General features: G+C 56.8%; 3 protein-coding genes across 3 annotated transcripts; 2 read left to right on the forward strand and 1 right to left on the reverse strand.

The window, feature by feature from the left end:
- The first annotated feature begins 4,239 nt into the window (after window positions 1-4,239).
- KCNIP3 (potassium voltage-gated channel interacting protein 3) lies at window positions 4,240-82,735 on the forward strand. The gene is made up of 9 exons (XM_062208754.1): window positions 4,240-4,293; window positions 17,018-17,183; window positions 71,446-71,570; window positions 71,927-71,996; window positions 72,219-72,289; window positions 80,651-80,758; window positions 81,299-81,403; window positions 82,385-82,447; window positions 82,675-82,735. The coding sequence occupies exons 1-9, from the start codon at window positions 4,279-4,281 to the stop codon at window positions 82,720-82,722; spliced, it is 771 nt and encodes a 256-aa protein (XP_062064738.1). The 5' UTR covers window positions 4,240-4,278; the 3' UTR covers window positions 82,723-82,735.
- A 10,005-nt stretch (window positions 82,736-92,740) lies between these two features.
- Window positions 92,741-104,356, forward strand: LOC133772864 (fumarylacetoacetate hydrolase domain-containing protein 2A). The gene is made up of 8 exons (XM_062209875.1): window positions 92,741-92,916; window positions 95,539-95,811; window positions 97,644-97,860; window positions 102,407-102,466; window positions 102,681-102,843; window positions 103,784-103,892; window positions 103,982-104,069; window positions 104,153-104,356. Exons 2-8 carry the CDS (start codon window positions 95,567-95,569, stop codon window positions 104,213-104,215), a joined length of 945 nt encoding a protein of 314 aa, XP_062065859.1. The 5' UTR covers window positions 92,741-92,916; window positions 95,539-95,566; the 3' UTR covers window positions 104,216-104,356.
- A 390-nt stretch (window positions 104,357-104,746) lies between these two features.
- On the reverse strand, window positions 104,747-114,877 carry GPAT2 (glycerol-3-phosphate acyltransferase 2, mitochondrial). Its single transcript, XM_062208756.1, has 21 exons — window positions 114,815-114,877; window positions 114,602-114,715; window positions 113,843-113,916; window positions 113,364-113,468; window positions 113,011-113,139; window positions 110,144-110,243; window positions 109,623-109,756; window positions 109,262-109,361; window positions 108,952-109,164; window positions 108,450-108,572; window positions 108,208-108,290; window positions 107,790-107,908; window positions 107,089-107,159; window positions 106,761-107,019; window positions 106,526-106,674; window positions 106,305-106,382; window positions 105,799-105,920; window positions 105,588-105,708; window positions 105,439-105,504; window positions 105,153-105,208; window positions 104,747-104,774 (listed from the first exon to the last, which is right to left on the reverse strand). Exons 1-20 carry the CDS (start codon window positions 114,875-114,877, stop codon window positions 105,182-105,184), a joined length of 2,250 nt encoding a protein of 749 aa, XP_062064740.1. The 3' UTR covers window positions 104,747-104,774; window positions 105,153-105,181.
- Between the last annotated feature and the right edge of the window lie 23,774 nt (window positions 114,878-138,651).

A 138,651-nucleotide genomic window follows, 5' to 3' on the forward strand; every position in this document is an offset into this window, starting at 1 on the left:
GTAGCCCCTGCAAGAGGAGGTTACACCTGAGAGGTTGGGACCCAGCAGAGCAGGACCCCTTCAGTCCACCTGCAAGGCAGGAGCCCCATTGGACGGCTGACCTGCTTGCATCTGATTCGTATTCCTGGATGACAACTTCTGGGGTCCCAACCCAAAGCAAGAAAGATTTTCCAGGCATTCTCTCTTATGGGTGGGCCTGGGGATTGGTCCTAGGAGTTGTGAAAAGTTCTTCTCAGGGTCCCTGCTGGACTTTCTGGACTCAGCTGACCACCCAGGGAGAAAGTAGCTCCAGATGCCAAGTGCAGGACCTCCCAGTTTCCTCTTCCCAGGTCTTGACCCCGCGAGCCTGCCCCGTGGTTGGTGTTCCACGTGAAGTGTGCACCTGCATGTATCTACATTAGTCAGTGTATGCTACATAGCATATACACATCAAATACAACGTGTATCGTTATCCTTGGCTGGGAATCTGGTCCAAATTACCCAGCTGACCGTTACCAGCTGTAGTGGTGCTAATGTTCTCCCTGTAAACCGGGGAATGGCTGTTGCTCTGAACTTGGTGTCCAGAGACCTGGGCCCAACCAGCTGGACACTGGTTTAGCACTAGAGCTTTGTCCGGGGGGAGTATTGCTGTAGCCAGGGGTCACCTGGAGAGGGGACCAGCACTCGGCCATTGGCAAAGAGACAGAAATAGCCTCAGAGAGACAGAGATTACCTACTTCAGTGGTTTCAAAACGCTGGGATCATAAAATGCTAATGCTACTTCATCGGTGAAACAAAGCCCTGGTCACAGTCACATCTGTCCTGGTCTGGGGAGGGGGTGGATTCTCTTCCCTTGGGGAGCAGAGGCTGCCCCAGGCAGTGCCCCGGATGGTTCAGGGTCTCATAAGGTGAAAACCCAGGCAGGCTTTGGATTCAGGTGCCCTAGTCATGGCCCTGAACGCTTTCTCGGGATGTGCTGCCAGGCCCCAGTCCCTGTGGGTGTGTGGGACAGAGTCCCCGTCGCCAAGGAGATTTGCTCCAAGTGTCCTTGCTGGGCCTGTGACAGGAGGGATGACAGATTGGGGGCCCTGGGACTTCTGCCAGATGCTCCAGCCTGGCCACCCAGAAAGGCTCCGTGATAGATTCTGCCAACGAAAGGCTACCTGGGCCAGGGCATCTGAGGACCCAGGTGGCCGAGGCCAGAGGCGGGCCAGGCCACCTGGGGCCCAGCCTGTGAGTTAGCATCTGTTTACCGGGCTGTGAGTATGAACCAGGAAGTGTGCCGAGCACTGTGTGTGAGTTGTGTAAGAGGTCGACATTGTTATTTACCTATGGTTAACAAACTGAGACACAGAGACTGGACGTGGACTGAGCAGAAAGGGCAGTGTTTCCCCACAGGGCTGCCGGATGCTGGTGACATTTCAGGCCTGGGAACAGCTTGAGGCCCTGTCTCCCCCACCCTCCCGGAGCCCTGTCTCTCCAGGCCTGGAGGCCAAGGACTGCTCTCAGGGCTTGTGGTCTGGGCCATGCAGCACAGGCTGTGGACCCAGTCCTTGCCACCTGTCATTCGTCACACACCGGGGGGCGGAGCAGCCCAGCCCCCAGGCAGGTGGGCCGAGGTGACCACACTCCAGCCCGGACCTCTGCTGCGCAGGCTCTGGGGGAAGCTGCACACCCGACCTGCCAGGGAGCCAGGAAGAGGAAGTGGAGCTGCTTCAGGTGGCTTCCAATGCCACAGCTGTGCGACACCCCCGAGTCCCGTGGCATCTTGAGGAAGGCTTTGGGGGGGGGGGCAACAGAACTTATGGAGCTCCTGTAAAGAGGGGGCTACACGGTGGGTGAGGGCAGCTCCCCCCAGAGGGACCTTGCTCCCGGGCGAGAGGCCTAAGTCCCAAGAGAGATTCTTCCTCCCCCTCTTCCTCTAAGGAAAAGAAAGGGGGAGTGGCTGGGGGCCCTAGGGAGGAGAGATTTGAACTTGAGCCTGGAGCAGGGAGGTGAGGACCAGGAGCAGCAGGCAAGGAGGGTCCCGAGACCCCAAGATGTGTGGGTGTGGTGTGAGAGCCCAACGTGGATGGCACAGAAGGCAGCCCAGCCTCCCGCCCGGGCTCCCGGCCTCCCTCCCACCTGGCCCCAGGGGAAGAGGGCAGCTGAAACACTGAGGGCCGCCCGCAGGCTGCCTTGCCTCTTCTGGGTCTGCCACCTGGCCAGAGAACCCTCCGAAACTCCAAGCCTCTCTCTTGGGGGTGTTTGCTGATGCCGCGGTGCCCAGCCCACTGCCGGCCTCTGCTGTCCCCTCCTGCTCTTTCCCCCAGGCCCTGGGAGGGACCCAGCTGGAAGTTCAGGGCCATGGGAAGGCCCCTGAGGACACCCAGAGAGGAAAGGGGCACAGGGAGGTGGGAGGATTGGAACGGGACACACAGGCCTGCGTCAGTGTTTTCTGAGGGGCACCTGCTGGGTGGGCAGCCTCACCCCGTGGTTCCCAAGGCCTGAGGGCAGGGGTGGCCCAGCAGGGAAGGGCAGTGGTCCTGGACCTTTGAGGATGCTGCACAGTGCCTTGCTTGCTGCCCAGGGGTGGGCGTCTCTGGTCCTATTACTGTAAGTGAGGCCAGGCCTGTTCCTGGCAGGGCAACCAGCAAGTTTCCCAGCTGATGTGTGAAATATGGGCATGGAGGGTCCTACCCCCAGTGCTCACGTGGGGATGGAAGGACCACGCCTTGTGACCTGGGCAAATCTTTAACTTTACTGAGCTCAAAATGCTCAGTGTGCTGCTGCTTGTGGAAGTGGGTGGATGCAGGCTCTGAGCCACAGGAGCATGCCTGGGGTGACGGCCAATGGGGTGCCCAGGATGCTGGGCCTGATCTGAGGCGGTGCAGGAGCTCGCCCACCCCCACTTCCAGGGTGTGCCGTGGGCTTGGGGTCCAGATCTGCCAAGCCCTTCACCCAGCGTGCAAGCCGGCCTGTCCTGATGCCTGCTGGGACCTGGCACCTGGTCTGCCACCTCCTCTTGGGGAACAGTGCCCAGAGCCTCAGTATGTCTAGGGCTCCGGGCTGTGGTCTTCCACCTTGGAGGTCTAAAAGTTGGGGCCACTCAGCTGGGCTCCAGAGAGGGAGAGAGAGAGAGAGGGAAGAGAGGGAGAGCGCGCACACGGGAGCGAGCAAGTGCTCTCCTGCACGTGGCAAAGGAGGGGGTTGTCTCAGGGCTCTGTTTCCATGGGAACACTTGCACCGGCTGGCTCCTCCAGGCTCCAAAAAGGGAAACTTGGCATAGGGTCCAGGCACCTGGCTCCTGGGTGGCTTCCCTGGGGGCTGAACAGATGCTCCCCTCTCCCAGGAGTGCCTCAGGGACCTCATCCCCACCCTCTCCATTCCTTGGGAGATCAGGTGGGACCCCACGGCCACCCTGAATGTGGTCCCAGGCTCAGACCCAGGCAGGGATGGTGACAATGGGGAGTACAAGGAGATCATACTGCCAGGCCTGTTGAGGGGTCTAAGCAAGGTAAGTAGGGCCTGGCAAGATAGATGAGAGAGGGGGCAGCAGCTCTGGGTGTCACCGGTGATATGACACCAGTGGCTTTCCCTCTGTCCTAGTCGGTTGCAGACCAGCACCTTGGGTGAAGTCCCCAAGGGAGGATGTTGCAGATCCAGGGCCAGGCACTTCCCCGGGACAGCTTCTAGCCATCCTGGGGCTCTTCAGGCCAAGGTCATCAGAGGCTTGCCAGTGTTTGGGTGGGGCAGGCAGAGAGGGGCAGGGTGGCATGGAGGGGAGGGGCTGTTGGTGCCCCCTCTATCTGGGTGGCCGCTCCTGGAGCTCCCTTCCCTCTGGCCCCAGCTCCTGCACCCTCTAACCCCCACCCTTCCCCGAAACTGAGAACAGAAAGGAACAGAGAGTGTGTGTGAGAGAAAGAGGCACATAGCAGGGGAGGCAGAGAGACCCTGCGACAGGGCAGGAGAGGGGGACAGGCTGACAGGCCAGGACTGGGCACCAGGCAGAGAGCGAGCCTGGGAGAGGGGAACAAAAATATGCAAGAGAGACGTGAGAGAGAGAGAGAGTGTGTGTGTGTGCGCGCGCGTGTGCGTGTGCGCGTGAGAGAGAGAGGCACCCAGCAGAAGGGGTGGAGCGGTGGAAGCAGGCAGGCAGGGAGGGAGGGAGAGGGGTGGGCAGGGGGCGGGTGAGCAGCCGCGGTGACAATTACGTCTGGGTCCAGGCAAACATGAAGCAGCTGCCAGCCGGGCTGGGCAGTCCCACTCGCCTGGGCTGTGAAGCGGAGCGGCCGGCAACAGTTTTCTCCAGCACCCAAGATGCAGCGGGCCCAGGTAGGTGCTGGTGGGGCTGGGGGCTCGCCTGCCGGCCGGGAGCAAAACCTTCCAGAAATTGCTCTGGACCAGGGAGGCTCGTCCTGCTTCCTTTGACCCCGTTTCCTGCTGCCCGTATAAGGCTGCTCTGGGGAAAGTGAGTGTTGGGATGTCCTGGCCGGGAGCCAGTCGCTTTTGGATGCGAGAGGCTTTAGGTGTTTGTGGAAGACAAGCCAGGCAGAGGAGGGGCTCGGAGGCCAGCCTGGAGGCAGGTCCTGCGCAGTTAGGTCCTGGGATAGGTGCCGGGGCAGCTGACCCTGAGTCTGGGCCCCACCCCCGCTAGGGCTGGAGGAGGGGGCTGTACTGGGGAGCAGGTGTCTTCTGCCCAGTGGCTGGTCCGTGAATGCATCTTTTCATGAATCCTCCAAGTAGTTGACGAAGGCCTCCTTCTTCTAAGAGGCCTGGGAGAGCCCTAACAAGGACACTTGTTAACGGTCCCCTCTCCGCAGGGCTGCTGAGAGATCAGACAGGATGCGAAGGAAGCGCCTGGCACGGAGTTAAAGACACGGTGGCCGTGGGAGGGGGAAGGGGGGAGTAGAAGTCAGGGAGGAGGGCTGAGGGGAAGGACAGCAGCTGAACCCCTCCTGGCCAGCGTGGAGTTAACCCTCGGGAAGTCTGGCTTGCTGTCCGGGACTGGAAGAAGCGGCCCAATTCCCAGGGGTGGGGACAAAGCCGGCTATGTTTCTCTCCCATGAAGCCATCCCAGGGGAGGCCCTGGCTAACTGGGACTCAAGCTCTCTCTGTCTCATTGGCCTCCAGCCTTGAGTTCTTCTTAAAGCCCAACATGGCTGCTGGAGCTCCAGCCAGCACCTGCCAGCAGCAGGGAGAAAGAAGGAAGGGCAAAAGGAGCCAAATAAGGTCAGGGTGTCGAGAGTAAGAAATGAGGGACACTGGGCTGCATCTCACAGGGTCATCCCCGGAACTGCCAGGGCAGAAGCAGAGAACCTCAGTGCCTTGTCCCGGGCTCACGCTGTCCCTGCACACACATAGCACATGCAGCACAGACCATGGGCATCCATGGGCATCGGCCTGAACGCGTCCTGCACAGTCAGTCCACATGCACTGGCCACGGGCAGCCCTGGCTTGCTCCTGCCTGCTCACAGAGAGGGTGATTTCCATACTTAGGCTGCATGTAGACCAGCACACCCAGCTCCGTCCACCGGCAGAGGCCAATCCTCCCTCCCAGGCCCCTCCTCTGCTGGCCCTAGCTGCAGGAGGTCACTCTGGGGACTTGACCCCTTGCCCCTCCCAGGTGGGTGGGGTAAAGGGCCGGAGTCCCACAGGTGCATCTGGCCTCCCCTTGGCCGTTGTGATCCCAGCCGCCCTCCCTGTTTCCTGGGTCCCCGGTGGACCTGGCTGTCCTTATGCCTGCCAGGGTCCTTCCTGTGACTGGCCCGGCAGGGACAGAGGTTCTAGGGGAAGCCACCAGTCGGCCAGCAGGAGCCTGTGGACGTAACCTTCCTGCCTCCTGGCAGCAGGCCTAGCGATCACGCGGGCAGTGAGTTGGTCAGCTCACCATCACGGTCGGGGCCTGCCCCCCAGGAACACCCTATTTTTATTTTCAAAAATATATTTACTTATGTATTCGAAAGGCAGAGAGAGAGAGAGAGAGAGAGAGGGAGAGAGGGAGAGAGGTCTTCCATCTGCTGGTTCATTCCCTGCAACGACCAGAGCTGGGCCAGGCTGAAGCCAGGAGCCAAGAGCTTCTTTGAGGTCTCCCACATGGGCACCTGGGGTTCCAGTCCCTGGGCCATCTTCTACTGCTTTCCCAGGTGCATTAGCAGGGAGCTGGATCGAAAGTGGAGCAGCTAGGACTCGAACTGGAGCCCATGTGGGATGCTGGCACTGCAGGTGGAGGCTTAGCCTTCTATGCCACAGCGCCAGCCCCCCCAGTAACACCCTATGTCCCCTCAGCCTTCCTCCACACGCCCCGGTCATTTGCTAACCCTCAGTTGTCCCTGTAGGCACTGCCACTCCCATTTACAGACACTGAGACCCAAACAGGGGGTCAGGGAGTCAGCTGGCCAGAGCGCCAGGCCTCCACGAGCTTGAATCCCATGCGCCAGGCCTCCACGAGCTTGAATCGCATGAGCTCTTTTTTTTTTTTTTGGACAGGCAGAGTGGATAGTGAGAGAGAGACAGAGAGAAAGGTCTTCCTTTTTGCCGTTGGTTCACCCTCCAATGGCCGCCGCGGCCGGCGCATCTCGCTGATCCGAAGCCAGGAGCCAGGTGCTTCTCCTGGTCTCCCATGGGGTGCAGGGCCCAAGCACTTGGGCCATCCTCCACTGCACTCCCAGGCCACAGCAGAGAGCTGACCTGGAAGAAGGGCAACCGGGATAGAATCCGGCACCCCAACCGGGAGTAGAACCCGGTGTGCCGGCGCCGCAAGGTGGAGGATTAGCCTGTTAAGCCACGGCGCCGGCCCCCATGAGCTCTTAGGTGGCCAGAGACAACGGAATCCCGGGCTCTCTGTCGTCCCAGGGGACTTCAGGGATGCAGGGTCTTCATGGCTCAGCAGATGCACTGGGAACTTGGCCCCACTTCCAGCCTTCCCGCAGGGCGCCTGGGGCCAATGGGTCCTAACTGGACCTTCATTTCCAGAGTGACTGGGAGCCTGGAGTGGAGAGGGAAGTGGCTCTGCTCTCTGGGTGGAGTCTGGGACAAGGCCAAGGCCCAGGAGCCGGAGCCCACCGGTGCCACTATCCCTGCCGGCCATCATCTCCTGGGACCTTCATGCAACCCATTTGATGTTGTCCCCACTTTATATATGAAGAAAGAGGCTTATAGATTATATACATTTTTTTCTTTTTTTAAAGATTTATTTTTATTTGTTTGAAAGAGTCAGAGGCAGAGACCGAGAGAGGTCTTCCATCCTCTGATTCACTCCCCAGATGGCCGCAACAGCCAGAGCTGTGCTGATCCAAAGTCAGGAGCCAGGAGTTTCTTTTGGGTCTACCATGCTGCTGCAGGGGCCCAAGCACTTAGACCATCTTCCACTGCTTTCCCAGGCCATAGCAGGGAGCTGGATCAGAAGAGCAACAGCCAGGACTCAAACCGGCGCCCATATGGGATGCTGGCGCTGCAGGCAGCAGCTTTACCCACCATGCCACAGCGCCAACCCTGAGGTTTATAGATTATAAACCACAAGCTCTTGTAGCTGGGATTTCAACCCTGTTGTCTTATTTCAAGGTCAAGTGGGGGTCATGAGAGAAGAGCACAGTGGGATAAAGGAATATCTTTTTTTTAAGATTTATTTTATTTATTTGAAAATCAGAGTACAGAGATAGACAGAGAGAGGTCTTCCATCCGCTGGTTCACTCCCCAGATGGCCACATTGGCCTCTGTCGGGTCAGGATGAAGCCAGGAGCCAGGAGATTTTTCCAGGTTCTCCCACGTGGGTGCAGGGACCCAAGGACTTGGGCCATCCTCTGCTGCTTTCCCAGGCCCATTAGCAGGGAGCTGGATGGGAAGTGGAGCAGCCAGGACTGAAACCGGCATCACATGGGATGCCAACATTGCAGGCCAGGGCTTAACCCACTACGCCACAGCGCTGGCCCCGGAGAAGGGACTATCTTAACCAGGTCCGTGGGCCTTGTGCTGTTGTACCCTTCGACCCTACTAGTGAGTGCACCCAAGTCAGACCCCACCCCCATGGCGTGCCCCCTGCATCAGCATTGACCTTGAGCCAGCTAGCATCTCCTTCTGGGCTGCAGACAGGGTATGGAGGAAAGGACTCCAGGGTTTTAAGTCCAGGTTGTCTCCAGCCCAGCCCCAGGCCTCTCTGGGGATCCCCAGGAGTAACTTCAGGGCCCCAGATTGGCGTGTGGGAGAGAGAAGGGCACCCTTGGTTTCACAGGCAAAGAAAGAGGAGAGGAGAGAGGCTGGTGCGCCTGTCTTTCCTGGTGCTCCAGGCCGCAGCAGGAGGAGACAGAGCAGGGGGAATGAGTCACTGTGCTGTCCCTGCCCCCCAGATCCCTGGCCCCAGCTGAGTGATGTTTCCCTTGAACAGGTGCATCTGTCAGTTGTGATCAGCCCACGTCCTAACATGTCACAGGGCAGCCACATGACAGGGGGAGAACCACAGAGACCTGCAGGTGCCTACGGTGGGCTGGGGGTGAGCTGATCCGAGCTGAAGCAGCAGGCCAGCCGAGAGGGGCCCTGTCCCGCTCCTCAGTTGGCCCAGCCTCCCCACTGGGATCTGCTGCCTCATATGTCAGCCCAGCTGCTCCCTCCAGCAGCCGTGCTCAGCCAGGCAAAGCAGCTGCCTTGCCAGCCTCATCTCTAGCGCTGGCAGCAGGCAGGCCTCCGGGGCAGCTGAGACGTGAGATCCAAGTGTCCTTGACGTTGGTGCCATGTCCTGCTCTGAGACCCTCTCTCAGGACGGGCACTCCGGGCAGTGGCCCCAGACAGCCAAATTGGAGCCCCGCTATGCTTCCCCCCATTAACTCGATCTGAACAGGGCCTGGCCCTGCTCTCGGTCTCAGTTTCTCCTTCAGGGCCTGTATACAGCCTCTGCTAGGTCACCACCTGGACTTAGGGCCTTGTGCTGACCAGTGAGGGCTGGTACAGTAGAGGTGAGGGCATGGGTCAAGGTGGAGGCCACCCCCCAGAGTGCGACAATGCAGCTCTCTGCCCTGTGCCCCCCCAACACACACACACACACACGTACCTCTGGCCCATTGCAGCTCCTGGTATACACCCTGGTCAGGAAAGGGAGTGCCCTGGGGAGGTGTCACCTGACAAGCGGCACCTTGTCAGCTGTTGGCCTTGGCTCTGCACCAGGCAGATCTGGAGTCAGCCCCAGCCCCTTCCCACATCAGCTGTGTGTCCTCAGACAAGTTACCTGGCTCCTCTGTGCCACAGTTTTCTTATTCCCCTGGGGGAAGCATCCCCAGTCTCCTAGACAAATGAGATCCTATTTTACCTTTACCTTTACCTGGCCCCTGTCATGTGTGTGTCTGTGTGTGTGCGTGTGTGTGTGTGTGTGTGCTGGGATCTGCAGGGTTCCCCCCACAAGCTTTGCTCCCTGGCCCACGTCTGTCTTCTCCACATCAGAGGTAAGTGGAGAATCCAGGCCCCCAAAAGCCTCCCCATCCGAAACCCTGGGGCCCGCACGACACAACGCCCACCACTGCTTCCTGCCATCTGTCCCAAGTGATGGAAATAGAGCGACAGCACGTGGGTGCTGGGTGAGCCAGCCCGCGCTGCAGCATGGGACTCGGGGGACAGACTCGCGTCCCAGCAGCTGTGGGTGTCCCCGGCTATCCCTGGAAGAGAAGGGGTTGAGAACCTGGGCATGCCTTCCCCTACAGACAAGGCCCAGGATCTTCTGTCCGGTGGGCTGAGCACCTACACCTCAGAATCGAGCCCCCAGGCAGGCGGATTGTGGGAAATCTCCCAGGTGATCCGAGCTGTCGCCAGCCGGCCATCGCGAGGGGCTCTCCCTGCCAGATGTTGCTGGGCCGTGACCTTGAGCCTGGCTCCTGTGCCAGGCTAGCCTTTGCTCAGGACCAGTGGGGGACAAACAGGGATCATCTCCCAGGAGCTCTGTGCCCACCAGCTCCCAACACTGTCCCCCAACTCTGCGAGCAGACACTGTATGGCCATTGTGCCGATGAGGCACGCAAGGTTCTGAGAGGTCAAGGACTTTGTGCAGTGTTGCAAAGTCCCTGTCTGACCCACCACAGGCCTCCCCGCACGGTCCTTGGCTGCCTCAAGCTGTGTCCATCTGCCTGAGGCCTCCCCAGCCCGTTCCCTGGCCAGCTGTGTCCCCGTGCCAGCGGCCAGGGCACCTCAGCGGCTCTTAGGAAGCCATTCGCCGTGTTCTCCATTCACAATGTCTGCGCACATTCGGGAGGCGGGAGCGGTGCATGTCCGCCTGTGCAGGCACTCTCAGGGCAGAGCGCGGATGCTTCAGCACAGGTTTGCCAAGCGCCTCTACCGCGCCTCCCACAGGCTGCACTTCGGCATTCTCCCCTCCACCCCTCCCCTTGGTGGCTTCCTGTCCTGTTGTCCCCAGCTCATCCTCCGCATGCCATCTCTCCTCCTTTCTTCTTTTTAAAGATTTATTTATTTATTTGAAAGTCAGAGTTACACAGGAGAGAGAGAGAGAGGTCTTCCACTCACTGGTTCACTCCCCAGTTCGCTGCAACGGTCGGAGCTGCACCGACCGGGTCTCCTCCGGGTCTCCCATGTGGATGCAGGGGCCCAAGCACTTGGGCCATCTTTTGCTGCTTTCCCAGGCCACAGCAGAGAGCTGGACTGGAAGTGGAGCAACCGGGACAGAATGGTGCCCATATGGGTTGCCAGAACTGCAGGTGGCGTATTTACTGGGCTACACCACAGCACCGGCCCCTGACCTCCTTTCTAAAACCCCTCTGAATGACCTCTGGCTGGGGATCTGAGTTGGGGGACAGAGCCGCCGGGGGCACTGCTTGCCCAAGCAGGAGGAGGCCAGCCGAACCCAGCCAGCCAGCAAGCGGAGAGCCATCCAGAGCAAGGCGGTCTCACGGAAATGCCAAGGGGGCGCTGACGTCATTTACAATGCTCAAAGAAAACAGAAAGCAAAGCGAAATTATGTTTCAACAAATTTATTTAGTCCGATGTCATTCTTATCACTTCAGTGTGACATTCTAGTAAGCAGAGGTGTGAGGCCCAGTGTGTTTTCACATGGACAGCTCAGCTTGGAGTGGTCTCAGCAGCCACAGGTGGGAGTGACCGCTCAGGCTGGATGGAGCAGGTGCCCCGGGAGAGAAGCGCCAGCTTCCTGGCCTGTGAGTGCTCCACCTTCACTGGCATTTTGTTTTTGTTCTTGTTTTTTTGCTTTATGTGCATCAACCCGTGCTGTTGGTTTTAACGTTTTCTTTAAATTAGCTCACCTTTTGCATTTTCATCAATTCATTGAAAGAGGAATCTTTTTTTAAATTAAAGATTGATTTATTTATTTGAAATGTAGAGCTACAGAGAGGCAGAGGCAGAGGCAGAGAGAGAGAGAGAGAGAGGTCTTCCATCTTCTGGTTAACTTCCCAAATGGCCACACTGGCTGGAGCTGTGCCGATCTGAAGCCAGGAGCTTCTTCCCGGTCTCCCACTTGGGTGTAAGGGTCCAAGGACCTGGGCCATCTTCCATTGCTCTCCCAGGCCATAGCAGAGAGCTGGATTGGAAGAGAAGCAGCCAGGATGAACAGTGCTCATATAGGGCGCTGGCGCCTCAGGCGGCTGCTTTACCCACTATGCCACAGCACACCCCGCCCCCCCCCCCCCAAAGGGGACTCTCAAAGCCAGTTTGTAAAGGGGAGTCATTAACTGTAACCACAACAGAGTCCTGAAAACAAAACAACAGTATTGGATTCCCATCCCCCACTGTTCCCAGCCCAGGGCTCTGAGCGCAGGCCACACCCTCTCCATGTACAACAGCACAGGATCATGGGGAATTAAAGCGGTGCTGGGGGCAGCCGCAGTCTCAATGACTTCTAACACATAAAACTGTCTCCCTGGGGCCAGTGACCTGAGGCCCAAGGCCGCCAGGACACCCTGATGCTGACCTCCTGGGGGCTCCTCCTGGTGAGTGAGGGGCGGCTCATAGCATGGGGAACCTGTGAATTCGGAGGAGGCCGGAGGTCCCCGGGGCCAGTCTAGGGCCATCCTGGGGACATGGCCCAGAATGTCCACTCCACCAGGTGTGACCCCAGGGCCCAGATCTTCTGGCTTCACTGGTCTCTGCCCCCAACCCTGGCCACTCCAACAGGGGATGTCATCCATTAAAATGAAGCCAGCATCAGAGACCAGAGGCAGGAGGTTCTCAGGTAAAACAGAGAGAGCAGGGCCTTGTATGTGTGTGTCTAGATTTTTTAAAAAATATATTTATGGCCGGCGCCGCGGCTCAGTAGGCTAATCCTCCGCCTTGCGGCGCCGGCACACCGGGTTCTAGTCCCGGTCGGGGCACTGATCCTGTCCCGGTTGCCCCTCTTCCAGGCCAGCTCTCTGCTGTGGCAGGGAGTGCAGTGGAGGATGGCCGAAGTGCTTGGGCCCTGCATCCCATGGGAGACCAGGAGAAGCACCTGGCTCCTGCCATCGGATCAGCGCGGTGCGCCGGCCGCAGTGCGCCTACCGCGGCGGCCATTGGAGGGTGAACCAACGGCAAAAGGAAGACCTTTCTCTCTGTCTCTCTCTCACTGTCCACTCTGCCTGTCAAAAAAAATATATATTTATTTATTTACTTATTTGAAAGGCAGAGTTACAAAGAGGCAGAGGCAGAGAGAAAGAGAGGTCTTCCATCTGCTGGTTCACTCTCCAGATGGCCGCAATGGCCAGAACTGTGCCAATCTGAAGCCAGGAGCCAGGAACTTCTTCCGGGTTCTTCCCACGCAGGTGCAGGGGCCCAAGCACTTGGGCCATCTTCTACTGCTTTCCCAGGCCATAGCAGAGAGCTGGATTGGAAGTGGAGCATCTGGGACTCAAACTGGCGCCCATATGGGATGCCGGCACTGCAGGCAGAGGTTTTACCCGCTATGCCACAGCACAGTTCCCTAAAAAAAATTTTTAGTCGTTTGTATGCGTGAAAGACAGACAAGTGAAAGAGGTGCCATCCACTGACTCACACCCCAAGTGTCTGCAATGGCTCTGGGCTGGGGGCTGGAGGCAGGCGCCAAGAACTCAATCCAAGGAGCCAACTACGTCAGCCATAGTTGCTGCCGCCCCAGTGTCCGCACCAGTAGGAAGCGGGAGTCAGGAGCCAGAGCTAAATGTGGTGTCCCAGCCGGCAGTTTAGCTGCTGGGCCAAAACCCTGCCCCCTGTTCTTTCATAACCACACCTCCCTCCCCCCTTCATCCCTGGCCCTGCGATCTGTTTCCCACTTCTGAAATGCTGTCCTTCTCGAAGGTTCTATAAACTGAGTCACAGGGCGTGTGGCCTTTGGGGACTGCAGAATTCCCTGGAGAGCCTCGCAGGTTGTGAGTGTCAGTTGTTTGTTTCCTTTAATTGCTTGGAATTCCGTGGCAGTTTGCTTAACCAGTCACCCGGAGAAGGGCCCCGGGGGTGTTTCCAGGTGGGGCCAGGCACCCTTTCCACCAAGCTGTACAAATGTAACTGTTCGCTTCTCTGGGCTAAATGCCCGCGAGTGCTGCTGCACAGTAGTGTGCAGTCGCGTGTTTCGTTTTGTAGGGAGCTCCCAAGCTGTTCCCGTGCGTGGCTGCAGCGTTTTGCGTTCCCACTGACAAGGACGGGATCCCACTTCGGTGCTGCCGCTGGGTGGATAGAAAAGTCGCAGCATCTCTCTGCGGGTCTTGTTCGCACACCCCGGTGGCTGATGGGTTGAGCGCTTTTTCGTGTGCCTGTTTGCCACCTGGTTGGTAACAGGTCTGCGCGTGTCTTTTACCTGCTTTCTAGCTGCGTGGTTTGCTCGTGTCCTGCCGAGTTTGGAAGTGAGGGTATCTTGGGTGCCAGGCTCAGGGACAGAGGAACAGTGGGTGCCGAGACGCAAGCAGGGGAGGGGGAAAGGGATCTCAGGAACTGCCCACCCCCCCCATGACCCCTTCCCCCCCCTGCCCCAAGCGAACAGGGTAGGGAAACTCCTAGGCCATGAAACCTTGCAAACTCAACGGGTCTGGCCCAGGTCATCCACACACGGGACTCGAAATTCAGTCCATCTACAGCTGGCTCATTGTTAAGCTGATCATTTTGTATGGCCAGGGAATGATGTTATAAATCTCCACAGGGCCCTCGGTGGGGAAAAGTTTCCCCACCCCAGTCCAGGGGGAGCAGCAGCCACCCGAGGGTGTTGTGGGCACCAGCCAGGGAGTGTGGCTTGGTGGGGGCAGGGTGGGCAAGAGGGGGCTGGGTCTCCACTGGGTCACGCAGCACCCAGGCCCCTCCGATGGGGCTGCCTCGGTCGGCTCCTTCCCCTCGGTGCGGGTGCCATTTAACACTGCCTGACAGCTCAGTCAGACCCTCTCCCAGACAGACAACTGTCAAATATTCATGAGCGTGACCGGCCGGCCACCCCTCTACCTCCCCGCCGCGCCTTCCCCACAGTCTGATGGGCCCTTGGGGAGGGCTCTGCCTGGCCCAGCTCAGCTGCTGCGGCCTCCCCTGGCCGCCTCGTCAGCACCCAGGCCTACCCTTCACAGGGAGGCTGTCACAGGTGGGATCCTGGACCCTCACCCAGGTAGAGGCGCCCGGCCCAGGACTTCCACCCTGCTTCTCCACCAGGGAGAAAGTACACAGCAAAACCCTGTCACCCATGAGGCCTCAGGACAATGGTTGCTTTTGGAAGAGCGTTGGCACGGTTACAGGACATGGAGACGCCCCCTCCCACCCATCCCCCGACTTCTCTCCCGTGCCAGGGCCCAGGGCCGCCCCAGAACTCACACCTCCTGCACGTTCTGCTCAGAAGACCATGTGCGTGTGTGGCCCCCAGACTCCTCAGGGACACGGTTCCATCACCTGTGACATGAAGGTGGTGTGGCCGCCTCCTGGGGTGGAGGGCTTGCAGCCCCGAATGCACAGGCCCTCCGGCAGCTCCCAGCCCTCCCAGGCAGGAAGAACCCGGGGTCTCGCCTGCAGGGTTGCTCCCACACCAGCCTGGAACTGTGGCGCCCACATAGGCGACCCCTGCAACCAGAGGAGGGGCGGGCTCCCGACAAGCAGCACCTGTCAGGGGCTCCCGGGCCTGTTTCAGGGGCTCCTTCTGGCGTGTCCACTCTCCCAAGGAGAAGAGCCCGAAGCCCCAGCTGCCCGCCACTCACCTCCCCACTCCTTGCCCAAAATAAAGGCTTTATTCATCCAGGCCTTTTCTCTCCAGAATAGGATCTTTAATAATGAAGAAGGTGTCTCTCTGACCCAGCATGGGCGGGACGTGTGCGTGTGTGTGCATGAGCACAGTGTGTGTGTGTGGGGGGGGGGGGGTGCTTCCCTCAACCTCCCTGGCATCCTGCCCACCCCCAGCCCTGCCCCCTTTCTGTCCCTCCCCTTGCAGTTGCTCTGGGCACCAGTGACCCCTCATCGCTGGGGGGAGCCTTGGAGAAGAGGAGGATTGTGGGGGTGGTATGAGGGAGTGTGTTGGGGAGGGAGGTGACAGCAGGGACCCAGCTGGGGCACTGCTGACCAAGAGACTGTTCCACCCCAGATAGGAAGGGGCTCTGTAGGGCATGAGCCTATGAAGCACCTGCAGGGTTCTGCCCCGCAACGAGCGGCTGCGGGGTGCAGCAGCCCACTCTTGGGGGACGTTTGCAGGCGGGAACTCCCCCACAGGGCATGGCGACAGAGCCCCCAGGCCAGGCGCCTTCCTCCGGCTGCCAGGGAGCAGGTGTGTGGCCGGGGCTTTGGCTTTGAACCTGAAGCCATTGACGCTACAGAGCAGCTTCCAGGTTCCAGGGGACCAGCAGGGTCTCATGGGGCCGGTGGGGGTCCCAGGCCCAGTGCCCCTGGGATCGGAACCAGTGTCACTCAGCAGTGACAAGGGACCCACAGGGCCTGTTCTGTCTGTCCATTCTCTGCTCTGCCTCCTGAGCCTGGCTCCCCATCCTGCCCGGGAGGTGGTACTGATCCAGGCTCCGTGCTGACCATTCCTGTTCTGATGGAATCCATGTGGGTCAGTCTCTGGCCCTTGCACCTGATGGCCTGATGGAGGCAGGGCGGCCCTGGCTGCCTGGGGGTGGTGTGGGGGGGCTATGTCTGCAGTGGCTCTCATTCTTGGCCAACCAACCCAACCATTCAGAAGGGCGCTCCTACAGGAGTGCAGGCCCCTCCCTCAGCTGGAACTCAGGCACCATGCACAGAATGAGCTTGGGGGCTGCTAATGGGCTGGGACCAATCCATTGGTCCGAGCAGGGGGCATGCCCAGGGGCGAGAAATCAGACTCAGTGGAGGCTCCTAGGGGCTGCCAGGGCCCACACAGCTCATGCCACCACCCTCTCTCAGGCCGGCGAGGGGCGACCTTGGCACCAGCTCAGGAATGGAGGATGGTGGGCTGCTTGGGAGCCAGGAGTGGGTGCTCCAAACCCTGTTATAGGAGAACAAAGCTCACTGCTCTGGGGCCACCACTGTAACCCCAGGCTGTCCCCTCCTGATCCACCCTGGCCCAAGCTCCCATCTCCTATCAGCCCCCCATGGCTCACTCCCCCCCCCCCAATTCCTCCCATCAGTCCTTACAGCTGTGGCTTCCATCAGTGTGCCCCTCGTCGGGGGGCACCCAGCCTTTCATTCATCCACAGGTTTCCTGAGGGTGGAAATAGGGCGGTGGCACAGGGTGTGGGGAGGAAGCCCAGCTCTGCTGTGCGACCCTGTGCTTGCCCAGTCCCTCTCTGGGCTTCAATCAACTGAGGGGTTGGACAGTCACTAGTAAGGACCGATCCACTCAGACAAGATGTCCCATTCCAGGATGGGGCAGGGGGTCAGTGAGCAAGTCCAGCTCCCCTCTGACTTCTACCCTCACCCCCCTTCCAAGGGCCCCGTCATAAGCCAGAGTTGGGTGCAGAACAAGAGAAACCCACCAAGGCTCAGCAGGGATGACCTGTGCAAGGGACAACAGGATGTCCCTCAGGGCTGCTGAGCCCTGGGGACTCCCCCAGCCAGGACCAGGGCTCCTGGCCAGCACCCCTGGAAGGTGAGCCCCCCGTTCACCCCCGGTGGGTTAAGGCTGGCCTCAGGCAGGATGTCAGGGTGGCTCTGCCTGTTCCCACTGCAGGAGGCCATGAAGACGTCAGACGGCAGCCTCCTGGGTGACCCCGGACGCAGGCCGCTGCGGAAGAAGGAAGGAGTGAAGTGGCAGAGGCCGCGGCTCACACGCCAGGCCCTGATGCGGTGCTGCTTAGTCAAGTGGATCCTGTCCAGTGCGGCCCCGCAGGGTTCAGGTAGGGGCTGCGGGGTGTGTGTGTGTGTTGGGGGAGGGGAGGCCTATTCCGAGGGCTCAGAGGCCCCAGCCCGGGCCACCCCACCTTTGCCTTTGTTAAGAGATGGGTCTCTGTTCACTCACACCCCTCCTCCCACTCCCTGAGCTCCTGCAGACCACGAAGCTCCTGGCGTGCCTTGCGGAGGCGAGGACAGAGGGTGGGGACCACACTGGGGTTTTCTGGGGAGGGGGTAGCTGGGAGGCCAGCGCCAGGCTGCAGGGTGACCTTGGGCATCTCATGCATCCTTTTTGAAGTCCTCTATACAAAGAGGAGGGCAATACCTCCCCGCCCAAGGCACACCTGAAGATGGATGTGACGTGGGCAGGAGCCTGGGGACCAGGAGGCCCTGCTGCCATGTCCTCCTGGGGCCAGTACTGGCACTTGAAGGTGTTCGTGGAGGGACTAGCGGAAGTGGCTGCCCCACGTTTGCTCTTGGCAGCTTTAACCCATTGCACCACAGGGCTGGCCCCAGAGGTAGATTTCTTGAACACACCACGGGCAGCTGTGGGCAGGCAGCTCAGGTAGGGGCTGATGACTGCTGCTGAGAATCTGCCTCTTGGACCTTAAGGTGCAAACTTGACCTTGACCACTGTACCTGGTGTTTTTGCCTTGGACACTGCCTGGCTGTGGGACTCCCAGGGAATCTCAGTCTCCCCGACTGGAGAATGGGCAGTCAGGGCCCCAGCCCACCAAGGTGTCAGGCCTGGAGGACACTGCCTGAGTGGTCAGGGCGAGCAGTGGGCCCAGGAGCTGGCGGTCACCCCCAGCGGCCCAGGGGCCTCGGCTGCTGCCACTGGGTTCCTGTCCTTTACCTGCCAGCCCCAACCCTGGGCGTTCCTATCCTGAACCAGTTCCCCTGCTCTGCCTCTGCCCCTCACTTTCCCACGGAAGCGCTAGCAGCTGTGGGTACACCTGTGGGGTCCCCCACATGTCCGACTTCGCAGGGCACAGGCATTGTGGGTAGCAGAAACGTAAGGAGGCCATTGAGTGCACAGGCAAACAACTTAGCTGGAAGGGGGCCCCGCGGCAGTGCTGGCCGTTCCGTGTCCATTATCAGCGGGGGAGCCCAGAGCGCAGGTGGACCGGGGGGCGGGTCCCCTCCCCACCTCAGTCTTCCTGGGCCTTCCTGGTGGTGGCAAGTATTCGAGGGGAGTCTGGAAGAGACACCCCTGCCCCTGCTCCTCCCACAGGTCCTGCAGGTGCTCTGTGTCTCCCTGTCGGGCAGAGAGCAGTGGCTCAGGCCAGGGCTGTGGTGTGCCCCTGTCCCGTGGCTTGCTGCACACCTGAGACAGCCGCCATGCTGGGGCCGACGGGAAAGTGAGCCTGGAGCAGGCTTGGGGTGTTCACAGCTGCCTCAAAGGGCTGGTGTCCACCCCACGCGTGCTGCCGGCTCCGGGTGGCTTGCTGGACGGTGAGGCCTCGCCACGGTGGGTCCCACGCCAGGCGGTCAGCGCGTGTTTGCTAAATGAAAGGCATGCAGTAACATGGGAGAGGACGGGGCCAAGACTACGATGACAGACTCCGGGGTGGGCAGGGTCACCAGACTCTGTGCAGGCACTGGAGACATGCAGGATGGGACAGTGAGACCCCTGGCCTGTGCCTTCCACAGGCGCTGAGGGAGCCCCGGGACCTCATCGTCTGAGGAGCCCAGGGTGAGGCCCCCATCTCCCTCGGCCTTCCTGCCAGGCCCTGTCTCCATCCAGCCAGTCCCATGGGTGTCCCTTGTGGAGGCGGAGAGGTCTCTTCAAGGTTTGTGTGAGCAGGAAATGCTACCCCGCGCAAGGCTGTGGTGCAGAAGACAATGGGTGCCCTTCAGTGCAGCTCCGTCCCTGTGCCCAGCAAGCCCAATGGGGTACCCTGAGCGCCCGCCGGGAGCTGTGACAGCTGGGCAGCCCATACACTGCACTTTGTTGTTGGGATTTTTCCATCCAGCAGGTGCGGGGCCAGAGAGACAGATGTCTGGGCCAGCTAGGGGCAGAAGCCAAGACCCGCAGTCTCCGTGAGCCAGATGGAAACTTGGCAAGGCTTGAAATGGCAGGGTGAGGGCTGGGCCAGCTGGGGTGTGTGCTGGACTGTGAAGACCCCAGCATGGAATCAGGAGGTGGACAGCAGGATGGGTGGGCCCAGGAGGTGGGGAGGTGGTGTGGTCTCCCCCCACTCAGCAGGAGCCCCCTCCTCAGACTAGAAGCTTGGGAGACCCTCCTAAGTGACCCGGAAGTTGAGACTCTAAGCTGCACCTCGTGCCCAGCATCTCAGGCCCCCCTGGCTGGACAGGGGCACGGCTAAAGCCTTGATCCGACCCACCTGTTTCTCCAGTCCGCCTCCCCACTGGGACTGTGAGACATGAGCTTCTCCAACTGTCAAACTGGAGTAATGTCACCCCCAAATAACCTGGGGTCTTGGCTGCTGACCACATAGTCCTGGCTGGCCGGTCTCAGTAGAGACACAGTGGCTCTAGGCTCTGGGGAGTTTACAGAACCTGGGGATGAGTGAAGAAGAAGGCCTGGGTGTGACAAAGCCAGGGTTGCCCCTGCCATGTGGGGAGTGCCTCGCCTCCTGGCTGTTCTGGCAGGGACACTGGCACAGCAGCTGTGTGTTCCCTGAGCCTCCTGGGGACTCACACCACCAGCACACCTGATAGAAGCCATGGCAGAGGGGGTGGGGACACGGTGGGGAATGAACTTGTCTCTAACACCCAAGGATACATGAGGGCATACAGTTGCCCTCCGCGCAGGCAGGTTCTGCACCCATAGATTCACCAACTGGGGATCAAAACTATTTGAAAAAAATTTGCATCTGTACCCACCAGGCAGACCTTTTTCTTGCTATTTTCCCCTAAAGTATTACAGCTCTGTATATAGAATTTATGTTGATTCAGGCATTGCAAGTCATCTAGAGATGATTTCAAGTATATGGGAGGATTAAATAGGTTAGACAAAAATACTACGCCTTTAAAAAAAAATGTACTCAAGCGACAGACAGAAACAAAGAAGCAGACGGAAAGAGCTCCCATCTGCTGGTTTACTCCTCAAATGCCTGCAACAGCCGGGGCTGGGCTTGGGCCAGAGCTGGGAGCCACAAACTCCATCCAGGCTTCCCCACGTGGGGGGCAGGAACTCAGCTCTGCTGCCTTCCAGAGGCTGCATCAGCAGGAAGGAACCAGACCTGGAACCCAGGCTCTAAGAATGGGGTGAGGGCATTCCAACAGCTGGGCCAAATGGCCACCCCGTACACCATGTCACCGAAGGGACTGGAGCTTGCTGTCTGTGGGCTCCTGGCCCCAACCCCTTGAGGCCCCTGATTGCACTAACAGAATTGTGATGTGCCCGAGATACCGGGATACAACCAACGTCATGTTTCCAAGGGAGCTGTCAGGCCAGACTCAGACTTTCAAGGATTTATGTGAACGCTGGTTACATGGCTCTTGAAGCCCTCACCCTCATCAAGAGTATAGAAAACCGAGCAGCTGGAGGCCGGCCCTGTAGCAGAGTGGGTCAAGCCACCGCCAGTGACACCAGCATACCACGTGGACGCTGATTCGTGTCCTGGCTGCTCCACTTCCCATCAAGCTCCCTGTTAATGGCCTGGGAAAAGCAGCAGAAGGTGGCCCACGTGCTTCAGCCCTGCCACCCACGTGGGAGACCCGGATGAAGCTCCTGGCTCCTGACTTCAGCCTGGCCCAGCCCTGACTGTTGTGGCCATTTGGGGAGTGAAGCAGCGGATGGAAAATCATTCTCTTTCTCTCTCTCTCTCTCTCTCTCTCTCTCTCTCTGTAACTCTGCCTTTCAAATAAATAAATAATCTAGCAAGCAAGCAAGCTGAACAGCTGGAGAGAGGATTTCCCTGGGGAGAAGTGTGCCGAATGTGACCTCCAAGTAGAAGGGGAATATTTGGGTAACCTGTTACTATCTAACAAAATACCCCCAAAAATTGTGTCTTGAAGGAGCCATGATATTCTTTCTCTCAACCCCACAGGTGTTGGGCAGGCCTCACTCAGATGGTTCCCGCTGGGCTTGGATCAGCAGTGAGAATTCCCTGGCCCAGGCTGAGCCGGTGGCGGGGCGGGGCTGGCAGAAGCAGCATCAGCTGTCCCAGCACCGGTCTCTCTGCTCAGCTGCTTGGGCCTCCTCCCAGCGTGGCGTTCCTGGGGTCTCAGAGCCTTCCCCTGACGGCTAGCTTCCAAGGGATAGGGGTGGTAGCTGCTAGGGCTCTGGGGGCCCGGACCCTAACACTGGCACAGGATGCCTCCCACGGCGCTCTGTTGGCTAAAACCAGTCATGGGGGCAGCCCGGATTCCAGGAGAGGGCGACTGAACCCTTCCTGTCTGGGGGTTGGGGTGTGACATTCAGGCTGTCTTCGGTTCAGAACCACAACGGCTTCGGGGGAGCTGTCCAAACACTCGCCTGAGCCTCCCTGGAGAAGTCCCAGATCTGAGACGCGGGGCTCCCTGTTTGCGGCTGCAGGGCCGCCAGGCCTTCGCTGCGCAGCCCGGTTGCACCCCGGGGCCAACGCCCTGGCTGACCCCTTGCTGTGAGTGATGTGGGGTGGCTCATCCGCTGGGGTCTCCCCTAAGGGAGGCCAGAGAGGCAAAACCCCTGTGAGTGGGGCAGTGGGCTTAGCTGCCCGGGAAGGCCTGCCAAACACGGAGCACAAGGTGCAACGTGCCTCTCTCATTCTTGGGGGATGGGGTGGAGGACCTTTTGCCTTGTCTGCACTTGCGTTTACCAGAAATTCCAGGTAACGGTGGCTTAAGCAAGACAGAGGCGTGATTGTCTCCTGTATGAGAAGTCCGGGCCAGGCTGTGGCTGGCCGGCACTGGCTTGGCAGCTTGGGGACTCCAGGGTCGAAGTCTTTGGTTCTTTTGACCTTTCCCTCGAGGTTGCGAGGTGGTTGCTTTGGCTCCGGCTGTCTTGGCCTTGTTCCAGGCAAGAGGAAGGAGAGATGGGGTGGAAGGGGAGGAGGGGAGTAGTGGTGCCTGTGTTAGCAAAGCAGCACTCACAGAAATCTCTGGAAGGTTTGTGCGTGTGTGTGTCATGGACCAGAGCCGAGCCACTCTGACAGCAGGATGGTGGGAGCGGGGAGCTTTCTCGGCAGGTACGTTTCCACCTCCAGCAGAGTCTGGGTTCTGTAGGTTCTGGGGGTGGCCAGCAGCTCCTGCCCCTGGGCCACCCTGGCTTCCCCTTGTCTCCCTTCCCACCTCCCCACTCTCCATGCTAGAGAGGGGCAGCAGGGCCTGGGGATGGCCGGGGGGGGTGGGGTGGGGTAGAGGTCAGAGGTCAAGAGGCAGCCAAAGCCCAGGGCCACACCCACCCCCAGCCTCAAAGGCAGGGGAGTGAGTGAGAGCAGAGAAACCCCGGGGCGGGGTGGGGCGCGCTGCAGTGAGATCACACCCCAAGTCGAGAATCACGCCAGTGGCACCTCTTCCACGGGCGCAGGGCGCGCAGGAGCAGTGCCCATCCCAGCCTGACCCCTCCCAGCCCAGGCAGCCACGGGGTCCTGGAGGCGGAGGAGTCAGGTGCAAGGGAGGCGCTCCGGCCACTGGGGGGGGGGGGGCTCTGGCGTGAAGGCTGAGGGGCCGGAAAGGCCCTGGAAAAGCCCAGAGAGCAGGGGTCAGGGCCAGAGAGGAAAGACCAAGAGAGACAGCCACGAGCAGGGGAGGAGGGAACGTTCTAGAAAGAGCAAGGCGCTGGGGGGGGGGGGGGCGGTGAGGATGGCGGGGCGGGGCGAGCCCCCCGGCCCTGGGCTTCGGGAGTGCCAGCACGGCTGCAGGAGGCACCTGGGCAGCGGCCTTAGCTTCTTCTTCCGCTTCATCTCCGGGAACCTGGCTCGAGGTGAGGGCTGCTTTGTGGGACCGGGGAATGGGGTGCAGGAAGGGCTGCTCCGGGGCCGGGGACTGTGCCTGCCTCATCGGGGGCTGGGAGGCTGGGACAGTGCTGGGGAGGCTGGCAGCAGGCTTGGGAAGGGCCCCCACCCACGGTGGCAGAGGCCAGCCAGGGCACACCAAGCCCAGGGGCCCGGGGAGGGAAAGGAGGTGCGGAGGGGCCAGGCTCTTCTGTGTGGCATGAACAGACCCAGGCGCAGCCAGAGAGAGAGAGAGAGAGAGAGAGAGAGAGGCAGCCCTCCCTACCCTGCATGCACAGCCCCCCCCCCCGCCCCTTCCCCCACTCCCCCATCCCCTCTCAGGGCCCCTCAGCTCTGTCCATGGCGGACAGACCTGGTGTCTGGAATGAACATTAATGACAACAAGCCGGGGTGAGCCAAGACCCACACGTGCACAGGGCTCAGTCGGTCACTGCCTTTCCAAATCTGTACAAACCAACTGGGGAGCCTGGCAGAGATGGCGGGAGGGAGGGGGAGGGCTCTGGGGTGCAGCCTGGGAAGGAGCCTCCACACCGAACCAGCTCCTCTCCCGCTCCCTGCTGCTCTGCCTCCTCCACCTGGCAGGAGCCCCCCAGGCGGGCGCAGGGGAGGGCTGCTCTGCTTGGAGCCCGGGCATTCCTGGGCAGGACCCCTGGCAGGGGCGGCGTCAGCAGCCTGGAAGGCAGGGGAGGGCTTGCGGGGTCCTTGTCCCTTCCTGTTATTGGAGGGGTGGGAAGGGAAGTCGCCCCAAGAAATCCCAAGATCACTAATAGAGACGCCGTGTAGACACGTGACACGTCAGTCCCAAGACCAAAGCTACAAGCGGCTCACGCTGCTCCAGGCGCTCAGAGATGCTGGGAGCCAACACCACTGGGGGGCCAGGCTGGAAGGGCCAGACCTTCGTCGCCTCCCTGGGGGCAGGGGGTCCGTGTCCCCACCCGACTCCCATCTTGTTCCCTGCCCTGCCCTGAGCACCAGCGTGGAGCCAGGAACATTAAACACCTGTCAGATGAATGAATAACAGTTTAAGAAGAATAAAAACATAAGATTAAGCCTAGAATCAATCATTTCCTAATCAGTAGAATGAGCGAGGTTTAAACACAGCAGAGCAACCCTCAGTCTCTAGGGATGAGAAGACTGTCCTGCGGTGCCCAGGGTTTGCAGAGGGAGCTGAGCCTGGGCCAGCCGGGCAAGTGCACGTGGCTCTGCGTGGGGACGCAGGGCTGCCAGGCCTTCCAGTTTTTCAAACCACAGGACCACAGGGCACTCCTACGGCTGCTCCTGATGCCGCCAGCGGCTGGGTCCGTGTAGATGGCCGTCCCGGGGCCTCTCAGTGCAGGGAGAGACCGGGGGCCAGGCCCAGTGGCAGAGGGATGCGCGACCCTGCCAGTGGCTCCTCCAGCTGGGCCGTCTGGCAGTCCTCGTTGTTGACCTTGAGCATCTCTGCGGCTGCCCTTGCCCTTGGGTTCTCGGCCGTCCGATGAAGGTGCACAGAGCAGCGCCTGCTGCCCCGCATGGCCAAGAGCATTGGCTGTCACCGTGGTGTTGTAGCTACCAGGACTCCTTACTGCCGGCCAGCTCCGGGCACATTTCCCCCCCTTTCTACCCACCTAATCCTCGTGCGGCTCGCTCCCTCTGCACCCGTCTGCCTCTGTCGGTCTCTCCCTTAGGGAGTCTGGGACAAAGCTGACTGTGAGGCCAGGGCGGTTAGAAGGAGAGGAGGGGAGGGGGGAAGAGCAGGTCTGTGGGTCTCCTGGGCCTGCTCTGAAACCCCAAGCCTTAGGCTTGCTGGTCTCCCCTAAGCTCCTCCCAGGTCTGAGTGGTGCTGATTCTGGGACTGCCAGCAAGGTGGGGAGCAGCTGTCTGGGAGAATCCAAAGGGGGAGCTGAGAACAGGCTGGGTGTGAGCCCCGTGGTGCTCGCCGCTGCCTCTGGGCCCATCCCCCCCACGCCAGGCGACGGCTCTGCCTGCCCTCCGATGAAATTTCGTGCAACCCACGCTGCAAGTGTTTGCAGGCACTCAGGGGGCCTGTCTGATCCTCCCTCACACCAGGACTCGCTCCCTGTGTGCCTCGGCCAGATGGGCGTGAGGGGCAGGGGGCAGCAGGCTGTGTTCTGGTTTCTCCCCACATCGTGTAGTTCCCACGGCCAAGGCCAAGGCCGCCTCCTGTCAGCAGCTCGTGATGCCTGTAGCGCTGACTCCTGGGTGCCCAGCCTTTTACAGGGGAGACCGGGGCTCTGCAGGTGGGGCCCCTGCTGTCGTGCTCAGGGTCCACAGGGGTCCTGCAGAATCACCCCATCTGTCTCCATGACGGTCGTGGGGTGGGGCTCACTCTCCTCTGCCTGGCTGCCTCCAGCCAGGGGCCATAGATCACCGTAGACCCCTACAGGTGGGAGGCACACCCTCCCTGTCCCAGGGGACAAGTTCAAGATCACCATGGCCTTCTGAGAAGCCCCTCAATTGGACGGCAATGGGGACTGAAGCCCCCCCCAGCCACCGAGGGGCTTTCTCTTCCTCCACTTCCCCTCACCCACCTTCCCCTCCTCTGCCCTCGGGGGAGCCCCTTTGCCAGCCCCGGGGTGGGACCTGCTGGTCTTGCGTCTCCTGCACTGTTCCTTGGTTCTTGGGACCTCTGCCCAAACCCAACAGGAAAAGTTACATTTCACAGTCAGGGAGGAGACATGGGGGCTGCAAACATGGGGAGTGCCCTGTGCCCTCGGCAGCCACCCCATCGAAAAGCAGGTGCCCAGGCCCGGGACCCTCAGAGGCAAGGCAGGTGTGGGGCGGAGGCAGTGAGGGGCTGGGGAGGAGGTCCGGGGCCACCCACCGAGGCAGCCGCTGACGCTGCAGGTGGCCCAGAGCTGGGCACATCTGGCTGGAATGGCGAGAGCATCATTGTGCCCTCCCATCAGCCTCCCACAAATGGACCGGAGTGTGTGTCCAGGCTCTGCTGAGCTCCTGAGTGAGGGGACAGCAGAGTGCCAGAGCTGCATCAAAAGACCAAGAAACACGGGGGCTTGGCGAGAGGGTGCCAGCAGGGGGCGCTGTGACCGCGCAGTTTTTCAGACCTGAGGGGCAGACGAGAGGGTCCACATCTATGGAGCCTGCCCGAGGGGAAGTCACTGCGCCTTACTGGTTGGGCGGGCTTCAATGGACACTGCCACTCACTTCTGCTGCCATGGAGAGCCAGACCCCACCCCCACCCCCACCCCGACAGGCATGCTGGCCAATGCCTTGGAGGGACCCCCAAGGGCACCAGTACTCTGAGGCTTTATCTCCAAAATTTTTAAACAGAGTCTCATCCCTGCCACAGCTCTGTGCAGAGAAAATCACTTCTGGTCTCTCCGAGTCTCAGTCTCCCCACCTGTCAGATGGGCACAACAGAGGGTGATCTTGAGGAGCCTATCAGTGTCTATTAAGGGCCGGAGCAAAGGGACCGCTGCTAGCCACAGCGGCAGAGCTGGCACTGACAGGAACCGGCTTCCCCTTCCTGGCTCTCAGTGTCCTTGTCTATGAAATGAAGGCTGGAGGGGGTGATTTTCAGGGTCAAGGACCTCGATGCTGTAGTACCCGCCCCAGCGCTGTGGGCCCCGCCCCTCCTGCTGTTGGGCTGGAGAGGATGGGAGTATTAGCAGAGATGGCTGATGGGAGGATCTTGCTTTCCCCAAGGAGAGAATCCAGATATGAGACCTGGAGTAAGTGGTAGGCAACGCAGAAAAGTTTCATGGGGAGAACACACCCGGTAGAGCAGGCAGGTGTCGGGGGAACGCACCGAGCGCCCAGTCTGCTTTGCATTGGGGTTTGTACAGTGCGGGTATGGGCCCTCCGGTTCTCTCCCTACTCCCTCTTCTGGGGAACTGCTCTCTGGTTGTGCAAGTGCTGGGCTTCTCCCAGGAGGTTCTCAGCACCGTGGCGCTGGACCCCATAGCCCTGGTGCAGGACGGGGAAGACTCCCCTAGGCTGCCCGCTGGAACCCACTGACACGGTTATCAAAGGACAAGGCTTTCGGCCGCCACACCCTGCTGGCCTGCTGCCGAGGCCAGCATCTCTCCTCTTGTCTGACCGCACACGGATTCCCAGTTCCTCGGGCCGAGGTCTATCTTGTTGTCCAGCAGGAGGGCCAATGGGAAGGGTGTGCTGGGTACTGCCTGAGGATGGGGGGCGCAGATGAAGCCTGTGGGAGGGTGTGCCAGAGTCGCCAGCCCCAGCTCCGGGGGCCCTGGGCCCACGGCCACCTTCCTGGCACCAGGTCCCTCCCCCAGCATTGTATGTGTGTGTGGGGTGGGGGGAGGCTGTCCTTGCTGCCGCGGGGACCATGTCTTCTTGTCCTCTGGGGACTCGGCAGAGGCTGGACTCCCGGGACAGCGCTCCCGAGCCCTCCAGGCCTCCCTCCCTTCCTGCCAAAGGAGCCCCAGGCATGCACTCCCCCATCTCCCCACCAGGGGGCAGCAGGCACCAGCAGGTCCTCTGCCCCGGATCTCTCTCTCTCTCTCTCTCTCTAAAGTCACAGGTTCAGCCTTTTCCACCCTGTCCCCAACCCACCCCTGGAGGACACGCGGGTCTGGAATTCTTGGGCTGCCATCCCTCTTCCAGGACACATCTTGGCCTAGACCCCCGAGCCAGGCACAGCAGGCTTCCCCTTCCTAGCTGTCCACAAAGTCCCTGCTGGGTCACCAGGGATCCCCATGGCTTGGAGTGACAGTGAGTGGCAGTGACCCCTTCCCACATCTCAGGAGGGTAGGCTGGATGTCAGAGAGACAGGGCCACCTTGCCATCTCCACACCTCCACACAGAGAGAGAGGGAGAGAACTTCCATCTGCTGGTTCACTCCTAGCCAGACTGAAGCCAGGAGCCAGGAGCTTCATCCAGGTCTCCCACATGGGTACAGAAGCCCAAGCACTTGCGCCATCTTCCACTGCTTTCCCAGGCACATTAGCAGGAAGTTGGATGGGAAGTGGAGCAGCCGGGACTCGAACCAGCGCCCATACAGGATGCTGGTGCTGCAGGCTGGGGCTTTTGCCGCTACACCACAGGGGCCCCGAAATGCCCTCCTTTTCAAAGGGTCAGTTCTTCATCCTTTCTTGAAATAATAAAGATTGCAAGTAGCTAAATTTTCTTATAAAAATGTTTTTTGTGCCCTTCTGGCAGGAACAGAAGGTGACAGCTTTGTGGTCATTTCCCTTTGGGGAGGGGGACGTGAGGGGGCTATGAGAGTCTGAGCAGCACCGCTGTAGACCCCTGCCCAGCTGAGGCTGGCCTGGGGGGCTGAAGGGCGGCTCTGTGCTGGCTGGGCGGCGGGCAGAGGCTGAGGATAAGGAGGGGTGTCCCGGCCAGGCTGCGGTGTGGGGGGCCCGTCTCCCTGTCTCCCTTCAGAGCAAGGCCCAGCCACAAGGGTGGGGCCCCCAGAAGGCCAGAACTGACCCTCACGGAGGAGGACAAGCTAAGGCTTTAGGCTGCATAGTGAGCAGGATGCTGGGCCCAGAGCAGCAGTGACAGAGGACAAGAGAGGGAGCCAACCAGGGTGGGAGGGAAAGGAGCAAGGGGCGGGGTGGGGGCAGGGGCTGGGGGTGTTGACCTCAGCGCCGTCCAGCAGGGGTGAAAGGCAGAGAAACTGTGGCATAGGAGGGCAGTGAGAGGAAGCCTGTGCAGGGGGCCCAGGGTCTGGCTCACTGGGAGCAGTGACCGTGGGCAAGGCCCTCGTGAGAAGCTACCATTCTCTCCCCTAGAACATCTTGCAGGCCCCTCCCAAGCCCCACACTCTCACCCTTAATGTGGGCACCTGCTGTGGTCGGGCCATCAGGGCCAGGCCTGTGCTGGCCATCTGGGCGCCTGCTGCCGGCCGTGCTGGGCAGACCCTGGGCGCCCTTTATCCCTGTGCCTCCCCCATAAATGTCTCAGACTCACTCAGCGCCCTCCCCCCCAGTTCAGGACAATGGACAAACATGATGGCGGACCCCACTCCCAACCCCTGCAGGCCTCAAGTTCTCTGGGCAAGAACAGGGAAACTGAGGCCTAGAAAGAGAACGGGAGCTGTCTGAGGTCGTATGGGTCTGGGGACTCATGGCACAGTGCTCTTTCACGGCTCTCTCCAGCCCTCTGAGCCTCTTGGGGTGGGAGAGAGGAGGGGCCCAGACCCAGAGGCTGGGGCCTGTGCCAGGGCTCAGAGGAGGGTGTGGGGAGTGCTGTGGGCGGCTGAGCTATTTCCAAGCACTGATCTCACAAAGCAGCGGTGTGGGGAGTCTGTGGAGTGTGGGGGATGGAAGCCACTGTGTGCCAGCCTAGCTCTGTGTGCGTGCACGTATGGGCACGTGTGTGCACATGTGTGTATGTGCGTGCATGTGCGTGTGTGTGCACGTGTTCACCATCTTCAGGTCCTCTGTGCTCCATGTGCCCCTGTGCTCGGGGAGGGGCCAGCTGCTGTCCTGGCAGCCATATTGTCAGTCTGTGATCAGAGAGTCCTTGGGGATCTGCCCCTGACCTTGGCAGCAGCCCAGCCTGTGCCACCCTTTTTTTAAAAATATTTATTTTATTTATTTGAAAGGCAGAGTTACAGAGAGGCAGGGACAAAGAGAGAGGGAGAGAGAGGTCTTCCATCCACTGGTTCACTCCCCAGAATGGCTGCAACAGCTGGAGCAGCACCTATCCAAAGCCAGGAACCAGGGGCTTCTTCCAGGTCTCTCACGCGGGTATAGGAGCCCAAGCACTTGGGCCATCTTCTACTGCTTTCCCAGGCTATAGCAGAGAGCTGGATCGGAAGTGGAGCAGTTGGGACTTGAACCGGTACCGATATGGGATACCGGCACTGCAGGTGGTGGCTTTACCCGCCATGCCACAGCACCGGCCCCCCTGTGTCACCCTTTGATCCTGGGGTCCGCATGCTGTGGCTCACACTTTGCAACAACACCCAGAGTTGAGGCTCCCCTTCGGCTCCAGCCTCTGCCAGCCCTTGGGCATGCCCTGTGGGCACGGGGGCTGCTGTCTGGAGGCCAGGGGCAGCTCTAACTGACCCCTGGAGGGAAGAGGGGGATTTCAGAGGTGGGAGGGCAGGGGATGCACGGGTCTCACTGTAGCCCCAGAAAGGGTTGGAGGGGCCGGCTTCTGCTTCACCCAGCTGAGTGACCCTGGGCAGGTCCCTCCACCTCTCTGAGCTTCTGTTTCCCCAATATGAGGAGTGAGGGTGGAAGAAGGATTAACTAAGACACCGCACTGAGCCCAGGAGGACTTGGCACTCAGTGAGCACCTGGTGAAAGACATGGCTCCCAGCTCAGAGCTGAGCCTCCGAGGCAGCCTGCATCCCACCCATCTTGCACTTCTGGGGTGCCTCTTGAGGGCATCCCACTTCTGAGACTTCAGTAGATCCTGTATTTCCACTGAGCCAAGGGTCTTGGGTAGAAACCAGACCCCGGGCATCTGTCTCCCGCTCTGGCCTCATGGGGCCAAAAGGACGTGGCTGGCTGCGTGTCGACCACCCTGGGCTCCGTCCTGGGTGTGCTCACAGGTGCCAGGTGGACGTGCTCAGCCCATTTCACAGATGCCTCCCGAGCGCCAGGGAGGCCGAGGGGCCCAGCTGCGCGGGCTCCAGAGCCCATGTCCTAGCGGGGTCTGTGCTGCCGGGGAGCTGGGGGAGGCGGGGCCCAGGGAGGGGCCGGCTGGGTGTACAGGTTCACAGCTGAGCTGAGCGAATCTTGGCAGCCGCGCCAATGATTGATCGCCTTCGATCCCGCACCGCCGTGAGCTAGCCTGCTTACTCATGGCTTCTTAAAAACAGCTTCTTCCCCGCGGCCTCTTTAATAATTCAGCGCCTAATTGTCTCCAGATGCAAACCTGAAAATGCCAACTCAGAGCCTTTGTCACCGCCCCACTGCTCCCCTGCCTCCCCTGCCGGGGGCTCCTAGCCCATGTCTACGGCAGACCCCAGCCCCTCTGTCCTGCCTGCGGCCGCTGCAACCAAACACTTGGGACCTGGGGGAGCTCCCGCCTCCCTCCCCTCTGGCCGCAGCCATGGCTGCCTCCAAGCTGCTTGTAGCAGGGGAGGGCGCCCGGAGTGATGGAGTCACGGGGCTGGCCACAGCCCCCAGGGATAGGGGCATCTGAGGGTGACAACGAGAGGCTGCTCCTGCTGGGTCCCCGACAGGCCTCAGTTGGAGCCCATGCCTGCCGTGGCCTCAAGGGTGCTGGTGAAATCAGTCTCCACAGGCACTCCTGAAACTCAGATCTCCTGGCCAGCAGCTCTCAAGAGCGCCCTCTGAAGGCCATCTCCATATGGCAGGGAGCCTGGGGCACTGCACAGAGCAACCAGGGGTAGCACCGGTTCTGAGCCCCACTTCCTCTCCCTCAAGGCCCAGCCAGGACTGGGGTGCCTGGGGGAGGGGCTTGAAGGGACCGTGGCAACTGAATGAAGAGCCAACAGGGAGAGGAGGGCAGAAGGCTGAGCTGGCTGTGCAGAGGGTCTGCAGGGGCCAAAGCCTAGAGGTGGGGAACCGGCTGGATGCTGGACCCCCCTGATGCCACTGGGTGAGAATGAGCCTTAGGGGTGAAGGCTCCGCAGGCTGGGGCAGGGTGGAGGTGAGGGAGGTGGAGGAAGCAGGCGGTTTGGGATTGAAAGGATTTGTTGATGATGGACAGGATGTAGTGTACACGAGAAAGCGTGGGGTCAGGACACCAGACCCAGTCCAGGTTTGAGTTCTGAGCAGCGGGGAGAGTGGAACGGTGACTTATGGTGGTGGGAAGGAGAGGAGTGGCTGGCCTGGGGCCGGGGGTGGGAGCCTGGGGGAGCCATGACAGGTGGGCCCAGGGAGGCAGGCGGGCTGCAGGTGAGCCTGAGGCCGGAGGCCAGCGCTGGGAGTGAGCAGCACACAGACGGCGTCTGAAGGCAGGAGCCGGGCAGTGTCAGCACCGTGCCAGGTAACCTATGTTCAAAGCCCCCGGCTCCCCTGCAGGGACCCAGCTCCACTGTCTAGCCTTTGACACCTGCATAAGGCATCTACGGTTTATTATGCCCAGAAAAACACTTCTCCGTATTCCTTTTTTTAAAAGATTTATTTATTTATTTGAAAACGTTACATGGTGCTTGGGCCCTGCACCCGCATGGGAGACCAGGAGAAGCACCTGGCTCCTGGCTTTGGATCAGTGCGGTGTGCCGGCCGCAGCGGCCATTGGAGAGTGAACCAACAGTAAAGGAAGACCTTCCTCTCTGTCTCTCTCTCTCACTGTCCACTCCGCCTGTCAAAAAAAGAAAACGTTACATGGAGGGAGAAGCAAAGGCAGAGAGAGAGAGAGAGAGGTCTTCCAACCACTGGTTCACTGCCCAATTGGCTGCAACGGCAGGAGTTGCGCCCATTTGAAACCAGGAGCTTCTTCCAGGTCTCCCACGTGGGTGCAGGGGCCCAAGGACTTGGGCCATCTTCTACTGCTTTCCCAGGCCATAGCAGAGAGCTGGATTGGAAGTGGAGCAGCCAGGACTTGAACCAGCGCCCATATGGGATGCAGGCACTGCAGGTGGCGGCTTTACCTGCTACGCCACAGCGCCAGCCCCTTCTCCGTATTCCAAAACGTGACCTCATCTTGTTCTAAGCGTTAGTAGCCATGAGGGCTCCCAGCTTCTCACATGATCCAGCCAAACCAAAGGTAACGGGAATACCCATTGTCCGAGGTGAGCACCTGACCCGGCTGGACCAAAGTGATCCCTTCCAAGATCATCTATCTATCTGTCTGTCTATCTATCTATCGGTCGATCAATCAATCTATGATACAGACAGAGGGAGAGCAAGCGCCCATCTGCTGGTTAACTCCTCAAATGCCTACGTGACTGGAGCTGGGAGCTGGGTGGCAGGGACTCAGCTCCCTGAGCCGTCACCGCCGCCTCCCGGGGTCTGCCTTGCCAGGAAGCTGGAGCCAGGAGCTGGGGGCGCGCCCTGAACTCAAGCACTGTGACATGGGATGAGGCTGTCTCAGCCACGAGTCCAAGCACACGCCCCTCCCCAGATCTTTGACCGTGCATGTCTGGGGCGGAGGAGCCTGGGACCTCCAGCAGCCGAGCCTCCAGCCATGTGGAAGAAACCCTCTGGGCAGAGTGGAGCTGGCGTGCAGAGAGCAGCAAGCGGGAAGAGCTGTGTCCAGCTTGAGCCCCGCCTCCTCCCCTTCCTGCGGTGTGGTTTAAGGGTCCATCGGTCTGTTTGCCTGGGAAGTTCCATCACAGGAGCCCTCTCCCAGCCTCTGAGCCAACGCAGGGGGAGGCACAGAGCGAGGATCCGCACAGGTAAACAGAGGCTCTAGACTAACAAGGTCAAGTACAGGCTGGAATGGTATAACTAGCATTCTCAGACACACGAGAGGACCTTATATCATACGCATACAAGCGTCAACGATCTTGGCAGTGAAACGGGAAGTGTTGAAATGAGGAACATTCTAGGCATGGGTCGAGTTAAAGAAGCGGTCACCTGCCTGGCTAAGTGGCCTAGAACTTGTATCAGGTTCTATACGAGAAGGCGGAGATGAAATAGGAGCAAGAATTTGGGAGTCGCTGAGAAGACTTTAGCTCTCTAAACTTTCATCTGAACGAAGGTCCAGGGACTGGCGTTGTGGCATAGTGGGTAAAGCCGCCACCTGCAGTGCCGACATCCCATATGGGCGCTGGTTCAAGTCCTGGCTGCTCCACTTCCGATCCAGCTCCCTGCTAATGTGCCTGGGAAAACAGCAGAAGATGGCCCAAGTCCCTGGGCCCCTGCACCCATGTGGGAGACCTGGAAGAAGCCCCTGGCTCCTGGCTTCTGACTGGCCCAGCTCCAGCCGTTGTGGACATCTGGGGAGTGAACCAGCAGATGGAAGATTTTCTCTCTCTCTCTCTCTCTCTCTTCTACCTCTCTGTAACTCTGTCTTTCTAATAAATTAATAAATCTTTAAAAAGAAGAAGAAGCAGAAGGAGGAGGAGGAGGAGGTCCAGGAAGCAGGTGACAGAACAGAGAGGAGGAGACTCGGTACCAGACCGAATGTGGGTGTCATGGCATGGCGTAGTCCCCAGTAGCTGTAAGGAAGTCGCACACCATAGATGGAAAACCGACGCCGGCACACCGGGTTCTAGTCCCGGTTTGGGCGTCGGATTCTGTCCCGGTTGCCCCTCTTCCAGGCCAGCTCTCTGCTATGGCCTGGGAGTGCAGTGGAGGATGGCCCAAGTGCTTGGGCCCTGCACCCGCAGGGGAGACCAGGAGAAGCACCTGGCTCCTGGCTTCGGATCAGCGTGGTGCGCCAGCCGCGGCGGCCATTGGAGGGTGAACCAACGGCAAAGGAAGACCTTTCTCTCTGTCTCTCTCTCTCACTATCCACTCTGCCTGTCAAAAAAGAAAGAAAGAAAGAAAGGAAGGAAGAAAGGAAGGAAGGAAGGAAGGAAGGAAGGAAGGAAGGAAGGAAGGAAGGAAGGAAGGAAGGAAGAAAGGAAGAAAACCAGGCGGAGAAAGGAGAGAGGACTTCCGCAAGGCAGGAGGGGCATCTGCTCTGGGCCTGGCCGACTCCAGAGCACGGGCTGTTTCCACAGGGTCACCGTAAGACATGCCGTTCTTGCACCCACATGGCCACCAATGTCCCGCCCCTCCTGTTGCTGAGCACGACCAGCCATGTGCTGCCACGTGTGTTCTTAGATTTCGGGTTAGGGTGAGATGAAGGCTGAGGAAGGAGCCCTGGCCAAGCCACTGTGTGACTTCGCAGCTCGGACTGGGCCTCGTTTGTCTCATCTGTATAATGGGAGTTGGGAGGAAAGCTGGGCAGCCTGTCCCGCCCCTCCATCTGGGTGGGGGTTGAGCAGTGAAGGGTCGAGGGGAGTTGTTAGAAAGCCAACCAATGCTAGGACGAAAGCTCTGGCCACCTGGCCTGGTGCCTGCCCGGCGCTGCCCCCCTGGTTGCTCCCAGGGGCCGCGGCTGACCTCTCGGCTCGCACAGCACCCTCTATCCATCCGGTGTGCTGGGACCCAGCGCTCGCTCCTCTCTACCTTCAGACCTCACTGGGGAAAAGAACCAGGAGCCCTCCTCCGGGGTGGCAGTGCCTCTGGCCTGTTTCTCCCGTCCCGGTCTTTGCCACACTCAGTTCTGGCTGTTTGTCTGTCTCCCACTGGACGCCTGGCGCCCCTGGAGGCCTGGGGTCACGTCTGCCACGTGCAGTCGACACTTTTTGTTTGTTTGTTGAATGAAGTAGTGTAGGAGCTTGGACTTCATCCAGCGCCGAAATCCAGCCTCTCCCATTTCCCCATGTGGGTCTGGCTAACACCCACGTGGCCGGCCCTCTGTGAAGGAGGGTGACGGGTGTAGTCTGGGGCCTCTGCAGGACGCAGCTGTGAACAGGGGTGTGGGGGGTGCCTGCCTTGCAAGGGGCAGCTGAGGATCCCATGATACCGGGTGTGTGAGGGCCTAGGCGTGCCTGGTACACGGTGAGCACTCACCAGCTGGAGCTGCCATCATCATCCTCATCACCATCACATCATTCCCCAGTCTCCTCACTGTCGGAGCCCAGAGGGAGAGGCTGAGCCCCCCCACCCCCCACCCCCACCCCGCCGCCGCCAGCCGGTCCAGGGCTTCCAACTCCCAGTGCTAGGCCCTAGCTTCTCCCCTGCTGTTTCCTGCCTGAGAGCCCGCGTCACTCATCTCCGTCCCAGGGACGCAGGCCCCCCACCCCACCCCAGCTGGCAGCTGAGGTGCTGGCACCAGGCATCCCCGATGGAAATTCCCCAAGCCACCCGTGGGCCCTCGGCTTGCGTTCAAACAGAGAAATGCTGCCCAGGTATCTTCCCAGATCAGCAACTAGGATGTGACTTGAGAGCACTTTGCGTCACGGTCAGGATGGATGGCTGCGTGGGACTGGGGCGAGGGCCAGGCAGATGGGAGCAAGCAGGGCGAGCCGCGGGGCTGCTTCCCGCCCATGAGCAGCAGGGGCAGGACAGCACGACCCCGGCCAGCAGGGGCCTGGAGCACCCCACAGCCTTGGGCAAGGTGCAGGCTGGGGGCTTCGCCAGCTTTGGAGATGAGGAACCTGATGTTCAAGAGTTGAGAAGCGGCACAGTTTAGAGACACAGCCTTGGGCGTCCCGGCTCATCCCTACGCAGTCCTCTCGCACAGAGAGGTGGGGAAGTCACAAAAGTCCCCGGAGAAACCCACCAGCCGACGTGATGGCCGCGGCCCAAACTGAGGGTCTGTAGGGAAGTTGCCCAACGAGACGCAGTGGGCTCTACCCAGGCCTGCGGCTCCGGGGCTGGTTAGCCTCTCTGGACTGGACCTGGGCGGGGGTGAGAAGGACATGAGAAGGGGTGAGACATCCGCTGGGTGAGAGAGGGAGTGGGACTCTCCCATCACAGCGGACCAGGGAGCAGCAAGGGGGCTCTCCAGGGTCCCTCCCTCCACCGTCCTTTCACTTAGAGCCTCGGAAGTCCCGGGGATGACAGAAAGGATTTGGGTGCGCCTGGCATGGGGAGGGAGACACGGAGAGAGAGCCCCTCCTCCTGACCAGGCTGGAGGGGAGGCCTCAGACAGTCACTGGGCAGTTAAAGGGCTGTTTTCCCATAGTGGACAGCGAGGGGCCAGCTACCACAGTGACACCTGGGGGCGTGGCCACATGGCCAAGTAGCTTGGTTCCTCTCATGCCTCCCGTGGGAGCCAGGGCCACTTAGCTGAAGGTGGTGAAGGTCCGTTCCTTCCAGAAGCCGCTAGTCTTGATTCCAGCCCGAGGTGGTGAAGGCTCCCTGGCCATGATTCCAACCCCTGTGGTCCACGAAGACTCCTTTCCTGGACCTGCTTTGCACGTGGCAAATGTCCCTTGTGTTGTGTTCCCTGGGGAATGGGTTCTACTGATGATAAACCCTCGGCTTCTGTGAACTCAGAATTCTACAAGTTACCCTTGTAGCTTTTTCGCTGGGTATAAAATTCTAGGTTGTCAGTCATTTCTCTTTGAGCTCTTGAGACAATGTTGATCAATTGCATTCTAGCTTCTGTCTACCATCCCTTGATTGCTGTTTCCATGAGGGAAATGGCTCTTTCCTCTGGGCAGCTTCAAGGCTTTCTCTTCACTTCTGGACTTTGCTGTGACGAGCTGTTTTCTTTGTATTATCCTGCCTAGGATTTGTTCATCCTACTGAATCTGTTTGACCTTTCATCAGTTTTGGAAATTTCTTCAAATTGTGCAATTGTTTCTACAGATTAGTTTTTTTAACCAGAATTTCTTCAAATATTTTTTCTGATTCTAATTCTGTCCTTTTCTCTTTCTTCTTTTTTCTGAGACTCCAAGTGCACATTTGTTAGATTTTTTTACTTTACCCCACATCTTCTTTACATTCTCTTCTGTTTTTTCCTTCTATTCACCTTGTTTTTTAATTAATTTAATTTGAAAGGCAGAGAGACAGAAACAGAGGCAATGCCCAAACGCCCACCACAGCTGGGGCTGGGCCAAGCTGAGGCCAGGAGCCCGGAACTCAGGTCAGATCTCCCACTTGAGTGGCAGGAAGCCACTTGGGGCATCAGCTGCCACCTCTCAGGGTGCACATTAGCAGGAAAGTGAAGTGGGGTGGGGGGCGGTGCTGTGGCACAGTGAGTTAAAGCCCTGGCCTGAGGTGCCGGCATCCCATATGGGCGCCGGTTCTAGTCCCGGCTGCCCCTCTTCCAATCCAGCTCTCTGCTGTGGCCTGGGATGGCAGTGGAGGATGGCCCAAGTCCTTGGGCCCCTGCACCTACGTGGGAGACCCAGAAGAGGCTCCTGGCTCCTGACTTTGGATCGGCTTAGCTCTGGCCCTTGTAGCCATCTGGGGAGTGAACCAGTGGATGGAAGACCTCTCTCTCTCTCTGTCTCTGCCTCTCTCTGTAACTCTGTCTTTCAAATAATAAATAAAATAAATCTTTTAAAAAAAGTGAAGTAGGGGCACTCTGGTATGGGGTGTGCTTTCCCATGTGCCCCCTGCCACTCCCATGATGTCGACTGTGGTTATTGATGTGACTGGATCCGTGTCTGCCACTTGGCTCCTTGCTTTCTAGTTGTCTCCTGCCACTTTTGTCCCTCTGTTCCTCCTTTACTGCCATCTGCTGTGTTCACACGTCTGTGCTTCTTGCCATTTCTTTCGGCATATGGGTCAGGCACATGAGCAGCCCTGTGGCAGGTGCATCAGCTTCTTCTGCAGGGCACCTGTGTTGACAGAGTTGGATGCAATAAGAGGCAGGTGTGGATTCCAGTTTGTCATTTTGAGTTCCAGTTCCAGTTTGCTTTCCTCCTTGTTCTTTATGTCCATGCTTTTCTCCTGTCCTTTGGTCCTGTTGACCTACGACAACCTTAGGCACACACAGAGGCAACAGCCTTCAGTAGACTCTCTCCAGCTCTGTCTCTTCTTAGACTAGGATAGGTCTCATTCTCATGGTAAAGTCTAGATCCCACACCATGCATAGCAGTTCTGCTTCTCTGATCAAGCCTTAACTGACACAGGCTCCAAATTCTTTCTTAAAACATATACTCCATTCACCATTTCTTTTTATATATTTTTAATAACATAGTGGGGAGGGCCTGCATTATGGCACAGCACATTAGGCCATGGTATGCAACACTGGCATCCCAGATAGGCATTGGTTTGAGTCCTGGCTACTCCACTTCCTACCCAGCTCCCTGCTAATGCACCTGGGGAAGCAGTGGAAGATGATCCAAGTGCTTGGGTCCCTGTACCCATGTGGGAGACCCAGGTAAAACTCCTGGCCCCTGGCTTTGGCCTAGCCCAGCTCTAGTCGTTGTGGCCATTCAGGGAGTGAACCAGTGGATAGACACACTGTTTTTCTCTTCTGTCTCGATCTCTCCTTCTCTCTCTCTAACTCTACTTTTCAAACAAACAAACAACAAACAAACAAATAAAAGCAGATGGGTCTCTGGCCTAGAAGTCAAGCTGTCACTTGGAACACCTGCATCTCGTCTCAAGGTGCCTGGGCCATTCTTGATTCTAGCTGGAGGCAGCAGGTGAGGGCTCGAGTGGTTGGATTCCTGCTACCCTCATGGGAGACCTAGATGGAGTTCCCAGCTCCCAGCTTCCTCCTGTCCCAGCCCCAGCTATTGTGGACATTTGGGGAATGAACCAGCAGATGAAAACTCTCTCTCTCTCCTTCTCAAATACGTACGTACATGCGCACACACGTACTTAAAAAAACAAGCACGTTGATCATTGTTATTTTGAAGTCCTTGTCTGTAACTCTAACCCCTGAGTCATGCGCATTCTGTGTCCTTTGACGTCACGCTCAGCCACTTTTCCCTTTTCCTCATGTCTAACACTTTTTTAAATTATATTCTGGAAACTGTGCTCTGCTCTAGCTTATCTCCTACACAAGTTGAGCTGGCAGGAGTTGTAATTTCCGGCAAATCACACTCATCCTGTAGAAGTTCGCCTGTCGCCTTTGCAAGGGCAGGTCTAGTGCAGCGTTTGCTTGTTCACAGAGTGTAGTCTCTCTCTCTCTCTTTAAAATTTATTTATTTATTTGAAAGTCAGAGTTACACAGAGAGAAGGAGAGGCAGAGAGAGAGAAAGAGGGGTCCTCCATCCTCTGGTTCACTCCCCAATTGGCTGTAATAGCTGAGCTGAGCCGATCTGAAGCCAGGAGCCAGGAGCTTCTTCCAGGTCTCCCACATGGGTGCAGGGGCCCAAGGACTTGGGCCATCTTCTACTGCTTTCCCAGGCCACAGCAGAGAGCTGGATTGGAAGTGGAGCAGCCGGGTCTTGAACCGGCGCCCATATGGGATGCCAGCGCTGCAGGCCCCTGTAGTCTTCCCTTAAGACATGCCCTGAATCCTAGAAGGTGGTCTTCCTGGGGTCCCCACGGGAGCACAGGCTGTTCTCCAGTGTCCTCCGTCCTAGCTGAGCGGGACCCTTCCTTTCTCCCCACAGCCGTGTGTCCTCCTAAGTCTTGCTCTGCTCTCAGCCCCCCAAGAACTATTTTCTGCCAAGCCCTTCCAGAATATGTCTCTGCTCAGGCACAGCCTAGGAATTGGCCAAGAACCCAAAGGACATTTGGGGTTCTCCTTCTCGGTGACTCCCTTCTTTCCAGACCCCTGTCCCTTCAAATCACAGCCACCTTCCGGGCCCTGAATTCTGATCTCTGTCTCCTTCATCCAATGTGGCCACCAGTACTAGGAGGGTTTGAAGCCCAGCGTTTTGGAAGATATGTGCAGGGATAAAGAAGGCATGAATGCAAGGTGCACTTCCTCCCTTGACCCAGAGATCAGTGCCCTGTGTTCATCGCTGTCTTGTGCCCTCATATGCTTGCTTCCCGTATTTTGTCTAGGTTTCATCATTGTTTTGTAAGAGTGAGAGAAGTCTGACGCCAGCTACCCAATCATGGTTGGACCTTTCTCCCCCTGAATTCAGGGTAGGTGAGAGAGGGAATGATGCTTGTATGGTTAAAAGTACAAATTTAGACCGGCGCCGTGGCTTAACAGGCTAATCCTCCGCCCTGCGGTGCCGGCACACCGGGTTCTAGTCCCGGTTGGGGCGCCGGATTCTATCCCGGTTGCCCCTCTTCCAGGCCAGCTCTCTGCTATGGCCTGGGAAGGCAGTGGAGGATGGCCCAAGTCTTTGGGCCCTGCACCTGCATGGTAGACCAGGAGAAGCACCTGGCTCCTGGCTTCGGATTGGCGTGGTGCGCCGGCCACAGCGGCCATTGGAGGGTGAACCAACGGCAAAAAGGAAGACCTTTCCCTCTGTCTCTCTCTCTCTCACTATCCACTCTGCCTGTCAAAAAAAAAAAAAAAAAGTACAAATTTATCCTAACTCATCCATATCCCTTCTTGGTCTCTGAGTGTGTCCTGAGGATAAACAATGCATCTTTTCTCTGTAATAACAACAGAGGCTACAGCCCTTACTGAGGACCTCAAATGGGGCCACTGTGTTTTTCTGAATTGTTTTACACACATAAGGGACATCTTAAAAAGTTCAGTGGAAAATGGAATTACATTTGTTGGTGCAGACACTTTTGAAGTCCATGTATTTCTTTTCATGAACACATCTCGCAGGAACTTTTTGAAGAACGCTTGCTTGTTTCACCTTCTCGCTCTGACACCTGCTCTATTCAGTCCCCTTTTGTAGCTGTAGCTGCAGAAACTCGAGTCACGCCGGGGTTAAGTGACTTGGCCAATGTCACGTAAATCACAAGTGGAAAAACCAACACTGGAACCCAGGCAGGCTGACTTGCCAAGCCTGCGCTATGCACACCACACGACACGGCCATTTAAAAAGGATCTCAATCTGCTTACAGTTTTGTTATAAATATAAGGTACGAGGAAATCACTGATTCAGCAGAGTCTTGAAAGCTACAGCTCCTTCTCCCAGGCTGCACTGAGAGGTTCAGGCTCTGCTGCCTTCATCGATTTCTCTAAGGATGTTCTCTCCTCTCCGGTTCTGCCTCTGTCTTAGCCCAGGCCACCCCGGTCTTTCAACCCAGCACTTCTTTGTCTTTGCCAAGGGCTTCCCTGCCTCTAGACGTCTCTGAGAAGCAGGCCACAGAGGACAGGGGGTGATGATGAGAACGGAGGCCAAGAATACCCAAACCCAGCTCTTGAGCCACAGTGTGGGGGCAACCGGAGGCGGTAAGGGGGATGGCAGGACAAACAGTTGGAGCCCTTCAGTTGGGGACTGAACCCCTAAAAGGAAGTTCCCAGCCCCAAGACTGGCAACTAGTAAGGAACAGGTAGACAACAGGCAAGGCAGAGGCCCCAAGGAGCCAGCGTGGCCAGGGCAGTAGGGGGACAGGGAGTCAGGAACCCTGGGTCCATCTCTCTGCAACACTGCCTTCAGAGTGAATTCAAAGCCCAGCTCTTCCTCTTATTAGCCAGGGGCACTTGGGCACCTGTCTTAAACCTGTCTGTCTACCTTCAGATGCACTGGAGATCAACGTTAACATCACAGAACAGAAAACCTAAGGAACGCTGACCCACAGGAGACAGAGGCTTAGCGTTCTCAAAGCGTGAGAAATCCGGAGCTGGACGATTGTTAGGGGTAGCTTGGCAGTTCGAGTCATCAGAGCCCAGGCACCTGTGTCCTTCTCTGATGTCTCAGGTCCAGTGGTCACAGCCCCATCCCACAGAGCAGAAGAGACAAACAGAAAAGGTGTGAAAAGGCCAAGTGAGTCTGCCCCACTCCCGTGGGCGTGGTTTCCTAGAAGTCCTACCCGGTGACTCCTGTCTACATCCCATTGGCCCAGTCTATGTCATGTGGCCATCGCTAGGCACAAAGGAAGCTGGGAAATGTAGTTTTATAGCAAAACACATTGTTGCCCAAAGAAGGGATGAGGAGACCTTCAGTCTGTGCCACCAGGAGTCTTTGCCAGATCCCTCACCGTCAGGCTTGATGTGAGGATGAAATGGGTTAATCCTTGTAAAACTCCTAGTAGGGACCCGGCTCATCAACGACCACAAGCATTCGCGAATTTGGGGGATATTTTCAGGAGGCTGGCCCCTCCATGGGCTGCTCACCAAGGCCACCTGCCAGCAAACACAGCCAAGGAAAAGCCCACTAGTAGAGGCGATGGGACAGACAGAAGGGTTTTAAAGACTCCCTCAGAGGGAGCTGACGCTCTTTACTTGATATATTTGTTTGTTCGTTTGAAAGGCAAAGTCAGAAAGAGAGACAGAGAGAGAGAACTTCCATCTGTTCGTTCACTCTCGAATGCCCTAATAGGCCTGGACCAGGCTGAAGCCTGGAGCCAAGGACTCCATCTGCATCTCCCATGTCGGTGGCAGAGACGCAAGTCCCCGGACCATCATCCAGCACCTCCCAGGAGCATTAGCTGGGACTTGAACCAACACTCCGATATGGGTGCAAGCTTCTCAGGCAGTGGCTTAACTTGCACATCACTGGGTGCAGGAAGGAGCTCTTGGGGCTTCGTGCCCATACTCCCTGAGAGAGTAAGGTGCAGGCACGGCTGCTGCGTCTATCTGCCCCTTTCCTCCTCTCTTTCTAGCTCCTATTTCAGACGTGGCCCTTCCTCCTGCTGTGGAAACAGAAGGCTGAGGCCATGTGGCATGCCATCATGCCATAGGGCTCCTCCCAGAGGGAGCACACACCGCGACTGCTCACATTCCCACGCCACGGAGGGTTGGAAGCAGAGCCTCCAGGCTACACCTGCCCAGGGACACTTCTACCCCTCACACAGAGGAAGGGGCAAGGGATTTTCGTGGCTGTGTGGTGGTCTCTCTCACTGCCCACCAGCACACATCTGTGCATATCCATCTTCCACACGCGAGGGTACTTCAAAATGTTTGTGGAAAATTGAGTTAAAAGATAAGTTTATTTTGGTGCAAAAGTCTTCTGAAATTCAGGCATCAGGCATAGGTCAGAGTTGGCAAAGGCAAATACCATTGCTATCAGAACCCCTCGTATCTGAACTTAGGAATGAATTATATTCAGTAACGTTTTAGAAATATATTTATTTATTTACTTAAGAGGCAGAGTTACAGAGAGAGGGGGGGGGGGTCTTTTATTCTCTGATTCACTCCCCAAATGGCTGCAACAGCCAGAGCTGGGCCAATCTGAAGCCAGGAGCCAGGAGCTTTTTCCAGGTCTCCCACGTAAGTGCAGGAGCCCAAGGACTTGGGCCATCTTCTACTGCTTTCCCAGGCCATAACAGAGAGCTGGATAGGAAGTAGAGCAAGCAGGACTCAAACCAGTGCCCATGTGGGATGCTGGCGCTGCAGGTGGATGTTTAACCCACTGCGCCACAGTGCCGGCTCCCTCTGGTAACCTTTTGAGATCCCTTTTCTTCATGAACTCTCACGGTTCTCAGGATGGATTTGGATCGTGTGTGACATTGCACCAGACCCAAAGACACTAAAGTAACTCTCCTGCTCTGAACCAAGGAACATGTGGTCTTGGGGCAGTGAATGAGGGTCCTTGGAATCCCTGGGAATGGAATGAGATCTGTTTTGCGCTCGGGAGACCTCGCCTGTCGGCTGTCCTCCGGAGAGCCGTCTTCACCTGTGTGGCCCCAGAAGCAGGTGTTGGGAAGCGCATGCTCCTTGGGGGCTGCAGGCGGCCTCCATCTCCTGCTGGTGCAAGTTGGGAGGTCTCAGAAGCACTTCCAGTCCGGATTAACTAAAGCCTTTTTAAAAAATTTATTGATTGATTTGAAAGTCAGAGTTACACACAGAGAGAAGGAGAAGGGGGGAGAGAGAGAGAGAGAGAGAGAGAGAGAGAGAGAGGTCTTCCATCTACTGGTTCACTCCCCAGTTGGCTGCAACAGCACTGCAGGAGGTGGCTTTACCCACTATGCCACAGCGCCGGCCCCAGCTGCTCTGTCTCTTGGCTTCCTGATGCTACCCAGCACTTCAAGGCCATGTTCGACTCAGTGTTTGGCTGGGAAATCTTGAGGGATCTTTAAAAAATGCTTTCTGCACCACTCACTTCTTCTGTTCTATCCAAAAAAGCCATTTGCTTTTCCAAGACAGTGAAGAGGCTTTCAATAACTGGTATCTCTCGTCTTCAAACAAGATAGTTCTCCTCTGATCTCATCTCTTTCCTGAGGATATAAAAAGTTTATTTCCCTAGTAGCTCCGGTGGGTGTCCGAGATGGGTGATGGGGAGGGGTCTGTCCCAGGCAGCCTCACGGGTGCAGGGCCTTTGCACCTGTGGCTCCCTCCTCCCTCCACCCCAGGCCCCACCATGATCTGCATGGCTGACGCTGCTCAGCAGCATGCCTGGGTCCCAGCAGTGGGCAAGGGGAAGCCAGAATGAGTGGGAGCTGCACCTGCTGCTCAGACTCCCTTCCCCCAGGCCCCACCATCACTCCCACTAGCACAAGGAAGAGCAGTCCTCCCTAGGCAGCCACAGGCCTAGCTAAGACTTTTTACTCATGTATTTGATTTTTACTGCAAGAACAGGCTGTGGTTAAGGTATGTGCTCTGTGGCTGCAGCAAAGGTACGTGCACCCAAGCTGACTGCTTCAGGAGCTGCTCTCCTGCCAGACTGCGTGTGTGTGTGACGTGGGACATTTCCTTATGGCTTAAGCCAAAGGAATGGGGGTTTTCTGCCACCTGTAGCATTCACCGGAAGTTGGCTTGGAGCAGAGGCTGGGTGTGGACGTGTTCGTGGGAGGTCTGATTGCAAAGCTGGGCAATGCCCTGAGGTTAAGAGAGCCAGACTCCCTAAGCGTCACTTCCTGGGGGTCCCAGCGCTGAGGGGGCAGGCTCTGTCTGCGAGGGGAATCCCTGTATGTGGCTGGAGACGCTTTCACATCCACCCCGAGCCCACCGTGTGACAGGCAGGTGATGTCGCTGCGTGACTCCAGTTTACAAGAAAGAGAAGAAGGCTCAGAGAGGCAGCGTGCCAAGGCCAAGTCCACGAACAGACCAGAGTTAGAAGTGAGGCCTCTGCCTTGGGCGCCGCTGGACTCCCTGCCCCATGCTCTTGCTGGTGACACCAGGGCAGCCTCTGCTGAAGTAACCGGGAGGAGGTAGCATGAATCGTACAGGCGAGTAGTACCCACCCCTCAGGAGGTGCGCAGCCGAGCGCAGGACGCACAGGTGCAAGTCTAAGTTCACCTGTGATGACCGCCAAGAGGGACAGGACGGGGCCTCTGCAGAGGTGACGTGGAAGCTGAGGCCCAAAGCTGTGTGGAGGAGGAGGAGGCCGGGGGTGGGGGGAGGAGGAGTGTGTGCGGCTCCGGGGACAGCACCTGCAGAGGCCCCGAGGTGAGGCAAAGCTGCTTGGCCCAGGCAGTTGCAAGGGAGGCCGGGGCACTTTGAGTAAGGCAGAGGGAGGGGCAGAACGCACAGGTGTAGAATTGGAGTCACAGGCCCTGGGGCCGGAGTACTGGGTGCGAATTCTGGCTCTGGTTTATCAGCCGTATGCTCTTAAAGCAAAGCATGAGCACTCGTGCTTTACCTTGTAACTTCTACCTTTCCCGATCTGACTGGGAGCTGTGGGGAATGAATGAATCATGTGGCAATCCTGATTTGCAGCAAGGGCTAAGCAGGCACAGCTGCTTGTGTGCTGGGCCTTTCACAGTGGGCAACACAGTAACGAGGAGCCTCTTGGTTGCAAGGGATGGCAACTCAGCTCACATTGGCTTAAGCAACAAAGGGGGATTTGCTGGGGAAATAACTGAAACATGAAGACTCACATATGGCATCAGGCACAGTGGGATCCAGGTGCGCAGCATTGCTAACTCAGTCTTTCTACTGTTTTGTACTGTTTCTCAGTCTTTTGCTGTTTTGTCCCAAGCTGACCGAAGTCTCAGGCTCACTGTTCCCACATGGTGGCAGGTGGGCTTAGTCCTAGACAGGTGGCCGGAACCCAGCCACTGCAGCCATTACCACTGCTTCCTAGGGCCTCCACTGGCGGGAAGGCCGAGTCAGGAGCCAGAGCCGGGGTTGGAACCCAGACGGTCCTGTGTGGGACGCGGGCGTCTAAACCGTGAGGTCCCTCACCAACCACTGTGGGAGGCTCTACACGGGGCTTGATCTTCCTTGAAACGATGGAGAAGGGGTGGAGAAGGACCATGAAGGTGGCGATGTGAGGTGGGATTGATGCCAGGGGAGAGGGATGCCGGTGCAGGTGGCCCATGACGGTAGAACATAGCATCGCACGAGAGCTTGGTGTGGTAAAGACAGGTGGATTCCAGGGTGAGGGCCCAGGTTGTAGCCTGGGCAGCTGAGAGCAGGAGCCTGGAGGATGGCCAGGTCTGGGGGAGCTTAGGATGCCGCTGAGTTTGCAGAGCCTTTGGGATAACCACAGGGAGGAGGCATTTCTCTGGAATGTGGAGTCCCACTCCTGGGCACTCTCATGTCTGCTTTTCCTGGCAGAACACACTAGAACAAAAGGAGGCCTGCTCTCCCCACCTCCCTCCCCCAGGAGGGATGGGGCTGCACCATCTTGCTATAGGGAACAGTTTCCTCCACCAGCCTGTGTCCCGCCTGAGCCTCCCCCCCGCTCAGGAGCCAGAAGACCTCGTGCAGTGCTGGAGTAGGGGTCAGGGGACAGGAGCAGGAGACCTGGTGGGGCGCAGGGCTGGTATACAAAGAATATTGGCCAAATATCATTTCTTGGCCTTTTGGCTAAGATCAAGTGTTAGAATATCGGTCAAAGCCACAGGGTCCCAGGCCCGGGGAACTGACAGTGTAGCTGTGGTGAGAAGGGCAAGGGCCACGTGGGAGAAGACAGGACAGTCACCAAAAGGCAGGTGGCAGAGGCCTAGGGGTTCAGAGGAGGTGGGTGAGCAGGGCTGGTAGCATCTGGGTTGACTTCCTGGAGGCAGGAATATTCCAGACAAGCAAGGCCCATGACTAAGGGGTACCGCTGACCCCACCCCCCAAGCTGTTTTCTTGGAATACATTTTTTTTAAGATTTTATTTATTTGAAAGACGAGTTATAGATAGAGGTAGAGACAGAGAGAAAGGTCCGTCATTCGCTGGTTCACTCCCCAAATGGCTGCAACAGTCAGAGCCGAGCTGATCCGAAGTCAGGAGCCAGGAGCTTCTTCTGGGTCTCCCATGTGGGTGCAGGGGCCCAAGGGCTTGGGCCATTCTCCATTGCTTTCCCAAGTGCATTAGCAGGGAAATGGATCAGAAGTGGAACAGCCGGGACTCAAACTGGCGCCCATATGGGATGCTGGCACTGCAGGCCGGGGCTTTAACTCGCTGCCCCAGAATACTTTCTAACTTAGATGGGGACAGGTGGGGCACCGATGAGCCTCCCAGACACTCTGAGGTCTTCCCAGGCGGGCCACTGCTTTCCCAGGTGCATTAGCAGGGAGCTGTATCGGAAGCGGAGCCGCTGGGACTCAAAACAGTGCTCACATGGGATACCAGCACCACAAGCTTAACCCTGCTGTGCCATGATGCCTCCCTCCCCCACCAAAAAAACGAAACTAAAAGATACATTTGTTGTGGTGCAAAAAGTATTGCAATCCATGTGTACTTTTTATATCATATGCATTTTCCATGAACTTTTTGAAGACCACCCTAAATGCACAGATTTCAATTATAATCGAACCAAAATAAACTTACTTTAAAATTCCACTTCCTATGCACTTTTTGAAGTACTCTGTATGTGCCCCACCCCCAGGCCTGTCCCTTCCCCCAGGCACCAAGGGCCAGCAGCATGGGGGTTGATGGAGAGGGGAGCCAGAGGGGGCTGGAGAGGGCTGGTCTGGCACTTGATAGAGAAGTAGAGCCTGGGGGCTTGTGTGCTGGCTTCTTCGTCCAGGTCCCAAGGAAGGGAGTGTGGCAGGGCCAACAGCCCAGCCTCCGTGGACCTGGATAGGCCCCAGAGCTGACAGGTCCCAGGCTGGTGAGCAAGCAGGGAGTCAGCTTCCCATGCATTAGGCCCACGGCCCAGGCTGCTAATACCAATTGGACGTTCTGCTCTCAGGCCTGGCATCCACTTAGGCATCGTTAATATTTTACACCGCATAGCCAGGGGATCGATGTCTTGTTTATAGCTCAATGTTTATGTCATTAAAGCTTTCACTGGGAACTGGGAAGACGCGTGGGAGGAGCAGGGGAAACTGAGGCAGGGGAGCCAGGGTGGAGGCCGGCCTCGGGAACACCACCAGCTTCCTCTGCTCACTGGGGTTGGTTGCCTTGCACAGCCGTGCACACCCACCCTGAGGGTATCACCAGGGACCATCAAAACCCCTGCCAGGGGCCAACCCTTGTCTCAGTCAACTCTGCAGAAGCCTCTGGAGAGGTCTGCTTATCACCTCCATTCTATGGATGAGAAAACTGAGGCTTGGAGAGGCTGTGCACCAGTGGCTCTCAACCAGGCCACAGATTTAGGTTTTGCCGTAACTACCTGGGCCACAGGTTAGACTTGCTCAGCTGTGAAGTGTGGTAAAGTAGGTGAGCCATCTGAGTTTTCTCCATTTTCTAACAGCATTTTCTCCGGCCTGACTACGGTCAGCGGTCAGCGGAGACTCACCCAATGAACTGGGATTAAAAGCTGTGCGCTTGTTCTTGACAAACATCACCCACAAGTCAGACCTCTAACCAGGTTGGAAATAGTTGGGCGTCCCGGCGTCCAGAAGCTTGGCTTGCGTCTGTGCCCCCTTGCGTAATTCGTCCTATGGGATTCGTCTCCCCATCTGTAAAACGGGAGAGGAGGAACGGCCACGGCGTGGCGGGGAGGAGCGACGGGCCTTTAAGGATCAACTGCAAACCCCAAAGCTTGGCACGCACCTGCGAGCGCGGGGCAGCCCCATGCTGCGGTTCCCCGCCCCAGCCGGCCTCCAGCTCGGTGCCCTGCACGAAATACGTGCTCCGCATTTGGTGAATGAATAGCTCCGCTGGTGGAAGCTGCGATCTGTTCAGGCCCTGGGTCCAAACGCGGGGCGCGGCTGGATTCCGCCTTCCCTAAGGCCGGGCGGGGTTGGGGCGCGCAGCAGCGCACGCTTCCCGCGCTCGGAATCCCTGCGGGGCAGGGACTCCGCAGGGCGAGGCGCCCGCTGGAGGGCGGCAGAGGCTGGGTGCCCGCTCCCCGTTCCCCAGAGCTCGGCGGCTGGGTGGACCCCGGACTCCGCCCTGCCACGCCCCGTCCTCTCCTCCTCCTCCTCCGCCTGCTCCACCCCTCCACTCGCCTCCTTTCAGTGGCTTCCCTTCCTCTGCCCAGAGCCCCGGGCAGGAAGACAGCCGCCCGCAGGCTAATTAGCACGCCCTTGGCCTGCCCGCGCCGGCCACTCTGCAGCCGCGCAGCTCGTCCGCACGGCCGGAAAGGCAGGCGTCGAACCTTCTTCACGGCGGGCCGTGACTCCAGCAAGGTCACGCAGCAAAGTCAGCCCTAGAACTCCGTCCCGTAGACCCTAATGCCAAAGCCTGCACGGCCTCCCAGAGCCTCGAGCGCACGCAGCCTGCCAGAACTGGAGAACTTGGGTTACCAACTTCTCCACTGGCAAGGCGTGGGGCCAGGCCAGAAAGACAAGTTTCATCCTTGACCGGGAACTGAGGGTGGCGGGAAATCTTGGGGCGAGGACTCCCCGGAGCTCCGCTGCCAAGTCTGCGCAGCGGGCGGCGGCCGGGCTCGGCTTCCCAGCGCGCGAGGGTGGAGCCCCGACTCTCCGCGGGGAGCGCAGCCGCGCCTCCCGCCCTCTCCCCGACCCCGAGCCCCCAGCCCCCTCCCCACACTCGGTCCCTACCGTGCCAGGGCAGTTCGGCGACACCGCCGAGCGCGCGGCCTGCCGGGGGCTGCGTGGGGAGCGGTGGCGGAGCGCCAGGCTCCGTCCCGGGCCGGACCGTGCGGGGCGGGGCCGCTCCCTCCGCCCCTTCCCCGGCGGGCGCGGGGGAGGGGGGCGCGCAGGGGACGCCTCCCCGGGTGGTCGCTGAGCCTAGGCCAATGAGCGCGCGGGCAACCGCGATGGAGGCTGGGGCTGCCGGGAGCGCCTGGGACCCCTGCCGCCGCCGCCGCCGCCGCCGCCGCCGTGCCCCCGCGCCCCCGCGCCCTGGGGCAGAAGGGGTGACAAAGGCGCGGCGCGGTCTCGAGGGCATGGAGGCGCCGCTGGCCCACGCTGGCTGCCCGAGCTGCGCGCCCCGCCGGCACGGCTGCACGGCGAAGTTTGCCGGCTGACTCGGAAAGTTGCGTCCGCACTTGGCCCCCGCGCCGCGTCCGGCCTCCGGGACTGTCCTGCTCGCCGCCACCGCCGCCGCCCACCGCGGGGTCCCGGCTCCGCCAGCACCCGCAGCCCCGCCTGCCGGGGGCATGTGAGCCACCGCCTCCCCCAGAGGCCGGGCGGGCTCCACCGGCCCCGCCGCCTCTCGTGGCAGCCTGCGATCGGGCGAGGGGCGCGCCCCGGCCCCAGGCAGCCGGGTAGCCATGGGCATCCAGGGCATGGAGTTGTGCGCCATGGCCGTGGTCGTGCTGCTGTTCATCGCCGTGCTCAAGCAGTTCGGTATCCTGGAGCCCATGTCCATGGAAGGTAATGCGGGGCCACCTGCCCCCCGCCAAGGACTGGCGGTCTGCGGGGAGGGAGCAGCTCGACCCGGTCCGCGGGGTCTGGCGAGGTGCGGCCCCGGGGACACACGCCGCACTGCCCTGCTCTGGAGCTCCTAGCCGGGGTCTCAGGGGGTAGAGGGGACGGAGCTGGCTCTTGGGGTGGCTGGGAGCGAGGTGTTCGGTAACAGCTTGAGCGGCATCCCTGACCATCATAGGTCCGGGAGTCCCTGGTGAGCACAGTGGGCTTGGGCCGCAGGCTTGTAGGAGATGGTGCAGTGTGATGATGACTGGAGGGACCCTGAGCCCAGGGTGCGCGGTGGCTGGGAGTGATTTGAGCCCGTGCAGGGTGCTGGTGCCTCCCCCTTCGACCCTCATCCCATATCTACTTCCCCTCTGCAGAGAAGGTTCTGGCCTGTGGGCTCCGTAACCAAATCCTTGGTCGCCACATTTCCAGTGGAATAAAATATTAACTGAGCACACAGACGACCTCTTAAACCAGAGCCGGAAGGGCTCCTGGGACTCCTGGCAGGTGCCCTTGTCGCTGCTTCCCAGCCCGTTGGTCCCAGCCCGTTGGTCCCATCCTGCTGCTTCTGGGCAGGTTAGGAGGAGGGGCCCCTCCGTGGCACACTTGCTTCTGAAGGGGCCCTTGACCGCCAGGGATGTCACTTCCCCTCCCTCCTGTGCCCCCCTGTGCCTCTGCACTGTGGAGAAGGGGCCCTGACTCTGGGCATTTCTGTTGCCCTCTCTCAGGTTGCTTGGGTATCCTTCCTGCCTGCACTGTACTGACCTTGCCAGGCTTCAGTTCTTGGGATTGAAACTCAGGGGCCTAGGGAGGGGAGAAGGAGAGCCCAGCGGCCCCCCGGGCACCAGCGTGTGCAGGGCTGCTGGGGGCGGGAAGGGGTACAGGGCCAGGAAGATAGCCCTCCCTCATTCTGCCTCTAGCGCTCATGCCGACTGTCACCTGAAGTCCATGGCCACCTGCCCCACCGGGTTCCTGTACAGCTTTTTTTCTAAGTGTGTTTGTGAGGCCCATGGTGCTTTGCTCATGGTGCTTCCCCGGAGCTGTCACCCCGAGCGTTCCATTTCACGTGGGGGAGCAAAATTGCCCCAGCCGGGCCTCCACTGGGCTGCAGTGGGGAATCCATGACAGGTGCCTGGGACTGGGGTGAGGCGGGAAGGGACCAGCGCTCCACACCACTGTGCTCCTGCAGGGCCTCTGCCTCCTACCCCTGCTCATCCTTCCCCTGTCTGGAGCCTGGAGTGGGTATAGGGGGTTGTTGGTGCCAGGGCAGCCATGACCTGTCCATTGTTCTTTATTTTCCTGGGCTCCCCTGGGACCACCAGGGCCCAGAGCACTGGCCAGGTATACTTTATTTAGGCTGAGAAACCTTCCTAACTGAGCCGAACTCACAGGTGTGGGGCAGCCTGGGGTTTGCCTTTGTAATTTTTTAAAAAAGATTTTATTTATTTATTTGAGAGAGTTACAGACAGTGAGAGGGAGAGACAGAGAGAGAGGTCTTCCATCCACTGGTTCACTCCCCAAATAGCTGCAATAGCCTGAGCTGAGCCAGGAGCTTCTTCCAGGTCTCCTGCACAGGTGCAGGTCCTTGGGCCATCTTCCACTGCTTTCACAGGCCATTAGCAGAGAGGCTGGAAGGGTAGTGGAACAGCTGGGACTCGAATCAGCATCCATATGGGATGCTGGCACCGCAGGGGGAGGATTAACCAACTATGCCACAGTGCCAGCCCCCTTTATGATTTCTAAAAAAGGATTTCCTTACAAGGTAGAGAGTGCCCAAGACAACAGACGGTTCCTCGTTTCTGATATTTGTGCCCTTTTGGAGTTCAAGGCTCTTGACACAGTTAGGGGTGGGTATAGAGCCTCCGAGCCAGCCACGTCTGACCAGGGATCCTGGCACCCTCCCAAACAGCCTGTAAAGCCCCCTTAACTGTTCTGAGTCTTGGGGTCACCCTCCATAAAGTGGGGCTAAGGGTCACTCCTGCCCTAGGGCCGTGGCTGACGAGCCAATCCGTGGGGCTCTTGAATTGCCCCAGCACCATTCTTAGTGGGTAATGCATGTGCAGACTATGTGAGCCGTTGCTGATGGCTGTCACCAACAGCTAGTCCTGGGTGGCTACGCCTGACAACACGACCACACCATAGTTGAAAACATAACACACAGCCCCGCCTCCAGCCCCACCCCCTGCTCCTGCTTGGATCAGTTCGGGAAGCTGTAGGTTCTGGATGCTGGTGTTGGTGGGGAGTAGAGCCTGCCAAGGGCCTGAAGTGCCTGTTGGCCGGGCCATGGTGTCTCAGAGATGCTCAGATGAGCATCTTCCGTGCTGCTGGGGGTACGAGAGGCGCTGTGCTCACAGAGTTCTCATCTGGGAGAGACCAGAGCTCGGATCCCCTGGGCATTGTTAAGGACTAATGGATCTGGGTTCTAGAGATGCAGCCTTCTCAGGGGACATGCGGAAGCAGAAGGCCTGCCTGCCTGCCCAGGGCCCCTGCCCGTCTATCTCTGCTTGACTCTGTGGGAGGGATCACCACCTCACTTTCCACGAGCAGGACCCCCAGCCCTTACTCCACACACAAGGAGACCGAGCTGGGGTGCCCTGACCGCCAGGGCTCAGGCCAAGGCCAGCCCCTCTGACTGCAGGTGGTAGAGGTGGGGCTCCATCCTTGTGCCCCATGGGGTATCGAGAGGGAAGGAGCCGCTGGGTGTTTGCCTGCCTTGTATGGCAAAGACACGAGAGCCTGATGCCAGTGAGACAGCCCAGGGGGGCGCTCAGAGGGATGCCATCGTGGCTTTGGGGTCTGGATCCCTGGCAGCTGGGCCAGGGGCCAGGGTCTGCATCCCAGGACCATGGCTTTTCTGAGTGGCATGTGACATTCAGCATTTGACAATGGAGTCTCCATGGAGACCCTGAAATCCTAGGCAAGACTGAGTGTTGTTTTGCCTGCAATTCTGAAACACGATTCTCCAGGGGTTTGTGTTCCCCAAAGCTCCAAGGCTCCCTCTGAGGCTCCCCACTGAGCCGTGGTGGCAGGTGCTATGCCCCAGCAAGGTCTTCATCATCCATACTCACCCTGCACACTCGAGTTTTCTTCTCTTTTTTCATATGGGATGCTGGTGTTGTAGGCGGCAGCTTTTTTTTTTTTTTTAATATTTATTTATTTATTTCAAAGGCAGAGTTACAGAGAGAGAGAAGGAGAGACAGAGATCTTCCATCTGCTGGTTCACTCCCCAAGTGGCTGCAGTGACCAGGCTGGGCCAAGCTCAAGTCAGGAGCAAGAGCTTCATCCAGGTCTCCCATGTAGGGTGCAGGGGCCCAAGCACTTGGGCCATCCTCCACTGCTTTCCCAAGTGCATTAGCAGGGAGCTGGGTCAGAAGTGGAGCAGCCAGGACTCGAACTAGTGCCCATACAGGATGCTGGCACTGCAGACCGTGGCTTTAACCCACTGCGCCACAGCAGCAGCCCTTGAGTTTTCCAAAATTTTAAAGATTTATTTATTTGAGAGGCAGAGACAGACCTGCGATCCATTTGTTCACTCCTCAAGTGGCTGCAATGGCTGGGGCTGGGCCAGGCTGAAGCCAGGAGCCTGGAACTCCACCCAGTTCTCTCACATGGGTGGCAGGAGCCCGGGTACTTGGGCCATCTTCTGCTGCCTTCCAGGTGCACTAGCAAGGAGCTGGTTGAGAAGTGGAGCCTCTGGGACTCAAACAAGTGCTCTGCTATGGAACGCTGATGTCGTCGGTGGGGGCCTAACTCTCTGTGCCCCCATGGCCCCCACTTGAGTTTTCCCCCATGGCTCCGTCTCTGCTACAGCACTGGACATCTTGGTTGCTTTCTCAGACTGCGACCAGCTGCTGCCAGATGCCAGCCTCCCAGGGCAGGGACTTTGTTGGGCTCACTGTGGTACTGCGCACCCCCACACTCCCCGCCGCTGGGGTCTGGAGCAGTGTGCCTGCAGCCCAGGAAGGGTTTGTTGAGTGCGAGAGGGGAGCTTGCTTGCACGGAGGGAGAACTGGAGCTGCCTCCCGCTGGTCCTGCCCCGGCCCTTGCTGAGCCTGGGGCCAGGTCCTGTGAGAGCCGCTGACCAGATGGAACAGGCTAAGAGCAGTCAAGTACGGAAGCTGAGAGGTGGGGGTGGGCGGTGGGCAGTGGGCAGGGCTACGGGTAGCTGGGCAGAGTGAGTGAAGAGCTGCAGCCAGGGAGGTGGCCACCTGCTGGGTTGTGGGGGCTGTGAGTCTTCACCAGGCCATGTTCTCATCATTAGGGAGGGAGGGTGCCCTGCCCAACCCTCCCTCCCCGGACCGTGAACCCTGGGTCTGTGGGTAAAACCCAAACATGGAGTTTTTTTCTTTAATTTTTGAATTTTATTTACTTATTTGAAAGGCAGAGCAAGGACACAGAGGGAGGGACAGAAAGCTCTTCATCCACTGGTTCACTCCCCAAATGGCTGCAACAGCCAGGGGCTAGGCCTGGCAGAAGCCAGGAGCCAGGAGCTCCATCCTGGTCTCCCCCATGCAGGGGGCTGGATCAGAAGCAGAACAGCCGGGACAGGAGCTGGCACCCTGATATGGGATGCTGGCATCACAAGCGACTGTGCCACAACGCCGGCCTCACTCTGCGACTCGACTCGTAGGAGCTTGTGGGGAGACTGTCTTTGTAAGGCCTTGGAGGACCGGTTTCCCGGATGGGTTTCGAGGACCAGCAGGTCAGCATTACAAAGGAGCTCATTAGAAATGTGCAGATTGCCTGTGCCCCAAACCTACAGGGTCAGAAACTCTGGCCATGGGGTCAGCCACCTGGCTGTTAACCAGCTCCAGGCATGACCGGGACACACACTGCCCTGTCTAGGCCCAGCCTCTGTGAGGACATTGGCTGTCACTCGCAGAGGAATCCGGAGCCCCTGGAAGGTTCTGAGCTGAAGAGTGAGGTGGGCCAGGATCTCCACAGGGCTCCACCAGCTTGTGCGCAGTGGGGAGTGGGAGGCAGCAGAGGAGGCACGGGGTCCTGCTGAAGGCACCTGCAGCCATCCCAGAGAGGGGGACACTCGGGGGAGGGGAGAAGTGGGTTCTGCTGCTGGTGCTTCAGAAAGCACGTGGGCTGATCACATCCGGGGAGTTAACAGCCTCCTCTTGGTCATTACTGGGCCTGGAGCCCCCTCTTCTGTTTGCCCAGAAAATACATGAAGTCTTTGGGAACTGCAGTCCCCCCCCCCCCCCCCCGGCCCTTTGTCATACGAGGAACTTATGCCTTCTACCTAGTTCTGAAAGGAAATGAAAAAAAAAATTATTTTGGTGTAAAAAAAATATTTTTTTTTGACAGGCAGAGTGGACAGTGAGAGAGACAGAGAGAAAGGTCTTCCTTTGCCGTTGGTTCACCCTCCAATGGCCGCTGCGGCCGGCGCATCTCGCTGATCCGAAGCCAGGAGCCAGGTGCTTATCCTGGTCTCCCATGGGGTGCAGGGCCCAAGGATTTGGGCCATCCTCCACTGCCTTCCCGGGCCATAGCAGAGAGCTGGCCTGGAAGAGGGGCAACCGGGATAGAATCCGGCGCCCCGACCGGGACTAGAACCCGGTGTGCTGGCGCCACAAGGCGGAGGATTAGCCTGTTGAGCCATGGCGCCGGCCTGGTGTAAAAATTTTTGACCTTACAAACAAGGGGTCTTTGAAAAGTTCATAGAAAATGCCTCTCGTGATAGAACTATGCATAGATTTCAAAGTGTTTCTAGGCACCAAAATAAACTTCCATTCCATTTTCCCGTGAGCTTTTTGAGCTCCAGGCAGACCTGAGAGAGACAGAGGCGTGGACACCAGGTCCCCCATGGGTGGGGCCGTGAGAGCTTTCAGGGTCGGAAATGGGTTCAGAGGCCCAGAAAGGGCATGAAGTTTGTGCCAGCTGGGTAGACACTGGCCCCTGATGTCCAGACCCCACTGGGCTTACGACCCCACACTCCCGCTGTTCTAGCGTGGCCTGGCCCTTGGCTTCCTGGACCACTGTGGCGCCTTAACCTCCTTGAGCCTCGCTTTCCTTATCGGCGAGATAAGAGAAACAGGTTGTTTCCACCTGTTCATTTTGCAGCTCTGGGGGGAGCCAGAACCCCTTGGCAAAAGTCAGAAGAGGAGCTCCCATCCTATGGGCTCCTAAGGGGAGGCAGAGCAGAGTGCATCTGGGCTACGCTTCTGTTTGTGGGGTTGGCATTGCCTGAGTGCCAGGCTGTGCTGTCCACATCGGCCGCCCAGGGCTTGGCTTTGGCTGCTGCTTCTCTCATCTCGGCTCTGATAGCCCAAGTCAAGGCTAACATATGGCAGAGGCTGGAGACATTTTTTTTTTCTTTGGGGGGGGTAGCATTTATTAAGTTATTTGGAGGAGAGAAAGAGAAAGGTCTTCTATCCACTGGTTCGCTCTCCAAAGGACCACAACAGCTGGGACTGGGTCAGGCCAAAGCCAGGAGCCTGGAACTCCATTTGAGTCTCCTATGTGGATGCCTGGGGCCCAGGTATTTGTACATCTTCTGCTTCTTTCCCAGGTGCATTTGTAGGAAGCTGGATTGCAAGCAAAGCAGCCAGGGCTTGAACCAGCGTCTGACAGGGATCCCAGCACTGCTGGCAGCAGCTTCGCTTGCTGTGCCACAGGCCAGTCCCATGGAGACGTCCTTTAAAATATTTTTTCAAGGGCTGGAGCTGTGGCATAGCAGGTAAAGCTGCTGCCTGTGAGGCTGACATCCCATATGGGCACCGATTGGAGTCCCAGCTTGCTCTGCTTCTGATCCAGCTCCCTGCTAATACACCTAGGAAAGCAATAGAAGATGGCCCATGTCCTTGGGACCCTGCACTCACATGAGAGACCCAGAAGAAGCTCCTGGCTCCTCTCCCAATTCCAACTTTCTGCAGGCTGCTGCATGTGTTCCCAGGAAGCTGGATTGGAAGTGGAGTAGCCAGGACTCGAACCAGGCACTACAATATGGGACATGAACATGCCAGATAGGGGCTCTTGGGGGCAGCAGGTGATGGCTCAAGTACTTGGGTCCCTGCCACCCACATGGGAGGCCTGGATTGAGTTCTGGACTCCTGACTTTGGTGTGGCCCATCCCCAGCTGTTGTGGGCATTAGAGGAGAAGCCAGTGGATGGAAGATCTCTTTCTGTCTCTGTCTCTCAAATAGTTTTTTTTTTTAAATCAAGAATGTTAACCTTTCATTTCTTTAGCAAAATGCTTGTTGGAGAAGGGATTAAATCTTCATTGCTAGGCTGGTGCTGTGGCATAGCGAGTAAAAGCTGCTGCCTACAGCACCAGCATCCCATATGGGCACTGGTTCGAGTCCCAGCTGCTCCACTTCCCATCCAGCTCTCTGCTATGGCCTGAGAAAGCAGTATAAGATGGCCCAAGTCCTTGGGCCTCTGCACCTGCATGGATGACCTGGAAGAAGCTCCTGGCTCCTGGCTTTGAATGGGCACAGATCCAGCTGTTGTGGCCATCTGGGGAGTGAACCAGCAAATAGAAGACCTCTCTCTGTCTCTGCCTCTGCCTCTCTATAACTCTGCCTTCCAAATAAATAAATAAATAAATATTTTTTAAAAATCTTCATGGCTGACCCTCAGTTATCAGTGGACATTTTGATAGGGCGAGAATTGCCCAGAAGTAGCCCCTGGAGAAGTGCAAGGAGAGCCAAGCCCAGCAAGACAATTGCCACACGATGACATCACAGTTTTGCCCTGAGCGTTCTTCTACAAGTTGACATCAGAATGTACAGAGCCTGCATCCCAATCATCAGTAAATAGTCGAAGTTCCTGTAGATGCTCTGATGCAATGTTGGTTCACTCCCCAAATGGCCACAAGGGCATGGGCTGGGCCAGGCCAAAGCCAGGAGCCGGGAACTTCATCCAAGTCTCCTGTGTGGGTGCAGGGACCCAAGCACTTAGGCAATCTTCCACTGCTTTCCCAGGCAAATTAACAGGGAGCTGTATCAGAAGTGGAGCAGCTGGGACATGAACCAGTGCCCTTACGGGATGCCTGCATCACAGGCGGAGGCTTAACCCACTGCCACGATGCCGGCCCCTCCAGCTCATCTTAATTACCCCCAAAAGATCCAGTCTCATTCAAACCATACAGGCACTACTTGAAGAGAGGGGCTGGCAGGCACCAAGGCAGAGGCAGAGAGACTGGCGAGGAGCGGGGTCTTGGGTCTGGATGGGGCAGTGGAGGTAGGAGAAGTTGGAGGTGAGCGGTGGGGAGGGAGGCAGCTGCCCAGGACGTAGGCCCAAGCACCCAGCAGGACGGAGTTGCCATCAACTCAGGGTGGGAGGTGGGGAGTGGGCAGCTCAGTGGGGGGAGCCCAGCAGCTCAGTCTGGACATGTCCTCTTGGACACTTCCCAGGCAGCCAAGGGCAGATGACAAGCAGACGGGTGTGTGTGGAGCTCAGGGGACAGGTGAGCCCACCTCTCCCGGCCAAGGCTTCAGCAGCAGGCTTCACATCTTGCAGGTAGAATATTTGCTCTCATTCTCCTCGTGTGTACTTTTCATATGAATGATTCCCACACCTCCATCTGCACTTATTAGTCTGTTGGCCTGCTCATCCCTAGACTGCTCATATCCTTTGGCTATTTCTCTTGGCCCTGCTGCCTCTTCTTGTTTTCTAAGCATCCAATGTTTAATCCAGACCCCCCCACACCTCCACCCCTTTCTGTCTCTCTCAGTTTCTCTTTAAACACTTCAATTAGCTGCTAATAAATGCAAAAATGTATTTTATATATCTCATAAATTATAAAAACAATATAGTGAACACCAGTGAACCTACCTATCGTGACAAATACATTGTCAAGTTCCTATGGCTATAAAATATATTTAAAAATGGAGCCATACGGGCTTCCTAGGACTGGTTTTTCATTCAGCAGTGTGTTTCTCAAACCCACCCATCTAGCTGTGTGTTGTTACAGCGAACCCATCTTCACCGCTGTGTGGCATTTCGTCAGGTGCATACTCCACCATGCATTTGTCTGCTCGGTTGTCATTGGGTGTTTGATGGGTGCAAGCTGTTGCTACTGCAGAGGGTGCTCCAGTGACGACTCTTGTACAAGTCTCCTGAGAACCTGGGTTTAGCATGTGCACCTTGGAGAGGGTGGCTGGATCCTAAGCCCAGTGATACTTTCAAAGTGTTAATTTTGTACAACTTGTGCATCATTAGTACGAAACATGAGAACGGTTTCCACAGTGGTGGTACCGGTTTGCACCTTGACTAGTATTTTTAGGGAGCAGGTGTTTAGCTTAGCAGTTCACATGCTCATGTAGGGCCAGCGCTGTGGCATAACGGGTAAAGCTGCCGCCTGCAGTACTAGTCCAGTTCTAGTCCAGGCTGCTCCACTTCTGATCCAGCTCTCTGCTATGGCCTGGGAAAGAAGTGGAAGATGGCCCGGGTGCTAGGGCACCTGTACCTGCGTGGGAGACCTGGAAGAAGCTCCTAGCTCCTGGCTTCAGATCGGTGCAGCTCTGGCCATTGCAACCATCTGGGGAGTGAATCAGTGGATAGAAGACTTTTCTTTCTCTCTCTCTCTGTCTCTCTCTCTCTCCCTCTCCTTCTCTCTCTGTGTAACTCTGACTTTCAAATAACTAAATGAATCTTTTTAAAAAAGATGTTTATGTACCATGTCAGAGTGCTAGGGTTTGATGTCCAGCTCTGGCTTCTGACCCCAATTTCTGGCCAACAAGACCCTGAGAGGTAGTGGTGATGGCTCAAGTCATTGGTGGTTTTTTTTTTTTTTAAGATTTATTTTATTTATTTGAAAGAGTTACAGAGAGAGGTAGAGACAGAGAGAGAGGTCTTCCATCCACTGGGTTCACTCCCCAGATGGCCACAATGGCTGGAGCTGCGCCAAGCCAAAGCCAGGAGCCAGGAGCTTCTTCCAGGTCTCCTACATGGTGCAGGGGCTCATGGACTTGGGCCATCCTCTACTGCTTTCCCAGGCCATAGCAGAGAGCTGGATCAGAAGTGGAGCAGCCTGGACTAGAACTGGTACCCATATGGGATGCTGGCGCTTCAGGCCAGGGCTTTAATCCACTGAGCCACAGCGCCAGCTCCCAGCTCAAGTCATTGGGTCCCTGCCACTCATGTGAGAAACCTGGACTGTAGAACCAGTTCCCAGATTCAGCCCTGACCCAGCCCCATCTGTTGCAGGCAGCTGGGCAGTGAACCAGCAGATGCGTGCTTTCTCTACCTTTCTCTGTCTCTCTCCTCCTCGAACACATAAATTAAAAAAAAAAAAAAGATTTATTTATTTGAAAGTCAGAATTACAGAAAGAGAAGAGAGAGAGAGAAAGAGGTCTTCCATCCACTGTTTCACTCCCCAGATGGCTGCAACGGCCAGAGTTGCACCAATCCAAAGCCAAGAGTTAGGAGCCAGGAGCTTCTCCGGGGTCTCCCACATGGGTGCAGGGGCCCAAGGACTTGGGCCATCTTCTGCTGCTTTCCCAGGCCACAGCAGAGAGCTAGATTGAAAGTAGAGCAGCCAGGACTCGAACTGGAGCCCATACGGGATGCCTATATGAGATACCAGCACTGCAGACAGGGACTTTAACCCACTGCACCACAGCGCCAGCCCCACAAAAGACTTTTTTACATCTTATTTTAAACCTTTGGTTTACTGTTCATGTTTTGGTCTTTAATCTTTCGGGTAAGGAAAAATCCGGATTGATTTTTACTATATGGTGATCCGATTTTTCAAACATCATTTACTAAACAATCTGACCTTCCCTTGTGTCTTTTAGGAAATTTCCCTCTGTCCTCTGATTTGCAGCTCTGTGGTCTATTTTTGCACCCACCACACCATTTTATTACAGTGACCCTGCAGCACAAGTTGTATATAATAGGGGAAACTCTGTATTCTTCCTGTCCAGGTTTTTTTTTTTAAGATTTTTTATTTATTTATTTGAGAGGAAGAGTTACAGACAGTGAGAGGGAGAGGCAGAGAGAAAGGTCCTCCCTCCGCTGGTTCACTCCTCAAATGGCCGCAACGGCTGGAGCTGTGCCGATCTGAAGCCAGGAGCCCGGAGCTTCTTCCAGGTCTCCCACGCAGGTGCAGGGGCCCAAGGACTTGGGTCATCTTCTACCGCTTTCCCAGGCCACAGCAGAGAGCTGGATCAGGATTTGAAGTCGAGTAGCCGGGGCTGGAGCTGGCAGACTGTTACTGGGTACCAGCATCACAGGCAGCAGCTTAACCCACTGTGCCACAGCGCCGGCCTCTTCCCATTCTTACATTATTTATTTCTTCTCCTAAATTTCCTTACAGCCTTGACAGGACACTATTAGTGGTGATCGTCTTGTCTTGATCTTAAAGGAAATGTGACTGAGCTTTTGCCTTTATATCGAACATTTTCCATAAATTTTCCTGTAAACAGACCTGTGATTTGAAAGTACACATCATCAAACCAAAGAAGTTGCATCTGATTTCTAATTTGCTGAGATTCTTTGTTTCTGTACTTCACTTCTGAATAGATGTGGGAGCGTATCACATATCTTTTCTGCGCCGGAACGTCCATGACTTTCTGTCCTTCACCCTCCAGGGAAAACCCTCTTGAGCATTATATACTTTGAAAAAATGCGCTTGGAGCCTTCAGCTAACATTTGGTTTTGGGCTTTGTACTTGTGTCCAAAAATGCAATGGGCATGTGAGTTCTGTTCTTACAATGCCCTTAAGTGATTTGGGGTCAAACTCACTGTGCTGGGCGTCAGCACTGGGACTCCCAGCGTTGAGCCACTGCTTGGGATCCCCGCACCCTGTATCGGAGCCCTGGTCCAAGTCCCGGCTGCTCCGCTTCCAGTCCGGCTCCCTGCCAGTGCACCTGGGAAAGCAGCGGAGGACAGCCCAAGTGTTTGGGAGACCTGGATGGAGTGTCAGGCGCCTAGCTTTGGCCTGGCCCAGCTCCAGCTGTTGCAGCCATTTAGGGAGTGACCAATAGGTGGAAGACATCTCTCAGCCTTTCAGATAAATAAATAAATCTTTAAAAATAAATAAAACCTCCTTCTTGCTTTGTTTATTCCCCCTTTTATTCCTTCATTTTCCGCACTGTTGCTTTGGTCACGTTTCCCATGTGCCTTGTGGGAAAGTCCGCACTTGGAGCCCTCAGGTACTGATCAAAGTTCTGACTGCCCGTCGGCTTCTGGGCAGCACAGCAAGCCTCCACCCTTCTGGCTCATTCCTCCACCTGAACTTCAAAAACAGATTAGAGGCTGGTGCTGTGGCATAGCGTGTGTGTAAAGCTGCTGACCACAGTGCCAACATCCCATAACGGCACTGGTTCAAGTCCCGGCTGCTCCACTTGCGATCCAGCTCTCTGCTAATGGCCTGGAAAGCAGCAAATGATGGCCCAAGTCCTTGGGCCCCTGTACCCACATTGGAGACCTGGAAGAAGCTCCTGACTCCTGGCTTCGGCCTGGCCCAGTCCTGACCCAGTGAACCAGTGGATGGAAGAGCTCTCTATGTATATCTCTGTCTCTCCCTCTCTCTCTCTCTAATTCTGATTTTCAAATAAATAAATAAATATTTTTTTAAAAAGCAGATTTAGAAACAGGAATGAGATTCTTTGGTCTTGTCACCACTGCAATTCAAGAGACTCGTTTGCCTGGGTTTGGTCTCTAACTGCACACTTCTGCTGTTTATAGCGATGTGACCGGCTTTGGTGTGTTGACTCGTTTCTTGTGGTCTTGCCAAACTCACTTATCAGATGGCTTTTTTTTTTCTTGGTAGATTCCTTGGGATGTCCACATAGATGAATCTGTGCTCACACTCTTGTTCTCTCTCTCTCTCTCTCTCTCTCTCTCTCTCATTGCACTAGCTAGGACTTTCAGTGTGATGTTGAATAGAACTGGAGATGACCATTACTCTTGCCTGTTCCTACTCTTAGGGGGGAAACATTCAGTTCTTCACCACTAAGTTTGGTGCTAACTGTAGACTTTTTTATAGATGCACTTAAGCACGTTGAGGAAGTGCTCTTCCATTTCTAGTTTACTGACTCTTCTTTTTTTTTTTTTTTTTTTTTTTTTTTTTAGTGAATGGATGCTGAATATTGTCAAATGCTTTTTCTTCATCAGTTGATAGGATGATGTGTTTTTTCTTCTTTAGATATGTAGTATGATAGATTATGTTGATTTATTTTCAAATGCTGAATCAGTCTCACATTTCTGGAAACCCCACTGGATCTGGTGTATTATTCTTTTTATTTATTTTTTTAATTTTTAAAACACTCATTTATTTATTTGAAGAGTCACACAGAAAGAGACGGACATACACACACACACAGAAACAGAGAGAAAGAAAGAGAGAGAGAGAGATCCTTCATTCGCTGGCCCACTATCCAGGATGGCCACAACAGCCAGGGCTGGGCCAGGCTGAAGCCAGGAGCCCAGAGCTTCCCCTGCATGTCCCACATGGGTGCAGGGGTCCAAGCACTTGGGCCATCTTCTGCTGCCTTCCCAGGCGCATTAGCAGAGAGCTGGATTGGAAGTGGAGCAGCCGGGTCTTGAACCAGTGCCCATATGGGATGCAGGTGGTGGCTTCACTCACTGTGCTGCGGTGCTGGCCCTGTAGTATTCTTTTTATACATTGAGGGATCCCATCCGCTAGTATTTTGTCGAGAAATTTTGCACCTGTGTTCCTGAGGAATATTGGTTGGGACTAGTAAGATTCTATTTTTTTCTTTTTTTTTTTTTTTTTTTTTTGACAGGCAGAGTGGATAGTGAGAGAGAGAGACAGAGAGAAAGGTCTTCCTTTTTGCCGCTGGTTCACCCTCCAATGGCCGCTGCGGCTGGTGCATCTCGCTGATCCAAAGCCAGGAGCCAGGTGCTTCTCCTGGTCTCCCATGGGGTGCAGGGCCCAAGGACTTGGGCCATCCTCCACTGCCTTCCCGGGCCATAGCAGAGAGCTGGCCTGGAAGAGGGGCAACTGGGATAGAATCCAGCGCCCCAACCGGGACTAGAACCTGGTGTGCCGGCGCCGCAAGGTGGAGGATTAGCCTGTTAAGCCACAGCGCCGGCCGGGACTAGTAAGATTCTCTTTTTCATCTTAGTAGTTTGTGATTTTTGAGAAATTGGTTCATTTTGTCAGAGGCATTGAATGTAAACACAAAGACTTGTGAAAAGTATTTACTTTTTAAAAAATATTTATTTATGTATTTGAGAAGTAGGGTTACAGAGAGAGAGAGAGAGGTCTTCCATCTGCTGGTTCACTCCCCACATAGCCGCAACGGCCAGACCTGGGTGGGTTGAAGCCAGGAACCAGGAGCTTTTTCCAGGTCTCCCATGTGGGTGTAGGGGCCCAAGGACTTGGGCCATCTTCTACTGCTTTCCTAGGCCACAGCAGAGAGCTGGATCAGAAGTGGAGCAGCTGGGAGTCAAACCAGTGCCCGTATGGAATGGCAGGCGGCACTGCAGACGACGGCCTCACCTGCTACACCACAGCGCCAGCCCCTATTTATTCTTCCTGAGGTTCAATGAGTTTCTTGGATCTGAAAATTGATGTTTTTCTACAAATTGGGGGAAATTTTGATCGTGATTTCTTCAAATATTTTTGCCATCATTTCCTTTTCCTCTACTTTCTGATATATAAACCCTTTATGTTCCTGGGCCTATTCTGTAGGTCAAAACCTCTCCTCAGCTCATAAAGTGAGTTTTTAGTTTTAGGCATTGATTCCTTCAAGTTATCAGTTTCATTTGGCTCTTTGAAAAATAGTTTTGTTTTTTCTACTATGATACCCAGAGGTTACACTTTTCTTTCCTTTAATTCTTTCAACATCCTGACAATAGTTGTTTTCAAGTTCTTTTATAAGAATTCTAGTAATGAGACTGTAATTATTCTACTGATTACCATCTCTTGGTTATGATCACATTTTCCTGATTCTTCTCATGTCTTAATTTTTTATTATGTGTTGGACATTGTGAGTGATATATTGTATCTGGGCTCTATCAGTCTAAACACTGTTGAGGGGTGGTTTGGCAGGAAGTTAAATTACCGGCATAGTCCCTTACCTTTGTTGGTGTTTATTGTGGATTCTGTTAGGGCAGGTTTGGTTTGGATTGTCCTGGGGTCTAAAGTGTGTGCGCACTTGAGGGCATGGTCCTTCCTCCTGAAATGTGGCCTGTCTGGGTTTCCACTAGACTCTGCAGATGCTCTGTTTGGGCTGATTTTCCCCTCCCCTCCTGACTTTCCCCATCCCCTCCTGAATTCTGGGTGCCTGTCTCCAGGTTGGCCCCATGTCTGCTATCAGCTGTGCTCCTCTGGAGCTCATGGAGTCTCACGCTGAGCATAGGTAGTGCAGACCTTGGCCATGGCCCCAAGGAAAACCCCCAAAGACTTCTGGGGCCAGTGTTCTGTGCAGCTACTTCCTCTCCAGGACCCTGCTTTGAAAATTACACCTGCCCCAGCAGCCTCACACCCTGATGTCTGCCTTGCCAGCTCAGCAGGAAGACTGCTGTTCCCAGGCCAGCGTGCCCCTTGCTGTGCCCTTGGTCTGGAAAGTGTCTCTAGGCTGAATGTGGAGCCCAGCTCCATCTCCTTGCCCTCCATGGCTGTGGCCATGTGATGTGGCTCAAAGCCTAAAAGCACTTGCCTCCCAAGTTCCCTTCAAGTTGTTTGCAGTGGGATGAGACGTCCCACGCCATGACTGACAGCAGAAGTCTAGTCCGTATGCTTTCCTTGTGTTTACTGGGGTATAACTCACATACAACGAAATGCACAGATGTTCAGCATTTGGGTCGATGAGCTCTGACAACTGTACGACCCTCATAGCCACCACCTCCTGGGTCCTGCTTTCTATCACAATGCATTAGTGCTGCCTGTTCCGAACGCTGCATAAGTAGAATCATCCAATATAAACCCGTGTGTATATCTGGCATTTTTGATTGGCATATATTTGAAATGCGTCTGTGTGGTTAAATATCCAGGAGTTCATTCTTCTTTTAACAGAGGGTAGCACTTCACTATGTAAGTGCACGGCAGGTGCATGCTTGCGTTGAATTGGGTGGTTTCCAGCCTGGGAATATTATGAGTAAAGTCCACATGAATACTCTTAGACAAGTGATTCTGTGGACATAACTCTTCATTTATTCTGGGCATATAAGTCACGGGGTTGATTTATGTTTTCACTCTGTAAGGAACTGCCAAGCAGAATGACTATTTCACGTGTCCACCGGTAATATATGACAATCTCTGTTGCTCCACATCCTTACCAACATTTGATATCGTAGGCCTTTTTGAAATGATAGATGATTGTGTATTTTTCACTTTGTATTGGATCATTTGCATGTCTTTTTAAAAAAAAGATTTCTTTATTTATTTGAGAGGTAGAGTTACAGACAGAGAGAGGGAGAGACAGAGAGAGAGGTCGTCCATCTGCTGGTTCACTCCCCAAGTGGCTGCAACAGCTGGAGCTTAGCTGTTCCGAAGCCAGGAGCCAGGAGCTTCTTCCGAGTCTCCCCGTGGGTGCAGGGGCCCAAGCACCTGGGCCATCTTCCAGTGTTTTCCCAGGCCACAGGCAGAGAGCTGGATCGGAAGTGGAGCAGCCAGGACTCGAACTGGTGCTATATGGATGCCTTTTCTGCAGGTGTAGGCTTAGCCCACTACGCCACAGCACTGGACTCCACTAGGCTTGTCTTTGATGATTAATGTGCTTATTTCTTGTGCTTATTGACCATTTATGTATCTTCTTTGTGAAGAATCCTGGTCTTTTGCCTGTTTAAAAAATTATTAGTCTTATTATTGAGTTGTGGAAGTTCACTATCAGTTCTGGAAATGAGTCTGTTGTTAGATACACATACTCAAGATAGGTTTATCAGCCTGTCATTTGCTACTGAGTTTCTTAATGACCCCATTGGTGTTTCCGTTTAGTTTTTTTTCTTTCTCATTGGTTTCTTCTCTTATTTTTTTGTCCTTTCTTCTAGTTCCTTCCAGTTGAATTTGCCCTGCTTTTCCTAGATTCTGAGAAGCCTAGATCTAGACGCTTTCATCATTAGCTCCATACCTATCTTCTTTTCTAATAAGGAAATTCAAAGCTATAAATTTCCCTCTCTCCACAGTTTTACCTGCACCCAGCAAATGTTGATATGTTGTGTTTTCATCATCAGTCAGTTCAAATTTCACCTCGAAATTTCTCTGGCCAGCAGGTTGATTAGAAGTATATTGTCTACGGCCGGCGCCGCGGCTCACTAGGTTAATCCTCCGCCTTGTGGCGCCAGCACACCGGTTCTAGTCCCGGTCCGGGCACCGGATTCTGTCCCGGTTGTCCCTCTTCCAGGCCAGCTCTCTGCTGTGGCCAGGGAGTGCAGTGGAGGATGGCCCAAGTTCTTGGGCCCTGCACCCCATGGGAGACCAGGATAAGCACCTGGCTCCTGCCATCGGATCAGCGCGGTGTACTGGCCACAGTGCACCGGCCGCGTCGGCCATTGGAGGGTGAACCAACGGCAAAGGAAGTCCTTTGTCTCTCTCTCTCTCACTGTCCACTCTGCCTGTCAAAAATTTTTTTTAAAAAAAAGAAGTATATTGTCTAATTCGCAAGTATCTGAGATTTTCTAGATGCCATGCTTTGAATTTTAGTACCGTTATGGTCAGAGTCTATTTTAAGTTCCCGTGTCTGGGAAATCTTGGTAATCACAGGATGTGCTGTTGAAAAGAATGTATATGCTTGGGGCATTGCGGGTTAAGCTGTCAACTACAATGCCAGCATCCCATATGGGCGGCCGTTCGAGTACCACCTGCTCCACTCTGCTATGGCCTGGGAAAGCAGTGGAAGATGGCCCAAGTCCCTGGGCTCCTGCACCCTAGTGGGAGACCTGGAGGAAGCTCCTGGCTCCTGGCTTTAGATCTGTCCAGCCCTGGCTGTTGCAGCCATTTTGGGAGTGAACCAGTGGTTGGAAGATTTCTCTGTCTTTCCTTCTCTCTCTAATTCTGCCTTCCAAATAAATTAGTGAACTAAAAAAAGAAAAGAAAGCATATTCTACAGTTACTATATAGTGCTATATAAATATTAATTGGATCAAATTAATTAACAGCATTTGCCAAATCTTTTGTTTTCACTTGTACCATTTATTTGAAAGGTAAAAGTGATTTTTCTGTTTTTCCCTTTAGCTATACCATTTTTAAAAAGATCTTTATTTCTTTGAAAGAGGGACAGATAGAAGGGGAGAGACACAGAAAGAGAAAGAAATCTACTGGTTCACTCTCCAAACGGCCACAATGACCAGGGCTGGGCCAGGTTGAAGCCAGGAGCCTGGAACTCCATCCAGGTCTCCCACATGGGTGCAGGGGCCCAAGCACTTGGGCCATCTTCTACTGCTTTCCCAGGCTGCAGCAGAGAGCTAGCTAGATAGGAAGTGGAGCAGCCGGGACTCAAACCAGTACCCATATGGGATGCCGGCACTGCAGGTGGCGGCTTTACCCGCAGCGCCACCGTGCCGGCCCCATTAACAATATCTTTTTTTTTTTTTGACAGGCAGAGTGGATAGTGAGAGAGAGAGAGAGAAAGGTCTTCCTTTTTGCTGTTGGTTCACCCTCCAATGGCCGCTGCGGCCGGTGCATCTCGCTGATCCGAAGCCAGGAGCCAGGTGCTTCTCCTGGTCTCCCATGCGGGTGCAGGGCCCAAGGACTTGGGCCATCCTCCACTGCACTCCCGGGCCATAGCAGAGAGCTGGCTGGAAGAGGGGCAACCAGGATAGAACCTGGTGCCCCAACCGGGACTAGAACCCAGTGTGCCGGCACCGCAAGGCGGAGGATTAGCCTGTTAAGCCATGGCGCCAGCCTAACAATATCTTTTAGGCATATCGGCAGGGAGCAGGATCAGAAGAGAGCAGCCCGGACTGGAACTGGTACCCATATGGGATGACAGCACTGCAGGCAGCAGCTTTATCCACTATGCCACGGCGCCGGCCTAAATAGCATATAGTTAAGCCTTGCTTTTCTCTCCAGTCTGAAGTCCACCTTATAATTGAAGGAAGCGCCTGGTTTGTGACATCTGCCTATGCTGCTGTGTGTGCCCGTCTGACCCACCGCGTGCTTGTCTCTGCTGTGCAACCTCCATGCCTTGCACCCCCGAGGTGTCCCCAGTGCTCCCCCCACCCCGCCAAAAACACTGCTGCTGTCAGAGGGAAATATATGGCATGCGTACCTGGAGGGGCATCACCGGCTGAGAACGGGCAGGTGGGAATGTTCCAGAAGGGAGGGAAAAGCCAACGAGATTGCTAGAGCCACGTGCTTGAATAGGTGAGGGGGATGGGGCCATTGCCCACGTGAAGAGGTTGCCAGCAACCAGGGACAGGCACAGAGAAGGAGGGGAAGCAAATGTCCGGGCTGCGTGCCCGTGGGAGGGCAGGTGTGGGGTGAAAATTCCCTCTGTGGCTTCTGCCTTCGCCGTGACGCTGAAAGCGGTGGAGGTTGAACATGGCGGAGGAGGTGTTGGAAGTGAAAAGGGCAGGAAGGTATGACAGCGTCGTCCGGGACACCGGGAGACGCACGGACCAAGGCGGCGGCCCAGCCGCTGGGCAGCTTGCAGGCCATCTTGTTAGCGAGAGTGCGCAGTGGGGACGCCGTGTGCCATGCCGGAGTGTGCAGGGGATCCGCCCAGCGCTTGGACCCCGCACCCTGGAGGCCCCGCGGGCACAGGGCCAGCCGAGCGTGCAGGGCAGAAGCGGCAGCAAAGGTCCAGAGCGCAATCAAGGGGAGGTGGGCGTGGCCATGCGGGTGGGGTGGGGCCTGGACACGCCCTGTCAGTGGGAGGCTGCGGCTCTGATTACGTGGGCGTGCGGCCAGCCAGGTGGCCTGCCGCGGCTCCTGCATCCCCAGCTTTATTGCGTATGTAAAAGGATGCACCAGACATTCTACAGGAGAGGTGGGGAATATGTTTTAAAAATCATGAATAGGAAGGCAAGGGTCATCTGAAACCCCACTTCCTCCCAGAGGGAGCTGGAGTAGCTCACATTTTGTTGTATTGTTTTTAAAGAGAAAGTTTGGTCCCTGCCCTTCCAACCCTGCGGGTCTGCACTGCTACCCAAACGCGTATCCGACCCCAGCACCTGATGTAACTGAGCCGTATCTTGTTAGGCAGCAAGGGGCCAAAAGGGACAGTCTTCTTTCCTTAGAAGTCAGGGAGGGCTGCATGGAGGCAGTGGTATACAAATTGGGTCTTGCTGTCTTTTTCCCTTCTGTTTGCTCTTGTGCTGTGTCTCTCTAGGACAAGAACGGCCCCTTTCCCCTGTGGCAATGGGGGGCGGGCAGTCAAGGGAGGCCTCTGTGAGTGGACAGCAAGGCAGCAGAGTGGCCGTGAACGCGCCCCTTGGTCCTAGCCCTTAGTTGTGCAATGCCCAGCCTGTGCACATGGCTGGTCATGCAGAGAGGGTCTCTGCACCCCCACTCAGGGTGGGGGGACAGGGCCTCAGGTCTCACCTCCTGGGTCTGTGTCCTGCAGACAGCAGCGACAGTGAGCTGGAGCTGTCCGCGGTGCGCCACCAGCCCGAGGGGCTGGACCAGCTGCAGGCGCAGACCAAATTCACCAAGAAGGAGCTGCAGTCCCTCTACAGGGGCTTCAAGAACGTGAGTGCCCCTGGGTTCCCCGCCCCGCCCAGGGCCCCCCCCCCCCCGTCCCTGACTCACAGAACCTTCTAGAAATGTCTCCACATCACAGCAGATGCCCCGGGGACCTTTGTGGGGCTCCGGTTTTGTGGGAGAGCTGGCAGGATGTGGGTGGGTGGGGGCACAGTGTTCATGCTGTGAAGACCCTCACTCCGTGTCTCCGATGTTGGTACTGGGAAGAGCATATGGGGGCAGCTTGGCATGAGGGCCCCGGCCACCCCCGCCTGCCTCTCGCTCACCCAGACCCAGGCTTTTCCCAGCCTGGGCCGTGGAGCTGGGTGTGGCCAAGGCACTGAGGGGCTGACTTTCCACCGCAGGAGTGTCCCACGGGCCTGGTGGACGAAGACACCTTCAAGCTCATTTACTCGCAGTTCTTCCCTCAGGGAGGTGAGTGCGGGGTCCCGTGCAGGCCCCTTGCCACTCCTGCAGAGCCCCCACTCCCACCCCAATCCCTTCACCAGAGGGCCCTGTTACCGCCCAGCCATCGCAACTCCCCCGCTCCCCCGCCCGGGGCCTTTAACCCGCTATGAAGTGGGGATGCCTGGGGTGGGGGCGGCTGCCAGGCGGCCCCCCGCCCGCACACCCCAGCCTTCTCCTGGCTCTCCCCAGACGCCACCACCTACGCACACTTCCTCTTCAACGCCTTCGACGCCGACGGGAACGGGTCCATCCGCTTTGAGGTAGGTGCCCAAGGGCCCTTCCCCTGTGCCCTGCGGGCGGTCTCCCTGCCCCAGGCTCCCCTCCCAAGGCCGTGGGGAAGCTGAGATATGACCGTGGATGGAAATGGTCCAGCGTGTCCCCCGCGACCTGGCGGGCTGTGATGGCTGCCCCTTGGCTCCCGGGGAGCTGGGGAAGTGGATTTTGCTACCTCCCAGAGCTTTGCTTGTCACCCAGCAAACAAGCCAGAAGCATCCAGAAAACCCCCAGCCTGAGCACACTCTTGGGGGTCATCCCAGCTGGGCACTGGACATGAAGCCCGGTGCTCCCCACTGTCTGGAGTGAGCTGCCTGCCCCACTGCCCCCCACCAGCCTCTGCGCCAGGGCGCCTTGCCCAGGCTCTGCACTGGCAGCCCTGGCCACACAGGAGCATTTGAGAAAGGCCCCCTCTGTGGAGCCCAAGCCCCTAAAAATAGCTGCAGGCAAAAACCTGAAACCTCTTCGGAGAGGAAAACCTTGCGGAGAGGCAGGCCTGGTCGATAACCTCCCCAGCTTGGTGTGCGGGGCCCAGGGGTGGCTGGCGGGCAGCCGGGCGGGCGGCAGCAGGAGCACAGGGCTCAGGAAGCCCCCGACACACTGGGTAATAACTCGCCGCTCTCGCGGTCAGGGTTATTTTTACACAGCGATTGAGCGAGCCTGCCTGCATGCGGACACACAGGATGGGGCCGGCGGGGCAGGCAACCGCAGCAGCCCCTCCCCTGGACCTCACTCGGGACGAACGCTGTGCAAGCACGTCTTCTCCATTTCCAGCAACACCTGAAATGCCCGGGCCAGGCCACTGGGAAAAATCCAGAGCGTGCAGAGTGCGTGGGCCTCCCCTCTGCCCCTCAGCTTAACCACTCTTGGGGCTTGTAGGGATGACTTGGGAGACGGGATTCCGGGGTCCAGCCAGGGCTGCGTGGGACGGCTTTTCTTGTTCAGAGTGAGATGGCCCAAGGGCTCGGCAGCCTCCCACCCCCCCCACCCCGTCAGCTCCTCAGGGCAAGGGTTCCTGTGGTCTAAGGTGGCAGGTGGGGGTGGGGGTCTCTGTGGCTGAGTCAGCGGCTGTCTGTCTGCTTTGCACTGTTGTCGTAACCCAACCTCGGCGGTTTGCAAAGGGAAGAGGTTTATCTGGCTCCCAGTTCTGCTCTCTGGGAAGCGCAGCCAGCGTGGAGCTGGCATCTGCAGAGGAGCCTGCCCAGCTCCTGTGCAGCACGGCAGAGAAACAGGAAGGGAAACCGTGGGAAACCGCCCGACGTGGAAGGGGCCGCGCGCCTTGCTTTATAACAGGCCCTAGCCTGGCCCTGTGACAGCTAGGCTAACCCCTGCCCTGGGTGGTGCCCCATCACTCCCACCAGGCTCCACCTTCTAACGACCTCCCCCAGGGTCATTACAAACGGGGTCAATCTGCAGCACTCGGGCCCTTGGAAACCACCCCCAAGCACAGCAGGGGTGCGGCGTGCCCTCTGTAAGGTCACTGGTCCCTGCTACCCTCAGGCCTCCCGTGTGCCACTCCGCACAGCAGGCCGACTCCGCTGGTCTCACACAGGCGTGTTTCTCTCCAGGAGCTTCTCCATTGCAGAAGCCTTTAGCAGGACACAGGGCAGGGGGAGGGGCACAGATCTCCAAAGCCCCATCCTTGGTGCACCATGGGCTGGAGTCCCAGGGCTCAGAAAGGATCCCTGGGGGTGGGGGAGTGGCTACAGGATCTGGGGCTCCGCCCTCCTCACTGCCAGGCCTCAGAACTGTCCAGGTCAAGTTGGCCTGTGGATCCTGACCATGACCCCAGTTCTTTCTGTAGTCTGAGCCATCAGACAACCCACCTATTATAACAGTCTCCTCTCCTCCCAAAAGAGAAAAAAGCCCTCCAGAACAGACCAGCCTCAGCAGCGCGCATCCCACTGTGGGCTGGGGGGCCCCGGGCCAGGCTCCTGGCAGGGTCCTCCCTCCACGCGTGGAAGGATTCAAACACGGAGGCACAAAGATGCCCGGAGAGCAGGATTTATCTGCAGCAAACTGAAGCACACACTCAAGAACCAAGCTGAACAAAAAAGTGGGAAAACGCCCCAAACCAAGAGAAAACCTTCTCCAAGGGAAAACTTGCAGCAATGAAAAGCCCTCCCCTCTTAAAAAAAAAAAAAAAGCCCCTGACAAAGGAAAAGGCCAGGCCTTCCCTCTTCCTTTTATACCCTCCAGAGGCATGGGGAGAGGGGGTGTCTGGGGTGGCGCTCATTGAATATTCAAATAGGGCGGGGTTTAGGGCAGACTCAAGCACCGCCCATTTCCATGCCCTCCTTAGGAAATATTGGAAGTGTCATGGAGTTAAGGTGCATGATGGGAGTGGGCATGCCCCTATGGTAATTTTATTATAATGATATTTTGATGACCTGAAAGTCCTGGAAGCACACATCCTGCAGCCACAATGGGTATTTCCAGTTAGCAACAGTTACAAATTGACAATATTGTGGAATTTACGGTTTCCACTACTGGGAAAGGGTTGAGGGCTTGCTGGTGCGTGGGAGGTAGGCCTGCGTGGGGCACAGACAGGGAGGCTTGGGTTGTGCACAGAAACGGAAGAGTTTGGATGGTACACAGAAGATTTGTCACGGGCCAAGGCGGGCTGTCACATGGGCCAGCCACCGCTGTCCTGAAGTGGGTAGGCTGTGACTGTCAAAACACGGATGGCCTGGGGCTGTCAATCATCAGTCCCCGCCGGTCCCCGCCGGTCCCGGGTCATTGAGGAGCTGTCAACAGCAGTTTGGCCGGAACCATCAGAGAGCTGTCAGACCTCGGCTCTTCCCCTAGCCAGTTACGTTCCCACACCAGTCGCGCCCCAGGATCTGGCTCCTGCCCCTGTCCTCGTGGCTCCTCTGAGATCTGCCCATGAGAGGGAGCCTGGAGTCGGCTTCCCCAGCTCTGGACAGGGCGCAACCACACCCAGATGCACCTTGACGCTGCGCATCAGCTCATTCATCTTCCGAGTGCGAGTGATGGCAGCATTCTGAAGGAGCCTGTAGACTGTGGGTGCCTTTCCAATACCCAGGATAGAATCAGGCAGCCTGGGTTGGAAGTGACACCGGTCAAGGTGCTCTTTTGGAAAGTGACAGCAGGGCACATGTCTGGAGGGTGTGGCCACCTCTCCACTGCCTGCCCTCCCCTCCCCTACCCCTTCCCCATGTGCTGTTGGCCAAGTGCAGCTACCAGAGGACCAACCTGTAACCCCACAACTCAACACCCCCGGTTCCCACCCCACCTGCTGAGCCCCTGCTCAGGGTTCTGCTGGGCACCATTCACGTGCACCTTCGGGGGGTCTCAGCCTAGAAAGTGGAGTCTGCTGTACCACTAAGGCCACCCCAGACCCTCCCCAAGCACTGTCACAGGGACAGCCACAGAGCAGGGGGCTGCACCTTGGAGTTAAAAGCAAAGAGTTAGGGCCAGTGATGGGCGCAGAGGAAGCCATGCTGTGTGACACGGAAGTTTGGAACAAGCATGTACTTGGACATGGGTCTTCTGTGTGTTCCCTTTACAAACGAGGACTGGCCAGGGACCTCACAGAGGACAGTCCCATCCACTGTCTCCTAGCGCTAGCACTCCATCTCTCCACCCACCCCCAGCACACACACTAAGGGACACTGAACGGCGATATCCCTTGGGTGCTAGCAGCAGACTCCGGAGCTGAACATGAGGGCCTGCACATGGCAGAGAGACCAGCCACCTGCCAGGCCTGTGTCAGCTGAAGATGCCGTCTCTGAACACAGGTCGGGGTGGGGACACCCTTGGTCCACCTAACACCTGTGGGCCCAGAGCAGGACTGCACGCTTCAGCCTCCTGCTGGGGACGCCTCTCCCACCACAGGGAAGAGAGAAAGAGCTGCATGTGGGGACCACCTCGGATCTTACTGCTGTGTCAGCCAAACCCAGACTCCAGTGGTTGTCAGTCCCCAAATTCGGGCTTACAGGAAATGCGACATTGTTCCTCCTCTATTAAAAAAGAAAGTCTAGATTTTCCTTCCTGCACTTCCTCACACATTGCTTCAAGGATCCAGTGGTTTTACAGGGTGTGCTTTGGAAAAACAGCCGTGGGGCACTGGTCCGGGTTCAGCCCGCTGCCAGGGTCCGTGTCTGCTGGGCCCCTGCACCCACACGCAGCTCCGCGTCAGCTCCTCCTGGCTGCCTGGTCTTAGACCTGGCGTACTGGCCCTCTGCTGCGGGTGAGGAGGGCCGGGGCCTCTCCCCCACACACCTGCCCCCTTCCCTGGCCTCGCAGTAGGTTGCGGCCATCCCTGACCCCCGGTGCTTCCACCTAATGGATGTTCGACTTTATGATGGTGCAAAAGCGACACACAGTCAGTAGAAACTGTGCTTTGAGTTTTGAGTTTGACCTTAACCCAGGCTAGCACTGTGCGGCCAGGTCCTCTCGTGATGTGGGCAGTCGCAGCTGCAGCCCGGAGTCAGCCCTGGGATCAGGAGGGGACACGGCCCCTTCCCTGCGTGCACCGGGCTGTCAGCCGCGGTGCTGGGTGGATGAGGTGGATCACATGCATTTTCAGCATACGATATTGCCGCCCTACAGCGTGCGGACTGTGTAAGCAGAGGCATCTGTTCAGGAATGGGATTGGATAGGGACTCGCTTTGCTCTGATGGTGTGAACGCTGCCCTAGTTGAGCCTTGCAATAAACTGACTTGTTTTCTGCTCCTGCACACACTTTCCTTTTCCCTGCAGTAAACCATGGATGGCCCTGACCTTCCACTTGCCTGGTTCTCTGTGCCCTCAGCATTTATTCAAACCTAGGCCTTCCCACCAGAGGTCCGCACCTCCTGCCTGGCCTCCCCTGCTCCATCCTCCAGCGGGTCCCAGGACCCTCTTTGCCCTCTTCCCTCTCTCGTGGTGGTGTCTCCAAGTTCCAGAATCATCTGTCTTTCTCTCCTTTTCTGTCTCTGCAGGGACGGCCTCCAGCAGCTTCCTGGGGAGGAGTGTGTGGGAGGAACCTTTTGAGCCTTGGGTGTCTGGAAGTGTCTTTTCTGTCCCCACTCTGGACAGGAACGCCCATGTGGAGTTGATCAGCTTCTGGGCCGTGGTGGTGCCATTCCATCAGCTGCCTGCCTGCAGTGGCATGGAGCCCTGTCTGTGGTTGGGGTCTTGTGTGTAGGACTTGCTTTTGTTTTTTTTCCTGTCTTGCTTTACTTTTCTCTCTGGACACTTGCAGGATCCTCTGAGCACCAGTCCTCTGAAGTTCCCCCAGGACTCCCTTTGCAGGCTAAGTTGCACTGTGCCAGCAGTCTCCTTTCACGATTTCTCTGACACATGTTCATCCCTTTGCTCCAGCTCTCCCTGGAACTCCTGATGTCCGGCGATGGCCTCTCTGGAGTGGACCTCTCACTTTCCTCTTTTCACTACTATCTTCCTGTTCTTTTCCACCCTCTCCTTTCTCTTTCTGGAAAATTCAACTCATTCTCCCGAGATTGTCCTTACTTTCACTAAAATATCTGAAAGAAGCTACCTGGGAGAAGGTTTATTTCAGTTTAAAGTTTTGGAGGTTCACAGTCCAAGATCGGGTAGCCCGATGAGTCTGGTGTCTGATGAGATTGGCAGATCACACGGAGAGCCGAGAAGGAGAGAGAAGCAGGAAACACTCTACTTATGCAAACCACCTTGAGGGCAATGCCCCTGGCACCTAGAGACCACCCATGGGGCCATAATTATACCAGGTCTCCACCCCGGATCCAGTAACCATTTTTTAAAAAGGGTTACACACAGAGAGGGAAAGACACAGAGAGAGGGAGGTCTTCCATCCACTGGTTCACTCCACAGATGGCTGCAACAGCCAGGGCTCGCCCAGGCTGAAGTCAGGGGCCAGAAACTTTTTCCAGGTCTCCCACGTGTGTGCAGGGGCCCAAGGACTTAGGCCATCTTCTGCTGCTTTTCCCACGTGCGTGAGCAGGCAGCTGGATCGGAAGTGGAGCAGCTGGGACTTGAACCAGCATCCATATGAGATGGTGGTGTTGCAGGTGGCAGCCTTACAGCCCCAGGCCCTGTGTTCTTATTTTTAATTCCCAAGAGCTCTTTCCTAATTTTTCTTTTTCCATTAGGACTCTCTTCTTTTAGAGAGGCAACATTTGTAATCTCTGAATTGAATCGTTTAATCATTTTTGTCAAAGTTTTCCTCCTGGAATAAGTTGGTTTCTTCCAGATTTCTCTTCTCTGTTTTCCATCTTTCTCACAGTACAAACTTCTGCAGATCCAGAAAACCTAATACAGCCATGCGCCCCCGAGTGGCAGGGTCGTGCTCCGAGACAGTTTCGTCGTGGTGGGAACCCCAGGGAGGGCCCCTGCGTGAGCCTGGGTGGTGCAGGTCAGACACTTGATGTGGCCTCTGGATGCAACCAAGAGATGCTACAAGCACGCGACATCTGAGGCTGCCACTGGCCTCCCTAAAATCATGACAAAAAGAATAACGCGGCAAACCCATAAACCAGAACCATGCGCGTTTCTTACCGGTAGTAAGTGTTATGTACTGCACGTTATTGTACGTGCTACACTTTATTTTGGAAAGGCAGACAGAGATCTTCCATTTGCTGATTCACTTTCTAAACGCCCATAACAGCCAGGGTTAGGCCAAGGCCAAAGCCAGGAGCTTTGGGATTCTCAGTCTTCTGCATGGATGGCAGGGACCCAAATACCTGGGCTGTCACCTGGTGCCTCTCAGGGCATTTATTTATTTATTTATTTATTTTTAAATTTTTGACAGGCAGAGTGGACAGTGAGAGAGAGAGACAGAGAGAAAGGTCTTCCTTTTTGCCGTTGGTTCACCCTCCAATGGCTGCCGCGGCACTCCCTGGCCACAGCAGAGAGCTGGACTGGAAGAGGGGCAACCAGGACAGAATCCGGTGCCCCGGCCGGGACTAGAACCCGGTGTGCTGGTGCCGCAAGGCGGAGGATTAGCCTGTTGAGCCACGGCGCCGGCCAGGGCATGCATTTAGAGGTGGCTAGAATAGGAAGAGGGGCCAAGCCTTGAACCCAGGCACTCTGTGATGGCATGTGGGTGTCTAAAGTGGCATTTTAACCACTGTCCCAAATGCCCATACTTTTATACCACTGGAGCACAGGAGGGTGCCTTGCACCAGCGTCACCACAGCACATAGTAGTGCATCACCCTACAATGTTACAGCAGCTACAGGGTCACTAGGCAACAGGAATTTTTCAGCTCCTTTATAAGTGTATAGACCGCTGTGGTATTTGCAGTCTTTGATTGTCAGAAATGTCGCTCGGCAGCACAGGGCTGTCTCTGAGTGGGGGCTAAGCCCTGGTGCCTGGCCCTGTCCCCCTACAGTCAGTCAGCCTCCACCCTGCCTCTCCACCCACAACCCTTTCCTGCCACCTTTCTTTCAGAGTAGGCCAGGAGGAACTCAGGAGCAGGGAAGACTTAAACTTTAGACCTTCCAGAAGGTGGGGGAGAAAGATTTGCTTCCACCTGCTGTTACTGCCAACAGCTGAAGTTTGCACAAGGAAACCATGTGGACAGTCATGCCTGGTCACATTAGCTATGTGCAGTATCTGTCACACCCAGAGGTGATGGCAGCACCCTAGGGTGTCATGGCTCAAGAGCCGAGCTCCATTGGTTCAAAACTTTTTAAGGGGCCGGCATTGTGGTGCTGTGGGTTAAGCCAATATTTGTGATGCCGGCATCTCATGTTGGAGCGCTTGTTCAAGTCCCAGCTGCTCCACTTCCAATCCAGCTTGCTGACAGTGTGTGCACCTGGGAAGGCAATGGAGGATGACTCAGGTCATCGGGCCTCTGCCTCCCATGTGAGAGACCCAGATGAGCTCCTGGCTTCTGGCTTTGGCCTGACCCAACCCTGGCTGTTGCAGCCATTTGGGAAAGTGAACCAGCAGGTGGAAGATGTCGCTCTCTCTCTCTCTCCCTCTTCCCTCTCTATAACTCTGCCTTCAAGTAACTAAATAAAAATTTTAAAAAGAAAAGAAGGAATTTTTTAAAAAAAGCTTTTAAGCTGGACGTCTGCAAGCATCTTTGATGTGCAGATTCCTGGTAAGCTCAAAACAGAGCCCCTTCTTAAAGAGCAACCCCCGGGTCTTCTCTCCCAGCCCATGTCCAAGACACCATATATCTGAGATCAGTATCAGCTACCAAGCCATCCCCGCCACACACACACACACATGCGTGCACTCACCCACATACAAGCACACGAACACACAGCAGGTGCACCCTTGTGTCGTGGGGGCCTGAGTGGCCTCCATCTGCAGTTACAGGGCTACTTTTCCTTGGAAGTCCCCCCAGGCAGCTGGGCGGGCCACTGCCACCTCCTCACCCTCCCTGTCCTCCCCAGGACTTTGTGGTCGGGCTCTCCATCCTGCTGCGGGGGACAGTCCACGAGAAGCTCAAGTGGGCCTTCAACCTCTACGACATCAACAAAGACGGCTACATCACCAAAGAGGTAGCAGGCGGCCAGGAGGGTGTGCACCCCTCTGCCCCTTCCCGCCCTGCTCCCTCCTGGCTCTCCTGGCTGCCCGCCCTGGGGCACAGCAACCACTGGGGCTTCCTCTGTGCTGAGGGCGTGGCTTTGTGTGTGCCCTCACCACACGTGGCCACCCAGCTCTCTCTAGAAGGGGCCTGGGGAAGACACAGTGGAGAGGACACTGGCCTCGGCCCCCGCCACCCCAAGAGGGCGGTGTCACCCCTGAGGATAAGGAGGCCCACACGCAGGTTCTGTTTGGTCCACATTTTCTGTGTGTGTCTGAACTACTTGCCACGGCTTCCAATTTTGAGGATTAGCACATTTTTTAAAAAAAATTTCTCCCCAGCTTCTCTCTCGGAGGGGCCCAAGCTTGCGCTGGGTGGGCCAGAGAAGGAATGAGCTGGCCCCCACCCCGGCTGCTGTGGCGCTCACCACCGCCCAGAGGAGGCCCCCCCACCCTTTGGTGTAACCCCCAGATGACCGGGCAAGGGTGGGGGCTCACGCTGCCTGCTCTCCCAGGAGATGCTGGCCATCATGAAGTCCATCTACGACATGATGGGCCGCCACACCTACCCTGTCCTGCGGGAAGATGCACCCCGGGAACACGTGGAGCGCTTCTTCCAGGTGAGTGAGTCCCAGCCCCGCGCTGAAGCCGGGAGCCAAGCATAGCAGAGGCTCCTGCTCCTGCCATGTCCCTGGGTAAGCCACCTCCTCGCTCTCTGAGCCTCGCCACACCCCAGGAAGAGGGCTACCGCGCAGGCTCCCAGGAGGAGCAAACTAGAACCTGGGCCCGGCATGGCAGTTTGGTGCAACAGTTAGCACGCTGCTTGGGCCGCCTGCATCCCACGTCGGAGGGCCTGGGTCTGAGTGCCAGCCTTGCTTCCAGTTCCAGCTTCCTGTTAACGCGAGCCCTGGGAGGCGGCAGTGATGGCTCACAGAGTGGGGTCCCTGCCTGGGCTGAGTTCAGGACTCCTGGCCCAGCCCTGGCTGTTGCAGGCATTTGGGGAGTAAACCAATAGACAGAAGATGTGTGTGTGTGTGTGTCTGCCTTTCAAATAAACTTTTTAAAAAATCAGGCCCCACTCTGCTGCACCTCCTCTGGGGCAGGTGTGGACTTGTCAGCAGGTGAGAGGCAGCCGACAGCCCTCCCACTCCCGGCACTGGCCTGGAGCTTTCCCAGCCCCACTAGGGCAGCTGTGCGTGGGCAGCAGCTATGGGGTCACCTTTGTGCCCACAGCAGGTGAAGGGACCAAAGGCTCCGGCTCCTGCTCGCCGGGGCCCCTCCAGACCTGTGGCCACGCTGTGCCTCAGTCGCTCTGTCTACCCCAGCTGCCTATCAGGGAGGCCAGGGGTCAGGAGGTCATGGGGACAGATCCTGGGAGGCATGAACACGAGTGGATCATCACAGCTGTGGGGAGTGGGACTGGCCTGTGCCATGCTGGACAGGTCAGCTGTGGGGGGGTGGGGGTGGCGCAGGGGCCACTCTGTGCAGCCTGCATCCAGGGTGGGGGATGGGATGCCCACCCACCCACTGCCGTGTCCTCAGGCTGGAGTCAGGGGTGTCCCTGGCAGGCAGTCTCACCTTGGGCGTGGCTTGGGTTGCAGAAAATGGACCGGAATCACGACGGAGTGGTGACCATGGACGAGTTTCTGGAGACCTGTCAGAAGGTAGGTGGCAGCGGGGGCTCTGGGGGCAGGGGCGTGGTTGGGACAGATGTGGGGCCCACAGGGGGTGATAGGACAAGGACATGCTGGGGGGAAGGTGCCTAGAGCCCCCCAACACTGCTGCCGGCCTCCTCTCGGCTCTTCCATCTGGGGCCTGGGTGGGGGGCGCCACTCGCCATCCCTGTCCAGCCTGCGTCTGATGGGGCCTCTCCTCCCCTCTCTCCACGCAGGATGAGAACATTATGAGCTCCATGCAGCTGTTCGAGAATGTCATCTAGGGCACGGGAGGACCCTGGTGGCCACTGCCACTTAGCCCTAAGCGGAGCCTCCGTCCTGCCCGGAGCAGCCTCCAAGAGAAACTTTTTCTAATAGATTTGCAAAAAGTGAGCGGTTTGCTACACACACACACACACACACACACCCCACCCTGTTGCTGCGGGCTGGCAGAGGGTCCTGAGGCTGGGGAGGGCTGAGTCTGGCTGGGAGCCAGGCCCAGATGACAAAAGCCGCACTGCCCCGGCCGCCCCACCCCCCACCCCTGGGGTTGGCAGGGCCAGGGTGCCGCTGGGCTGTGCAGGGCAGAGTGGCAGGCTGCTGGCCTGGCGCTGGATGCTAGCAGGAAGTAGCTCAAGCACCCCTTGGGGGTGGGCCCTTCCTGGTGAGCCCCCTCACTCCTCCCCTCCTGTCCCACACAGGGGCCAAGCGCCAGGCTGCTCTGGCCTGTCCCCAGCCTGTACTCCCAGGGCCCCTAAGTGCAGGAGCTGGCAGGGCCAGCTGGGGTTGGGAGGACTCCGACCAGGGAAGAAGTGGAGATGGGGCAGAACCTTCTGTGCTCTACCCAAGAGCTTGGGCATTGCGGGAGCCCTGGGCTGCGTTCTCGCTACATCCTAGGCTACTGGGGGAGGGGCTGCCCTCTGCAGTGGGGGGATTGGGTCTCTTGGTGTTGCATCGGAGGGGGCTCTCGGCCACCTCAGTGGGCAGGAGTCTTCTCCCGCCCCAATCCCGGCAGGGGCCGGGGCCACCCTCACCCCTGCAGCACCACGCTGTTCTCCCTAAGGTCCTCTTAGGAGGAGGTAACACGGCTCAGGGACTGGCAGCCTAGGAACCCCAGGGCGAGTGCGAGGGGGGCCTGGGCCAGCGCCTCCCTCTCCCTCTTGGCCTGCAGCCCCATCGGCCTCCCTTGGCCCAGCAGCCTGGCCGAGCCCCATCCTGTAGCCGCGTGGGCACCCCCACCCGGGACTAAAAGCACAAGCGCCACAGCAGCTCTGGCCACGGCCCACAAGGAGAGCCAAGGCCGCTCTGCTTTCCAGAGCAAGGCCCTCCTGGTGGCCCGGGACCGGGAGCCCAGCAGCCCCATCACGGGAGGCCCTGGGGAGGAAGCTCGGAGGTCTACTGTGTGCCTCAGAGCCACCGGGGTTCAACGCCCAGCTCTAGCCTGGCCCATTCCCCAGTATTCAAAAGCACAAACCCGGGGGCTCTGCTCAGCTGGGCTCTGCCCTGGGGGGATGGAGGCCGAAGATGCCCAAAGCCAGAGCCAGCAGAAAGGGCTGCAGGGCCCCGGCTGGGCAGCAGGTCCGAGATCCCTCGAGGAGGCAGCTCTGGGCTCGCACCTGCCGGCGCCTCCTGGGAAGAGCCCTGTGCCCAGCAGCCTGGGCCCCTGCGAGGAACATTCCCGCACATACATTCCATCCGCTGCTGCCCCGTCTCTACACAGGCCTGGCCCTGGGTGCCCCCAGGAGGCTGGCCCCAGGGTGAGCAGGGCCTCGGGAGGCAAGGTGGGATGACAGAGGCTGTGGGGCCCCCTGGAACCCTCTCACAGGTTGGCTGAACCCCATCTCCAGTCTTATGGGGGTCCCCCCTCTCCCTCCTTCCAGGAGGGTTTCGGCTTTCCCTGGCTCAGGGATCTCCTCCCTGCCCCCAACCCCTGCCCTAGCCTGGCCCTCCCATCTGGTGTCACCGCGTGCTCCCAGGGGCCCAGGCCACGGGAGAGGGTCACCACCATGCCCTGCCCCTCAGTCCGCCAGGAGAGGTCTGCCTCCTGCCCAGGGCGCCGACTGGCCGCATGCCTGCATGGCAGGGCACGGCCTGCGGGTGGTCCCTGTTCTCAGCACCCACCGATCTTCAGTCATGTATATTTTAATAAAATAAACTTGACAAAGGAGAGGGACTCATGTTCGCTTTCTCCCGGCTCTGAACTTGGATCCAGCCCCTGCCAGCCCTGCTAGTATTAGCCGTGGCTGCTGCCTGGCTGTGCTGGCTCTGGGGGGTGGAGCTCCCCGGAGTCTCAAGCTCCCAGTGTGACGTCACTCAGCAGAGGCGGGGGGAGAGAGGCGTGCAAGCTGCAGCCATAGGTGGGGTGGGGGACTTCCGGAGCCACTCTCTGTATTTCCTCCCCAGGTCTGTTAATTTGAAAGGCACAGTTACAGAGAGAGGAAGAAAGAGCAATCTTCCATCTGCTGGTTCACTCCCCAGATGGCCACTGTGGCCAGGACTGGGCCAGGCCAAAGCCGGGAGCCTGGAGTTCAACCCAGGCCTCCCCCATGGGTGCAGGGCCCAAGCACTGGGGCCATCTTCCACTGCCTTCCCAGACACATTAGCAGGGAGCTGGATCAGAAGTGGAGCAGCCGGGACTGGAACCAGTGCTCATATGGGACGCCAGCATCGCAGGCAGTGGCTTAGTCACAGCGCTGGCCCCCTTTTTGGATCTCTTACCACAGGGTGTGGGTCACAGGCACAAGGAAGCAGAATTTGTTGAAAACCTTTCTTTCCTGGTATTGATTTTCAAGAGTTTATTTTTTTTAAAGATTTATTTATTTGTTTGAAAGTCAGAGACAGAGCGGTCTTCCATCCAATGGTTCACTCCCCAGATGGCCGCAACAGCCCAAGCTGCGCCGATCCAAAGCCAGGAGCCAGGAGCTTCTTCCAGGTCTCCCACATGGGTGCAGGGGCCCAAGGACTTGGGTCATCTTCCACTGCTTTCCCAGGCCATAGCAAAGAGCTACATAGGAAGAGGAGCTGCTGGAACTCGAACCAGCTCCCATATGGGATGCCGGCACTGCAGGGACAGCTTAGCCCACTACACCACAGTGCCAGCTCCAAGAAAAAATTTTAAAGAAATGCAATATGACTTGCAAAAGCAATAAAAAGAGAGAGAACATCAGGGCCGGTGTAGTGCAGCAGGTTAAGCTGCTGCTTGCAGTGCCGGCAACCCATAAAGGAGCGCTGGTTTGAGTCTCAGCTGCTCCACTTCTGATCCAGATTCTTGCTAACGCATCTGGGAAGGCAGCAGATGATGGTCCAAGTACTTGGGCCTCTCTCACCCACATGGGAGACCTGGATGGAGCTCCTAGCTCCTGGCTTTGTCCTGGCTCAGCCCTGGCCGTTGCAGCCAGTTGGGGAATGAATCGGTAGACAGAAGCTTTCTCTCTCTCTGTCTCTCCCTCTCTCTCTCTCTCTGCCTTTCAAATAAATAAATTAAATCAATATTTTAAAAAGCAATAGAGTCTGTTTTCCAGGACAAACCTCAGTAGCCCCGTGAGTGAACTGGTGAGTGGAATGTGGCAAAAGTGACTTCCAGGGCGAGGCCATCAGTGGCTCCTGCCTGATTCTCTCGGGACCCTTGCCCGTGGGAACTCAGCCGGCATGCTGTGAGGAAGCCACCGCCACATGGGGAGGCCGACAGATGTCCCCGCTCCCAGCCAGCAGCGGTAACCCTCTCGCGCGTGAGTGAGCGGGTGAGGAGCGAGACTTCCGGCCGTCCCTGCGCCCTGGCTTTGAGCCGTCTCAGCTGCTGCTGACCGAGCAGAGCTCCGCTCTCCCCGCCCGCTCCCACTCCACTTGCAGATGGATTCGCAAATAAGTGTTATTGTGGTTTTCAGCCACTGTGCTTTGTGATGGTTTTTCCTAGTAGATATTGAAGCAACAAATTAAATGATGAAACCTTATGATCGTCTCATTAGATACAGAGAAAGCATTAAAAACATTAAACATCCATTTGGAGTTAAAAAAAAAAAATCAGGAAGAGGAGCGCATGGCTCTGAGCTGATCAAGGGTCCCCACAGCACACACCATATGTTAGGCAGTGCCCCTTCCTGCCAGGCGCTGGTCAGCAGTGGCAATGGTGCCCATAGCTGCAGGAGGCCTTAACCAAGACCAGAGTGACAGGAGGGAGCTCCCACAGTGTCAGCAGACCCCAAATTCTGTGCCAAGTGGGGCGGTGGGTTCCAGAGTGAATGGAACGTAGACACAGAAGAGCACCATAGAACTCGGGCTCTGACACGGACGAGCGCCATAGAACTTGGACTCTGCATGGACGAGCACCACAGAACTCGGACGCTGTCTCACGCCTCCTTGGCTTTCTTTAGTCTTAGCAGTTGTGATTTTTTTTTAAATTATGTATCTATCTGAAAGACAGAGAGTCCCATCTGCTGGTTCATTCTGCAAATGCACACAACAGCTGGGGCTAAGCAAGCCCAAAGCTGGGAGTACCTGAGGTCCCCCACGTGGATGGACTTGAACTGTCACTGGGTCTGCTTTAGCAGGAAGCTGTGGTCAGGAGTCAGAGCTGCGAACTGGATCCTCCTACTCCAATATGGGACACAAGCGTCTTAGCCAGCCCGTCCCTACTAATGGTGTTTGAATTAGGCATGGGAGGTGCCGGCGCTGTGGTGTAGCAGGTAAAGTTACAGTGCCAGCACCCCATACGGGCTCTGTTTCGAATCCTGGTTTCTCCACTTCCGGTCCAGCTCTCTGCTGTGGTCTGGGAAAGCAGTAGAGGATGGCCCAAGTGCTTGGGCCCTTGCACCCCCATGAGAGACCTGGAAGAAGCTCCTGGCCCCTGGCTCCTGGCTTCAGATCAGCACCGCCTCACCAAAGCTCCCGCTGTTGTGGCCATCTGGGGAGTGAAACAGCAGATGGAAGACCTCTCTCTCTCTCTCTCTCTCTCTCTCTCTCCTTCTGCCTCTCTGTAGCTCTGTCTTTCTAATAAATATTTTTAAAAAATAAATAAATTAGGCACCCTGTCGAGGAGGCTTCCCTTGTCACTCCGATAGCACATCAAGGGGGAAACTGAGGTCTGGGACATTGGCTAAGGTGCCCACACCCTGCTCTGCTGGGCTCCGCCTCACAGCTCCAGCACCTGCTATGTCCCTGGATGACCACCAGGGGGCAGCTGAGCCGCACACCAGCCTCTTCACCTCTTGGCGCCACAGAGGGCTGCAAGCAGTGGAGACAGGGTCGCCAGGCCCTGGGAGCGATGCCTGCTCTACAGAGGGCTTCACACAGCTCTGGAGGTGCTTCTCATAGGGGCACCTCATTTTCCAAAACAAAGTTTGTCTACTTATTTATTTCATAGGCAGAGAGGGCTGGACCAGGCTGAAGCTGAGAGCCGGGCACTCCATCCAGGACTCCCAGGTGGGGGCAGGGACCCAGGCATTTGGGCCCTCACTGCTGCCTCTCCAGGTGTGCATTTAGCAGGAAGCTGGAGTCAGGGGCGGGAGCCGGGGATGGCGGCCCGGGCACCCCAGTGTAGGCCACAGCCCTGGTTTCTGCGAGGCCAGCCCGGGCAAGCCCCAGGGACCAACCTTGACTATAGCAATCCCTCAGCTTGCTCCAGGCCCCAACCTTTATTCTGGGACCTGGAGCCTTCCAGGAACAGCCACGCGCCCATCCTTCAAGTCCTCACACGTCTCTCTCTCGGGGGTCCTAAGGTGCAGGGCCATCGGCACTCCCTGGGCATCCAACCGTTCCAGTCCGCTTGGGGTGGGGTTGCTGCCCCGTCCTGCACACCAGGCAGCCACTCTGCCGGTTCCCTCGCTGCCGGGAGGACTTGGATGTCCCACGGAACCAGAAGTAGAACACACAGGTCGGGAAGCTGGCTGTGAGGCACTCAGGAGCCCTGCTGATGGCTGCCAGGGCCGCGGTGAGCAGTGACAGAACCGGGGAGCCCCAAGCTCTTCCCTCCCCCAGTCCTCCCTGTTGGACCCATCCAGCCAGGAGCTGCGCTGCTGGGCCCTGGGCAGCTCTGAGACCCCCGTGGCTCCTTGTTCTTTCCATGGCACCCAGCAACCCCTTCCACCCTGGTCAAGCCCCAGGTCCATGTTTTCTGTTATTCCAGGGGCGGGGCGATCATTCCGGCCCCTTTGCCCGGTCCCCAGCCCTTTGGGTGAAGGGGTAACCAAAGACCAGCCATCGCGGGCAGCAAGCCCATGCCATGCGTGGCCCAGCTCAATCGCCTGCACATTGTCTGAAGCAGCAGATTGTAAAAGGAATGTGCAGAGTCTAACTGCCCGCGACGTGAGCAAGCACCACGGGGCTCCCAGGCAGGGTGGCAGTGGGGTCCCATCTGCACAGGGGAATGCCAGAGCCCGCCCAGCCAGGGGTCGCCCCATGCCTAGGTAAGGCCAAGATGAGGGCATCTAAAAGAACCTGCCCCCACCCCATGCACACCCACCCACACGCCCATCTCGTGTCTGGAGAGGGAAGATACGGGGCGACGTGGCCCTGGCCAGAGCGGGAAGGTCCCAGCGATTGGGCAGGGAACAGGGAGTGGACCAGGCAGGCACCGGAGCACAGCGCCCTCTAGTGGCCATGCGAGGATCAGCAGGCCACAAACCTCCCTCCAGGGCAGCCCCCTGGCCTCAGACTCAGCCTGGCTCCCTGCCGGTGGCTGTGTTCCTGGTCGCTCTGCTGCTCCTGCTGCAGGAGCCCCAGCTGCGCTCTCGTCACGTGCTGGGCCGCGCCGGCCTCCGCTCCTGCGGCTTGGCCCTCTGGCTCTGAGCGGCCCGGGGCCTGCGGCATCTGTGTCTTCCATGCCCCTCCCTCCAGTAAAAGGCCCTCCCCTCGGGAGCTTTCTCTCAATGTCTCTGGGCCACCTGACGGTGACGAGGGAAGTCAGCTGATTGCATCCACCCCCCTCTCCTGGCAGCAACTCGCCAGTCTTGCCTGGAGATCCCTCCTCCACTCAGGAAGACTGGGGTCAGGGAGAGAGAGCAAAGCCTGGCCCGAGCCAATGGCGTGTTGCCTGTTCCGGGTCATCCTAATGAACTGGGGTGAGCACTTGGCCTGATGATAGCCGAGGAAGCCCAGGGAGACCTCGGCTGGAAATGCTGAGCAAAGAAGACGCTCCCACCTCCTCTCCTCAATCTCTGATGATGATGGGGTAAAAGGGCTGGAGCTATTGCTGCCATTTTGTCACCGTGAGGAGCCATGAGAATGAAGCTGGGGCAGAAGCAGCCCTCGCTGAGGATTGAAGAGAGAAAAAACAATAGGGAGAGGGGAGGAGCATTGGGGCCTAAGCTCAAAGTCAAACCGCACCTCGAGCAAACCCCCTCCAATCTCTGCACTTTTCACTTAGACAAGCCCCTTCAGTCCATCCCCCACCTACCCCCACCCCACCCCTTAAGCCGCTTGGACTGGGGTGCTCTGCACACGTAGCTGGAAGATTCTCAACTGCCGTTGGCCCTAACTTCAAGGGGGGCTGTGGGGTGGCGAACGTGCTTCCAGACTCCTGTGCGACCTGGAGGGAGGGGCCCCAGGCTGCCACGCCCAGCGTCATCTCCCCAAGCGGGAACCGTGGCCGCCACCCCAGGGCCCCAGAGCAGGCAGGGCGGCTGCGCAATGCAGGGGGGGAGCAGTTAGTAAATGCTGCTGACTGAGGGGTGTGAGGAGCGGGGCCGGGGCAGAGTTCACAGGGTGAGGCCGGGCCACAGTGCCCTGGTCATAGGCCCAGCTTCCCGGCCACACGGGGGTCAAAGTCCTTCAGCGTCTCCTCTGGGCAGCCCACCTGGACCTGAGCCGCCAACACCCCCCCCTCCTCCCCGCTTCCCGCCAGCCACTGCCCCTGCCTGCTTTCTTCCCCAGGCTCTTCTGGCGCACGCAAGTTCTCCAGTTTTGAAGAATCAGCAAATACAGTAAAACATCCAGAAACTAAAAATGAAGCCCCCCCCGGTTGCCCCTCTTCCAGGCCAGCTCTCTGCTGTGGCCAGGGAGTGCAGTGGAGGATGGCCCAAGTGCTTGGGCCCTGCACCCCATGGGAGACCAGGAGAAGCACCTGGCTCCTGCCATCGGATCAGCGTGGTGCGCCGGCCGCAGCGCGCTACCGCGGCGGCCATTGGAGGGTGAACCAACGGCAAAAGGAAGACCTTTCTCTCTGTCGCTCTCTCACTGTCCACTCTGCCTGTCAAAAACAAAAAAAAAAAAAAATGAAGCCCCAAAGGGCAGGCCGTGTGGCGCTTCCTGCCAGCCGGCCGGGACCAGGAAGTCCCCAGGTCCCTGGCTTTGTTGACAAACTTCTGGGGCCAGTGTCCACGTTTCTGCTGACCACAGCCCATGGGACTAAAGGGAGGGATGCTGGTCTCACCCCTGTCCCCCACCCCAGCCTCAGGCCATCCCATCCCCTGCCCTACGTATGTGGAAAAGCCAGGAGACACGGGGTGGAGGTGGAGGGGAGGCATCTCCACTCCAGCATCCATCCATCCTGCCCCCAGCCCATTGCTTCATCCATCCATCCATCCATCCATCCATTCATTCAGAGAAGACGAAGGTAAACGTCCTTGTGCACACCGCTCTGTACCAGGGCATGGGACTAGGACAGCAGCATAGCGGCAAACCCTTGAGGGAGACCCGGGTCCTGGCTCCGGCTCTGTCTGCTCTAGCGGTTTGGCCATTTGGGGAGTGAACCAGAGAATTTCTCTGTCTCTGCCTCCCTCTTATATAAATAAATAAATAAAACCTTTAAAAAAAAAAAGATCCAAGTCATATGGGAAAGAGTGGTGCTTTCCAGTAAGTTGTTTCCTGGATTTCCTTCTTTAAGATTTATTTATTTATTTGAAAGGCAGAGTTACAGAGAGGCAGAGAGAGAGAGAGAGAGAGAGGTCTTCCATCCGCTGGTTCACTCCCCAAATGGCCGCAATGGCCAGAGCTGGATTGATCCAAAGCCAGGAGCCAGGAGCTTCTTCCTGGTCTTCCATGTGGGTGCAGGGGTCCAAGCACTTGGGCCATCCTCCACTGCTTTCCCAGTCCACAGCAGAGAGCTGGCCTGGAAGAGGGGCAACCGGGATTCAAACCAGTGCCCATATGGGATGCCAATGCCGCAGGTGGCGGCTTTACCCGCTACGCCACAGCGCCAGCTCCTTTCTTGGATTTCATCACTCTTTCTAGGAGCACAGAGCAGAGGTGAAAATGCAATATTGTCATATCCAGGCGTGAAACGGCTGCGTCGTATGGTAAGCATATGTTGAAGTGTTTTAAAGTGCTGCCAAAATGATTTTGAAAGTGGTTGCACTGCTTTATAATCCCACCAGCAATGGGTGGCCGTGCTGTCCCTCCACATCCTTGCCACTGCTTGGCGTTACTAGCTTTGTTTGGCAGATCTACGGCCCTGTCCCCAGGAAGGGCTCTGCTCCCAACCCAGAGACCTGGGGGCGAGCCTTGCACCCCCTTCCCTCTCGTGGCCGCCTCCTGTCATCAATGCTGGCTGTCAGTGTTTCCCCCTGAGTATCTCTGGGCACTCACCACATGCGCCCTGACCACTCTTACCCTCGGAGGCGGGGCCAGAGCCGAACCTTTTATGTTTGAAGGAGGGGGTGGGCTGGGGGAGGTGAAGGAGAGGGATGGAGGGACGAAGAGAGATTTTTCCATCGTCCCCTTATTTCCCCAGATGCCTGCACCAGGCAGAGGCTGGCAACCGGCAATGCAAGTCTCCCACCTGGGTGGCAAGGGACCCGACTACTTGGGCCATCACCTGCTGCGTCGGGCGCGGAGCGGGGACCCAACCCAGTCACTCTCCCTCCCGTGCACTTAGAGCCGAACTCTGTGGGACGGGCAAAGTCCTCAATGATCCGGCCCTTAAATAACGTGGGGGCCTCTTGCCAGAGCCCCTCCTCGGTCTTCACATGTCAGGGGCCTGGCGAGCTGTGCTGCACCTGCTTCGCGGCTCACTGCCTGCGCCATCTAGGGCAAAGCCCCGCCTCAGGGATAGGTCACGGCCAGAAGACAGAACACTCGCGTTTGTCAATCAGCGCGCTACGACCTCTTGCCTGGCCCAGAAGCAGGGCCGGGGTTGGGGGCGGTCAGCGAGGCGTCCGGGATGCTCCATTTCGGACGCCCTCCCGCTCGGGTATGGGTTAGCCCAGGGCGCCCAGGCGCTGGCGTCAGGACCGGAGGCCGGAAGGAACGTCCCGGACGACCCGCCCATGGGCGCTGGGCCCACCCTCGGGATTGGCCTTCCGGGGCCGAAAAAGGCGCCCTATTGGCCCTGGCTCCGTGACGTCATCAGGGCGCGCCCGGGATCCCCAGCCTGATTCCCAGGACGCCACGCCACTCAGCTGTCAGTGTAGTGCCGCGGCTGGCGGGGTCGCTGGCGCCAGCAGTGACTGGTGCTGGTGTCCAGGCGCCCTTCGCCCTTCACCTCCAGCCCGTGAGCCTTAGCCCTGCGGCGTGGGGCGCCTGGCAGCACCGCCGGCCGAGGCCAGGTAGACTGGGTCTGGGCTAGGCGGGGAGGGTGTCCGCCGCCCGGTCTCGCGCAGAGGGCGGGACTGGACCTGGATCCCCCAGCTGCTTACGAAGCCATGGACAGGGTGGCGCGGACCCCCTGACTGCAGGGCACAAATCAGGACACGGAGGGAGACTGAGGGGCCGACCTAGGTTTCAGACCTGGTGGGCGTCGGCCCCACGTGCAACCCCGCTCCGCAGAATGAAGTTTGTTGTGTTCCCACCTCGTGCCGTCGCCCCTTTCGCAGCGTTGGGTGGGTCTCCAGCTGCTCGCCTCGCGGTTGTTGCGGAAGCACAGGGACCACTTTGCGACTGGGGCCTGGGCAGGGGACTGCACCTCTCAGCCCCAGGAGAGCTCTACTTGAGGGGCGTGGCTGTAGTGGTGGACGGATCTGCAGGTGCCCGTCACTGGACAACAGCGCAGGCGCGGTCGCCAGCTGGCGGTGTTTTCTCAGGCGTGGCTTTTGGTAGTTAGGGGCTTTGGAGGAACTCCTGGTGGAGATCCTTCCTTCTCCGATAGGCTCCGGGTTAAAGTGCCCCGGGGGAGCGGAGGGGAGGTGGGGGGAGGGGTTGTAGCTGGGTTGTCTTCCAAGGATTTCAATGTCTCTTGGACTTGGATTCAAATCCCAGCTCTTTCTCCTTCTAGCCCAATGACCCTGAGACCCTTGGGCAAATCCCTTTAACCCCTCCAAGCCTTAGTTTTTTCATCTGTAAGGTGGGGCTAACAGCCCCTCTCCACCACAGTTGTCAAGAGAATTAAATGAGACGTGGGTGATAGCTGGCGTGCAGTGGGGACAGGACTCCTAGCGCAGCACATGGAGAGCCTGAACACAGGCCCTTTGGTTGGAGCCGCCCTCTGACCATAGCATAGTTGGTAATTGTGGAAGACAGCGGGGCTAGGGGCTTGAAGCCCCTGGTTTCCTGGTTGGACTTTGAGGGTCAGCACAGTGGTGACCTGAGACTAACGAATCTTTAACTGAACAGGTTAATTCATCTGGGTGAAGACCAGGGCTTCTGTTAAGACAGGTACCTCACGTACTTGTGGCATAAAGGGCTTTTTTTTTTTTTAAGATGTATTTATTTATTTATTTGAATTGCAGTTACAGACAGAGACAGGGAGAGACGGAGAGAGGTCTTCCATCAACTGGTTTACTCCCCCACATAGCCACAATAGCCGGAGCTGCGCCAATCTGAAGCCAGGAGCCTGGAGATTCTTCCTGGTCTCCCACGCAGGTGCAGGGGCCCAAGTGCTTGGGCCATCTTCCACTGCTTTCCCAGGCCACAGCAGCTGAGACAGGAATCAGCACCTCAGGCAGGTTAGCCTACTACACCACAGTGCTGACCCATAAAGGGGTATTTTTGAAAGCAAAGAACCATCCAGAGGAAAGTCTCCGTGGTGCAGAGGGGAGGCCAGACTTAGATTAAGAACACGGAGAACAGGACAGTGGGGCTTGTCAACAGGACCCGAACTCTTTCCAGGTGATTCAAGGAGGGAAGGCACAACCATGCCTCCCAAGGTTGACAGTCACCAGGCTTTCCCATGGTGAGAAGCCAAATCCTACCTTCTGACAGTTGCTCACTCAGCAGAGAGTGGAGAGAGAGCTTTCTGGGCACCAGGCACTGTGAGTTCAGCAGCCCTGGCCCCCGCGCTGAGGGAGGCAGCCCGGTGGTCCTCGTCAGGCCCCGCTGCTTGTGTGCAGACTCTCACCTCGGGCAGCCTGTGCTCCAGCAGCGGGGACAAGTCACTGAGAGGCAAAGGGGCAGGCGCAGAGCTGTTCCGGGAGGCCGGGACAGCCTGGTAGAGGCTCTTGCTTGAGGGTGGCAGCAGTGGGAAGCATTTTAAGTAACAAGGTAACACAGTCAGGGCTGGCGCTGTGGCGCAGCAGGTTAAAGCCCTGGCCTGAAGCGCCGGCACCCTATATGGGCGCTGGTTCTAGTCCCAGCTGCTCCACTTCCAATCCAGCTCTCTGCTGTGGCCTGGGATAGCAGTAGAAGGTGGCCAAAGTCCTTGGGCCCCTACACCCGCGTGGGAGACCCAGAAGAAGCTCCTGGCTTCGGATTGGCGCAGCTCCAGCCGTTGCAGCCATCTGGGGAGTGAACCAGCAGATGGAAGACCTCTCTCTCTATCTCTACCTCTCTCTGTAACTCTTTCAAATAAGTAAAAAATAAATAAATGTAACACAGTCAAGTTAGCATTTGACAATGGCTGGGTAGCTAGGAAGCCAGTTTCGGCAGTGGCCGCTTGCCCATGCTGGGCTGCCACCCTGACAGCTCTTGCTGCCCGTGTGTGCTCAGCTCAGCCCACATCACGTCCTTGACCTCACGGCACCAGATAAAAGGCAGACCCCTGGTCACCTCCACGGCACTGGTCCCAGTACTGTGGCTCACGTCAGCTGTAGGCGCAGGATGGCAGGGCTGAGTCTGTCGGCCTGGTTTCCCCAGGGCCTGCTGTGTGCCAGGCACAGCGTAAACTTTCCAGAAACACTGGCATTCCCGGGACTGGCACGACATGGTTGCTGGCAGGGTGAGATGATTCTGAATCGCGGCGGGGCGAGGGGATGGGGCTGCGGCTGAGGCGCTTCCGGGACCTCTCTGTCCTCCAGGTCCTGCTCTTTCCCTCCGGAGGTGCTGATGCTGGCGTCTGCTGGGAGGAGGCTGCTCAGGGCTCTGCTGCAGGCTCACAAGCGGCCCCTGCAACCCTCCAGAGACATGAGACTGGTGCAGTTCCAGGCCCCTCACCTGGCAGGGCCTCGCCTAGGCCTGGAGTCAGAGAGTGGCGGGGGAGTCATCGACCTCAACGCCTTTGACCCCACACTCCCCAAGACCATGATGCAGTTCCTGGAGCAGGGAGAGGCTACCCTGTCGGTGGCAAGAAGGTAAGGCAGCCGGCAGTGTCGCCCTGGAGCCCCCGCCCTGGGAAACAGCCAGCAGGTGAACTTTTCACCTTTCCTTTCTTACCTGTTCTCGTTAGGAGGCCCCGAGAGGGTGGTCAGCTCTCCCGAGGCCCCCTCTGGGTAATGGAGCCAGCCTCTACTCCTCATGCTGCTTTCCCTATGGGATTAAGCCCCTGCCTGCCTGCAGGGTCCAGGGCCAGGGGACTTGTGAGGCAACTTGGGAAGCCGAAGAATGATTTGGACCCTTGGCTCCTTAGAGGAGAGAGGACTTCAGCAGCAATGTCTCCAGGACAGCTGCCAAGTTTGGGCTGGATTGGGTGGGGTGGCCCTGAAGCCAGGGGCCCTGTGGAATCTGTCCTGGGGGGTTGGAGAGCAGTCAGTTCAAACCACTCTACCTTATCGTGTTCAGGAAACAGAAATGTTTGAGAGCACCCGGAGTCCTTGACACCGTGTTCCCAAGGTTGGAAACAACTTCCACGCCCCTCATTAGGGAGTGGGGTGTAGTGACATGAGCAGTAACCAGAGCTGTGGAGAAAAAAAGTGGCTGCTCTCTCTGGAGAGATCGCTGGAAGATACTGAGTTAGAAAAAGGAAAGGCCAGCACCGCGGCTCACTAGGCTGATCCTCTGCCTGTGGCACCGGTACTCCGGGTTCTAGTCCCGGTTGGGGCACTAGTTCTGTCCCGGTTGCTCCTCTTCCAGTCCAGCTCTCTACTGTGGCCCGGGAGGGCAGTGGAGGATGGCCCAATGCTTGGGCCCTGCACCCACATGGGAGACCAGGAGGAAGCACCTGGCTCCTGGCTTCGGATCAGCACGGTGTGCTGGCCATAGCGGCCACTTGGGGGGTGAACCGATAGAAAAAGGAAGACCTTTCTCTCTGTCTCTCTGTCTCTCACTGTCTAACTCTGCCTGTCAAAAAAATAAAAATAAAAATAAAGAAAAAGGAAAGAAAAGAAAGGTGTATGGGAGCCTGGGGTGCTATCGTATGCATATAAAAGTGTGGTGGGGGGAGCTTTGAGGAGCTACACAGACGGTGGTCTCCAGGGAGGGGGACAGGTGACCAGAGGGGTGGCAGGCCCCTTTTGAGTCCTCTTACCTGGACCTGAATTACCCAGTGGGGGAAGAGAATTAACACTGGATGAAAGAGTGAATCGTGCTTTGTGGCCAAGGGTGTAGCAGGGCTGGGTTTTCACACTGACCCTGCTGGACTGATCTGGAGCGGGGTGGGGGGATCATTTGCTGCGGCCCTGCCAAATCAACCGCAGTGGGGACTTGGGATTCAGTAAGGCTGTCGCAGGCTCCTCTCTGAGTTGGTGACTTTGTGTGGCCCGTGAATGATGTTATAAATCTCCAAAGGGCGCCTTTGAAAGCAGGTTCCTCACTGACAAAGCAAACCCGGGGCGGGTGCTTGGCACAGCAGTGAGATGCTGCTGTGAATGCCCACATCCCATATAGGAGTGCCAAGGTCAGGGGCAGCCTCCTCTGCTTCTGATCCAGCTGCCTGCCAGTGTGCTCCCAGGGAGGAAGCAGATGCTCACTGAAGTATTCGCACCCCTGCCACCCACGTGGGAAACCTGGATTAAGTTCCTGGCTCCTGGCTTCAGCCTGGCCCGGCCCTGGCTGTTGTGGGCATTTGAGGAATGAACCAGCAGACGGACTCTCTCTCGCTGTCTCTGCCTTTCAAATAAAATGAAGATAAATCGAAAGTTAGAAAGTGTAAAAAGCAAACATTGTAGCTGCTGCAGGATTTCTTCAGGTGCCCCAGGATGGCCAGCCTGCTCCCAACCAACCCCTCTCCCCTGATTGCTCTCTGCAGAGCCCTGGCTGCCCAGCTGCCAGTCCTGCCGCGGTCAGAGGTGACCTTCCTGGCCCCTGTCACAAGGCCAGACAAAGTGGTGTGTGTGGGCATGAATTACGTGGATCACTGCAAAGAGCAGAACGTGCCTGTGCCCAAGGAGCCCATCATCTTCAGCAAGTTCGGCAGCTCCATCGTGGGGCCCTATGACGAGGTCGTGCTCCCGCCCGAGAGCCAGGTGGGTGCCTGCCCGCTGCGGCCCCCACAGGGCGCCCGGAGCCCGACCTTCAGGCTGCAGGAGACCCCATCACAGGGAATGGAGACTGCAGGGGATCACACGCTGATAGCAGTGGCCTCAGAAAAAAAGCAGTCCCATCTTTCCCTGATTACAAAAGTCACGGACAGACCTTCTCTCTAGAAAATCAATGACGAGCTGGCGCCGTGGCTCAACAGGCTAATCCTCCACCTAGCGGCGCCGGCACACCGGGTTCTAGTCCCAGTCGGGGTGCCGGATTCTGTCCCGGTTGCCCCTCTTCCAGGCCAGCTCTCTGCTGTGGCCCAGGAGTGCAGTGGAGGATGGCCCACGTGCTTGGGCCCTGCACCCCATGGGAGACCAGGAGAAGCACCTGGCTCCTGCCTTTGGATCAGCGCGGTGTGCTGGCCGCAGTGCGCCGGCCGCAGCGGCCATTGGAGGGTGAACCAACGGCAAAGGAAGACCTTTCTCTCTCTCTCTCTCTTTCTCTCACTGTCCACTCTGCCTGTCAAAAATTAAAAAAAAAAAAGGAAAATCAATGATGACCATTCAACAGGACAGTGCACAGCCACCCGTGTTCGTACTGCCCGGGGTTTGTAGTATTAGTATTTGCTGCATAACTTCCCAGTGTTTTTTATTCCGTGTGTATTTTTTTATACTCCTCCTGCACCAACATTTTACTGAAGACTCTGTCAGGAGCATTTTTCACACTACTGAGCAGTTTTCCTGCCGGATTTTAGATTGCCTAGGAATTTCTGTTGTACCGACAGCCGTAACTTCCTCAGCAGTTCCCTGGTGCTGGACTTAAGTTGTTTACAGTTTTAGCTTTTATAAATAATGTTGCAATGACCAGGCTTACCTAGAAAAGACTTTGCACATCCATTAATACTTAATTATTTCCTTTGGATAAGCTCCTAGAATTTGAATGTGTCAAAGTACAGGCAGCATTTTAAAACGCTTGAGAAATTCTGCCCAACTGACTGTCAGAGAAGTTGTAAAAACAGTTTCACACATCCACCAGCAGTGTCTGGGCCGTTACTAACACTAGTTTGTTTCCTCTCCTTTTTTGATTTTAGAAATATGTTTTGGAAGGGCTGGCATTGTGGTGCGGTGGGTTAAGCTGCTCCTTCCAACACCAGTATCCTGTATCAGCACTGGTTTGAGTCCTGGCTGCGCCACTTCCTATCCAGCTTCCAGCTGATGCACCTGGGAAGGCAGCAGAGGATGGCCCAAGTGCTGGGGCCCCTGTTGCCCATGTGGGAGACCAGGATGGAGTTCCCAGCTCCTGGTTTCAGCCTGGCCCAGCCCTCACCGTTGTAGCCACTGGGGGATTGAGCCAACAATGGACGATCTCTCTCTGGGTCTCTCCCTCTCTTTCACTCTGCTATTCAAATAAATAAATCTTTAAAAACAAAGGAGCGGGGGATGTTTTGGAAATTATAGTCAAGTTGAAAACAAAGGTATAATGAACACTCAGACTCTTCACCTGGTTTATCTCGCCATATTTTTTCTGTCTCTCCCTTCCCTCCTTCCTCATCTGAATGTATATATTTTTGGGGTGAGAACCTTTGAAAGTTGCAAATACTAAAACAATTCACTCATAAAAAACTTAAGCATACATCTCCTAATAGGGACAGTGGCCTACATGACCATACTATGGTTACCACTAATAAAATGAACGTGAATAATATCTAATCCATAGTCCAGCTGGCCCTATTCCCAACCGGGAACACTCAGAGTTGACCGAAGGTGACTCTGAATTTGGTTGCTTTTTTTTTTTTTTTTTTTTTTGGTTGATCTAGGATTAATCAAGGCCACACACATTTTGGTCATGTCTCTTGAGAGGTTTTTTTTTTTGTTTTTTTTTTTTTTGACAGGCAGAGTGGACAGTGAGAGAGAGAGACAGAGAGAGAGGTCTTCCTTGGCCGTTGGTTCACCCTCCAATGGCCGCCGCGGTTGGCGTGCTGCAGCCGGCGCACCGCACTGATCCGATGGCAGGAGCCAGGTGCTTCTCCTGGTCTCCCATGGGGTGCAGGACCCAAGTACTTGGGCCATCCTCCACTGCACTCCCAGGCCACAGCAGAGAGCTGGCCTGGAAGAGGGGCATCCGGGACAGGACCGGTGCCCCGACCGGGACTAGAACCCGGTGTGCCGGCGCCGCAAGGCAGAGGATTAGCCTAGTGAGCCGCGGCGCCGGCCTTGAGAGGTTTTGATCAGGGCTCCACTGACTTTTTCTTAAAAGGCCAGTTAATAAATGTTGGGTCTTGAATGCAGTGTGGGCTGTGTTATGGCAGTGTAGCTCTGCTGTCGTGGGGTCGTGACACGTGAGTGAACACGGCGGTGGTGCAGGAAGACCTGATGTATTTGCACAAACAGGCAGACAGGTGCAGGTGTTGGGCAGTTCCCAAGGTTGCAGTTCCCATGCCCCACTCAGACTTCCCGGGTTGGGTTCCCAGCTCTGGCTCCTGGTTCCAGCTAATGTGGACCCCGAGAAGCAGCAGCGATGGCCCAGGTGGCTGTCCCTGTGACCCACGCGAGAAACCTGGACTGAGTCCCTGATGCCAGCGCCCGCAGGCCCAGCCCCAGCCAGTGCGGGCATTTGGAGAGTAAACCAGCAGATAGGACTGACCTCTCTCTCTGCCCCTGGGATAAATAAACAGAAACGCAGGCCCTAAGCTGGCCGTGGTTTGCCCTCCGCTCTCGGTCGGTCTGCCCGCCCTTGTCTGTCTTGACTCTGACCTTGGGAAGACCCCAGCTGGGTTCCCTGCCCACACGTCCCACACTCTGGATTTGCCTTGTGTCCTCACTATGAGGTTCAGGTTACGCACTTCGGTCTGGAGTTGCCCACAGGCGGTGCTGTGTGCTCCCGTGAGGAGGCTCACGTTGGCTGGCCCTAAAGTTAAGCCGGTTGGTGTAGTTGATGCTCACTAGATCTCCCGATTGTGAAGGTGTGCTCTCATCTCTATGACTAGTAAGTGGGCCATGGTGGGAGCTGGGGACTCTGTCTTACTGCCTCTCGGCTTTTCATCCCCCCTGACTTAGTGCACTGGGGGGTAGAGACACATGGCTTTTCTATTGGGCCTTATACTTTGATCACTGGCATTCTGTATCCTGACATTTCTGATTTTTATTTTTGTTCAGTTGGCTGTAATTCATCATTTACCTTTTTTAAAAATTACTTAAATTAAAATTATTTAAAAGACAGAAGGTCAGAGATCCTCCAGCCTCTGATTCACTCCTAAAACACTGGTGGTTGGGGCTGGGCCAAGCTAAAACCAGGAGGCTGAAATTCAGTCGAGTTCTCCTCACACTGGATGGCAGGGACCCAAGTACTTGGCCTGCCACCTGCTCCCTCCTAGGGTCTGCATTAGCAGGACGCTGGGTAGGAGCAGCGCCAGGAATCAAAGGCAGGCACTCCAGTGTGAGACGCAGGTGTGCTACAGGGCACTGCAAACTCCGCCCCCATCTCCGAGTGCTCTGACCTCAGCTTGGCCAGTTGTGGGGGGAGGGGGCTTTCCCATTGGTTCCTGGCCCCATCACTTGAGTACCTCCTTGCTTTCTGGCCAGGACACGCCAGGCTCATCTCGTACTCTTGTCTTGGACCTGGAATTAACCGCTTCCCGGGATCTTGTTTCTTCTAGTGGGGAGTTGTATTAGAGGCCAGCATCTAGGTGTCAGTGTTCTTACACCAATTCTAGTTACTACTGTTAGAAACAGCAGCCAATCTGAAGGGCCAAGTTGCATTTTCTGATGAGAGCATTTTTTTCATTGTTTGTGGCCATGGGTTATTTCCTCTTCATGCATTCCTTATTAAGTCCTTTGCCCACACTTACCTTTGTGATGCTGATCTGTTATTAAAATGAGTTCATGGGTCACAGCACTTGGAGCAGTGCTGGGCACACTATGGAGATAACTGTTGGTAGCTGTCATTGCTTGGTGTTCAGTCTTTATTGCAGCTATCAAAAGTGACTTTTTTTTTTTAATTGTACTTATTTGAAAGGCAGAGTTACATAAAGAGAAGGAGGGATAGGATAGAGAGAGGTCTTCCGTCCGCTGGTTCACTCCCCAAATGGCCTGGACCAGGCTGAAGCCAGGAGCCAGGAGCTTCTTCCGGGTATCCCATGTTGCAGGGGGAGTGCAGGGGCCCAAGCACTTGGGCCATCCTCCTTGCTTTCCCAGGTGCATTAGCAGGGAGCTGGATTGGAAGTAGAGCAGTCAGGACTTGAACCAGCAGCCATATGGGGATGTCAGTGCCGCAGCTAGCGGCTTAACCCACTATGCCACTACACCGGCCCCAAGAGTTGACTTCTGAACTAAACCTCCCAGACTTGTTGGTCTTGTGGTCAGTGTGGAGCTGTGCCTTCCTCCAGCAGTGCTGCCTGCCACTACCCAGCGCTTAGGGATGTACACGTCCTGCAGCTGGCCATGAGCTCTGCTTCGTGGCAGGTGTGGAGGCCTGGCCCTGAGGCATGGTGTGCGGCCTCCGCATGTGGGAATGGCCACTGCAGCTCGCTGCTCTCCCACTCAACAGGAGGTGGACTGGGAGGTGGAGCTGGCCGTGATCATTGGGAAGAAAGGCAAACACATCAAGGTGAGTGCAAGGGATGGGCCCCCAGACCCTGCTCCTGCCCCCTCACAGTGATGCCAGCTGTCCCCGGCCCTGGGAATGGTCAGCCCCCGTCTGCCTTGCCCCTTGCTCTCACCCACAACCTTTGGCTGGCTCTGGTGGCTCCTGTGAGATACAGGCTTTAGGATCCTTTGCAGGGATTAGTGTCACCTGCGATGTAACCTGTCTGCCCTTACAGGCCACGGATGCTATGGCTTACGTGGCCGGCTTCACCGTGGCTCAAGATGTGAGTGCTCGTGACTGGCAAATGAGACGCAACGGAAAGCAGTGGCTACTGGGAAAAACCTTTGACACCTTCTGCCCCCTGGGCCCTGCCTTGGTGACCAAGGACAGTGTGGCAGGTAGGTCCCTGGTCCTTGCCATTTGTACCTATCCTTGCAGGTACCTGTGTGGGGACAAAGCAGCATTCCAGGCGCTGGAGAGGGAGTCCACTACATTCGGAGCCCCTCCCTTCCCTCGGCCCTTTCCTTGCGGCTTCTACAGAGGGCGGGTCTCAGCCTCAGTGCTGAGCTCTGCAGCCCCACGCCCCCTAGGGGACGCAACTGCGGAGGTGGTGAGACTGCATTCATGAAGCGGCTGACCATGGTCAATGCCGCACTGACATATGGGCCAGCCTTCCTCCAGCTGCCACAGTTGGAAGGAAGCAACACTGGCCCTTGACTGTTGGTGTGAGTGGCTGGCTCAGAGCCTGTGCATTTTCCACAGTAACGGAGAGGTCAGCCCTGTGTGACCAGGACAGCAAGGACACGGTGAGAGCCAGGAGGGGGCCCCTGGCCAAGAAGGTATAGCACAGCCGCTGAAAACACTGGCAGGGCCAGAGCCACAGAGACACCCAGTGCCTCCAGCACCTGTGCAGTAAGGCAGGCAGTGCTCAGGGTGTGAACGCTGTCACAAGAACACGCAAAGTGCGGGTCCGCCAGGATGCTGGCACAGGTGGGCCGGGCCCTGCCTACATCAGACACGGGGGGCCTCGCTGTCCCTGCTCATGCTGTCGTCCTCGTGCTCTGAGGATGCGGGGTTGCTTTTCTGTCTACAGTTGTTAGCCTCTGCTGTGGACAGCTGTCCATCTTGTAGGGCAAAACCCTAGCCTTTTTCCTCCCCACTTGAGTCTGGCCTGCCCTCCTCTCTGTCACTCACCCAAGTGACTGTGGCGAGGGATGCCGGGGGCACAAGAGGGCCAGCGTCTGTGGAAGTTCCCAGGTAATGCTGAGCCAAGGAGGCCACAAATGGCACTCTCACACGTGGCAGCTCACACAGCCTCCCTCCGCGCTTTCGTTTCAGACCCACACAACTTGAAGATCAGCTGCCGTGTCAATGGGGAGGTGGTCCAGAGCAGCAGCACCAGCCAGATGGTGTTTAAGACGGAAGAGCTGATAGCCTGGGTCTCCCAGTGAGTGTGGAGCCTGTGTGGCCAGCCCCACCCCCTGCCCACACACCTGCAGGCTGAGCTGAGCCCTCTGGTCCTCTTGCTTTGCCCAGGTTCGTCACTCTTTATCCAGGGGACGTCATCCTGACCGGGACCCCCCCAGGTGTTGGTGTGTTCAGGAAGCCTCCCGTCTTTCTCAAGGTAGGAGGAAAGGGAGCAAGGCCTGTGTGTGCACATGCGCAAGTCGGGGCCAAGGCTGAAACCCTTGTGGCCCACTCTTACAGAAGGGAGACGAAGTCCGGTGTGAGATTGAAGGACTTGGTGTCATTGTCAACAAGGTGGTGTGATGGGGCACATAGGATGGGGCTGCCACTGCCACTCAGCACAGCACCGGGGAAAGCCCAGTGCCAGCCGTGGGCTCCTGCCAGCTGCCTCAAGCTGCTACGTGGAAAGGAGGAAGATCGAGCTCTCAATAAATCTGTCCTGCCACAGTGGCCGCTGGGTCCATGCTCTCTGCTTTCTCTCCGGGCTGGTCTGGTGGGGGAGATGGGGAAGGAGGTGCAGCTACCTACACAGGCACACCAAAAGCGACAGTTGAGTTTGGGAAGAGAACATGCTCTGTCCCCTTGTTTATCACAGCAAAGGATGGAGACAGCAAGGGATGCGCAACAGTCAAACAGCAAAGATATTGTAGTCCAGCTAAGGGTTTGCAGCCTCGCCTGTCGTCTGGCTCCAGGACATGGCTGCGTTCCAGGGCTGAGCAGTCAGCGCAGGCTCCGTTCCCCAGGTCTAGCCGCAGATGAACTGCCGGATGAACTGCTCCAGCTTGTCTTGATTGTCCCGGCATGCAAATGTAGGGGACAGGTGGAGCCTGGGGCCTGTGGGACTGGGCGTCTGCTGCAGCACCTGGGCAGTAGAAACGGACTGAGCACCCTTGCTGTGGGGCTGCGCACACAGGGACCAGGCCCACATCCCAGAACTCTGCAGTCTGGCTCCTTAGGTCTGTGTCTGTGTGCAGACGCTGCCCCATCGCAAACCACACTCAGTACCCCACCTGGGAGTAGGAGGAGCCAGTGGTTTGGGAGACCAAGAGGGACAGGAAACCCCTCCCATCTCCAGCCTCATGTCCCCGCATCTGTTCTTGGGAGACACCAGGTAAATCCCTGCATCTCAATGAGGCATCATCAAGGCCAGCCGGGGCAGGGGGGGAGCACACGTGGGTTTCCCTGGGCAACTTGCTCTGGGGGTGAGAGCAGGTGACAGGGTGGTGTGACAGTCACTCACCCCCAGGTCTCTGAAGGTCCAGATGGCACTCACGGCGAGACTGGGGTCCACACACTCTGGAGGGAAGAGAAGTGAACGTTTGAGGGAGGGAGGGCTGGGAGCCACTGGGCGCAGGCTTCTCGTCTTCTTGTGTAAAGAAGGAACAACCCAGGGACAGCACTCAGACAGGACCCAAGGCTCAGTCACTGTGCCACACATCTTCTTAGGGTTGGGCTGCCACTGCCCAGCAGGGGGCAGCAGCCACCAGCAAACCTCTAGGAGCCAGGGCTGGCTGCTTGGGACTCACCAAAGATCCCTTCCTCCCTGGCGGTGGCCTGCAGGAACTGAAGCAGCTGCTCTGTGTAGCCTGACTCTGCAGGGGAGAGGAGACCTAGCCCAGGCCCGCGGCCCAGGCAGAGCCCCCACCTTGAGGACTGAAGGCAGTGAGGGTCTTACCGGTGTCCGGCAGCTGGCCCTGGTGCAGGAAGACGGCTGCTTGTGCAAAGGCCTTGAGCCGCGGGCTGAGCAGGCGGCAGAGGAAGAGGAAGAAGTCAGGGCAGCGTGACTGCTGGCTGAGCTGCAGGAGGACAGGCAGGGTGAGGGCAGCTCCCACTGCCCCCCAGCACCTCCCTCTGGGGACGTCTTCTCGCGACCTACCCTGAAAAACCGGCCCTCGGCCTCCTCGAAGTCATCACTGTCACTGTCGGTGAAGTCCCCACTCGGTCTCCACAGCAGCTTTCCACTGAAACGCTGGCGCCCTGTGTCACAGGCTGGCCTGGAACCTGGGCTCTGGAGGTGACAGGAGCCATTGGTCCCTGACACGTTGGCTAGGGATTAGCCTTACGCCCCCAGACCAGATCTGTGTAGATGAGAGCAGTAAGAGCAGACCCAGGGAGCCCAAAAGGATGGCAACCCAGCCAGTCTGTGGGCTGCAGGAAATGAGTTCCCCCTCTCATGAGCCACAGTCCTTTGGACAGAAATGTGGGGGGCAGGAAGTGTAGGGAGCAGATCCTGTCATATCCTGGGGCAGGAGTAGTAGAGATGCAACCCAGGTTTCCCTGTCCACCGAGCCAGGGGGCTCCCACCCCACAGCACACACAGGGCAGGGGAGCCTGGGGAGGCTGCAGGAAGCTCAGCCCGGACAGGGCCTCTGTCTCCAACGGTGCGGCCTACCTCCTCAGCAACCAGGAGCCCGCACTGGATCAGACGGTCCAGCACCTCCTGGCAGTAGCAGTAGGAAGACTGGCACGGCTAGGGAGAAAGCAGCACTTTTGTGGCCTCAAGAAAGCCAAGCCCACAGGCAAGGGCGGACCAGAGGCGGGGCACAACCTGTCCCACTCCCAGAGGGCGTCAGGGCAGGCCCAAGGCTGCACTGGGCCCAGGGGAGGCCTGACCTGCAGGAGCAGCAAGTCCTGCGGCAGCAGGTGCAGCAGCAGCAGGATCTGGCTGTACAGGTCTTTCTGGCTCAGGAGCTCTATGCCTTGCAGCTCCCAGGGTCCCTCTGGTGGCACTCTGCTGGCCAGCAGCCCCCGCACAGCACAGGCTAGGAGGGAAGCGGGAGAGGATGAGGGGGAGCCAATCCCCTCGTCTCTGCACACGAATCCCATCCAGCCTGGCCCTCGGACTCACCACCCACAGCCTCACTTAGGAAGGCAGGTAGCAGCTCGGCGCTCAGACGTGCCAGGTGCGTGAGGCCGGGGCCGGGCCGGGGCACCACCAGCAAGTCCCCCTGGTGGATGCGCAGCAGGGCCACGTGCGCCTGCAGCAGGCTCAGTGTGTGCTGCACCAGGCACCGCAGCTGCCCAGAGAAGCCCACGTCAAAGCCTCGCAGCAGCGTCTCCTCCGTCAGCCAGGAGAACTCCCCCAGGAGCTGTGACAGGACCACGCCCTGGGTGGGCAGAGCAGGGCTGAGCACGGGCCCACGCCCCTCCCCAGGCCCCACCACACCGTACCTCACCTTCTGGTGCTTGAACAGCAGCAGCGTCGCCATGATGGCCGTGCTCATCACCGCTGAGCTTGCCACGCCAGCTGGGGCCAGGAGTGCAGTGTTGGTCACATCTGGCCAAGCCTCACCCGCCACATGGCCCAACCCCAAAACCACCCCAGCGAGGTCTCAGGAGAGCCCAGAGAGCTGGCATTCAGCACGTAGGTTCTGACAGGCCAGAGGCTCAGGGACTTCCCCTTCATCTTGTAGGGCCTACCCAGCCCCCAGTCTCTGCACCAGAAGAGGACTAGGTCACAGAATTCTGCCAGAGCCCTCCGGTGACAAGCCTCCGTCCCGTGACCCTCATCCCCATATGCAGCTAAGGAGACGGGCTCAGAGAGGCCACATGAGGACGTGGGATGGGGCTGGCTGTGACTGGGGCTCTGGGCTGGCCTCTGCCCTCGGCACGGTTGTCCGACTGTCCAGGCAGCCATCTGGGTGCACTCATTCAGCTGCCTGCTGCTGGGTGCACTCATTCAGCTGCTCGCTCCTGCCCTGCTGGGTGCTCTGCTCCTAGGGGTGGGGGAGGTTCCACCCTGCAGACGTCCCAGTGTGCCATGAAGGGAGAGCAGGTCGGTGCAGACACCACTTGAACACAGGGCCCTGACTGGCCGAGCCACAGAGAAGGCACTGCTCAGGACCCGCCCCCAAAGTCCAGGGGTAGTCTGTCTCACCACTTAGGATGTGATGGCTCAGTCTCCTGACCAGGTGCTGGTCTTCTTCCTTGAGGGCTAAGAGGGGCGCAGTTACTGGGGTCCACTCCTGCTCCTTTTCAGTATCTGGGACAACAGTACTGGGACAGAGACACAGATCAGAGGATGAAGGGACCGAACCTGAAAACAGTGGGGAAAGCTGGGCCTTTCTCAAGGTGAAGGTGTTTCTCCCTCCCAGTCCCAGAGGAGGGGTGGCTTATGTCACCTCAGCTCCTTGCAGGCACGGATGCATATTCCACACTTAAACTGTAGGCAAGACAAGGGCTTGGTACTGTTCAAGACGACCCCACTGCAAGCTGGTATGTTTGGGGGAAGATGGAGTATTCTCCACACAGGCAGGTGCTAAAGGGCTGAGACCCAGGCACTCCCCTGCCCTTACCATTGGCCCAGCACGATGGGCTGCAACAGCTGTTCCAGGGTCTGCCTGCTGCTCCAGCAGCTTCTGGCATTGATGATGTATTCCTGTCCGGGACAAGGCTCTTAGATGGCCTACTCTGGCCCACCAGAAACCCTGCGTAAAGCCCACCTAAGGTAGGCAAAGCTGTCTCTGCAGAGACTTCGAGGGCCATGCTGCCAGGACAGATCCCCAGGAATCCCAGCCCTGCCCAGTGGGCTCCATACCTGCAGGGAGAAGGGCTGGGCTAGGTGCACCCGGACGCAGACCCGGCGACGGCGGCCCCAGCAGCTACACAGGCTCTGCAGGACAGCCAGAGCCACTGTCCACAGCCCCAGGGGAGCTGAGGTCTGGAGGGGAGGTAAAGGTGCAGTTCCTCGTGGTGGGGCACTGCTCTCAGGTCTCACTGCGCTCAGCGCCCACCTCACTCTCCAGAGGCACCCACCCCTGCTATCGCCTGCTCAGTTTTATCTCAGGGCCACCTGATGCATGACCGCGTCCTCTCAAGCTCCTAGTTCCTCATCCATGAAACAGGAGAAATGCTTCCTTCCCCACAGGGTCTTTTGAGGAAGAAATGTGAGGATGGAGATGCAGGGAGATACCTTTGCATAGACACATGCACACGTACCCACACTCTGACCCCAGCCCTAGGGGTGGCTCAGCCACACTACACTGCCTCCTGTCTGCAGCTGGTGTCCATTTGGGACCCCCAGGGGCAGGAGGGCTCACATGGTAACTGTCACATGGTGCATCTGGAACCAGGTCATAGGTGATGGCCACTGGCACCAGCATAGCATCTGGGATGCTGCCCAACTGGACTGTCTGCATCACCAGTCCTAGCCAGGCTTGGCCCAGGGCTGACAGCCGAGGCCCCAAGACTCCAGGGGGCTCCTCCAGGAAGATGAGCAAGGACTGTCCGCTGACCAGCAGCTGCTCCATGGCCTGGAATGGGAGGAAGCGAGGGCAGGTTTCAAGGCCAGAGCAGAAACAGAGCCTGTATCCTTGACCTGGCCCCACACAAACTACTGGGGGTACTTACGGCACGCACCACGGCCCTTGCCAAGACCCCCTCGGAGCTGTCCAGGGAGAGGTTGGCCTCTGGGGGCAGGAAAAGCCCCCCAAGGTTCCTTAGCAGAGCTCTGTGGGGCACAGGGTAGAGCCTGATGAGGGAGGGGGCTCTGGAGGTGGGACTGAGCCAGAGACTAGTGATAGCCTAGGGCCCCCAAGGCCAGCATGTGTCTTGCCTGAACACCTGCAGCCATAGCCCTGGGACCCTCAGCTGATGCCCTGTGAGCCCCACAGGCAAGGCTGCCATGCTGCTGGGAGCAGAAGTGCCAGGGAGAGGGCCCCTCCCAGCCTGTAACTCCTCCCATGTCTGTCCAGGGGCACAAGGCTCTTACCGGAGGGCAGGGGAGCAGGTACGGGGATCCCAAGCCACACGGAGCACTCCCAGCCCCTGGGAGAGCAGCACAAAGGGCAGCAGGAGCCCATCCAGGAGGGACTTGTGAGTAGAGAGGAAGACAAGCGGCAAGCCCTGCTCCAGGGAGAGCCAGAGGGAAGTGCCAACCTGTCCCCACCCTGAACACACAGGACGCCAAACCCCAGTGCCTTCAGACCAGAGCAACACGGGAAGGGGGTGGGAGGGAGGGAGGGCTCAGCTGAAGACTTCTTGCTCTGAGCATATTTCTCAGAGTAGAGCAGCCTTCCGGCAACTTTTAAGGTAATGCACTGACGTCATGGTTGTGAGGACCATGATGAAAAGATGTTAGTGGAAGCCCTGTGGGAGCAGGGCCGTGAGACATGGAGAGAAGGTCACCCAAGAGCACTGCATTTTTCCCACCAGCCGATGGGGCTGGCCTGACTCAAGAGCTTGGCCCCCAGCCTCTCCCCCGCCATCCCCACCCCAGCACGGGGGCCTTACCGCCTGGGCTGCCTTGTGGACCATCTTCATCTGACCCTTGTGCAGCTGCACATTCAGGAAGAGGCGGTTCAGGAACCGCAGGAGCACCCAGCTGCACAGCCTGGGGAGTGACGCCCGGTCTGAGCTGCAGCCAGGGTGACCCACAGCCCGTAAGACTCAGCCCCAGCACCTCAACAGCTGCACAGCACCACCCGGAGCCAGGTGCTATTACTGTCCCCATTTTACACAAGAGAAAAGTGGGGCTCAGGCTACAGAGGTGCTTAATAGTGAAGGTTGAGAAGGGGTGGTGCTGGCACACCAAGGCCTCTGTGAGCAGCTGCCTGCATTCGCCCCAGGGGAGACTGGAAGCTCCAGACTCGCCCCAGGCAGAACTCAGCCTGGTCTTAGCAAACCACTGGAAGCGTCAGTGATACAAGAAGGAACGGGGTAACTGAGGGGCAAAGTCCCTGGTAGAGGCTGGGGAGGGGTCGGGGGGCAGCTCTACTTGAGGACAGACGTGTACATGCGGGTAGCAGGGCGCTGTAAACAAGCAGCAAGTCTCCATCGGGTGGCTTCTATATCTCCACGAAGCATGACACGTGGCATCAGTGGGTGAGTGTGAGAAGGAGCAGCCTGGACGGGCTTGGCAAACGCCATGTGCCCCTGGGAGATCTGCACTTACAGGGACCACCCACCCAGTATGTGTTTGGCTAGCACCATTCAGCTGCTTAGGTGCACAGAGAAGGCAGGCAACGGGGGCTGTACCCAGAGACTTTCCCATGTGTTTTCATCACAATGAGCCCAGCAGCTAAGCTAGGCCAGGAGGGAGGGCAGGATGGGAGGGGCTGACAGTTGGTGTAAAGGCAGTCAGGTCTAGGGACTCGAGTCACACAACAAAGTTGACGAATGCCACAGAGGAGGCATGGTCAAGGTCACCAGCAACCTCTGCTTTCTGTCCCTTCTATCAGTATCCCAGCCGTCCCTCACACGTGTAGCCCTGGGTCCTCCATCCTTTGGCTACAAATACCACTTAGGGGCTGATGCTGTGGTGCAGAGAGTTAAGCCCCCACCTGCAATGCTGGCATCCCATTACGATCACCCATATGAGTCCTGGCTGCTCCACTCTGATCCAGCTCCCTGCTAATGTGCCTGGGAAAGCAGAAGAAGATGGCCCAAATGGTTGGGCCCCTGCACCCACATGGGGAACCCAGATGAAGTTCCTGGCCCCTGGCTTCAGCCTGTGCCAGCCCTGGCCATTGTGGCCATTTTGGGGGGTAAACCAGCAGATAGAAGATCTCTCTCTTTAAATCAATCTTTAACACACACACACACACACACACACCCCTACCCATATGCCAAAGCTTCTCAAAGTCTGTCCCTTCTGAGTTTGACTCCTACACCCAACTGCTCCTCACTGTCTCCAGTGTGGCAGGTACTGAAAACTCTTTTATGTCCAAAGCATCCTTCTGAAGCCAAACTTTTTCTCAAGCCCGCTCCCCTCTGTACATACCACCAGGTACAGGCTGTAACAGGGCTTCCTGCAATTTCTTTTCCCCTTACCACTCCAGCCCTGCCTCCTGGCCCACCAGTGAGTAAGACAGCTCCTCAATGCCTGCATGTGCTCTTCTGCACGGCCGTCCAGTATCATTTCTCACCTGACCTCAGAGCTGTCACTCGCTGTTTAAAATCCTTTCCTCAGAGATCCAACCCCACTTTCCTTTATGGCCCACCATGAGCTGGTCCCCTTTACCTCTCAAATTCATCTCCATGGGGCCAGCAACGTGGCATAGCAGGTAATGCCAATGCCTGTGGCACAGGCATCCCATGTGGGTACAGGTTAGAATCCTGGCTGCTCCACTTTGGATCCAGCTCCCTGCTAAAGCGCTTGGGAAAGCAGTGGAAGATGCTCCAAGTCCTTGGGCCCCTGCACCCACATGGGAGACCTGGAGGAAGCTTCCGACTCCCGGCTTTGGCCTGGCCCAGCCCCAGCCACTGCGGCCATTTGGGGAGTGAACTAGCAGATGGAAGATCTCTCTCTCTGTCTCTACCTCTTCCTCTCCTTCTCTGTAAATCTTTCAAATAAATAAATAAATCTTTAAAAAAAATTCATCTCTAGCAGCTATCTTCCTCACTTGCCAGCTTTTTTTTTTTTAAAGACTGATTTATTTATTTGAAAGTCAGAGTTAGAGAAGGAGAGGCAGAGGCACAGAGAGAGATATCGATCAATTTTCCATCCACTGGTTCACTCCCCAAATGGCTGCAATGGACAGGACTGGGACAGGTCAAAGCCAGGAGCCAGAACTTCTTCTGGGTCTCCCACGTGGATGCAGGGGAGCCCTTGGGCCATCTGCTGCGTTCCCAGGCACATCAGCAGGGAGCTGGTTTGGAAGTGGCATGGCTGGGACTGGAACCGGAGCCCATACTGCGCCAGCGCCATAGGCAGCAGCTTCACATCACAGCGCCGGCCCCGCTTGCCAGCTTCTAAACGTACAGCTCTTTCCTGCCCAGGGCCACGGCTCCTGCTGCTCCTTCTAGCATGGCTGCCTCCTCTCCCCACAGTTCTCGTGCCGCCAACCCTGGCTCCTCTTGGCCCTGGTTAAACTGCCTCTCCCTTTGCTTCTGCTGTCCTTAGTGTTGCCCTGTTCCTTTTTACAGGCATGTATCTGTCACCCCCACCCCCCAGAACAGGACCCTGCGTCTAACAGGTGCTCAGCCCTGTGGTCACGGAGGTGGGGCAGGGAGGCAGGTGTGACAGCAGGCTGCGGCCTGTTCTGGTAGATATCGTCCAGCTCCCCAGAAGGTATGTCCAGCCCTTCCCCAAGCCCAGCTTCTCCAGAAGGGCACAGGACCTGGCCCAGGGACCAAGTGTCCCCTCACCACAGTTTTACCTGAGCAGGAAAGGCCGTGGTGGGGCCTGGATGTGGCCCAGGATGCGCTGCACGTCTTTCTTCACATGACTGGGCACCTGGCCTTCCTCAGCCCCTCCAGCGGCCCTCCCTGCAAGGAGGTTCTGTACCCTGTGACGGTAGGGGGTGGGTGGGAGGCTGCTGTCAGGCTGGGGCAGGCCCAAGCTCTCCCAGGGCACAGCCTCCCGTCTTCACCCTCCTTTGAGAAGGGCCCAGGCAAAGCTAACACTTTGGAAGCCCTGCCCCAGCAGGCTTCTCGGCCACCCCTGCCTAGAGCTTTCGTCATCCTTTTACAGACCCCAGAATGCCAGTTAGACCCAGTCCCTGCCCCTCACCCAGCGCTTTCCATGATCTTCTGTGGGATGTCCTGGCAGGGGGGTACGTGCTGCTCCAGGGACCACAGGAAATAGCAGAGTCTCCGAACTAGCCAGCCCCGAAACCTAGGCACAGCCCCAGAACGGGGAAAGATGGCGCAGGGAAGGTCCACCCCAACTGGGGCCCCTGGGGGACATTCCATCAGGCAGGGATTACACCCCACTGCCACGTCCCAGAAAACACCTGAGCTTGGCTCGTCAATGGAGCACAAGAGGAACCACTTGCCGCTCTGTGCCCCAGTCCCACCTCTCCCCCTGCTGAGCAGGCTCTCCGCTGAGGGCCTGAGACACAGCGGACAGTCCCTCATGCTCAGAGGAACTGCAGGAGAGGGGAGCCACAGCCCGCCTCTCCTCACTGTGGTGCGGAGCAGGACACTGGGCCCTTCCTCCCCCGCTGCAGGAAGCAGGGCCCCAGCAGCCCTGTGCCCCGCTCTCACTACCTGGTGTTCTCCTCCGTCACCAGGATCACGTTGCAGAAGCCCAGATCCGTGATGCTTCTGTGGAAGAGGGACTCCTGCCAGAGACGAGGCATGGACAGCATGTCCTAGGAGGCCTTTGGAAACTGGTGAAGGATAGGCCCTGTCCTCCCCTCCACCTCCCGCCCTGGTCCTTGCCCAGTGGCTTGGTGAGTCTAGCAGGAAAAAGGACTACCACACAGCACTTCACAAAGATGCCTGACCCCAGAGCCTGTGCTTGCTCAGGAAAAAGGTTCCACGCTCGAAAGGGAAGTGCTACGCCCTGTCCAGAATCACCTCTTTGAAGAGAAGTTCTGCCATCAGCAGCAGAGAACACATAGCCTGGATGTCCATCAAAACTCGGTCTCAGCATCCGCACATGGCATGGACACACAAGCGGTCTCCAAGCACGTGCTGAGTGCTGCGAAGCCTGAGGGGCGGCAACCCCATACTGAACAGGACTCGTTTAGGCCCGACCAGACACCAGCTCTCTGGGCACAGCCCCACTTCCTCTGAGCCCCTCTGAGCTTCTCACCCGTCTCTCCCAGGCTTGGGAGACTGCTGCAGCCCCAGAACTACAACCACACCAGTACACCCATTGCCCTCAAAGACAAAACTAGAGGCAGGGATCAGGTAGGGGCCCAGCTTGGAAAGACACAAAAGGAACAGCTTCCCAGAGCTGTGGCCCCCAAGCCAAGCTACTCCAAGCTTCCCAGAGTGGGGCTCAGTCCTGCCATCACTTACCCAGCTCTTAGGAGTACAAGTCTGGCAGCAGCGACCCACAAAGGGGCGATACTTCCCCAGGAATGGGGTGACAGTCTCCAGCTTCATCCCAAAGCCCGATGACCACAGGCTGGTCTGGAAAAGGGCACAGGGAGAGGTGAGAGATCCTTGGTGGAGGGAGGGAGACTTCAGGGGTGAGGGGCACCAGAGACAGAATGGGAGGGGACACACTACCTCCTGGCCATTGTGGCTGCTCCTCTGCTGGATTTGGGGTCTGGTTTCCAACATGGTTTCCATGAAGGTCTAAAATCTGGGACCCTGATACCTCTGACTCCTATTTCTCTCCACAGGAACTTGACCTAGGGAAAGGTGGAAGGATGCAGCCATAAGGAGTCTGAGCCATACTCAGGAGTTCCTAGAGTGACCCCAAACCCCACCCCACTCTGACTCAGAACAGACATCCCCCAGGCCTGTAGTGGTAAAGAGAATGTTGGCTGGAAACCGGGGGCAGCTCAGATCTAAGTCTGCCCCGCACCCAAGTTGTCTCAGTAAGGAGCCAGGTGTCCTGAGAAGGTCTACAGTGTCCAGGTTAGGGGACTTCTCACATCAACACGAGGGGAACTGGTTCTCTTGCCTTAGACACCCACCTGCCACCTCCCAGCACAAACGGGGCCATACTGGGGACTCAGAACCCTTCTTTGCAGAGGGAGAGGCCACAGACTGGACTGGCAGCAAGGAGGCAGGAGTCTGCCGAGGGGGATGGGGACCACGTGGTCACCAGGTCCTGCACACCTGCACTTCCCTTGCCCGTAAGACAGCCCTTTGTCTACTCAATCATCAGGAGAATGTGGGCAGCTCAGGGTCAGAACACGTAGAAGTGCCACGCAGACATATCACAAGGCATTCTCATCTGGCTGGGGACAAGACAGACTTTTCCACAATCAGCTCCCTCTTACGCAGCTCTCTCTACAGAAGACACCACCTGGTTGGCATCTCATCAGCCCCTCCTCCCCATCAGAATACTGAGCTGACAAAAAACTATCTTCCATAAAACAGCACTGAGCACCCCAATCTCAAAGCTGCACCTAAAAACCCCTCCGCCCTGATCTCTCACCATGTCCCTGGGTGGGCTTGCCTAATTATTTGCAACTTCCTCACCCCCACCATACTACGCACAAGCCTACCTGGGAATGCCTTCTCCCTTCCTGGCCAGCCACCAATCCTGCCCCTGACTCAGTCCATGAGGCCTTTGGAATACCTTCTAGGTTCTCCCTCTCCTCCTGGGGTTCTCCAGCCCAAGTCTGCTGGGCAAGGAGCCATGTGAAGCCCTCCTCCAGGGTTAACACTGCACCTCCCCACAGCATCTGAAAGTCTCTTGAGGACAAGAGCTGTGGCTGACCATCTCTATACATGGAAGAAGGCCCCAGGAAAAGCCAGGTGACTGATTCTAACTTCCAGGAACTCCTCGGGCTCAGCACCAAAGACACACACTGGAGAAGGCTGACTTTTCAGTAAACAGTGCTGGGAAAACTGGATACCTTTAGGCAGATGTCTGACGCTCCATCCCAAACTCTCATTCGATGCACAAATCAACTCAAAACAGATCAAAGACAAAATGTAAAACCGGAAACTGTGAAAGTACTTAAAGAAAACATAACAGAAACACTTCAAGACATTGGTGTAATATAATTGGTATGATCATACGACTGGCATGATCAATGATAGTTTAGGTAAGACCCAAAAGCACAAGCAACAAAAGTGAAACAAGACGAGTGGGACTATCTCACACTAAGAAGCTTCTGCACAGCAAAGGAAATAATCACCAGAGTGAAGACGACTGACAGAATGGGAGAGAATATTTAGACCACTCATCTGACAAGGGACTAATATCTGCAATGTATAAAGCACTCAAAGGATAACAATCCAGTTATGAACTGGGCGAATTATCTGAGGAGACATTTCCCAAAAAAGACATACACGGATGGGCATTCAGTGCAGCAGTAAGACGTCGCTAGGGTGCCTGTACCCCATTCCGGAGTGCCTGAGTCCTGACTGCTTCTGATCCAGTTCCTATTCATGCACACTCTGGGAGGCCTGGGTGATGGCTCAAGTACTTGGGTCCCAGCCTTGTGTAGGATACCTAGACTGAGTTCTGGCTGCCTGGCTTTGGCCTGGCCCCACCTCAGCTGTTGTGGGCATTCAGGGAGTGAGCCAGCAGATGGAAGAGATCTCTCTCTCTCTCTCTCTCTCTGCCTTCCAAATAAATAAAAGTAAACAACTTTTGCAAAACAGAAGAAATACAAATGACTAACAAATACATGAATACCTATGCAATTAATACTAGCTACCAGGTAAATGCAAATGAAAACCACAATGAGCCATTCCAATCACAGTGGTTATAATCAAAAAGATAAAAATTAACAAATGCTGGTGAGGATGTGGAGACAAGGGAACCCTTATATACTGTTGGTGGGAATGCAAACTAGGACAACCATTACAGAGAACAATAGGGAGGTTTCTCAGAAAACTAAAAAGAGATCTGTCACATGACCCAGCTACCCAGAGGAAATGTAGTCAGAATATAAAAGAGATACCTGCACTCCCATGTTTGCTGCAGCACTATTCACAGTATCTAAAATATGGAATCAATCTAGATGTCTACTGATAGATGAATGGATCAAGAAAACATGGTGCGGCCGGCACTATGGTGTAGTGGGTGAAGCTTCTGCCTGCAGTGCCGGCATCCCATATGGGCACTGGTTCAAGTCCCGGCTGCTCCACTTCTGATCCAGCTCTCTGCTGTGGCCTGGGAAAGCAGTAGAAGATGGCCCAAGTCCTTGGGCCCCTGTACCCACGCGAGAGACTCGAAAGAAGCTCCGGGCTTCAGATTGGCACAGCTCCAGCCACTGCAGCCATTTGAGGAGTGAACCAGCAGATGGAAGACCCCCCCCCTACCCCTTGCCTCTGCCTCTCCATAACTCTACCTTTCAAATAAGTAAATATTTAAAAAAAAAAAAAAAAAGAGGCCGGCGCCATGGCTCACTAGGCTAATCCTCCGCCTGCAATGCCGGCACACCGGGTTCTAGTCCCAGTTGGGATGCTGGATTCTGTCCTGGTTGCCCCTCTTCCAGTCCAGCTCTCTGCTGTGGCCCGGGAAGGCAGTGGAGGATGGCCCAAGTCCTTGAGCCCTGCACCCGCATGGGAGACCAGGAGGAAGTACCTGGTTCCTGGCTTCAGATCGGTGCAGCACCAGCCATAGCAGCCATCTGGGGGTTGAACCAACGGAAGGAAGACCTTTCTCTCTGTCTCTCTCTCACTGTCTAACTCTGCCTATCAAAAAAATAAAAAAAAAAAAAAGAAAACATGGTGTACACAAACAAAATACTGTTCAGCCATGAAGAGGAGTGAAATTCTGACATCTGCAGCAAAATAAATAAACTGGAGATCATTAGGTTAAGAAAAAAAGCCAGACACAGAAAGACAATTACTGTATGTTCTCTCCTATGTGGAAGTTTCTGTCAAAAGTCGAGCTGAACTTAGAAGAACATTAGCAGAGACTGGAAGGACTGGGGAGAGGGGGCTACAGGGAGGCTGGATAATGGGTGCCAGACACGTGCAGAAGTTACAAGCTCTAGGACTCCACAGCACAGTGGGGCAACTTTAGTTCACAGCAATGCATTATAGGCTCCAAAGCTAAAGATACGATACAGAAATGGAGATGCTAGTTACCTAGTGATCACTTCACACTGTACATATGTTGCTACATTGCACTGTACCCCGTAAGGACGTACAAGTATTACACGTTAATAAAATATAAAATAAAGAATTCCTCAGGCTCTCCTCTCTGCTTCTCCTCAGTTACCACAGTTTAGAACAACGAGACCAAGTAAGAGTAAGACCAAGTCTGTTATAGGACACTGGTTCTGAGGAGCCCATCCCAAAGGCCCGGTCTGAAAATGGCTCAGAGCCCCATTCACACACTCAGCAGAGCGAGGCCCCAAGCCAGGCTGCAAACCTGCCTGGTTTGCAAGGAGGTGTCTGCCCCACCGCACAGGCAGCTCACCCCCAGTTCCCAAAGCCAGCCGCCCTAGATCTGTGCTTGTTTTAAAGGGACAGAGTAAAAGATAGGGCAGCGGGTGACTTCTCCATCTCCCAATTAAGCCAGCGACTCAGCTCTCACAGTCTGAAGTCAGTTCTGGAACTTCCTTTTCTGGCACCCAAGTCCCCAAAACAGAGACCTGTCCGTCTGTAGCTCCTCACCCAGGACACTGCACGCTGGCATCCCGAGGAACAGATACACTTCATAATAATATATCTCCATCCTTTAGCTATACAATGTGCTAAAAATTCATGAATTAAAGACCAACATTTAAAGCCAGAGAGCATGTTACATAAAAAAAAAAAATCAACAATAGTTTCCAGCTGCTATTATTGAAACGAAAATCCGAGCCCTGGCATCTCGGAGCACGCATCCCACAGGGCCGCAGCCGGCTGTGGCCGGGCCACCACTGCCTCTTTAACCAGGTGGCAGGAGCCCTCCTGCGTGCCCCCGCGTTGATTATACTTGATGTCGGGGGGGCCCTGTGCATGTCTGCGTGTGCAGCCCTTGATCGGAGGATAAAACCCAAAGCCGGTCCCCGATCCAGAACGCTCTGCCCCACAAAGACCCACAGAAGAACACATGCTCTCGAGCTCAGCTTGAACACGGCCTCCGCAGCCCACAGCCCCTACCCCTCAGAAGTCAGGTCCCTCGCTTGGTCCCGGAGCCCCCAAGATGGACGAAGGGCGCCCGCCTCCACTGACCAAGGTCAAACATCCCATCCGGGCGTCCCTCTCTGGGTCTAGGGTGATGGGGGGCCACGGGCGATGTGAAACAGGGCTCCCCAGGACTATTCACAGACCCGGGTCCTTCAGAGGGGCTTATTTGCCCGACATGACCCACATGGCCGACGCACCAACCCACCCAACCCCCCGCAGCCAATGAAAGGCCCACCAGCCCAGCCCTCGAAGTGGGAAGGCCCCTGAATAACTGGGGGCCTAGTCCGACCTAACACATTCCAGGAGCGGAGACCGTGGCCCTCACCTCACACCTACCGCCGACTCCCGCCAAAGGCGTGGCCTAGTGAGGCGGCCGGAAGGGGCGGGTGGGCTGATCACGATGGCAGCTCTGAGAGCCAATTGGAATGCACGCTGAGACCGAAGCCCCGCCCCGTGCGTCGTGCGTCTTGCCGCATTCCCTGTGGCCACGTGACCTGTGCTCTGGGCAGACCCCGTGGCCATCGCTAGCGGGCTGCTGGGGTTGTGGGCGTATTCCTGGGGTGGTTCTGTTTGATTCCATGAGGACGCCTGTGTGAAACATAGGGTACCCAGAAACTGGAGAAGGCCTCATGGTTTGCCAGGCTGTAGTGAAAGAGGTTCCCAGGGTCCACACACCACTAAGCTAGAGTTTAGGCTTTAGGAAAATTCTGAGTTGGGGACGCTTAGAAAATAAAGACCGCTAGACCCAGCTTGAAGTCATAAAAAGCAAGCCAGGCTTCCCAGTGTTACCGCTCTTGTTAATTAGAACTCCAGACCACAGTCAGGGATCTCCCGCACCCACAAGGCGCCTAGGTTTCAGCTGGGTCTGTGACAGAGTGTTCGTTCTTATGATTGGTTAATACCCAGCTGCTGTCTCAGCCCTAAGCTCCGTGTGAACGGAGACCTTACAGGTTCATTCATCTTTGGATTGTTCCCAACACCCAGCAGGAGACTGGCAAGCGGTAGGCATGCAGTACAAAATAAAAGAATGAGGGAATGATGCATTGTCCTTGCACTGCCGCCCATGTAATGAGCCCACCTGACATGCCAGAAGATTCCATCGTTTCAGAACCTCGTGACATTGCAGGAACAAAAGTCTGTATGTGAGCCTTGCTGGGCCCACGCTAGCAGAAGCTGGTTCTCGCAGCTGCCTTCTCTCTGACTCACCACCCTTGCTGTGACTACCCCGAGCCTACGTTTCCTGATGTAGCCATCTCCCTTCTTTGTACCGTTATGTGCTGATGCAGGCTGCATATCTGGGTCCACTCACTTTAAGTCCTAGGATTTGCAGAGTCTACCTTGTGTCCCGTTGTAGCTTTCTTTTGTATCAGGGTGTCCTGGCCACAACCAGACCTGGTGATTCTGAAGCTTAGAGAGGGGTGTGGGGGAGCCTTTATTTAGATGTAAGCTGCTTCCTTGGGGGGCAGCCTTGAGTTACACCATCTGTGTAGGCAATTGAAGTTTGCAGTGGGCAGAATGTCCCCACCCCTCCTTCTTAGGGAGATCTAATGCTGAGAAGTGGCCCGAGGCAGATGCTTCAGATGGAAAGTTGCTTGGACGGTGACCAGCTTGGTCACCAGCAGAGCCCTGGCCTCAGATATGGTGCTCCTTAAAGAAACGTGTCTGGGGATGGTGGCGGCTGTTGCTGCTGGATCTTACGTAGGGTTCTGAGAACTCAGTTGCTTTTCTTGAGGCAGTCGCAAAAGACGCAGGACTGTGACGTCACAGCTGCCCTGCCCACTGACTTTGACTGACATGACTCTGGGAGAACCAGAAACTCAACCGGCAGGGCCCCACGCAATCTGAACTGGGTGTTGGGTTCCCCACCCCAGACTCAGGCCAGAACATGTGCCCCAAAGTGTCCAGATGAACATAACTGGCCTCCTGGGCTCAGAGGGACAAAAGGCCTCCCTGTGGCTGGGGGAGGGCACTCTCTGAATGCAACGGTGGGCCTTCCTGCTGTGCAGCATCTGGAGACAGACTGGACCTGGCATTGGGCTAGGCAGACGGGCTCCCGCCCCCTCCCTGGCGATCACAAGGGAAGTCGGAGAAGGGAGACATAATGGTCACTTTTAGATGTCAACCTGACTGGGTTAAGGACACCCAGATAGCTGGTAAAACATTATTTCCAGAACTGTCTATAAGGGGGTATCCAGAGGAGACTGGCATTTGAGTCAGTGGCCTGAGTAAGGAGGATGTGGGAGACCCAGATGGAGTTCCTGGCTCCTGGCTTCAGCGCGGCTCAGTCTCAGCTGTTGTGGCTATTTGAGGAGTGAACCAGCTTATAGAATATTCTATCTATCTATATCTATCTCTATCATTTCATTTTTCAAATAAATGAAACTTAGAGGGATAAAAGGAGGTCCAGCATTGTGGCACAGCAGGTTAAGCCACCACTTGCTATGCTAACATCCCACATGGGAGTGTGAGTTCGAGTCTAGGCTGCTCCACTTCCAACATAGCTCCCTTCTGATGCTCCAGGGAAAGCAGTAGATGATGGTCCAAGTACTTATGTTCCTGACAACTACATGGGAGAGCCAGTTGGAGTTCCTGGCTCCTGGCTTTGGCTTTAGAAGGGCCTCCACGCAGGTGCATAAGCAGCAAATGCTAACACAGTAGGGGTGGGGCAGTGAGAGCGGCCTGGAGGGGGCAGTGCTCGGCGCCGCTCTCGTCCAGCAAGAAACCGACACCGGGCGTCTCGTAGAAGAGCTCTTTATTACTCAGGGCGCGGGAGATCAGACCTCGATCTCTGGCGGGCAGGAACTACTCGCACATCCGGTGGTCGGGGCATATATACGCAGTACACGTCACGAATCATATGATTACAAGGCTGTGTCAGGATAGGACAGCTCAGGGGTAGCGCGGGAAACTTTGCCGGGGAAGAAGAACCCGGAAGCAGGAAATGAGCGCCATCTTAGCGCTGCGGTTCCTCGGGTTTGGTCCCCTACATCTCCCTCCTTTTTATTTTCCGCAAATCAGCCTCCGACGGCCGTGGCGGCCGGGATATCAGCGACCGGACAGAGAGCAGAGGTGCATGCCCAGTGTGCCGGTGGGCATATTGTGATACACCAAAGGTTCGGCCGCAACCCTTGGCCTCACTTTTGCCCTTAGTTTCCCTTTTTCTGGGACGGGTTGGGACCACCCCCGTATGCACATGCATATACTCTCCCGAGGCCCCCGGAACCTCCGGGTGAACGCTCGCTGCGGTATCCTTGATCTCGCATGCCTCGGTCTTTTACTCCCGGTCGGAGGACGGGGTTATGCCCAATTGGGGAGAAGACTAGGGACCAAACAATACGAGGAAGGCGGGAGTACAATGCGTCAGGAGGGGCGGGCTAGTCTTCGGTGGGGGCACGGTCATAGGTCATTCTGGCGAGCTTGGTCCTGAGGACCTCCACCATCAGAGACATATATGGGTGCCCCCACTCCCCAACAGACGACAGAAGGGCTGGAGTGGGCGGGGCAAGGGGCCTGAACAAAAGGTCCCGAATCGAGAAAGACAGGCCGCAATGCCGGTGAAGGCAACAGCGACGCAGTAAAATAAGTGCGGTTTTGATAGGTGCATGTAGAGAATGACTTGTAACAAGAACTACGTACGGACGCGAGAAAGGAGGAGGAGCATGGGCATGGCGGTGGGGGACCACTCGAGGGATGGGGGCGAGGCTTGGGAATGGCCACGCAACCCCAGGATACCTTATAAACGGTTTTGTCCCCACAGTCAGTCGAGCTCAAGGGGTGTATGCCTCGTAGGCTGTCTGCAGAGACTGGGCAGCTACAGGGATTATTGCGGTACTGCAAGTAGGCCTGTTGTCGGTGGGCAGGGGCATCTAAGCCTGCATGAGAGCTAGGGAGGAGGATAAGACCCAGAAAGAGAAGGGCGACGGCCGGTTTACGGCCCAACATCCTCAGGAGGTGGGTTGAGGTTTATTAGCCTCGGGGGAGGTATCACCCGTTGATGACGAGGGTGGCTCCTCCGGCGGTCGGTCTTGTGGCGAGGGTGTTGGTTCTTCTGTCGGTGGATCCGCTTTCCTCACCAATCGCTCCGGGACCCAAAGGGGTTCTCTTCCCGTCTCCTGTGGGAAAACACAAACTGCGCCTCGGTTCCAGCATAGTACTGGGTCCGGGCCGTGCCATAATCCCGTAAGGATATCTTTCCAGCGGACAAATCCTCGTGCAGGGGGTTCCTTTATCATGTGTCTTTCAGCGGGGGGCATAGACTGATCCGTCAAATTTAAAAAATTTAAGGTAAATAATGCGAGGGAGAGGCGCATGCGGGGTGTCTTGCCCGCTGCAATTCCCTCCTTCTGCTTAGAAAGGAAAGCCTTGAGCGTTCTGTGCGCTCTTTCGATAATACCCTGACCTTGGGGGTTGTAGGGGATTCCGGTCTTATGTTGGACTTGCATGCGTGAGCAAAATTGTTGGAATGAAGTGGAAGTATAGGCAGGTCCGTTGTCGGTCTTTATAATTTTGGGTTTGCCCCATGCCGCCCAAGCCGCAAGACAATGGCCGATGACATGGGAGACACGCTCGCCGGTCTCCAGAGAGGCATAAATAATTTGGGAGCACGTGTCGACAGACACGTGGACATATTTTATCTTTCCAAACTCTGGAATATGAGTGACGTCCATTTGCCACACATGTCCTGGCAGGAGTCCTCGGGGGTTAACTCCTAAAGATGGGACAGCGGTTAAGGTAGGACAAGCTGCGCAACGACGAACAATATCACGAGCGATTGCACGGGGGAGGTTAAATTTGGCGGCAAGTGTTTTGGCATTGACATGAAATTCCGAATGAAAGTAGGTGGCTTGTTGTTCAGGGGAGGCTAAGTGGAATATCCACACCGGGCGTGTGGCCAGATCTGCCATGGAATTGCCCAATGCCATAGGCCCCGGCAGGGAAGAATGGGCCCTTATGTGGGTAATGTGAAAGGCAGCGGGCCGATTCCAAATGGCTTGCTGGAGGGTGAGGAAAACATTACTCACAGGGGATGATGTACTAACACTGCCCACGGTTTCTAATATGGAAACCGCATTCACCACATAGTGGGAATCGGAAACAATGTTTACAGGCTCCGGGAAATCTAAAAGTACCTGATTAACTATGAGGAGCTCAGTTATTTGGGGAGAGTCAGTCGCAAACTGAAAGGCTTTCGGCTTGCTTCCGGTAGCAACATAAGCACCGACTCCGGTATTGGAACCGTCGGTGTACACCACTACGGCTTCGGGGAGCGGTTTGGAGGATGTAATTTTGGGGAAAATTACGGGGTGAGACTGTATGAAGGTTAACAGAGGGTCGCGAGGGGTTCTGTTGGTAATTGTAGCGGAAACTGAGCAGGCCAGGATTGACCAAGAATCAGTGCAAGCAGTGAGAACACGCACCTGCTCTGCAGAATATGGCACAACAATAGTAGATGGCTCGCTACCAAAATGCTGGATAGCCTTCTGGTTTGCCATAAGCGCAACGTCCGCCACCATGGAGGGATAATGGGCGAGGGATCTAGTGGGTGACACCGAGGGGTGGATCCAAAGAAGGGGGCCGTCTTGCCAGAGAACGCCCGTGGGCTGTTTGGGCGTGGAGAGGACCCACAGGGTGAGGTCTCCAGACGGGTCCCACCGCTTAAGTGCGGCCTCGCTGAGCGCTTCGTTAACGGCCAGCAATGCTTGTTTTGCTTCAGAAGTAAGTTCTCGTGGAGAAGTGAGACTAGGATCCCCCTTTAGGACGTCAAAAAGAGGCTGCAGGGTGGCGTTGGGGATGCGAAGGAAAGGCCTAATCCAATTGATATCCCCCAGAAGTTTTTGTAAATCGTTGAGCGTGGAAACATTCGGATATTTAATATGCAACTTTACAGGTTTGGTGTGGGTGGGTGTGACCGTGGTTCCAAGGTATGTGACCACGGAGGACACCTGCACCTTTTCAGGGGAGATAGACAATCCTGAGTCTTGCAGCGCTCGTTGCAACCCGCCGTACAGGGCCCGAAGCCTGTCCTTTGTAGGAGCAGCGCATAACAGGTCGTCCATGTAATGGAGACACTTGCAGTCAGGAAACAGGTCTCTAATTGGGTCAAGCACACGAGCAACATAGATTTGGCACATGGTAGGACTGTTTGTCATTCCTTGAGGTAGGACCACCCATTCCCAGCGTTTATCTGGTTCCTGTTGGTTAGTAGTAGGGACAGTAAAGGCAAAACGGGGAGTGTCCTCTTTACATAAAGGAATGGAAAAAAAGCAGTCCTTGAGGTCGATGACAATCACGGGCCAATTTTTTGGGAGTGCAGAAAGTAGCGGAAGGCCTCTCTGCACCGGGCCCATGGGCTGCATTTGCGCATTGACTGCTCTAAGATCGTGTAAAAGTCTCCATTTTCCTGTTCTTTTTCGAATTGCGAAAATAGGCGTGTTCCATGGGGAGGTAGATGGGATCAGATGTCCCGCCTGAGCCTGCTCGTGAACGAGCTTTTTGACTGCCTCCAATTTTTCCTGTGACAGGGGCCACTGCGGAATCCAAACTGGTGTGTCTACCAACCAGGATATTGATAGGGGCTTTATAGATGCAGGAGGCAGCGCAGTGGCCCCTAAGAAAAACCCAAACCATTTCTATTGTGTTTATGTTCGGGCTGGACAGGAGAGGGCGTGCCCTGTAACTGAATGCCGAGGCCTCTTCCCGGGACATACCCCATCTTTTGAAGCATGGAACGCACCGCGGGGGAAGTGGTGGTTAGGGCAACGTCCATTTCCGTTAACACGTCCCGTCCCCAAAGTGAAACCGGAAGGGGCAAAACGAAAGGGGCAAAATGTCCTGAGTGACCCTCGTCGTCCTGCCAGGGTAGAAGGGCCGCGCTTTTCTTTGGAAAGCTGGCGAAGCCAAGCCCCTGTAGGGTCTGTTCAGCGACGTCAGTGGGCCATGTTTTGGGCCAGTCCTTTTCAGCTATAATTGACTTATCGGCCCCCGTATCTAAGAGACCTTTAACACTTTTACCATTAATCCACAGGGTAAGCATGGGGCGTTCGTTCAAAAGCATGTGCAGGCCAGTGAAATTGGTTCCGGAGAACCCGAAACCACTCGTGCCGCGGGCGGGGCCTCTTGCAGGGAATAGGGAGTGAAGACTGGGTAACAACAAAAGTTGAGCTATGCAATCTCCAGTATTAATTAAAACGGTTCCTTGAAATGTTTGTACCATGATTTTTATCTTACCGGTAAAATCAGAGTCTATCACACCGGGAATTACCGTCAGGCCCCGAAGGGCAACAGAAGATCGGCCTAGCAAAAGCCCAACCGAATTCGGTGGCAAGGGGCCTGAGTAATCACTTTCTACCAGCTGAACTCCCATCTCCGGTGTTAGGAGGAGTGGGGAGGCGGCACAGAGGTCCAGGCCTGCGGAGCCACTGGTGGCGCGGCCTGAGGGGGTTGAGGGTATGGCAACAGCGGAGGGGGGGGCACTGAGGTGTAGGCGTTCACCTGGGGGCCCCTCGCCGGAGCGGGGAGCCCCCTCTGGCCGTTTTTTGTCCCCTGTCTGTTACCGGTGAGGGGATTGCCATCGGCATCAAAGGCGGAACGGCAGTCTTCCGCTTTGTGAGGGCCCTTGCGGCACCTGCGGCAGAGCTCTGCACTTGTGGAGTGCGCTGGGGAATGCCCAGATGCAAACGCAGGGCAGTCACGCTTTCTGTGACCAGGTTGGTGGCACTGGAAGCAAAGGCCAGAAGAGATCGTGGGCCGCGGGCGCCCCTGGCTCTGACCTCCTCCCTGTTTTTGTGTGGAGTTATAGGTGGCCAACATGGCGGCAAGGCCTGCGTTAGTAAGCGGGCCGCCGGCGTCCCTACAATACTTCAGCCAAGAATCCACAGATTTGTTTCTATGTTGCCGGAGGATGCCTTTACACTCACTATTAGCCTGCTCATATATGATTTATTTGATCAATGGTTTTACGTCTGCGTCCGACGGAAATATCCGTGACGCGGCCTCGAGTATCCGAGCTACAAAGTCAGCAAACGGTTCGGTCAGGCCTTGGACAATCTTGGTAAGGTGGCTAGAGGATCCACCCGAAGTGGCCGCCTGTCTCCACGCCCGTCGGGCGCACTCGGAGATTTGTCTGTACACTTGTCTTGGGTATTGTGTTTGATCGGCCTGATGGGGTCCTCGCCCTAATAGCATGTCGGCGTTCCACGCGGGGTTGCCGTCCTCAGCGTTTTCGTCCGCCTGATCGTGGCAACACTCGGCATTCATAGACTGCCATAGAAGAAATGTGCCGGGACTTAAGCAGGCGCGAGCCAACTGAGTCCAGTCACTGGGTGTTAAGACCTCTTGACCGACTGACTCAAGCAGGGAGATAGTAAATGGGGCGGTGGCACCGTAGTCAGAAACTGCCTGCTTGAGGCTTTTTAGGACCGCCATGTCCAACGGTGCGTATCTGACCTCTCGGGTGCCCAGGCCCAAGACCGGGTAAGCATGGGCTGAGCCGGGGGCGTCAGCTTTTAGTTGTTTCCAGGCTTGCCGATGAAATTGCCTCCCTGTTACGGGTGGGGCAGTAGCGACAAGCGGGGCGGCAGGCGGCCACGGCGGTGCGGGTGGAGCTTGGGTTGGCTGCCTAACATCAAAAGTGCTGCCGCCTGGGGGCGCTATGATTTCAGACTGATAATCAAGTGGGTAGCCACCAGGGGGAGCCGCGGGGGCGGCATCAGCGGCTCTCAACCTTCGACGCAACCGCGAATATAAAGGGGGGGGTGATTTATGCGGGCTGTCGCCCTCCCCCTCCGCGTCAGAGGAGGAGGCGCCGGACTCAGAGTCCGGGGCCGCCAGGGAAGTCTGACACCCAATTTCCTTAAACTCTATCAGGTCCTGAGCGCTCTCGGACTTCTGAGAACGGACTTCCTCAAAGGTATCACGAGCGGCTGCGAGCGCCGGGTCGCTCGTCCGAGTCGACCCCTCCTCCCGAAGGCATGCTCGAACCAAGTCCCACAGGGGAATTACCATGGGATTGAGATCAGGTTCTTTAGGGTCCTCGGCCGTGCGCCGGAGGTCCTGTCCAAGTTTCTCCCAACAGCTAAGAGTGATCTGGCCTGTATGAGCGAACCACGGAGCAAAGAAGTCAATGCTCCCGAGGAATTCAGCAATCGTGGATCGAGAGACTTTAATTCCCTTGTTGCGCAGTAGCGCCTTTAACGGGGCAATCAAATTTGACTGGCTCGGGGCATTGCCCATCATGAATAAAAGAGGGAAAACACTTCCTCAACAAAGAGGGAAAACACTTCCTCGAAAATAGGGTGCGTCCACCCCTTACCCGTGAGACCTACCTCGCTCACGGGGCCACGCCGGTAAGACTTACCTCGCTTACCTTCCACGCCGAGAGTCAAGCTCTTTCGTTTCCCCGTACGGGCCACCAGCTGCTCGGCGCCGCTCTCGTCCAGCAAGAAACCGACACCGGGCGTCTCGTAGAAGAGCTCTTTATTACTCAGGGCGCGGGAGATCAGACCTCGATCTCTGGCGGGCAGGAACTACTCGCACATCCGGTGGTCGGGGCATATATACGCAGTACACGTCACGAATCATATGATTACAAGGCTGTGTCAGGATAGGACAGCTCAGGGGTAGCGCGGGAAACTTTGCCGGGGAAGAAGAACCCGGAAGCAGGAAATGAGCGCCATCTTAGCGCTGCGGTTCCTCGGGTTTGGTCCCCTACAGGCAGTAAGGAGGGACTGGCTCAGACTGACAGGGAAGCCTGCTTTCACATCATGACTGTTCGATTATGAGTGACAGAAAGCTGAATTCAAGTTGTTTCTCTTTTTTTTTTTTTTAAAGGAAAATGTATTGACTCAAGTGACTGAAAAATCCAGAGGTAGGCTAGATTGCAGGCTTAGATGGATGCAAGTGCTCAAATAATGTTATCTTGTATCCCTTGATGCCTTTCCCACCTGCTCTCCTCTGTGCAGGCCCCCTTCTGCAGCTCACGTCCTGGAGTAGCAAAGGTGGCTCCCAGCAGTGGCAGGTGAACGCTCTCCCAGCGAACTACCCAAAGATGTAAGGGGAGGGGGGAGTTGCTATCCAGAGGTTTCCACAAAAGCTCCTGGGCTGACTGCCATGGCTTGAACATGGCTACTTTGCTCCATGAACACATGCAGAAGTTTAATCCCCAAAGTCATAGATTAATGGAATTAAGAGGGAGGGAACTTTACCCAGCTGCAGTGTTTAAGGTGGAGCATGAGCGAATCCTAGTGGCTTTATAGACAGAGGGAGACAGACACACAGACACATACACACACAGACACATACACACACACACAAACGTGCTGGCTCTCGCCGTGTGTTGCTCTGAGCCACCACGGGGACTCTCCTAGCAAGAAGGTCATGGCCAGACGAGGCCCCTGGAAGTTGCACCTGCCTCAGGTATTTCATTACAGTAACAAAGAATAGAATAACACACTGACCCTCTTTGGCCCAGAGAATCCCGTGCTATGCCCAGGGCCTACAGACACCCGCAGACAGGAAGGGGCTCTCCCAGCAGCAGCAAAACTCAGCCACGTGACCTTGACATCTCAGGGAATGAAGCTGGACAAGAAGGTCAAGTTCCCAGGCTGCCCAGCACCCGCATGACAGTCAAGGCCAGCAGGGACCATCGTGTCTGGGAGCCGAGCAGGGGCGGGCCGGGGTCTGTGATGGGCAGACTCCACGTGCAGCTGGTGGTGGGTGACCTCAGGGGGAGCATTTCCTCTGAGAAAGAAAACCCTTCAGAAGTGCCTCTTTCTAGACCCTTCGCCCTGCCAAAGAGCAAGGAGGCTGGAGGGCTCAGTGTTTCCAACACAAATGACTGGGGAGAGCGGGGGCCCTCATGAGGTCCCAGGTCATTGCAAGAGCAAGCTCCCACGGAAGCGAATCTATATAATCAGGCTGCCAGCAAAGTACTTAACTGCCCGGTATTCATCCTGCGCCAGGCACCGAGCAGCAGGAGAGAGAATGGTCACACGCCCTCAACAAAAACCCTTTCTGGCCTGGGCCCAGGGCCTGGGTCCTCTCCAGCACTAGCCACCAACCTCCCCGCCCTGCCTGGCCCCTGTGCAGCTGGTGGGTGGCTGCTGTCACTGTCTCTGGGCACACTGGGGGTGAAGCTGGCCCGGGCAGCACCATGGTGGGGGGCAGCACTGTTTCTGAGAGTCGGGGAGTGGCCGCCTTTTATGCAATGCCCACGGCCCCTCCTCTGGAACGCTCGCCTCCCCGTTGCCTGGAGTTTTGAACATAGTCCTTGGCCTTTATGGCTGTGATGAGCAGCGTGGCTGTGTAGTGAGCACCCAGCCACACAAGGCTGAGCTCTGGCTGTGTGGACAAAGAACAGGCCGTGCTGCTTTCCCCCTGAGCAGGAGACCGCTTGGTGCCGGTCTGCACCTGCGGGAAACGTGTTGCTTGTAGGAGTACTTTCAGCTGTGAGAAATAGGAAGCTGAAGTCAAAGGGCTTAAATACCAGAGCTGTAGCTCCTGGGCCACGCAGCCCAGAGATGGGACAGCCAGGTCTGCTAGTTCAATCCTGCCGTGACAGCAACAGTCTTCACCTGTCTTTCCACGCCGCCCTTCTCCGTGGGCTAGTGCTGTTCTCAGGCCAGCTTGCTCATGATTACAAGAGGGCTGCCAGGGCCAGCGCCATGGTGTAGCGGGTAAAGCCACCGCCTGCAGTGCCAGCATCCCATATGGGCGCCAGTTTGAGACCCGGCTGCTCCACTTCTGATCCAGCTCTCTGCTATGGCCTGGGAAAGCAGTGGAAGATGGCCCAAGTCCTTGGGTCCCTGAACCCACGTGGGAGACTCTGAAGAAGCTCTTGGCTCCTGGCTTTCAGATCAGCTCAGCTCTGGCCGTTGCGGTCACTTGAGGAGTGAACCAGCGGAATCGAAGACACCTCTCTCTCTCTCTCTCCCCCCCCCCCACTCTCTCTAACTCTGTTTTTCAAATAAATACAATAATTCTTTAAAAAAAAAAAAAAAAGGTTATTCCAGGGCCTGCGCCATAGCTCACTTGGTAGATCCTCCGCCTGTGGTGCCGGCATCCCAAATGGGCACCGGGTTCTAGTCCCGGTTGCTCCTCTTCCAGTCCAGCTCTCTGCTGTGTCCTGGGAGGGCAGTGGAGGATGGCCCAGGTGCTTGGGCCCTGCACCCACATGGGAGACCAGGAGGGGGCACCTGGCTCCTGGCTTTGGATTGGCGCAGCGCCGGCTGTAGCAGCCATTTGGGGAGAGAACCAACAGAAGGAAGACTTTCTGTCTCTCTCTGTCTATAACTCTACCTGTCAAATAAATATTTTTTAAAAAGATTATTCTTTAAATCATTAAAGAATATAATTCTTTAAAAAAAGAAAGGCTCCAGTGGTTTCCAGCCTCCTCACATTCTGACGAAGGAACCCAGAATCCACTGTGCCTGGTGCCGAGAACACCAGGTTCCTGCTGACCTTGCCTCTGCCCTTCCCACCCTGAGAGAAGACTGGACCCCGGACCGCATGCTGAACTTACAGACCCTCTGAGCCCTTCCCGACTCATCAGAAAACTCCCTCCGTGACCAGAGCTCCCAGGGAACACAGGTGAGGGTGAGTTGCGAGTGCAAATCACAACGGTGTCTCAGCCGGGGAGGGCTGAGTCATGAAGTGCCATCCTCAGCGAGTGTCTGCCGTCACGGTGACAAGTTGGTGGCCACACCTTGGCACAGAGATTCCAGCCGCGGGGAGGAAGAAGGGGAAGGGCAAAGGGGAGGAGCCCCTGGGTCTGGCAGGAAGGCAGCAGGCACCCTGGAAGCCCTGCTCAGAAGATATCTGTCGTCAGTCCCACGGGGTTATGTAGTCAGCGTTTGCTTTGTGAGAGAGGAGGGAGGGGAGAGGGTAGACAGAGAGGCCTGCATCAGACCACCTGGGACCCAGTGTTGTCTCCTGCTGTGACCCTGGGCAGCTCAGTGTGCACTCCCAGCTCAGCATGCACAAAGGGAGGGAGGAAGATGCATCCTGGAGGGCCCCTGCAGGTCCGGGGCCGGCTCAGCCTTCCCTTCCACGTGGGGCAGGTGTGGGAAGAGGGGCTTGTTCAAGGCTCTTCTGATCTCAGGTGGTAGAAAACTTCCCAACTTGCAAGGGCACTCCAGTAAGTTTGCAGAAAACTGTGATGAAAAGAAGCTTGGTGGGGTGGGCATTTGGCATGGCGGTGAGGACGCCAGCAAAGAGGCCGCCTCCCCTGTCCGAGTGCCGGGTCTGGTGTCCTGCTTCCTGCGGGTGCAGACCTTGGTAGGCGGCAGCGATGGCTCAAGTAATTGGGTCCCTGCCACCCACACGTGGGAGACCTGGATGGAGTTCCCAGCTCCCAGTTTCTGCCCAGCATGGGGCCATGGAGGGCATTTGGGGGGTGAACCAGCAGATGAGGGGTCTCTCTGTGAAGGAAGGGAGGGAGGGAAGGAGGGAGGGAAGGAGAGTATTTGAAATCCACGCATAGGTTTTTCATAATACACATTTTCCATGAACTTTTTGAAGACCCTTTGTCTGCTTAACTCACTATATTCAAAACAGCATCATTTCCACCGGTAATCAAGGTAAAAGCATGAATTAGATATTTCGCATGTGTTCACACACCATCTTCAGAGTCCAGTGTGCATCTCATACTCACAGCACATCTCAGTCGTTCTGGTCCCACGTGAAGCCCTGCAGAGCCACACGTGGCCAGTGGCCCGGACAGCACAGGCCTGGTGGCGACACCTCTGACTGTGAGGGTGGCAACCCCTTGGCATTAGCCAGAACAGGAAATCCTTTGTGGCCCAGACAGGGGAAGCTGCCAACCCTTGCTCATCCCCAGCCAGGGATCCTCGCTGGACAGGAGGTCACTCATTGAATTTCTGAATCTCAAAGCCCAGAGCTGTTGACCCAGCCATGCGGGGCAGGCAGGGCTCGAACAAAGCGAGCTTCAGGCTGCCGGCTGCAGGGGCGCAGGCAGAGTCCCGATGGAATATGCACAGGCTGAGCAGGGAATTGTTAAAAGCTGCTGCCGAGAACATTTTGCCTCTAAAGGATCAGGTGAGCTCGGAGCAGGGAGCCAACTACAGAGCGAGTATGTGAAGCCTTCGTATTCAGAAAGGGAACAGAAAACAGTTGCTCAGGCTTTGCACACAGGGCATCAGAAACTCCAGGAGAAATGAGATCAGCTAGAGAGAGAGAAAAAAATCTGTTTGATCTTGTAGGCCAAACAGAAACAGCAGGGAGCAGGCCACTGGAGGAAGGCAGGCATGAGGACAGTCACCTGGCCACAGCTGTTCCCCCCCCCCCCGCCCGGCCTCTTTCAGGGGTGCAGGCTCAGCACTGAGCCTGGGAAGGGGGTGGCTGAGAGGGAAGCAGAGCTGGGCCATGGTTTTAACATCCCCCCAAAGATTCACATTGGAACTGAGTGCCCATTGCGAGCTGTCCAGAAGGTGGGGACTTCATCTGACTGAGGTGTTTGGAGGTGATTAAAATTAGATGAGGCCCCAAGGGTCCAATCCCCTGGGCCTGTGGCTTTATAACAGCAAGAGAGACTTGAGCGAGGCTGCTTAAGTACTTGGGTCCTTGCCACCTTTGTGGGAGACCTGGATCGAATTCTCAGCTCTTGGCTTTGGCATGATCTAGTCCCAGCAGCTGCAGGCATTTGGGGGATGAACCAGCAGATGGGAGATCGATTTCTCTCTCTCCCTCTCTCTTCTTAAATAAATTAAAACAAACAAACAAACAAAAAAAAAACCTTTTACAACTTAGTTTACAGGATTCAGTCCTAGCTGAGAAAGCCTGCTTATGGACACGGACCAAGGGAAAGCTTGTGCTGCCGAGGGAGTCACAAGACTCCCCTCTGGCCTGGGGCCTTCGAGAACCAAGGGGAGACCTCACGGAGGCCCCGCCAGCCCTCCCTGGATGGAAGTGCAGGCCTCAGCCTTTCTCCAGACACAAGAGAGCTGGCCAGGCCTCCCCAGGAGGGCACAGCCCAGGCCTCCAGCATCCCATGGACCTTGCCCACGCCCACAGGAGCTCAACCCTGAGACATGCTCTGCACTATCAGAGTTCTACCCACTAGTCGTAGCCAATCCAACGTCCCTGGCCACTGATTTGGCCCAAGGCAACTGTCCTCTTATGTGGAGGGGATGTGGGGTCCAAGAGCGGAGCATAACCTTTAGTCAACCTATATACATATACAAATATATGATCTTAGCTAAACAGTGATCGTTCAAGCTGGGGCTCCTTCTTACCCACTTTACAGATGACAGGACTGAGGCTAGGGTCCCCATGCAATAGGGCAGGTTTGGTGACGCTGCTGAAACAGCAGCTCGCTGCTCGCTCCCTCCCCATGTCTCATGGGGCAGGCGGGGGACCCTGTCCCATGCAGGTGGCTCCTGGCTGCAGGCCAGCTAACAGCTCCACCCTCTGGACTGGTGGCCTCCCAAACTCCCTGGCAGGGGAAGAACACATGGAGGCTGCACACTGGCTCTTTTGTGCTTTGGCATGACCCTGCTCAAGGAGAAAGGCGCTGAGAAGTCTGGGAGAGCAACCGGGGTGTCTGATGAGCCCCCACAGCTGGGAAGTAAGAATCGGACTTGAACTCGGGTGTCTGATGTGGGAGTCCTGGCTCTCAGCCCTGTGTTATGCAGCCTCCCCAAAAACAATGGTGCCAACTTGTGGACTGCACGGTGATGTGCACACTCCGTGGACATCAACACCATGACCCCCAGAAATCCACTCCTCAGCTGCCTGCTGTCCCGACCCCTTCCAGCCTGCGCACTGTGTCTCTGCCGGATTCCACCAGGCAGCCTCGGGTCAGGAACCCAAAGATTCTTTCTCATTCCTGTGGATGCTGGAGCCTGGAGCCTCCCCCACCCCCACCGCCTGCCCCCATCCTCCCTGGCAGCTAACAGCCTTGCTAATCCGTTAATTATCTGCTTCTGGCAGCGGGGGAGGAGCGTGTTAATTGAAAAAAGCTCAACCCCCTCCTTTAATTGCCTGCCTCTGGCGGTTTTGGCTTCCTCCCAGTTCCCTTCGTGCCCCCAGCCCTGGGGTCTCTGCCTGTGGGGTCTTCCTGGTCAGTGAGGGCATTTGTGGCCGGCCTTCTGCAGAGCCGGTGGGTGGGGCTGCTGAAGCCCCCACTGCGAACCGAACCGTGGGAAATCAGAGAGCTACACCCCCAGCCCGCAGAGGCGGCTCCCTCCTGCCTGCTCCGTTGTGGGAGGCAGGAAGGCACTAAAAGCAATTTGTCCCAGGAATTAATGGGAAGGGCTGGGCTAGTAGGAGGACTCAGCAGGGAACAGATTTCCCTTGAAACAAAAAGCCAAACCCCTCCCGGTTGGCACCAGGCAGAGGGGCTGTTGGGACCCTCCGAAGAGACTGAGCCAGAGTTCTGGAAGGCTCCGCCCTTGACCCCAGGGCTCCAGGTGGCTCCTGCCCCCCCCCCCCATCTCCCTCCCTGGCACCAGACTGAGTGGGGACCAAGGGATTTGGCAGTGTCAACACTCCGATGTGTGAAGAAGATAAATTTCAGGAAAACGGGTACAACATAATCCCATTTTTCCAATCAACTCTGTGAGCGTGCTATTTATGTTACAAAGACATTTTTTGGAAAGGGCTCTGCACTGCTCACTGTCTTAGTCAGTCTGGGCCGCTCTGACGAATTCCTTACAGCGGGTGTCTTATAAACGATGGAATTTATGGCTCACAGCTCTGGAGGCGGCTGGTTCAAGACAAAGGCGCCAGCAGAAGCAATGTCCGGCGAGAGCCCGCCCCCTGCCTCACAGGCCACGTCCCCTCGCTGTGTCTGCCCAAAGCTGGGGAGACAGACTAACTCCGGGGGGCCTCTTTTATAAGGGCTGACCCCATTCATGATGGGGGGATGGAGCTCATGACCTTGTCACCTCCCAAAGGCCCCCCTCCTCATACAATCACCTTGCGGGGGTGGGGGGAGTGAGGCACCCACCTAACTGATGAGCAGTTGCTTTTACAGCATTGGGGTTGGGAAAGAGAGAAAGACATGTTTTATCTTTACTGCTTGAATTACCTTACCACGAAAGGGAGCAAGTGAATATTTGTCCTTAGTGGCCCTATGCCCGTGGACAAGTCACGTGACCCACTCTGAGCCTCCCCTGCCTCGCCTGTAAAGTGGGGGCTTGTCTCGAGTCCGCTTTCATCTTTGTGTTAGGATGGTCGGCTGCAATCAGCCTGCACCCGCGTAAGCCTGCGTTGTGGGAAGGGACAAGGTTTCATCCGGCACGGACTTCTTACGCATGCAGATTTTAGGCGGGAAATAGAATGCTGAGGAAGTCTCTGTGTCTCTCCTTCTCAGGAGCCTGCTCTCGCCTTTCTGAAAAATGAGGAGCAGGTGTTTAGCCTAACAGTTGAGATGCCCCCAACCCACATTGGAATGCCTGGGTTCAGTGCCCAGCTCCACATCCAGCTTCCTACAGATGCTCACCCTGGGAGACAGCATGATGGCTCAAGTACTTAGATTGCCGCCACCCGTGTGGGAGACCCAGAGTGAGCGCCTGGCTTGGGACTCAGCCCAGTCCTAGCAGCTGCAGGCATTTAGGGAGTGAACCCAGCAGATGGGCAGCTTTTCTTCCCCCCCCCCCCCCGCTTCATCTGTCTGCCTCTCAAGTAAATGAAAAATAATTTTGAAAAAACTTTTTTTTTAAGAAAAATGATTTCTCTACTTCCACAATCCCATGGAAAAATAAGAGCCAGGCTTGGATCTCAGGGGCCCAGTCCAATAGGGAAGCCCTAACTCTTTTTTTTTTTTTAAGATTTATTTATTTATTTGAAAGGCAGAATTACAGAGAGGCAGAGAGAGAGAGAGAGAGAAAGATCTTCCATCCGCTGGTTCATTCCCCAATGGCCGGAGCTGAGCTGATCCAAAGCCAGGAGCCAGGAGCTTCTTCCAGGTCTCCCACATGGGTGTAGCGGCCCAAGGACTCAGGCCATCTTCTACTGCTTTCCCAGGCCACAGAAGAGAGCTGGATCAGACATGAAGCAGCCGGGACTCAAACTGTTGCCCATATGGGATGCCAGCACTGAGGCAGCAGCTTTACCTGCTACGCCACAGCGCCGGCCCCAGGGAGGCCCTAATTCTAAAGTCCTGGTCCTCGGTCAGGGTTTTATTGGTCAGATTGTGTCTGTACCTGTCAGGAGACGATCCCAGGCTATGCAGGCTTGGAACGCTAAGGCTTACTTTTCACCTATGTGACATGTCCACAGTGAGTCCCCTGGGCGACCCGTGCCTCGGAGTCACACAGTGACCCAGTGTGACACAGATGTCGTCTCAGCAGGTGTCTCCAGGACCTTGGAGACACAGACAGAGAAGGCAGCAGACCCCATGTGGGCTCTTAAAACTTCTGCCTGAGAGTGACTTTCCACATCCCTGCCTTCATCATTGACCAGAACAAGCCCCCCCCCCCCATGCTAATTTTGTTGGGCACTGCCTAAAATCTCCATTACAATATGGCGCGGGGGTGGGGTGGGGTGTTCGAGGGGCGTGTCTGCAGCTGCTGTGGTTAAGATCAGAGCACCGGCAGGGATAGGTCCGCTTCAGTTCCGGACACGTGGACAGCGCGTGATCCCTACACTTTGTTTAAGGTGCCCCTGTGCGTGCTCCACCCACGCCTGCATGACCTTTTCGCTGATTGGCTCCCCTACTGCGCATGTCCTTCATAAGCTTTATAAGCCTGTAAGCTTCCTCAATAGGGCAGTTCCTGCTTCAACGGAACTCACTGGTGCTTGTGGTGTGTTCATCACCTGTCAACCTTACCTCTCCCGTTCGCCTTGTTAGGGAGTGCTTGTGCTGCCCCTGCGGGTCAGGGGCCAGCATCAGGCTTGAAACCCGGACAAATTTGAAGCAGACGGAGATGTCACCTCCTACCATGAACCTGGGATGAAAGAAATGTGAACGTTCTTGAGCAGCCCCAAAGGGTGCCATGATGACACGTCACCGAGAGCCCCTGCTCTCACCGGCCAGTCACTGCAGATTCCACCAGGGGAGTGCAATGCCGTCAGGGAAGGAGACCCCAGGGCAGGTTCAGGGTCTAGCCACCGCTAGCTGGCTCCTTTCCTGTGATCTCTCAGGGGAGACAGCTGGACGTCCACCAGGCACCTCGGGGCTCCCTATGAAGCCTGGAGCCTTGCCAAGGCCAAGGCCAGCCCGGGACTGGAGATCCCAACAGATGCCACCTCCTCCCCACTCCAACCCTGCCCCTGCTCCAACGTGGAAGATGCACTCGTGGAGGGGAAAGCAGGCAGTGAGCTGCGGGCAGAGGGTCCTGCCTGGCGGTCCAAGA

The sequence above is a fragment of the Lepus europaeus genome, chromosome 13 (assembly GCF_033115175.1).
Source record: "Lepus europaeus isolate LE1 chromosome 13, mLepTim1.pri, whole genome shotgun sequence".
Classification (NCBI taxonomy): Eukaryota; Metazoa; Chordata; class Mammalia; order Lagomorpha; family Leporidae; genus Lepus; species Lepus europaeus.

What these genes read in the sequence shown, in the direction of transcription:
- KCNIP3 (XM_062208754.1), top strand. An exon ending in GCAGTTCTTCCCTCAGGGAG is followed by an intron (nt 71,997 to 72,218) that starts GTGAGTGCGGGG and finishes GGCTCTCCCCAG; the next exon opens with ACGCCACCACCTACGCACAC. An exon ending in ACGGCTACATCACCAAAGAG is followed by an intron (nt 80,759 to 81,298) that starts GTAGCAGGCGGC and finishes CTGCTCTCCCAG; the next exon opens with GAGATGCTGGCCATCATGAA.
- LOC133772864 (XM_062209875.1), top strand. Translation starts at nt 95,567, where the DNA reads ATGCTGGCGTCTGCTGGGAGGAGGCTGCTCAGGGCTCTGCTGCAGGCT. An exon ending in ACCCTGTCGGTGGCAAGAAG is followed by an intron (nt 95,812 to 97,643) that starts GTAAGGCAGCCG and finishes TGCTCTCTGCAG; the next exon opens with AGCCCTGGCTGCCCAGCTGC. An exon ending in AGCCTCCCGTCTTTCTCAAG is followed by an intron (nt 104,070 to 104,152) that starts GTAGGAGGAAAG and finishes CCACTCTTACAG; the next exon opens with AAGGGAGACGAAGTCCGGTG.
- GPAT2 (XM_062208756.1), bottom strand. Translation starts at nt 114,877, where the DNA reads ATGGAAACCATGTTGGAAACCAGACCCCAAATCCAGCAGAGGAGCAGC. An exon ending in CCACGGCCTTTCCTGCTCAG is followed by an intron (nt 110,244 to 113,010) that starts GTAAAACTGTGG and finishes GTCACTCCCCAG; the next exon opens with GCTGTGCAGCTGGGTGCTCC. An exon ending in GGCTCCTGGTTGCTGAGGAG is followed by an intron (nt 105,921 to 106,304) that starts GTAGGCCGCACC and finishes TGTCACCTCCAG; the next exon opens with AGCCCAGGTTCCAGGCCAGC.